Below are 144,179 nucleotides of genomic sequence, written 5' to 3'. Positions count from 1 at the left end.
TTTTTTTGGCATCCCTCTTAGCGAGAGAAGCATGCTAAGCGTAATTCCAACCCATGAGGAATTACGCTTAGCGCGAAATGATGCACTTCGTGCAAATCCCAACCCGAGAGGAATTGCTTTCAACATGAAAAGTTGCTTTGAGCTAGTCTCACTAAACGACATCTACAGATTATAAATACGTTCAACAGCATAAAATTACGTGTTTTGAGCTCTCTTCCTTCTCAACCTCAGCCCAGAAACCCTAACTCCTCCTCCACCACCACTCACGACCATTGGTGGCCACCAGGAGTCGTCGTTGCTTGTCGCCGAACCACCGAACGGAGAGTAATGCTTTAATCGAAGTGTAATTCTCAGAACTCACCTCAAGGATTCAGTATAGAACAAGCTCTCAATCCTTTCTTTCGTGATTTCTCTAAGGTAATATTGACTTCTCTGTCTTTCTCCTAGTTAGTTTGAGCTTTTCTTAGTGTATCTTGTGTTTTGGGTACCATAATAAAATGTTTTTACACTCCCTTTCAAAAACCCTTAAAAATGAGATGTTTAAAAGTTCTTTTATAAAATTGATGTTATTTTCATAACCTTCCCTGAACCCCGATCACATTAGTGTGATCAAAATTTCAAAATGGCATCTCTTTGTAGTAGAACCTGAAACACCCCTTAGCCCTTTTTGTTTTGATAAGGGTAATTGACCCCCCTGAATGTTATTATTAACTTTCTTTTTGAAATCTATACTAAATTTTCTTCGATTTGGTATATAGAACTCTGCGTTTGAACCGACGAACGTGAACGAGAAAGGTCTCTAAGTGACGCAAAGAGGAGTTGACAAAGAACTCACAATAGGTGAGGGGAGTTTATTATAATTTATGGATTTGATACCATAATTATGGAAAATACTTGTACTTGGGGGCATGTGACTCAGTTTGGAACTCCCTTGAAACTCAGGCTAATCACCATGGGGGGAGTTTCCTGTGCATGCCAGGGTTATCTCGACACTTGCTGCTTAGTTTTCCTAAGTGAGAGTGTCGTGTGGACGCACGTAGGCTATTTTTTGACAAATGGTACCACATTGCATTTGAGAAAATTTGACACAAATAATCTTGGTAATAAATAGATATAATTCAACGGTTAAATCAATTGAAATCATATTTTATATCAAGTTATAAAAATAATTTAGTAGTTGTCAAAGTTACACTCGTATAATTTGATCTCTCCATATATATATATATATATATATATATATATATATATATATATATATATATATATATATATATATATATATATATATATATATATATATATATATATATAACTTACTCCCACTAGTTTTTAAAAAGGAGTAAGGTAACATTCAACACCTTTTCTTCTAGACAAAAAAAAAAAACCTTTCTTTTGAAAAGTAATTTACAATAAAGAATATTTTGTGATTTTATCTATACTCTCTCCCATCAATCAAATTATCCCATAAAATCTTCTAAAATCACACTTGCTATCACATGTTTCTTCATTCCCTAATTCCTAATTTCTTTATTTCTGGCATAAAAAATGTGGTATAAAGAAGTCAATGATACGTGGTTAAAAAATGTTGGCTATAAAAATACATATATGTGGTTATATAAATACATATATGTAAATATTAAATTTACATAAATTTTTACATGCATAATCCTCAAGATGAATATATGTGTGTTTGGTTGATAGATTATTAATGTTCATTACTTTTTTTTTTAGAAGGAGTATGTTGCAAGTTACAACTTTGATTATCTTAAATACACCTAAAATGTAATATATTAAAATATCTTATACAAAAAACAAATGAATATACATTACTACAACATTTTTTACTTTAGGCCGCAACAAGAAATCATGTCTAGTGTGTAAAAACCATGGCTTCAAATTTAAGCCACAATTTTTAAGGTGCACTCCAAGTGGTTATGGTATATGCTAGTAGACCTTTTTTTTTTTTTTACTTTCAGACACATAGTACAAGTTTTTTAAGCAAAAAAATTGCTAGGTAATCACAATAGAAACCCATAATCCCAACTATGTTGGTACCATGAGATTTACCACCATTCATTTGCCAACAAATCTTAAATATTTAAAATAAATAAAATAAAAGACAAACATGGGACATAAAGCCTAAACCCATGAACAAATAAACAAAAATGATAATTGAGTAAACCCATTTTATCCCTAAAAGACCAAGAACTAATGAAATTAGGGACAAGATTCCACCAAATGTAATTTTCTACTTGTAATCCATAGTTAGCAAGCCTACTAGCACAATAGTTTTCTTGATGATATATGTGAGAAACCTGAAACATCATTCTACGAGTATAGGTAAGACAAATAAGCCAACAATTTTAAATTTTCCAAGGATATGAATTATTGAAATTGAAAACCTGCACAATAGACTTGGAATCACACTCTGTTAGACAAGTGGCCTCAGATATCTTAAGCGGGGTTTAATTAAGATATCACAAACTATTTCCTCAATTAAAAATTTTACTCTTCTTTAATGAAAGTTTCAATGCACCCTTATTATGAATTATTATAAGACAATTCAAACTAAACTTCCTTAAGGAAGAGAAAGTGCAAACTCAGTTTATACTGGTTCGATCACACCTTGTGCCTACGTTCAGTCCCCAAGCAACCCACTTGAGATTTCCACTATCTTGTAAAAACCTTTTACAATCTCTGAACCACACAAGGACAACCCTTCCTTTGTGTTCAGATCACTTTACAACAAGAGACTCTCGGTCCCTTAATCACTTTTCTTGAGTAAGAAGAAAGAGAAGAAGATATCTTTCTTGTAAGAAACAGATTGTACAATGAAGCACTCAAATAATTCCTTATTGAATTGCAAGTGTTTTGGCCAAAGAATTTTTAGAAGATAAGACAATTTAACCTTTTGAGAGGATAAGACTTTTTGGTCAATGAAAACTCTAAGGAAATTTGTGTCCCAAGTCACCTATTTATAGGCCTTTGATGGCCATTCAAAAGTTAAATTATAAGATGTGACTGTTGGGAATTATTTTCAAAAATCCTTACTGGTAATCGATTATCATAATGGTGTAATCGATTACATAGTTATTTCTGAAGAGTTATAGCTCTTCTTATTTGAAATTTGAATTTTTAAACACTGGTAATCGATTACCAACTCATTGTAATCGATTACATAATTTGAAATTTAAACTCAAATTTCTTAAGGTTGTTTTAAAACATTCAAAACCACTGGTAATCGATTACAAGCCTTGTGTAATCGATTACATGCTTTCAAAAATATTTGAAACCATTTAAAACCTTTTTAGAAAGCATATTGGCCACTAGTAATCGATTACCAGAGGCTGTAATCGATTACTAGAGTAAATCCCAATTTAAAATGATTTAGATAAAATTCTTTGGTCAAACCTTTTGCTTTTTCAATTTGGAAACTTCTTCCGAAGACTCTAGTGATCAACTTGGCTATTTATCTTGAATTTCTTGAAGTATTGTCTTGAATTAAACTTGAGAAGCACCTTTCTTTGGCATCATCAAAACATCATGATATCTTGCTTCTACACACTCAAGCCATAACATATTCCAACCCTTGTTGTTAGTTGTCTTAACAACAACAATCATAGTTGCTTCCAATTTTCCAAGAAAGCATTTGAGATTGACATCGACTTAGAAAAGCAACCTAGGATATCCCCTACACGATTTCTAAAAATCCCTCCACAAGTAACTCGACTTGGACATACAAGAGTTGCTCCATCCTGTTTATGGTGGAAATTCGCTTAAGTAATTGAAATGGAACTAGTTATGTTTTCCCACTTAATTCTAATCAATCACAAGCAACTTATTTTATTTAGTGTGACAAAATCGCAATTATAAGTTCTTTTTTATTTAAACCAACATTTGTTATAATTTTCAATTAAAAGAATTATGAGATCAATTGAATAGAGATGATCTTATAATATAATTATATGTTATTGTATCATATTCAAAAATAACCATTTTGATGATTAATCTTTGTATAAAATGATATTTTCATAAATCAATGTATAATTAGGCTTTTAATCAAAATACATTTTTCTCAAGTATGATTATGAAAGTAATTTTAAGTAAGATTATAGTTTTTATATTAAAGATGTTTTTAATAAGTAAAAATATGTAAATTGGCTGAAAAATAAAGTTAGAATGCAAGAAAGACAAAAATTAAATGTATAGTGCTTTAAAAGGAAATCAAATTGAAATGTAAAAACATGATAAAGATTGCAGAATGTAAAGTACATCAATTAAATAAGTTCGAGTTTAGAGAAGAAATGGTGATGAGAATGAGTTAAGAGTTTGGAGAAGAAATGTTCCATGTCAAGGACCTCTTTGATTGTGTTGGCTAGATGCCATTTTTTGGAGAAGTTCAGTTCCTGACATTATGACCCTTATGCCCTCTTTTGGGGAACTACAAGGCAAGATGAGTAAGCATTAGAGGGAACATCAAGGGTAGGAGGTGATGATTTCTCCTATGACCATTAATATTGTAAGTGATTGTTTGATGGAAGGTTTGTTGTTTGACGAGGACTGGGAGAAAGATATAAACCAAGAGATGGTGGATGATCGAGGTCGTACCTGAATCAAATAAACATTAAAAATGCAGTATCTAGGAAGTGATCCTAGGTCGTCTCCCAATGAGCAATGGTCAACCAAACGTTCATAACAGATAGTAATAAAACAGTAACGAATTGGCGGGGGGGATTGTTTGTTTTTGTAAATTAAACAACAAGCCAATTTGAATTAGAAAATAACATAATTAAAACATGTTGTTTCCCCTTGATTCACAAGCAAGTATCTTATCCTAGGTTACGAGAATTTATCCTTAATCAGTTCAACCACTTAATCCAACCCTAAATTAAATTACTAAGCAAAAATTAACACAAGGCTGTCATTATGTGATTAAGCAACACATACGCCAATTAATCATGAATGAAACTGATCATTAAGCATGAACGTAAATTAAGCGCAGAGACAATTAATCAAGCACTAAGCATGCATGGATTAATAGCAACAAATACAGAGTAATTGGTGAAGAGGAAAAACTAATTAGAATTCAATAGTAATAACAAAACCTCAAAGAGAGTTGTGTTTGATCCTCAAGAGAAAACAACGCTGGAGACTTAGCCTTCCATTAATCAGTAGAAAACGAAATTATAGATTGAAGCAAAAACGAAATTGTAGAAAACGAATTTTATTCTACGTGAACAGTGCACATGAACAGTAAAAACTGGAATTTTAAAATCCTAGAATTATTCTCCTCTCCGAAAAAACTCTCTAAACTAAAACCCTGGTGTTGTTATATAGGTCCTCAGCCCCAAAGCTTACAAATCTATTTTAAGTCCAAGCCCATAAATAAAATAAAATCTGGACAAGATAAGATAAGATTGGATGAAATAAAATCTAGATAAGATAAGATAAGATTGGATGAAATAAAATCTAGATAAAATAAAATATGGATAAGATAAGATTTGATAAAAGAAAATTGTTTGCTCTCTTCAAGTCCAAGCCCAATTCCGGATTCAAGCCCAATTGCTTATAATTCTCCTGAAATTAAATTAAAAACACAAAATTAGTCAAGTAAGCCCAAATGATAAAATTGCATAATTAATTTGACAATTAAGGCTAATCAGTAATTAAAATGGTGACAAAAAGGGTTAAGAAATAGGAGAAAATAATGACACATCAGTGGATATCATGTTTTATGGTAAAACCCATATAGATACAACAAATAAGAAGAAAAATGTCAATTTCTTGAGGACTACAAACCTCACTTGTATGTGCAGACTCATATATAGTTTTCTCTTCAACATAGTGATGTCCAAAATTGGGTTAAGAGATTATGTCAGTGACAAAGATAGGTTTTGCATGTCAAAGTGATGGCGGGTGGAAGAAGGATTTTGACATTGTGCCTGACCACAACATCTATTTTGTTGTGGTCTAACTCACTCCAGATTTATCTTTACTCATCATGTGTAACCTATCATTGAAGAGGTGGATTTTGATGTTGAGGATGCAATTGATTAGGAAGCTCTTGCTGTAGAAGTCTATGATCCCCCTCAAAGAGTATGCCAGACTCATCGAGACTAAGCTTCTAAGAATGAGAAAAGCACTTGCTCAAGCTTTGGAAGACAAAACTTATGCTAAGAAGGAAGCTAACAAGTGGTTTCTCATTAGAGATTACTTCTACAAAAAGCTTACTAGATGAAAGCCTCCTAAAACTCTTATTCCTCTAGGCAGTCCTATTCCTCTATCATCAGATTCTGATGATTCTAGTGATATGTTCTTGAGGAAGCTTGATGAAGAAGCTGCTAAACAAAAGGGGAAGAAGAAGTAAAAGACGAAGATCATATAGGGAGGAGAAGTAATCATCTGAGGGGGAGCTATAATCATTTGAGGGGGTGCTATAGTCTGAAAAAGTAATCATCTCAAGGGGATATCTTTCACTTGTCCTTATTTTTCCCTTTATTCATATGTTTTCCTTTATAATGAAAACACATCCTCTTGATGTGAAAAACTTTGATGACTAAAATGAGATGTTTTCTAATGAAAGAACAAACTTTTTTTTCACATATCAAATTATTTTTTGCATCTAATAAGATTATGATTATTGCTAACTGATATACATTTTTAGTCTGCCATCAACTTTTAAATTCGTATTTGTTTGCCATCATCAAAAAGGGTAGATTATTAAGTAAAAGACATTTGTGTCTTAAGACAAATCAAAACTCCTAATTATTTTGTGGAGCTTGTAGGCCTTGGATCTTCTTCATCAATGAAGTCCTTTGCTTCTTGAAGATTAATGGTAGCGGAATTGAGAAGGAGAAAGATGATTAGAGACGCCACTTCAAGGAGAAGATGAGTCAAGAAGAAGCTCACCACCATAGGAAGCCATGGATAAGAGCTTGAAGGTAGGAAAAGAAGAATGGAAGGAGAAGGAGAGAGGGAGCACGAAATTTTGTGCCTCAAAAGAGGTCTGAACTTTGAAGTGTAATTCTCAAATGATCAAAGTTGAAAAAATGCACACACATGGCCTCTATTTATAGCCTAAGTGTCACACAAAATTGGAAGGAAATTTGAATTTTTATTCAAATTTTACTTGAATTTGAAATTGAATTTGTGGAGCCAAATTTTCACTAATTATGATTAGTGAATTTTAGCTATGATTCAGCCCACTAATCCAAGATCAAGTCCAAGATTCTCCACAAAGTGTACTTAGATGTCATGAGGCATGTAAAGCATGAAGGACATACACAAAGTCTGACTATATGATGTGGCAATAGGGTGTAGCAAGCAAATGCTCACCTCCCCCTCTAAAATTTAATTGGATTGGGCTTCTCCCATTTCAATTAAATTTATTTACCAACACACACATCAAATATTCACTTAATGCATGTGAAATTACAAAACTACCCCTAATACAAAAACTAGTTAGGTTCCCTAAAATACAAGGGTTGAAAAATCCTACATTTCAAGGGTATCCTACCTACATTATGAAGTCCTAAATACAAGGCCCAAAAATAATGAAACCTTAATCTAATATGTACAAAGATAAGTGGATTCATACTTAGCCCATAGGCCCGAAATCTACCCTAAGGCTCATGAGAATCCTAGGGCCTTCTCTTGCATCTCTGGCCCAATCTACTTGGAATCTTCTATCCAATGCCCTTGCAGGGTAAGATTGCATTAAGTGGTTTTTCTGCTGAAAAGTTTTACACAAAAATCAATCAGAGTGGTTTCATTGCATGAGAAAGGATGTGCATTTAATGCAATCATTAAATGCTCCAACAACAAACATAATTAGACAAAGCTTAAGTGAAGAAATTCATCTACTGTGAGACAATGGACACTTAAAGATGAAGACCTATAAATACTAGAAACTTTGAAGAAATAGGACATGAACCTTATATGCATTCATTCAAATTCTTTCTATAAAAATCTATTTGAAAATTCTTGTAAAGTTTAGAAAATCTCTCAAAACACTTTGATTATCTTGAAAGAATGAACTAAGTGTTAAGATTGTATATTCGTCTATAAAATGCTCAAAGAGTTAGTCATTGTGCAAACATAAACAACAAATTTTTATGATTTTAAAGATCCAACAATGACTTGGTAAAACAAAGAATATTAGGTTGATTAGAGCTTGGGGTAGAGCTTGATTTGTAAAAGTCAGAAGTGATCATGACAAAATACTTATAACTTGCAATAAATTAGTGAAACTTGGTGATTTGCTAAGAATTGGATGTAGTCTCAGTGGTAGAGACGAACCAATATAACTTCTTATGTTTGATCTTCGTTTATCTCTTAGCTATTTTAAGTGACCTAGGGTTTGAATTTGATTTTGGTATTGAAATCTCTTTTGTTGTATAAAATCTGTTTTCATCGTCTGAATGTGTTTTTCTGAAGAACATTTACTTGTCTTACAAAGTTCTCTTCCAAATGATAATTTTTTTTCCTTACAAAAATGCCTTACAAATTTCTAAATCACAATTCAATCCCCCTTCTTGTGATATTTTCCTTTACACAAGTGTACAAATTATTTGAATAACCTATCTAAGATGTTGACACATCTGTTTTCATGCTTCTTGTTGGAAAACCATTGATAATTACCTTCGTGCACATGATCGAAAACCATGCATCTTCACTAAATATTTACCCACATATTCGAGGAGTGTGCAATTTCAATAACTTGTCTTCATAACTTGATTTTATCCGAAACTTAGTGATTTTAACACCTTCTTACCAAACATGACTTAGTCTTCAAAGTTTTAATATTTTGATTGCTCCATTGAACTCAACATCATATTTGAACCCCTTTTCAACCAACAATTGAACATGACACCTTTATAATTTTCTTCAAATTAAATTAACTCCAACACAGATTCTAAGTTTCCATGCTTAGGAAATTTTACATGCACCCCTTACACATCCGTGTTGCATTTTGTTTATCCAAAAGGAGGTTGGTGCCTAGACACTTGAATTATTTTAGAACACATCCCACATGGTTTTTCCATTTCAAAGTTATGCAACTTCACAGCAAAATTGACGCAAAAATGAGAAATTAGGGGAAATTAGTGAAATCAAGGAGAAAATTACATTGTCGCCAGTGAGATCCAAGCAATTTGAGGGCGTGTAGGGTTATACGGTGTTGAAATTTCAAGCCTTTGGTGTGGTGACTAAGAAGTTTGATAGTGATAGTGAGAATGAAGTTGTTACAAATGTTGGTAATGAAAACAATGATGATAAAGCAGGTAAGGCAGAAAATGTTGATGCTTTTCAATTTGAGTTAACAAATTTTATCAATGTTGGAGTTGATGATTTTTCGCATGATGATGTTTGCGAGCGAACATGATGCCTATGAATGGTATTTTGCCTATCCAAATGTCATGGGTTTGGCATTAGGAAAGATGAGGTTGCTTATGATAAGAAGCATAATAGGGTAATGCATAAGTTTTTATGTAACAAAGAGGGGTTTAGGGACAAGAAGCATTTCATAAGGAATAATAGGAAAAAGGATCACAGACCCCTTACATGCACCAATTGTGAAGCAAGGTTGCATGCCCGTTTGGATAAGGATACCGGTTTGTGGGTAGTAAAAACCTTTTTGGATGGTCATAACCATAGATTATGTCCTTATGATTATGTTCCCCTAATCCTAACCTACTGTGGATTATCTTATGGAGACAAAGCGGAGGTTGATGCTTTGCATAGGCAGGGTGTGAGAACATATCATATTATGGGGTTTATGCTAGATCAAAAAGGGGGACACATAGGGATTGGGTTCAACAAGAGAGATTTGATCAATCATATTAAGTGATTGAAGTGTGTCAAAGTCGAAAGAGGAGATGTATTGGCTGCAATTAATCATTCGCAAGTTGACAATGATGCTATGTTTTTTGCAAGATACATGCTTACAGAGGATGGTAATTGTAACGACTCACCTCGTCGATACGATATCACTACTTTAAACCACGTAAATTTCAATTTTTAAATGAAAACTCCGTTAATTTGCTTATGAAAAATGAGAGTAAATTTTTCGCAATATACATTCACCAAACAACGCACAATTACTTGGAGGAGTATGTATATATATGTGTGTGTGTGTGTGTGTGTGTGTATTAACTCATTACACATCATTCACATAACGGAAAGTAAATTAGTTCATACATATAATTAAATCTAAGTTACATCCTCGATTCAAAAAGAATTATAGAACCAACTACGGAGGAGTTGATTAACAAAACACATCTCTCTCCCAAAATAATCTCAATGTCATCACGTTGGCTTGGCGGCTCCACAAAAGAATCTCACTTCACGTACCTACTGATGTCCATCTGCACCCATGAACGAAGGTTCGTGATCATCACAGGTACCAACCACAAGGTACAAAAATTGCAAGGGTGAGTTTATTATAAAAGAAATCAACACAAAAATCAAATGACCATGATTAGTAAGGAAACATTAACAAAGACCATAATCATACAAAACATCCATTAGTCCAACATACACTCAACAAGTAGTCATCAACCTTCCATAATTCCAATTAATCATGCTCAGTATGATGCATGCATCAGACCTCAACTCTCAAATGCAATGTGATATCATTCATCAGGAAATAGCCTAAGTGTGTCCACACGACACTCTCACTTAGGAAAATTAGGCAGCAAGTGTCGAGGTCACCCTATCATGCAAGTAATTCCCCCCTCCCCATGGTGATCAGCCTAAGTCTCAAGGGAGTTCCAAACCGAGTGACATGCGCCCAACTACAAGTATTTCCCCTCATGAGAAACTACAAGTACTTACTGACAAAGTTTATACTATTTTCAGGCAATATGAAGTATGAAACATGAACTCCATCAATGCACTGACCGTGAATAATCAAAGATTCTAAGTCATCCCCCTCTAAAGATGCTTAAAACTCTTTAATCACTTTATTTCCTCCACCAGGGATATCTATCATGGTCACTGCACCCCTCATGTACATACAAAACATACATCATCATAATGACATTTTCAACATCAACAACATTTTGTCTTAATGTCATTATCAACATCAACATCACCTCATCTCAATGTCATTCTCAACATCAACATCATCTCATCTCAATGACATTATCAACTTCAACATCATCTCATCTCAATGACATTATCAACATCAACATCATTTCATCTCAATGATATTATCTACAACAACAACATTATCATTTTATATCAATATAATCATCAATAACAACATCATACTCTATCAACATTATCATAAACATCAATGTCACCTCATATCAATTAATTCATTAATAAAAATATCATCAATAAATCACATTTCACACATACATACATACATACATACATACATACATACATACATACATACATACATACATACATATATAGTTCATGCCTGAGATTCACACTCCCAAGGTCTTCAAACAACACAAGTCTAATAAAACAATAATGTCATTTATCAATAATAGATGTATCACATCCCATTAGTCAAAAATATTATTTTTCTTGAAAACCAGCATACACAGGGACAGACATACATCACCATAATTGGGTTCCCTGACCCCAATTATGACATCAGAGCCATAAAATTATAATAAACTTCCCTCAACTATCGTGAGCTCTTTGTCAATTCCTCTCTGTGTTGCTCAAAGACCTCTCTTGTTCACTTTCGTCAGTCCAAACAAAAAGTTCTATATACCAAATCAAAGGAAATTTAGTATAGATTTAAAAAATAAGGTTAATAATAACATTCGAGGTCAATTACCCTTGTCAAAACATAAAGGGCTAAAGGGTGTTTTGGGTTCTACTACAAGGAAACATCATTTTGAAATTCGGATCACGCCAATGTGACCAAGGTTCAGCGAAGGTCACAAAAATAACATCAATTTTATTAAAAGATAACTTTTACAACGTCTCATTTTCAAGGGTTTTTCAAAAGGATTGTTAAAACATCCTTTTACAATACCCAAAACACAAGAAACACTAAGAGAAAGTCAAACTAACTAGGAGAAAGACTTAGAAGTCAAGATTATCTCAGAGAAGCTATGAAAGAAAGGATTATAGCTTATTCTCCACCGAATCCTTGAGGTGGATTCTGATGATTCTGCTCCAATTAAAACGTTCCTCTCGATGTGGTGGTTCGACGGCAAGCAACGACGGCTCGTGGTGACCACCGGTGGTCGTGGGTGGTGGAGGAGGTGTTAGGGCTTTGATGGGCGTTTGGAGAGAAAAAGAGTGAAAAATCGTATTTTTTATGCTGAAGAACATATTTATAATCTACAGATCTCGCTTAGTGAACTCATCTCGCTAAGCGAGAATGCACTTTTCGCGCTATGAGCAAACCCCTCTTGGGTTGGGATTTACGCTGAGCATGACAATTTGCACTCAGTGCAATTCCCTCTCAGTTGGAATCACGCTTAGCGTGCTTCTCGCACTAAGCGAGATATAAAAGATTGTTATTTTGTAAATCTCAACGGTCAAAACCTAAAGACTTGATTTGTGAACCTATAGTCCAAATTTGAAGGTGATCGAATGGTTAATGAATTCAGGATGCAGTTTTACCAGAACAAGTTTAGGTAAAAATCTGAAATCTCATAATTTGAACTTAGGTCAATAAAACTGCACATAACTCAACATCCAAATCAAGAAAATCACACATGGACAATTCATACCATACCTCAACTCATCCAAGTCAATCATATAATCAAATAACACGATAAATACATTTAAACATCGATCTATAGTTAGCGAAATTTTAAGGTGTTACAGTAGGTTGACAATTTTATTTTGGGCAGATGGGACTAGTAGAGCTGACTTCCAATGCTTTGGAGATGTACTTGCTTTTGATGCAGCCTATGGTAATCTTTTCAAGTAGAAATCATTATAACAAAACAATGATATTTGGTGTTGCTATTGTATTCGATGAAACAATTGAAACTTAGAAATGGGTGCTGAATGTTTTTTTAGATTGTATGTGTAAGAAGCAACCAAAAGTTGTAATAATTGATGGAAATAGAGCAATGAGGGAGGCAATAAAAGAGGTTTTTTTTAACACTAATCATAGGCTTTGTGCTTGACACATGCAAAAAATGCATCTGACTATGTGAAGAATAAAAAACTTCATGAAGATTTCCAAATAGCCATTTATGGTAATTTTCAGCTGGAGAAGTTTGAAGTTTTTTAGAAGCACAAAATTTAAGGAAATAGTTAGGTTGCCCAAACATATAAGAAGAAGCAAAATGTGGGCAACTGCTTATCTTAGGGACACATGTTTTGCACGTTTAAGGACTACTTCATCGTGTGACACTACTAAAAATATCCTATTTTACGACGCACATTCTACGTCGGTCATTCAGTAGCCGACGTAGTAGTCAACGCGGTGGCATTTACGTAATTATATACGATTTTTAAACGGTACATTTCGTAAACGACGACGTTTGAATTTAACCCCGGCTTTGTACGTTTGGTTCAACTTATCGAAGACGGTGCTTTTGAAGACACCGTCGTAGAAATAAAAGGATACAAAGACGGTGTTGCTTATACACCGTCGTAAATTTCGTACTATATATACTCGTGTTTCCATATTGATTCAACACTTCATCTCTTGTCTTCGAAAATTCTACGACGAAAACCTAAAACCTAGCGCACATTCTACTCATCCCACTCGATCTCTTTTGTGCCCACCCATGTTGACAGGAAACAAAAAAAATACGGGTGTTATGCATACCCGACGTTGATATGGACAACAACAACGACGAGTCTTGCTAACCCGACGTTGAAATGGACCAAAACAACGACGGGTTCTCTAATATACGCGTCGTTGAATCCTTTTTTATAACGTCTATTCTTTTATAGCCACTGACGTTGTATTCTTGCATTACAAAGACGGGTCCTAGGATGACCGATGTTGTTGTTGTCGACATACAACGACATCTGGAACAAAGACGGTGTGGGGCCCGTCGTAGATACCGGTTTTCAACCGATGTAGAAGCTTCTTTTTGTAGTTGTGTGAGGGGGTGAACTCTTGTATGAAAATATATGTAAAAAGGAAGAATTCAATTGTTTTCGGTACAATGAGTTGTTTTTAGATTTTAACATTTTTTATACTAAACCTTATATAAATACTTCATTGCCTACGATTAAGCGGGAGGCTGCAAATCTATACACACAGAATGTTTATGATTTAGTTAAGAAGAAGATTCTCAATGTCGGAGGGGTGAATGTTATAAATAGATGTCAAGTAGGAGACAAGGTTACTTTCAAGGTAGACAAATTTAGTATAGTAAGGGACTTAGTCAATATTTTGTTAAGTATGACAAAGTTGAATCCAAATTTCAGTGTGACTGTATGATGTTTGAGTCCTCCGGTATTCCATGTTCGCACATTATGTGTGCCATGCATCTTGACCACATCCATGCATTCCCCTCAAGCTTGATTTGTAAGCAATGGTTGAAGGATGCAAAAATTTCTTTATTGACTTCTCCTGTTCCATCTAAAACCAATCCTTACATGATGAAAATGGGTCATTTTGGGGCTTTATCAAGTTGTTGTAATAAATTATGTGAACTAGGTTCAAAAGATGCTAATAACTTCAAGTTTGTAAGGGATGGATTACTTAAGTTGACTGAAAGGTTGCAGAAACGCCTAGATTTGGGTGGTGATCCTGTTAGGCATCCTAGTGGTATGACAGATGATGTGAAGAATACTAATGTGGGACAAAAGGTGCACCCCGAAAGAAGAAACAGAAAAAAAAAACTCAACAATGCTCCAATTGTGAGGAGATTAGACACTGTGCAACAACATGTCTTTTGTTAAAATGTATGGAAGACGACCTAAGTTGCGGTGAAGATTTTAACTTCAATGATCCTTCTGTTAATAACACTGAAGGGGCTAACGTAAGTTTCAGTCAAGATGCAGCACCGGTTGGTTGTACTGAGACGCCTGTTGCAATGTCGAAAAATGTAAGCATATTGACCTTAGTTGTTTTGGATTATGGTGTGTTTAATTGAATGCATGTCATACTAACATGACTAATAATTTGACTTGTGTTTCCAAGCAGACAATGATACACAAAAAAAGTGGAGTAAACCAAAATTAAAAAAAAGGAAGTATGTACGTGTATAGTATATGTCAGTGTGGACATATTTAGTCAATATTTTTAAGTACTTATGTTGCTTATTGTTTGTAGGCAAATGCCAACAAAGTCATGGATGAAGTGGGTGTATTAAGCGAGCGGTTAAACATGAACAATCCATTGACTTTGGAACATAAATCGGATGTTGTAAGTATATTATTGAACATGAATTTGTTAGACTTTTGTTTTATAAGTTTATATTTACTATGATTCATTTTTCAGAACATGGGTGGTGAAATATGTGGATCAAGTAACCCCATTCAGACCACACAAACTTCTGATAATAAAGGTGCATCCATATATGGCTCAACTAACCTAGTTCAACAACGTTCAGGTTTCTGGCTATAGATGTAGTATATATCCTGGATATTTTGGTGGTCCCCGAGTACATCCTATGTACACTCAACAACAATTGCAGTAATACATGTTAAAACTAAGTTAGCTTGATCAAGAGGTACATTTTTCACAACAACTATTTTGACATAACTGCATTTGCAATTTATTTACCAAAAATATTTATCATGTGATACTTATTTCAACACAAAAATAAAAAGGATTTATCATTTATTAATCCAAGCTAATTGTATGTTTACTTAGGTGATCAACTTAGTAGCTTGTGTTAGATTTGGACGATCACTTGTCTCATCTATCTTGAATTTTGATGAATAACAAAAAGTATAAATTAATAATATTCTAATGAATTTTTGACAAGTGAACATATTTTATTCTTAAGAATTAAACAATACATTGTATGTTCAAGAAGGATTGTTATGTTAACCATTTATCAGCATCTAACACACTAAAGTCAAAAGGGGTCCACTCTTTATGAAAATTAGTGTTATATGATTATTCCATGTGTGCTCAGTAAATGATTCATACATCCTTTAGAATGAGGGCTTTACAACCCCCTAAAATAAGGTTGTGCCAAATAATTAGCCAATCCATAAAAGAGTGTTAGGAACACATTCTTTCAAATAAACTCTACCTATTTTTTTTTATTACAAAATAAAAAAAATCATTGAATACAATGTCGGATCCATCAAATTTTGTTAATTATAATAAATTTCAACCAACCAAAAAAGTGTATCAAAAAATATGTTCCATAAAACAAAAAATTATTATTTTTACTAATTCAATAACAATTATAAAAAGAATTGTAATCAAGCACGCTCAAAACATTCATTCAAATATGAAATTTTTGAGAAAGAAAAATGTTTAAGGAGATTTTATATATATATATATATATATTTATTTATGTTATTTTGTTTGATTTTGGTCTCTTATGTGGCAATTTAAACAAGTAATGAGGGAATTAAATAAAATAGTTTTAGGACATAAATATTATATCTGGCCACTTTAAATAACTGATCGCGTGGCCTAATGGATAAGGCGCTCGCCTCCGGAGCGGGAGATTGTGGGTTCGAGTCCCATCGCGATCGTTCCATGCCTTTACAACCTTTTGTCAAACATACTTTTCCATGCCAGCAAAAACTTCAAAAGAATTAAAGTTGTAACCATCTATGATTTTAACATTTATGTTTTTATATTCATATATATGATAATAATTTTTATTAATAAGTATTTTTTAAATAGATTATTCCCATTATGTTAGGCTTATAGATGTGCCACTTCATCTGTTAAATACAAATATTTTTTTTGCCGTTGTATAATACATTGGGTATCCATACTAAAACCTGCTCACAAATTATTTTTGAGTAAATTATTTTTTTAATCCAGAATTTTTTATTTTTTTTTATTTTAGTCCAGTAGAATTTTTTCATCCTTATTTTTATTTTTAGGATTAACTTAGTATTTTGGTCCTTTAATTTATTATTTAGGTTCAATTTAGTCTTTTAATTTTTTTTGGTTCAATCTGATCTTCTAATTTTTTAAACTAATTCAATTTGATCCTCTATTTTTTTTTATTAAATTTGATCATCTGATTTTTTTTAAATTGATTCATTTTTTTGTGTGAAAAACATGTATTTTCTGGCAGTTTAAAATCACATTTAGACCGAAAGACTAAACTGAAATAATTTAAAAAAATTGAGGATCAAATTGAATCTTAAAAAAATTAAAAAATCAAATTAAACCTAAATAATAAATTAGAGAACCAAAATACTAATTTAACCTATTTTTAGTCCCTAAATTTGTTTCCATGATTACTTTTAATTCATTTAAGGGACTAAGTGAGGACAGAAAAAAATTAAGGGACTAAAAGTAAAAATAAAAAAAAGTTGAAATACTAAAATTATATAAAAAAATTCAGGTACAAAAATTATAATAAATTTAAGGTTTAAAAAGATAATAAATCCTTTTTTATTTCATTATTATATTCAAAATCATATTTTTAAATATAATTATAACAAATATTACTCATTTATTTATAGAACCTAATTATAGTTTAATACATAAAACTTTTTTATTTTCTTTCTCATTTTTTATGTATACTTTTATAAAACTTTTACATGTATGTTTGGGTTGACTCCATTGGAAAATGTAGTCTCTAGCAAGGTTGAAGGGCACGACTAGTGTCGGTTAATAGTCAGATAGGCCGACTCTATTTGCGTCCGCCCCACGGCCTACACTAATATTTGGTAGCTAATTGCCTGCCCTCTTGTAGTGAGGAGAGCTAATGGATAAAAAATTCGATATTAAAAAGGTACAGAGGCACCAGTTCTCGCCTTGTTGGATGTTTTAAGATAATTATTTAGCGTGGAAGAACATTATTGAGTACAAGTAGTAATTGTAAATGTTTAGTTATATTTCTTTTTTTTTATTATTGTCTTAAGTTTTTATTTACTTTCCTAAAAGAATTATTTACTTTTCTTGAAGACTAAAGTCTTACGGCAAAGTACATGGTTGCATGTCTGACATGCAGTCAGTTACAATCTTTGCCCCTGATTTCTTAATATGGGTAAATTGAGAATATAGAAGGGGACTAAATAGATTTTTTAAAAAAAATTATTAATTTATTCTTTAATTTAATTAAAATGACTCATTGTGATTAATCAAATTTTTCTTAAAAGATTGTTTCAAAATAAGATCATGTGAAAAATAGAATTTTTATGATCCTTTAAAATCAATTAAAATACCAAAATAAATCACAAGATTAAGGGTTTGATAGAAAGAGAATTACACAAAAGTTTATATTAGTTCATGCAAGACCTATATCCCATCGTTCTTAGACCTCTTAAAATGTTCACTTTAGAGAATAAGTACAAAATACTATGCACACATAATTTCCTAAAAGAAACTCTAATCTTTCTCTTGAAACCTAAAAGAGAGAGACCCAGATTTAAAACTCTATCAATTCTCCAAATTTCTTGGTAACTCTAACCAAGAATCACAAACTAATTTTTTTTTAGAAAAGGATTAAATGCACTTGAATGTATAAATCTTTAATATCTTCAAGCTCTTCTCATAAGATGATCGAATCATGATAGGTGAATGAATGCTTAATTCTTTGATCAACTTCAATCTTCAAACAAAATGCAATGAAATTCCTTTAGAAGAGTCTCTTGAAATATTTATCTCAAAGATATAATGTATCAAGAGTCTCTAATGAAAAGAACACAAAGGATACTTATAAATTTCAATATATAGGTAAAACATATCTAATCAACTATGAAAGTAGACAATCAATTAATATGTCAAAATCTCTTTTGTTTTGTATTTTCAGAAACTGGGTAATCAATTATGAAATTGGGCAATCAATTATTTTGTTTCAATTTGAATGCTTCTCATGCTTATATGTTTTTTGGGATAATCGATTATCACTTCGGGTAATCAATTATAGAATTACACAAAGAGCTCCGCATGTTTCTACAAGTAGGATAATTGATCATCTAGGAAGACAATCAATTATCCTAAGTTGCAGATTCTTCCTTCTTCTAAAACGTTTTGACACTCAATTATCAAGTTGGACAATTGATTAATTTGATGGTTTAAGCCAAATTTCAAGTAGAAGTAAGTCATGTTACTTTTATTTAGGAAGCTTAGAGAAAAAAAGACAATTCTTTCACTTCATATTTGATTCTAACTAAGTATGAAAAAGACTCTAGACTATATCAAACACATGTCTAGTCTAAAACATTCAATACATATGCTACATCTATTAAACATGTTTGACATTACAAAATTATCAAATCAAAACCAAAACTAAAGACTTCAAGCTTTGATTTAACACTTTATGAACATGCTACACTATTTATGTAACTGATTTTTTTTTTTTGGCTGCATATTTATATAACTGATTTGATGCTTCTAAACTTTATTCATATGGTTTATTTATTTTCTCTTTGTTAATTTGTCTCTAATGCGAATTTATTTTCACTAAGTTACAATTTTCTCTTTGTTAATTTATTTCCATTTCCTTCTCTCTAGCTGGAGCTTCTGCCCTCCTCCCCCAACCTCAAAGGCTTTAATAGATATATATACTACTTATAGTAATATATATATATATATATATATATATATATATATATATATATATATATATTTGGGTTAGATTATAATTAGTGACAACAAATATTATTTAAAATATTAGTATATAGTCATTTATAACATATATTATTAGATTTATTAATTAATATATATATATATATATATGATAAGAAATTAATAGTGATATATTTCTATGACTTTTTATCAATTGTTTTTTTTGTAAGAAAACATTTTATCAATTATTATTACCTAGACTAATTATGCTTTGTGTATTATTGTAAGTTTCGTTTATCTATCTATATATCTATTTATTAAAATTAATTATTATTAAGATTAAGATGATATTGTAAACATATTTATATATAATTTTTATAAAATTTGATACATTTAGTTATTAGGATCAAATATTTATTTATTTTCTATATTTACAAATCTTGTATTTAGTCCCGGACATTATCTTAATTTAGTCCCTGAAGCTTTTTATTGAGTTGAATTTAACATTTTAGTTAATTGGTTATTTAAATAATTATTTTTTATTGAGTTGAATTTAACATTTTAGTTAATTGGTTATTTAAATAATTATTTTTTATTGAGTTAAATTTAATATTTAGTTGAAAAGATGCCAAATATTAGTTATTTTGAAGCCATCAAATTAATTTGATCAAAATTAATATACTTATGAAGTTAATATGTGTATAAAGTACTAGATATTCACAGGAAAATTTAAACTTAATTTACGGAAATGAAATTTTTACTATTTTTATCAATTAAAATCAATATTTATTTTATCTAATTAATATATATTAAATCAGATAAACCAAATTAAATCCATATAATAATAATTGGTTTGTTTAAGCAAAATTAATTTTTAGACAAATTAGTATTCATTTTTTATTAATTATCTTCGCACTTAATAAATTATTCAATATTATTTTACCTTGATAAAGTTTAATTTTCTTTTATAAACTAATCTATATATAAAATAAAACACATTCGGATGCAGTTCTTTTTAAAGAAAAATACACTTAATTCAAGGAGATAGTTTTATTACTAAACAAAATTACTTTTTTTTAATCTAATTAACATATATGTAATTACATAACAAAAATCAAATTTAATACATGTAACAGTTATTTGTTTTTCTTTTCAAAATTAAAGTCTAAAATAAAAATAAAAAACATTAACCCATGTAAATATGCAATAGTTATTTGTTTTATGGGTAAATTATTAATCATTTCCTATTTATTGTCTTCTCAATTAATAAATTACTCAACATCTTTTTACTGCGATAACTTTTTTTTTTTATAGATTAACATGTATAAGTAAAATTATTAAAATAAGAATGATATACTAAATATAACACACATGGATGAAACTTTTTTTATGAAACGAAGTATGAAAATTTACATTTAACCAACATTAATGATTTTTTTCAATTTTTTTAAAACAAAATTAATTCCATGTAATTGTTATTATCTTAATCTTGCAAAATTAATGTGTAAATCAATTTTTAAGCACATAATGATTCAATCTTATTTATTATATCCTCACTTAATAAATGATTCAAGATTTGTTTTTAATTGGACAAACTTTTTTTTTTTTTTACATTGATATATGTATATAACAAAGAGTTTAATTTCTATACACTACCATTTTAAAGAATTTTTACATTGTAATAAGAAATTGCATTAAGCATGACTTACAAGGTAGTTAGTGTAAAAGCCAAAAAATTATCATAATGGTAATTTGTGATTAATTAGTTGACAATGTAAAACACTTTACAATTACTTGGGGGGTGGTTAGGCAAATCATTATTTATTATTACCTTTTTAGTTAAATAAATTATTCAAGATTTTCTTTTACCTATTGTTAGCTCTATTATGTAAAATTGTTTAAGTTATGGAATTTATATGATTTCCATAGAATTTGTTTTGAGGATGACAAAAGACTATGTTAAAAGATGACCAATAAGTGCATTAAAATTCAAGAATTTGAGTTTCGTTATCAAAGAAGTTCATTTTGATAGGAGTTAATGTTTTCAACCAGTCTATGAAAGCACATGGGGTTTGAAAGCACTTAGAAGTAAGATCGTTTCGAAATTCGAAATAATCATTGAAGTTGTTGATGGAAGAAGTTACACGAAACCATTAGATAACATTAGATCTATATATTTAGAAAATTGTTATATATGTATCGAAATCATAGAATTCAACCGTTAGTATTAGAAGTTTATAAATAAAACCTTTGACAATCATTTTTGGTGAATTGAATCATTATCACTTAAATCCTTAAACATCGACAACTTTGCACGTCGAAATTGATTACTGGTTCAGAGGTCATCATGCATATATTCATTCTCACTTTTAATGAATTTGTGTTTCTTTTATTTTAATGCATCTTTCTAAATCATCCTTTACTTTTTTTTTTCAATCTCCATTTCTTTTTGAAACTTTTACTATTTCAATCTATATTTCTTATCATTATTAGAATTACTATCGAAGTCTAATGATTATCGAAATTAATTTTTAAATTGAAAGTACTATTATAAAATTTACTTATAAACTATCTTACAAACCATTATATGAAATAACTATAATTATCTATAAAGATATTTATCAAAATCATCATCACTATATTATTAAATATTAAACAATTCTCTAATAAGTTGAAAAGTATGAATTATTTGTTTGATTAAAAAAAAACTATAATTGAAATGTCTCATTCTTAAAAATTTATCGCAAAAATTACACTCACAATAATAAACTATCTTAGAAGAATAAATACAGTTTTCATGGTTAACACCTATATATTTTAATTTTCTTTTACACATTAATATATGTATGTAAATTTATTAAAATAAAAGTTTGATATAAAAATATAACACATTGGAATGAATGTTACTATTTTTTAAGAAATCAACTAAGGAAGTTTTCACTTAATTCACGGAGATAAAAGAATTACTTCAAATCTTATTAACATCTAAATTATTGTGGTAAAATTATACTTTTTAATATAATTATTTAAATTTAAATATATTTTTATTTATTTCTCTTTTCTTATTTAAATAATTTATTAAATTTATAAAATGGTTTATTTGATTTAAAATGGAAGGTATGAATGAAATATAAAAAAAGTTATTTTACTTTAACGAATTGTCTCAAGTATTAACCTTGAGTATTTAAAAGATAAGCTTTGCTACTTATAATGATTTCACCTTACTCAAATAAGATTATTTCCTTTGAAATTAGATACATTTAGTTCTTAAAAAAAACAGGGATGAAGCTAATATAATGAAATTCTCGTTAATCTAATAAAAAAATTATTTTTCTCTTGCATAATTAGTTTACATTTAATTAAATGAAAATTTAAATTTAAATTTAAATTTATTTTTTTATAAAAAATTCAGATCTTATTTGAAATTTAAAATCTAAAAAAATATAGATAAATAATTATTTTTTATTTATTATATTCACGTCAAAATCTCCATGTAAATTGATTATTATAAAAAATATATGCATAAAACATAACCCAAAGGATTTATGCAGTAAGATCATGCTGCATTCATATAAATAAGAATGATTTATTTAATTAGCGTACAAAATTTTCTAAGAACATGACAAAAGAAAAACATATATCACAAGAGTCTAACAAAAAAAATAGCTTACCAAAAAACATAGCACAAAAAGATAAATATTTTGCACAAAGTACTTTAGCTTATGAATTATTATAAAATTTATAATTTATTTATATTTAGAAATGTTTATGTCTCCAATTTGCTTTTAAGAGTAAATTTAATTTATTCTCATTAATATTATGCAGAATTCACTTGAAAATCACGTATCATACGTATGTATTCGCTTAAATGTATTTAAATAATTTGATGTTCTGATTTTTTTTAATGTAAGTTTAAGTTTATGTAGTTTTAATATTATCTTACTAACAAAATATTTTTTATCTTTGTATGAGTGAAGGAGTCAAATTGAATGTGTTACCCGATGATTACGTGGACATTATAATTGATTATTTAATTAATGGTGATGCCATCCCTATCATAACTATTCAATATGCAAAAATAAGTTTGTATGGTTCTCTATTGTATGGTTAGTTATAATTTGATATACTATTTTTTATGTTATATCTTAAGAACTAATGTATTTTACAATCTATATTATATTTAATTTCTTATATCATTTTTCGCATGTTTTCTTTGTTAATCACATTTATTTTTTAGGTGAGGTTGCTATTCAAAATGTCTCAAAATTAACCAATGTTATATTTAATCTAGATTTGAGTAAATTACGTTTATTACAAACTAGGTATATGCTTCAATTTAATTAAAATTTATTTTTTTGTTAATACTATCAATTATTAGCAATTCACATAATATTATGTTATCTTGGTTTCACTTTTACCTTTCAGATTAACTCAATATGATCTTCAAATGGAGGGAAAAGTTCGATATGTTTCACTGCCAAAAAAATGATAATATCTTAAAAGATAAAATTAAATATTTACATTACTTTATACAGTATAAAAAATGTTTCGACTTTTCTATTAATTCGCATTTAAATTGAATTTTTAGGACAAAATAACTCTATTTGAATAGCCGTTTGAACCAAGTTCAATGGACATTTCACGCGTTTTAAGGCAAAAATGCAGACGCTACGTCACAAAGAATTGACATTGAATTTGTGTGACCTCAAATACAAACAAGCATAATATTTTCATTTGCAACACCATCAAAGAACATATTTCGATCAAGAAAAATAAAGTCTGTTGTTAACATCAAATCTATTGATATTTGATGATGATTAAATCAGATCATGTACTCTAAATTTTATACCCTCTAACTTTTTATTTTAGCCTTGCAATACATTAAATATGAACTTTATTTATGCCTAGTACTACATTATGTAATGTTAATTACACAAGTTATTATGAAAAAAGTACAAATTAAAACAACTTGTGCGTGTGCACGGTAACTTATTATATAGTTTACTTTTAATAAAGGTTAAGTAAGAATAGAAATTAATTTATCCAAAGGGTCCATGTTGTTTCTCTTCTTTCTTTACCCTGCCTAAATGATGTGGTACAAAAAGGAATACATGCAAGAAATACGTTGACATTTAAGTAAGAGTTTGACCTAAAACAATACATATGATATTAAATGTGTATTCCATGTTGGGCCTTGGACTCTTAGGCCTATATAAGTGTGCTGACAACCATCTAGGTAATAAGGTATCTAATTAGGATTGGGTGGCTTAATCCCATAATTATTTAATAAGTATGATTATTTGCTTCTTAAGGAGCCAAACAGGTATTTTATGTCCTATCCGACTACCTATCCGGTACATTACTTTTTTATCTTTTTGCAAGGTTCAAATAGGTACTCAATGTCTTATCCAAATATCTATTCGTTATCACTATTATAAAAAATACTTTTAACATCGATTATTTTAGACATTCAACATTGATTTTGAACTGATGTTGAAATTACCAACATTAAATTGATGTTAAAATACACAATTCAACATCGATTTTTACAAAAATCGACGTTGTGTAAAAATCGATGTTGTATAGTAGAAATATACAAAAAAAATATAAAAACAACATTGATTTTGACAAAAATCAATGTTGTAATGCACCATACAACATCAGTTTTGTCAAAATCGATGTTGTATTGAACCTTACAACATCAATTTTAGGCAAAACCAATGTTGTATGATATATTACAACATTGATTCCGGAAGAACCGATGTTATTTTTGCATTTTTTTTAATATTTTGTATGTTTTGTTAATACTATTCAATCCTGCAAATTGAAAATATAATCAATCTAAACAGTATTCAAGTAGTACAAAATATTATATTCAAATTATTATTAAATAATAATTATCAAATAAAAGAAATATGTAAAGTAATGAAACAATAATCTCAATAAATAAAATCATCTATAATCTAAGCTAATTAAAGATAACTCTACAATTACAAAATCTCTTAAACACCTAATGTTTTATTTTTGACTTTCAGAAAACATTTTGCCCATTAAAATCACTTAAATAATTATTTATTTAGAGTCAAATCTCCTAAATAAAATAATTAACTCTATAATATATATTATATAATATTCAACTTTGTCTTAAAAAAAAAGTGTCACCACAACATCAAAATTCTACCACTGTATAGTTACAGCAACCCAAAAACAGCCCACCACATGTTTAACACACAAACAAATAGACGCACACAATAATAGATTTTAAAAGTGAATTTGAAGATAACAATAGTCATCAAATTTCTATATTTCCAGTGTCACAATTATTGAACCAAAGTTGGACCATCAAATTTTTATCAATACCTTTATTAGTTCAATTACCAGTATGGAGTCCTAAGAACTTACAATACCTTACTATTATTCCTAATAATTTTAGATATTTTAGAGAGTATTCTTTAATGTAAGTTCCTAAGAATACCTTACAGTTATTCCTATGCATGTTTTAATAAATTTTAGATAATTTATCTTTTAATAAGATTATTTTTATCTTTTCAAGTACTAGTAATTTCTAAACATGCACTAAGCACACGCCATGTGCTCCTATGCACTATTTTATTTTTCATGGTACTTCTACTACCTAACTAAAATTTTCTCATTGGCTGACCAAAAGGTACAAGCCTAAAACCAAAGACATCCTATATTTTCTTTTGAAACTTACACCCTACATATTTAATTATCAACTTTAATTTCAAAGAATAAAAATTGCAGTATGACAGTGCCTACTTTTCTGTTAGTATATACTCTTTTTTAGTCTTAAATATAAAAAATTAAATAAGAAGAAAGATATTCTTATCTAATGTTAATGTTAATAACAGATCAAGAGTAAGTCAGATTATTCAAATAAAAATTACCGTTTAAAGAAAAGGTAAAAATGAATAATGTTATTTACAAAATAATTTCAAAATGCAAAAGGTCTCAAGTCCCATGAATGAGTTGTTAAAGTTGCACCAAAAGGGAAGTTAGAACCTGTAGTCCTAGGACTCCATCAGTCAATAGGAGGGTGAGCGCGCCAGTATCTGAATGAGCAGAGCATATCTCTTGGTGAGGTCCCATTTCACCTAACATAACAAGTTGGAATTATATATTACCAATAAGATCTCATTGGATTTGGATTATAATTGGTTTAAAATTATGCCTAGGAACAGAATAATAGTAAAGAAATACAAATGAAGAAGCACATTTACAAGCATATATAATGCTATGCTATTCAGAGTGTTTGGTAAAGTCAATGCTTGAAAACCTGGTGGATAGCGCAAAAGGCGAAGAAAAGCTGATGGTTTGTCCACGGCACCTATCTTATCAAAGAAATCTTCATCCATATTCAAGGAAAGAGCAATTAGAGAATACAACTTTTTTCCAGCTTCACTGTGGCAGACAAAAACAACAATAACTTCTAAATTAATAAGAAAGAACAACACAAAAGTTGTATATTAATGCTCGATCACTCTTCCCCTGGCACATATAATCACCACACACATGCAGATTTGATAGTTAAAAAACTAAACATTTTAATTATGATGGTTAAAAAATTACTTTAAACCAAATCATTAATACCCCAACGTAATGCACATTTGAGGGGCTGGGGAAAGGAAAACCAACAACTTACAAGAGTTTAGAACATAATGTGACAATAATTATGATTAAACATGACTCTAAGACAACATGGAATAAATGATTTACACTTAGATTTTTGTGTTTTTTTTCTAATCAATATTTTGGAAGAAAAATTAGATTTAAAGGTTCAACACAAGAATATTATGACTGAAAAATGATAGAACCTAAAATCAACACAAAAACATGATTCAAGAGTAGACCTATAAAATTTGAATCATAGAAATGCAAGAACAAGTGTAGATCTAAGATTTAATCGGTTTACGTTTTTGAATCTACTCTAAACAGCACCAAACCACAAGACAATGGAGGATATACATGGAGATTCTATAAGGGAAAAACACTTCAAATATGTAATGTGACCCTCTCTTTATTCTCTTCAACCTTTCATCCTCTAATAGCTTACTCTCTTCTCTTCAGTCAAAATAAAGAAAGCTTTTTTAGTCTCTTCTTGCTCCATAGCCATCTAGTGCTTTATTTGTGTCATCATCAATGAAACCATGACTTCTGCAAAATAAGTAACAAAAGGTTTCATCGGAATATCTAACCATACTTGACATCATGACTTCTGCAGCCTTTTCACAAAAAATCAACAAATCCCACCCACACAAAAAGAGAGAATAGGAAAACAACAATGAGAAAAAGTAGCCATTTTGTGTTTACGGTTACATGTTTCACATGCTCAAAAGAAACAGTAATGCAGATATCTATCACACTTTCATCTTCAATGACAATTTCATCTTCAATGGCCTCACCAATAAATCAAATCACTCAAGTGCAAACAAATTCATTCTACGGAGCATGAAAATTTCACATAAAAACACGAGTCCTCAATAGAAAACCCAAAAAAAGATAAGAACAAATTACCACGTTGACTGTCCATTATAAGAGAGGAGTCCTCTGACAAACCCTAGCTTTCTAGCATCAATAATAGACTCCATCAACTTGACCGCATTATCAAGCTTCCCTTTCGCATTGACCACAACATAATCAAAATTCTTGACATGCTTCATCTCCTCCCTGGCAGTACCAATCCTCACCAGCAACGACTCCATAATCTCCGCCTTCCGGTCCACGAGCCTCTCAACCAACACCATCTCGCTCTCCGTCGCCACAAACACCACTGACTTCCCGAACACCTTCAATGTGGCACCCCACTAAATATCAACCCTCAAAACGAAGTTGCAGCCTTTTGCAAGACACTCCCGAATCTGCTGCTTCGACATACCCTTGTAGTCACTGTAGACCAACATGTACTCCAGCAGCTCCTCTCGCTCCACCATACCGAGAAACTCCTCCTTGGAGATGAAGGAATAGCCTTGTCCTCATTGAGGCCAAACGTGAGCGATTCGATGTTGCATCCTCTCCTCGCGAACACGCCGACAATTCGGTTTATCATTCCACTCTCATCGATTTGAGGTAGATATCAATGGAGTGACGCCGTGAACACGGAGAAGAAGAAGAATCATTGAAGAAGGGAGGCTTTGGGGGGCGACGGTGAGATTTAGGGTTGAGAGAGAGAGGGTACCGGGACGAAGTAGAAGTGAGCTTGAGGGTTTTCTTAAAAATCTCAACATCCATTGTTTTAAAAATTGATATTGTCTAGACATTCGCATCAATTTTTAAAAAACCCATGTTGAAAATGATAATTTTAACATTGATTTTTAAAGAATTGATGTTGCAACTACTTAGACAATGTTTATTTTTTTTAAATATGTTAAAATCACTCTGTTAACGTCAATTTTTTTTAACTAATATTAATGACAAAATTTTATTTATAAAAATATTACTAGATTTTTGTTAACATCAATTTTATAAAATTGATGTTAAATTCACCATCTTAAAAGTTTTTGTTAGTAGTGTATATATCTCAATCGATATATGCCATCGGATACTGCCTCTTAAAGTAAGGTATATTCACCTAATCCAATGTTTTTGTAGAAAATGTATCTCTGTCATTTGTCGCACACACTTTTGTGGACCTCTGCTCTTGTTTAAACACTTGTCGTCTTTTTTTTTTTTTCCTGGTAACAAGGTAAACATGGATTTCATTCTAATATTCATCAAATTTAAAAGTTATAAGAACTTGTTTACTTTAGTTACAGACTTACAGTTTCCCCTCAATCAGCGAGTCAACATTTGCAATGCTTGCGGTTGCATCAATGCATACTATTATAATTTTTTTTGGTGTGTTGATCAGTGTGCATGTGTATATATATATAGTTTCCTAATTTATATTAATTTAATAACGAAAAATAATATCATAACCATTCCCCCAACGAATATTAATATTTTTTTCTTTTGGTGACGCAAGACAGAACCCCCATTAGAAACCTCTAAGATTTATATAAAACAGGAAGCCCTATCGGCTAACAAATACACGCAGTACTGAATGAAAGTCTGGATTCGACCAATATGTATTTGATCTTTCTTATGCTGCATGTGTTTGCCATCACTGATTTTGGAAGAAACAATTTATAAAGGAAGGAAAACATGCTTAAATTAGTCTATTATTCTTTCGTTTGGAACTTCTCCAAAAAAAAGAAAGAAAGAAAAATATGAGTGGGGACTACACTAAAATGTTTTTCGGTCAAGGATGGATGAAAGAAGGAGGGGAGAGATGATCTTTTATATAAAATGACAAAAGTGCTCACAAGTTGGCATAAATTCATGGCTTGTTTTAGTTAAATAATCCCTTACTGAATTTCATGATGTATGCTTAATTTTAAGAAAGAAAACATATGCATCAATCAGATATTTTGATCTAACTTAATGGGAAGATGTTTATTTTTCATGTTAATTATTTGTGCATGCTTATTTAACAACAATGATTATTAAATAAACATGAACAAATAGCTTGTTAATATTTGTCCAGCGTCAACAAAGTCTTGGTTACTTATTATTACAAATATGTCATCTTTTTTTTAATCCATGTTTATTTTTGTTTGTAATTTTTTGACGCTATACTAATATGACACATAATAACATCATCATGATGTCATCTTTTATCGACTAAAACATAATAAAGTCAACATAATGTCAATAAATTAACGTTTTTGTAATGTAAATTGAGAACAAAGGCTAAAAATAAACGATTTGAAACTTATAGGAAAGATTTCAAGAAAAAAAAAGATAAAAATGAAAAAAATTCTAAATTATTGAAATAAAAAAACACATTTAATTATATTAGTAATAGATTTGTTTTTCTACTTACTAATAGAAATTATACCTAATCGATTTTCTGTATGTGAAACAATCTCTTAATTTAAGAGTAATATTATTTTAGCATTTTTTTTATAACAAATTTTAACTTATAACTCATTTTGCACAAAAAAAAAATTATAACTCATTTCTTATCAGCTCTCAATTACATTATTCATCTTATTTTATGCCTTTTAATTTAGTATATCTTCTTTAATTTTAAAAATATTTGTAAGGATGATTCCATAACTATTCTATGATAGCAATAGAATCATCCTTAATTTAATTATTTGTTCTAGAAGTTAATGAACGATTTTGTCTGTCTGAAGAAAATTTTACGACATGTATGGACTCCTAATAAACTAACTAAAGTTGTCTCCCCATATCTAATGGGAAAATCTCAACTTTTAGGTGGCTAAATCGACGATAGGGATTTTTTTTTTTGGGTGTGGAAACGATATATATGGAAGTATTGTTCTTCGTTCCTTCGTAGATAAGTCAACTAGTAAATATAAGAAATATATAAAAAATCATATCATCAAATAGTATAATATTCCCTTGGGACTTAAATATAACTAAAGAAACCTTTCGGCTTCTCTCTCTGCTGACTTCGAACCAAAGACAAGGAGTTAGAAAATAGTATACGAACACCATAAGTCATCCAGAATATAAAATAACTAGTATTTTAGACTTTACTATATATAAATTATTATAATATAATTTTTTGGACAGATAAATTATTATAATTAAAATTCATAACAAATACATATTCTGAACATTACTGCCAAAGTCACTTTTAGTGGCCATTAATATATCCTTTACTGGTCATAAATATAGCCACTAAATCCTTTACCAACTTTAGTCTAAACCACTAACACTGATACCCTTTTTAATGGCGGAAACTAAAACTTTTTGCAGGCAATTAAAAAGTGGCCACTAAAGGTAATTTCCGGCCTTTAAGTATAGCCGGTAAAAGATACCACGTTACACAGTCAAAACATGTCTATTCAAACTTTCCCCGGAAGATCCTTCTAATGTAGACATGAAACTCAAAAGAAGACATGATATATATTGAAACAAGGTAAAATCTTGAACTTCTTCTGGCTCTATAGTTTCATTTCTTTTGAACCGTAGCCATTTCCTTGTCATCGGAATAATTAGATGGGGAAAAATTAGAAAAACTGGTATTTGATTCAGAGATAATTTTTAGTAAGACAAGATTTTACATACAGGCTAAGCTGTATTCTACAACATCATCAAAATATGTTGGTTGGTCTAAAGCTTTCAAATGGGAATAACATCGACTCAAGTTTTTTTCTATGTAATTATCTTGGGATGTTTTTGGAAGATTATCCTTGTCATATCGCATAGGAGCGTTTTCCTTTGGAGCTTTTCTACCATCAGAGCTTTTCCTTGTCATGTTGGGATGTTTTTGGAAGATTATCCTTTTCTAATTTTTTCACGAATGGTTTCAATGTGATGGAGCTTTTCTACCATCAGAGCTATCATTGACAATGTCACGGTCACCGGCACCGTGACTATTTGATTGACGGTGGCCATTGGATTCATTACCCGTTTTTGTAACTAGAACTACTACCATTCAACCGCCACTCGCCCGACTTTTGGGAAGAAATCTATACATATAATTGGGATTTCTTCTTCAAAAATTGGGAAATAAACAAAAGCATTGGAAAAAATAAAAGCAAAAAAATTAGAAAACTTACCAGTAGAAGAGGAGAAGTGTTCAGAGTAATCAAGGATGAAGGAAGACAATACTTAGAGTCAGAATCACCAAAAGAAGTCCAATCCCCGATAATGCGAAAGATGGATTATGATCCTCATCGTGTAGAGAGTAGCGAGAAATCAGTGAAAAGAAAATGAATGTGAAAAGACAAGTAGTATTTTAAAATTAAATGATCTAAACGGAAGAATCGAGTAATCATCGACACGTTCTAACACACGTGCCAATAGAATTTCAATTGCCAAAAATTTGAAATTTGTAATGATTATTGTGCTCCAAAAAAGTGCAAGTAGTGGGAACATTACATGGGGGAAAGTAATTGACACCTAGTAGTTGAAATAATTATGGGTATGAAGAATATGAAATGACAAGTGGTTTTGGAGCTTAAATCAACATCACTTGTACCTAAGTCACATTGACTTGGGGTAACACACTCTATATGATATATCTCAACTTCATAACTTACTCAGCATCACCTGTACCCAAGTGATACTAACTTAGGAGTAACTGTACGATATATCTCAAGTTCATAACTTAAATCAGCATCACTTGTACTCAAGTGACACGGCTTTTGCGACAACTGGTGTACACTTAGGCTATGGGTTGGCCCCCTACTAAGGAGGCCCAAAAAGCACCTAGCACATTACTTCTACATCCAACATAATTTTAAAATTTTCAACTTTATCCATTTTTATTTCTTCTTCTTTCCTTCCTTCTTTGTTTTCTTCTTATACCATTCAGTTGCAGTTTTTTTTGGTTGAGCTCCTCCTTCCGTGTTGTGATTGGTTTGATCGAGGTGCATTGTCGCGGTGGTTCATTCGCAGTTCGCTTTGAGTTTGTGATTGTCGTCGTGGTGGGTGTTGTGGTGCAACGACAAAAAAGGTTAATTTTTTTTTCATCTGCAACTCTGATCTATGTCATACAGATTGACAATCCACATGGACCATACAGATTGCTAATCTCTATAGGTTCAATACACATAAGAAAAAAAAGCACAAAGGGTGATAGCGGAACTCACAGAAACAATAGCGGGACGATGACAGACACCAACGAGGAGCACAAACGAATTGATGAAGATCAAGCACGGATTGAAGAGAAGAGGATGAGAGAATTTGAGAGGAGAAATGGTGTAAGTGTGAATGAATGTGTGAGAGGACAAATATATTCTCAATTCGTATTTCACATTTTAAGTATGAATGAATGAGAGACAAAATTAGTTTTCCACATTGTATGTTAGGTGTACAAGAAATTGTGTTGGATGTAAGAAGAAAATCCTGCAAGCCGAAGCATATATAGACAAGGTTCAAAAGGCTGAATTAAGGATAAAGGAAGCTATAAAAAAAAGACCACTATCCTACGAATCATTTAGTTTTTTGTAGTGGGAACTCATTCCCAATTCATTTTAACATGAGATTAACAAAATTGAATTAGGTTACCTAATATTGTTAATTAGTGTGAATTAGTTTTTATGCTTTGCTTATATCGGTGTCCAAGTAGTAAGAAAGAGTATTGTTATATCTTCTTAGAAATATTCTTATTAATTTATAGAAAATACATATTAAATGGAAAAATAAATGTATTTAGTTTATTTAGAATATAAAATGCATTCAATATTTATCATACAAAAGAAGTGCGAAATTAGTAGGGTGTACTGTAAAAAGATTTAGAACTATTTAATAACACTAGTAAAAAACACTAGATTCTACAACAGATTTATTAAATCAATTGTTTAACAACCAATATAAAAAAACACGGGGAGATTTCTGTAAATAAATACAAGTTTTTATATTGGTTATAAATTTACTCAATTTAAAAATCAGATGCATCTGCAAATTCATGACTCTCCTCTTACTTCCTCGGATCCCCACCACAATGAATTTTCTCTCTCTTCCGACTTGTGTCTTCTTGCCTACCTCTTAGATGCAAATTAACAAATACACGTGTCAACCCATATTTATTCTATTCAAATAATTCAATTAATTAATAGAAATTTTATATTTATTTTATTTTATTATATTTCTAATTGAATCTTAAATCAATTAAAACAATTATAATACATATTATTCTATTATAAAACACAAGTTTGAAATTACTATATATTATTATATTTATTTTATTTTATTTTTAAGTTATTCAGATTATTGAGTGTAACTAAATCAATTGAATTTTAAATCAGTTATAAGTATATAAGATTCGTTTAAATTGGAATATTCATTTTTTATTCTATTTTTTCGAATTAAGATTATTTGGTGTAACTAAATTAATTGAATTTTTGTAATAAAAAATATTTGAATTTTAAATCAATTAAATTAATTATATTAGATAACAATCGTGTAAATCATGCAATATAAATAATATTAAAACACCTAAATAGTTTAATTATGATAATAATTCAATTTCTGAAATTAGGAAGCGTAACAATTATCTATTTCTATATCTGATTATGTCTTCAGCTTTTTTAATTTATTATTTATTATCGAAAGTTTAATTCTAGACATATATAATTCAACTTTAATAATTTAAAATTAATAATGCAACTATTTTCGTATGTAATGCAATTATTTTTCTCAAAAATTATTTCTTAATATATATTAAAAAAGATGGAAAATTTGTTAAAAAAAAAGAAGAAAATTTATTATAATTAAATAATTTTACTCAATTTTTGTTATTCAAAATTAAGCATGCAAACCACAAAAACAGCTAAATATACTATTTTTTTAAAAGAAAGCCCAAAGAGAACATATAATACATCGCCATAATGAAAGGGGTATACCTAAGATAATATTTCAATAATAATATTTTTTTTCTGAAGCATATGTATATATAAAAATATATTTAAAGATTTATGAATGTATTCACTAACATATAATTATTAAAATCTAAACTAAATAATTAATAATATATTAAAAATTCAAAATAATATATAAAAAAGTTTACTCCTATGATATAATATCCGTGCAAGGCATGAGAAATGAAACTAGTATATACTATTTCGGTTTGTCCCTAATTATAAGATCAATTTTAAAAATTTATTTGTTTCTTTTTCTAAGATTTTCTTTTAATTTGTAGATGTATTAGTTATTTTTTTTTACATACCATTACTTAATTATTATCTCTCCAAACATTAATGAAAAATAATAAACTAGATATATAGATTTTTTTTTAACCAAATGATTGAGCACAAATAATCAATATATTGAAGTTAAGATTGAAAAAATCTTATAAGTAAGGACATACACGTATATATTAGATTGCATCACTTGTCATATTTTTTTTTTCTCTTTCACTCTTTTTATACACCTAGTGAATATATAATGATATTTATTTTGATATTTTGTTAAAAGAAATAATATTGACAAGTCACTACTAGAAAAAGTATCTTCAACGACGATTTTCTAAGACATTTGATGATGGTTTTGAACTGTCTTTGAAGCTAGCATTGTGAAAAATTACTATTTTTCACGACGGTTCATTAACCAACTTAGAATGAAAGATTCGACATCGATTTCATAAGAAACTGCCTTTAAAAAAATATTATTCTAAGATGGTTTTCAAGTAAAAACCGTCTTAAAAAAACCTCCATTTGTTACAAAATGAAGGATTTAAGATGATTTTTCCCATAACCATCTTAGAAAATAAACTTTCTAAGAAGATTTTTTAAAAAACCATCTTAGAATGTCATTTTTAAAAAAATGAAGATTTTAAGATGATTTTTCTCATAACCATCTTAGAAAATAAACTTTCTAAGACGATTTTTCAGAAAATCGTCTTAGAATATTTTTTTTTAAAAATTGAGAATTTTAAGATAGTTTTTACTTGAACCGTCTTAGAATTTTCAAAGAACCGTCTTATAATGTTTATTTTTTTAAAAAAATAAATTAAAAAAATTATTTTTATCTTTTTTTAAATATAATTAAAAAGTTATAAATATATACAAATTAAATAATCATTTGATACCATACGATTTTTTAAGAAAAACTTTTGTTGCTAACATTAAATAAAATTTCACAAAAAAAAAGAAAGAATAAATTACACCTAATTATTCAACTTACCTATCAGCTTCCTCGCTATAGTCCAAGCCATCCTAGAACCTTTGTGATGGCATTGTACGACCATTCTTATCTTTGCCATATGTTTCAACATACCAAGCCCCTATGTCATGGAAGCCGCAACGAGGCTCAAATAGCCAAAATCTGTATAAATATAATTAAGGCAATGAAATTATTAAAGAGTATTATGGACAACAATGAGAGACTAGCAAACAATTTTCATTTTCATAAATTAACAAGTTGTGGTACCATGAAAAATTCACATAAACTTGAGAGTACATCAATAAGTTCATTTTGGCAGTTAGAAGAAATACAAAGAATGAGAAAGAGGTCAAGAGTTCTGCGTAATAAATCCACAAACCATGATATTACTTCATCAATCTTGGTTCCTTCACTCGAGAAGGTGTGGCAACACCATTTTCCAGATAATTGAAAGTTAACATAAGTAAATGAACCCAATGACCACATTGCTTTAACCTTTAGTAGAAGCATTGATTAGCCTAACATCAACACTAGGAAAAGAATGAAAAAAAATGAAACCATGGAAAGAGAATATTGGTATGCATAAAAAGATCACATGTTCCAACACACAAAAAATCCTTTAAGAAATTACATAATAATAAGAGAGTAGACCACATCAGGGTATATGCATTAATGAACCCCAAGGAGATTGTTATGCTAACTCAAACATCAATACAATTATAAAGAGATGTCAAAGCTTTACTTGCTTGGGGTTAAACGTGCTTTAGTGCATCTACATTCACAAACTGCAACTTTCTCACTCACTTTATCTTATGTAAATACACACACAAAAATGTATCAACAAGTAACCAAACTGGTATGAAGTAATGATGTGTGCAAGAAATATCCAATTACAAAATGATCTTTTAGAAGTTTCTTATGATAAATATTGGAGTCTATCACCATTCATTTTATAAACAAAATAAAACTAAGCTAGTCACATCATACTATCATAATTGCTTTCAATTATAGAAACCTGTAATTTCTCCTCTATTATGCACATACATTCTCTCACACATAACCAATTGAGATAAGTGGGATTGTAGTGAGGGTAAGGATGGGAAAAAGATTATTACTGCAAGAAAATTTTATTTTTAAGAAAAGAGAAAACTATGCATCAGGTGCAAATATAAAATAGAGAATTTGTCCATATTTGAATGCTTGTCTTTTTATTCCATGCCTCGTGTAAGGCATCAAAGAGAATGTCTCAACATCTAATTAATCCATACCAAATTGTAGATATTCTAAACAGTAGATCTCTACTCAAGAATTTCAAACAATTCGTCAGAAAAAGGTTCTCATGCAGATACTTGTAGCCATGCACGATGTTCAAATACACTAACCTTTACTTGTGAGGGGTCAAGATCAGATCTCACATAAGGCCATCCTACTTCATCATTATCTCCTCCTGAAGCTAATGGATTGGACAGGAAATTGGCAAGGACCTTCATATATGGAACAAAAGGATAAATTTTAGAAATGGACAATATTAATGGCAGGTTTTACAATCAATAGGTTTTACAATATATTGATTGATCTACCTGGTCCATTTGTCCAAATCCAAGGATAACAACAGGTTCACTAACGTTGAAAATAACAACGGGTTCACTAATAAACACATACAAAGAAGGGTCCAAACCTTAGTGTAAGTTTGGACATGATCTCTCCAACGGGGACTTGTTTTAAGAACATCTCTTAGGGTTGATAAAGACATGGCCTTTATAATATTATTGTCTTTGTTATAAGTTTTATCCTGCAACACCAAGTAAAACCCGATAAGAGAATGAATAATTCAATACAAATCTTTCAGTTTAATGAAAATATAAAATGAGGAAGCAGTAGATAAAGACATACCTTGAGATTATCGACTTTTGCAGTAAGAGGATCCTTACTAACCTGCAGAAAAGACAAATTTTCAGTGCTAAATAAACATTAAAAGTGCTTTAGCTACATACACGAATGATAATCAAAACTACCATGAATAATAAAACTTAAGCACAAATATGGAGATATTGGAACAATAATAAAATTAAACACTAATCTTTCTTAATTTTAACACATTCAACTAACCATCTCTGTTATACGTAGACACCGGTGACCAATCAGGATCGGTTGATCCCCATGGATACTTGAAATCTGGTATTAGAAAAGGAATAGTTGCAAAATGTGAGGCACTTGTTAAAGTTATACTAGCAATCCATCAAAGACATAAAAAAACTAATAAGTTGCATATTTATTGCATACCTGAGCAAAAGTCCCAACTTCGTGAAAACGGTTAAACAACTTTTTTCCTTTTAAATCATATACATTTTTATTTGTGTCAAAGCTAGATACTACATTAGGATCAACATATGGGGCTTTTCGTTCTCGACTTTGTTGTAAAGTTGTTAATAATTTGGGATCCTAGATGCATAGAAAAATACTCATACAAAATTCAATATCATACTTTCGAGTTTCAAGTTACATTCCCTGGTCCTTGTCACATACATGCATTGATCATAGATTACAATTTGCATAAGTTTAAGCCAAAAGCATGTAATGAGCAAAGAAGGATATTTAACTCATTTATCCTAACAACTAACCATACCTTAACAAAGACTGGCCTGGGAAAAGTGGTCTATGTATCAATGGTAGTGCCAAAACATGTTACAAAGGTATGGAGAAAAAAGTAAACATCCAAAATATGATATATGAGTTAACAAGAAAACTAAAAATAAAGCAATGTAGAAAAGAGACTTCATTCACAAGCTTCAATTCTTTTGTTTTACAAAAAACATCTAAATAAAAAAAATACTGGAAAAACAATACAAAACAATCCTAGTTTTATTTCCATGATGGAGTGTGGGAATCACATGCACCCCCAATCCCAATTGGGACTACTAGAAAATAAGTTTTTTACATTGATTATTAAGGATTTTTAACATCGGTTATTAACCAATGTTGAAACTATTGATGTTAAAGTATCAATATTAACATCGATTATTTAAAAATTGATGTTGTTTTCTTCTCATCACCATTGAAACTACCGATGTTTTTAGTAAACCAACATTGATGTTGTTGTCAGATCGATGTTGTTAGTAAACCAACATCGATGTTGTTTACTAACATCATCGATTTTTCTTAAAACTGATGTTGTTTTTGGATTTTTTTTTCAATATCCTATTTGTTTTTTTAATTACCAACCTGTAATTCAAAGTATATTCAAAGTTGTAAAAAAACACATAAAATAAGCCATGCACCAAAAGTTATAAACAAAGTATATTATGCACCAAGAGTAGTTATAAACATTTATAAACAAAATATACCACAAATGTGTTCAGGATGTTCCAATGTTTCTCAAAAAATATATCACCTAGACTTATAAACAAAAAATTACAAATTAATAATAGTAAAGTATTAATGTACTTTAATTACAAACAAATCCAAAATAAAACAAAGTATATTATGCACCATGAGTAGTTATAAACATTTATAAACAAAATATATCACAAATGTGTTCAGGATGTTCCAATGTTTCTCAAAAAAATATATCACCAAGACTTATAAACAAAAAATTACAAATTAATAGTAGTAAAGTATTAATGTACTTTAATTACAAACAAATTCAAAATAAAACAAAGTTAGAAGTTGCATTTGGGAACTTAAATATAATTTGAGTTTCAATAAGAAAATTTTGTGATTATGAAATTCCTCCATCCATTTCCAATTTTTGCAATCTTCCTACAATGATTATAAATTATCCTATACTTCGTAGTCTCTTTCAAGTTCATATGGGTGAATCTTACAGCTTTCATAAATGAGTACAGGTACTCGGCACATCCTGTAATTAACATGAAATTCATATTAGATATGTATATGATTTTAAAATTTGACATACAAGTGAGTGCTTAATAACTCACCAAACGGTTGCAAGTCACTTTGTACTCAGTCAGCAGGACTTTAAAAGTGACTAAGTTATGAACTTGGTTGTACAATGAGTGTCATTTAGGGTAAGCTTTTGGTTCAGAGCTTCTTTTGAAGATGGTGAGGAGGAAAACACTTTGTCCAAAGTGGGTCAAGGTCACCTAATGATTTCCAGTAAGCCCATAGAACTCTCTAAGTGTTGTCCATCTAGCTAGTAGAGTTGGGCTCACCAAATCTTGGTTATATGTAATAGAGTGCATGTTGTCACTAGAGTGTAGAAAAATTCCAAGTAGGCTCTAGTTCATCCTTCCATCTTACAACAAATGACCTACTAACTTCACCATAAGGCTATATTTAACAAGCAAATGTGTTATATCATGTCATGTTTATTTGAGAATAGTGTTGAAATTTCTAACCTGATCCATAATATGAACAGTATTGAACATTTCCTCTATTTTTATGTTAATCTTTATCAGTGCTAGCCATTTCCTTCCAATTTTGTTGATCTTCATCCATCGTTTCTAAACTCCATTTACAATATAAACATGACATTAAGTAGATTTCGTCAAACCATCTAAATCCACCAACTGATCCATGCACAAACTGACTATGCGTCATGTTTATCTAGGAGCTTATTCCATGCAATTAATATAATAAGGAGGAACCAGAACCATGCAAAACAAAACCTCAGTAAATCTGCAACAACAAAAAACCTAAGTAAAATTTCACTGATTTCACTATCAAAAAAGGCATGCATTGTTTGTTTTGCAATATCACTTAGATTCTTTGGAAGGCCTACGCTATCGAAGACAACCAAAACACCAATAAATGGCCTACACTATCGAAAACACCAATACAACCAAAACAACTAGAACCATGAACAACAAAAACAATGTCGAAAACATTGTCGAATCCAACCAAAACACTATCGAAAACAACCAAAATAACCAGAACCATGAACAACCAAAACAATGTCCAAAACACTGTCGAATCCAACCAAAACACTGTCGAAAACAACCAAAATAATCAGATCCATGATTTCACTATCGAAAAAAGCTTCGAGAGAAAAACATACTGTGAGAGCGAGAGTGACAGTGACACCTACACCGTGAGCGAGAGTGAGACTGACAATGATGACATAGTGAGCGACACGATAGTGGGTTGACTATGAGCAAGAGTGGTTTCACCATGAGCGAAGGGTGGTTTCAGTGCCGTGAGAGTGAGAGTGAAACCATGAGCGAGACACCAACAATGACAGTGGTTTCAGCGCCGTGAGAGTGAGAGTGAGATTGACAAAGGGTTCGTGAGGGAGACAAGTCGTGAGGGAGACGAGTGAACTGCCATAAGCGTGAAAAAAATTATAAATAGGACAATACAACGTTGGTTTTTTCAAAAACCGATGTTAACCAACTTAACGAAGTCACATTAACATCAGTTTTTTGAAAAATCGATGTTAACCAACTCATGTTAACATAGGTTTTCTAACAAACCGATGTTAACTAACTCATGTTAACATCAGTTTTTCGGAGTATCGATGTTCACGAAGTCACGTTATTTATGATTATGCCATCGCATTTTGGTTTATATCGGTTTTCTATAAAACCGATGTTATTCTAACGATGTTAAAAGTAAATTTTGTAGTAGTGTGGGAATAATAGCCTAGAGATGATGTAGTATAACAAGGACATCAAAACCTTCCATCAATTTACACACAAACATTAAATTTGAAAAAAAATAAAGAACTAAGGTACAAATACACTTTTGACATTGCAATGTGATGCAATCTGTAACAATGCAAGATTTAAGAATTCATGGAACCTGCAATGCAAGATTTAACATAATCAAAGGCACCAATTGACATAACATTTCAATTCATTATTTGGCAGTATCATGTTCATGTATTTCAATTCATTATTTGGGAGTAGCATAGTCAAGTTACAGGAACTAGTGAGGGGTCACCTTGTAAGGAAACAAACAACTGCTACACTGCGTGGAATGCATGCGTTCATGGTCATACAAGTTCTACAACCTTTTGAGAATCCCTTGCATATCTTCGTAGAACAAAACTTCCATCATCTGCATAATGAAATTGTGAAGAGAACCCTTTCTTGACAGTGCAATACGCGGATTCCCCTGCCTCTTTGAACCCTTCCTTCCATTGTAGCTTCTTCTTGATTATCCTTAGCAAAAACATAAGCTCTACGTTGTTCGTTTTCCATTGGATGTTTGCCGGAATAATCTCCTCCAGCAGCTCGAACTCCTCTGTGAAATTCACCAACGACAAAGAAATCTCCTGAAAATCCTCTGAATCCAAATCGTTCGTATTGGTATTTTCTTCATATAGCTGAAACTTGAGTGCGAGATCTTCAATCTTCTTCGTGAACTCTTCAACGGAGAAAGGCTCCAAGCTAGCATTGCAAGCCCTTCTCAAACCCCCCCTGCGCGTGAAAAGCACATGGTGCTCAAACTATTTGGTTCTTCAAAGGCGTGAGGTGGTCAAAAAGAGGCTCGAGCGATTCACGAAACAACACACTAGGGCTTGCGTTTTGGACAATGAAGGGGAAGAAATTGCAGAAGCAAGGGTTTGAGAAGAAGAAGAAGAAGGGGAATGAGGAAGAACGTGTTGCGGACCATTGCGAACCTCTCTCAGTTTTAGTTGATAAATCTTTCCTACAACTAGTTGTCTGGCGAGATTCTGACGAGCCTTGGGTTTAAGCAACGCGACCTAGGTATGTGAACACGAGAGGAGAGGAACAGGTGAGACCTAGGTATGTGAAGAGGAACGGGTGTGAGTGTAAACGAAAAATGAAGGCCTACGACAATTCCTTTATAAAACCGACTTTGGATATCTAATTTTAAATACGATTTTGACAAAAATAGTCTTTGAAAAGATATTTTAAAGATGATTTTACAATAATTGTCTTTGAAAAATTGTGATTATTTACAAAAAATTACCACCTCATTTTTTAAGACAACGGTTTTCTAGAACCATCCTTGATGCAGTGTAGTAGAATTGCTTTGTTGTAGTAGTGAGTAAAAATCTATTTAAAAACTGAATTTTTTAAAATTCAGTGTTTTATACGTGGAATTAAAGCAGTCAAAGTCTTGAAGTTGTATATATTCGTTGGATACAAAAATGTGGATATTCATGCGTTCAGATTGAATTGAAAAACAACACATGTCTTCGCTCGTTATCAAAGCAAGTGTTAAAAAATCAAAATGAGAAGTGGCAGCCACTGGTTCACATCATCACATGGATGTTTTCTTGCATAAACTAAAGAGTGAGCCATGAATAAATTACTCTGACGAAGAAGTGCGCGCGGTCTCCTTTTGACTTGATAATCAATCACTTATTATATTTATACACTTATATTCTACTTTTTATTTTTTATTTCTTCGCATCACATCTTATTACTTACAGTATTATAATTTATATCTTTATTTTTTTCTTAAATAACCTATTCATCCTATAAAATAGGGGTATTTTTGTTTTAGCACTTCATGTTTTTTCTTGTCTGTGTTATTTTATTTTGTTTCGTTTTGATTCCTATTGTTGAATTTCTTACCAAATCTAAGGAAGAAATTCATAAAGAACAAAATGAAACAACCAAAATTAAGAAGTTTAAATGAAATCAACTTGATATTATAAAAACTACTATTTAAGAAAATTTATAAAATTATGGGCCTATTTACTCTATTTTGATTTTATGTTTCTATTTTTAATTACAAATTTGTCACCTTATTTTTAATCAATTTTTTTTGTGTTTTTAAATATTTTTATAGGAAATAGTGAAACAAAAGTTATTTTCACTGTTTTTCGTACAAAATATTTGAAAACAGGAAATATATTAAAAACAAGGTGATAATTTGTAACTAAAATTAAAAAAAATGAAAACAAAATTTTTTTTGAATATAAATGAGCCCTAAACTTTTAAACACTGCAAATGTATTGATAGGGGATACAAAAAAATTAAATCTATAGCGATTGCATTGGTATCCAGCAAAAATCAAACCTTAATTTAATGACTTCTATGAAGTACTATATTTAAGGTTTTTATTTTTTTTTTTAATTTTTGTTGGTTACTGGTGCATTTCATTATAAGTTTAATTTTTGTACTCCTCATTAATGCATTTTATGTGTTTGAAGGTTTAATTTTTATAAATTTGGCTTAAATAATTGTTTAGATTCTTTTATGTAATTTTTTTGGTTTTAGTTCTCTTAAATTTTTGTCTCCATAAGTTTTTATGTTTTGTTTTGATCCTAGTCGTTAGATTTGACTTACAAATCTATATGCAAGGACCAAAATCAAACAATTTTTTATAGGGAAAAAAAACTAAAATCATGAGTTATTTAAGTCCTTTTTTTTAATAATTCACAGATTCTAAGTTATTTGATTCTTAATCTTTTTTTTTTCGTTTGATTCCTTGAACTTGTATATTTTCAACTACTTCTTCAATTAATAATTTTATTTCTCTGGATCTCTAAACTTTTTTTTAATTGGATCCTTCAAATTTTTATTTTTTTCAAACACCTAATTAGAGATGGACATAGTGAATTATTGCTTGTGAAATATGTTGTAAGTACAACTCAATCAATTGTGAGAACTTTTTTAAGCCAAATAATATTTACATTGATTTGACCTATAGAGCCTTGAAGTCGAAAATCAAACCTCAAAACTTGCTTAAAAAATCTAAATACCGAACAAGTTGTGCTCTCAATAGATTATTCTCCTAAAAAGATTGGGGTATATGTTTAACTATTTCAATTCGAATAATGATTTTTTCCACAAATGATAGCTTGTCATCCAATAAAGCACCATATATTTTACTAAACCAAAAGCTTATTGCAGTTGTTCAGCCTTTTCCGTAAATGAAAGTTTGAAACATTCTGTCACTAGCTCACTCAAATCATGACTTGCAGCGAACAAGAGAAACCTCACCATGTCTTGCTTTTTCTCATCTATATGTGGTTGTGGTGGAGTACTACTTGTATCCACGTTGAAGCCAATGATAGTTTGAAGCCAGGTGATACTCTGAATGCCACGGTACCAGGGGCAGAGCTATGTTCAAAAAAGGGTAAATATTGCATGAGTTTCGACCCAATAACTCATGATAATCAGGAAGCAGTTTACTTGACTATATGTGCCCAAAAGAAAGATGATTGGGAAGTGTGGGTTGCAAATAGAAACCAACCTGTTGACTCAAATTCTGCTGTTCTATCATTGGATCACAAAGGGGTACTCAAAATAGAATCCCAAGATGGTAAGAAAAAAGTGAAGAAATCACCAATAATCCTTTATTCACCACCTCAACCTATCAATAACACACTGGCCACTTTGTTGGACACAGGCAACTTTGTGCTTCAACAACTTCATCCCAATGGGTCCAAAATAAGAGTCTTGTGGGAAAGCTTTGATTTTCCCACAGACACATTGCTCCCTGGGATGAAGTTAGGTTTGAATCACAAAACTGGTGGTACTAATTGGTCACTTGTTTCATGGCTAAGCGGCCAAGTCCCTACTGCTGGTCCATTCAAGCTCGAATGGGAACCGAAAACAAGAGAGTTGTTGATCATCAAGCGCGGCGGCAGCAGCAGCAGCGGCGGCAAGCGGGTTTTGTGGGCTAGCGGGAACAAATTGGAGCACATTCCGAGCGAGATTCGGCGCGAGATTGTGCCAAGCGAAACCGGAGACTACTTCACGTTGAAAAGTTCTGATTCGGAGGAAGAGCCCACGAAGTGGACACTGTTGTCAACTGGGCAACTGATAAACCGCAAAGGCGTGGATGTGGCGAGGGCTGATATGTGTCACGGATACAACACAGATGGAGGGTGCCAGAAATGGGATGCGATATTACCCTCTTGCAGGTACAGATACTAAGAAAAAAAAAAACTAGTTTTAAAATAATAGGAAGAATCAAGTTATACGGATACTATTGTAAGAAAGTTATTTTTTATTATCACTATTCATTTTCTTGAAACCTAGTTTGGAAAGATGAAAAACAACTTTTTTTTAGAGTTATTATTGGTGTAATTTCTCTTAAAAAATAATTATAATTAATTTTATAAAATAATTTAATATCTAAAATAGTTTTATATTATCATTCAATTATTATTTAAATTATTTAAAAATAATTATTCTAAAAGTCAATAAATTTATCATATATTATAAGTTGTAATTAGATGATTATGTAAAACATTTTACACTATTAATATATAACTCTTTTTCTCTTTGTTGTATAATTATAATTATGTAAATACCTAAATCATCATCAGCACTCTACTTGCAGACGTCCTGGTGATGCATTTGAACTCAAATATGGGTACCCTAAATGGGACACGGAAGTGAAGAGAGACGAAGAAAATTCGAGTTATGGCATAAGTGATTGCCAGGAAATTTGCTGGAGAAACTGCAGCTGCGTTGGATTTGCTCTTAATCATCGTAATGAAACTGGCTGCGTCTTCTTTCTGTGGGATTTGGTGAAGGGTACCAATATTGCAAACGAGGGTTACAAATTTTATGTGCTTGTAAGGAGCAACCATCAAAACCGTAAGTCGGTCTACAACTATTATTGTTTTTTCTTTATTGGTAAGAATTTATAACACTGAGATACTCTTTGTTCAATCAATTAAATTAAATTATCTTGATAGATGTATAAGAATTAAACACAGTATTAAATAATTTACATAATTTCACAATTTTACTGTCTTGGACTTAATTCTTTTTTGGTTAATCAATGTGTTTTTCTTCGTGAAAAGACTATTCATTTTCGTGTTAGTCATAAAAAAAAAACTATTCATTTTCACTCCTTGCATTTTACAATTTATTGTTGATATACAAAATATTTTACATTTTAACCATAAAATTTACTTTAAAGATAGAGCTTTAGATCATAAGAACTTAATAATAAGAGTTTAATGCTGTTAAAAAAATAGAGTTTAATATACATCTATTAATAACATAGAAGTTGTTATCCTATCAATCGATTAAAAATCACATTCTTCAGTATAAAAACTAATAAATCCACCATATTTAATAGTATATGATTAGAAAACAATGTAAAAAATATTTACTCTATCTTTGTATATATATTGCTTATTCAAAATAAAATAGAAATTGCTTGATAGTTTTAACATAAAAAATCTTTTGGAAGTAAAAGTTTTGTTTCTATATCTCACATTGAGTAGTTCTAGATGAGAGGGAGAGGTTAAAATGTGTATGTTAGTTTTTAGAGTTTTATAGTTTTACAAGTGTGTGGAGATATAAGGTTATCTTGGTGGTAAAAGATGAAAAAAGCAAGAATAGAACCTAGATTTGGATTCTCTTGTTAACAAAAATTAATAAATTAACAATTAATATTTACCAATAAAATAATAATTTTACAAATGTAACTTTTTTACATATATTTTCAATAAATCAGAAATCATATTTAATATGACTTTAAGATCTATATTTTTTTTTATAAAATTTAACAAATTTATGATACTTGACTTTTTAATTGAAAGACAGTATGGCAAATTGACAATGTAGTATATATAAACTTTTATACAAAGAGTTATCTATTATTTATTCTACTTTTAAAAGCTACTTTAGTTAGCAATTTTTAAGTTTTCTTTTTTTGAAAAGCTGGCATTTTTTAAGTTTCCTTTTCCTTCTTTTCTCTTTATAAAAAAAATTAAATTTCTTAATTTCTAAAACCTTTTTACTAGCTGTGTTTGACCCACTTTCTCTTTTAAGGAAAATAAATAAAAAATCTAGTTAAACATGTTTAACGAATGACTAAAACCGTATTGTATTATTAAGTAGAATAAAAATGAATAAAAAGTTATACAAACCAAAATCAAAAGTCTTATAGACTAAAGAACATATTTAAACTGTATTATCTTTTACTACTTACGTAGTACACAGAAGGATTCGTCTGTTAAAAAAAAAGTTTCGTAATTTTACTTTAATTTTTTTTTTAACAATTGGGAATGGTTTTTGAAAACTAGCAGGCGTTTTGTCAACACAATTGATGTCTCTTGATTTTTATTATAGGACTTTATAATACTGTTGTAAGATGATTCAAATTATATTATAAAGATATTCTTGAAAATAACTCAAATTAGTTCCGTATATATATTAATATTCTATGCAGGTATAAAACAGTGGATATGGGCAATGGTTGCAACAGTAGCAACCATACTCATAATCTGCCTTTGCATTCTGCGCAGAGTCTTAAAGAAACGAAAACATGTGCTTAAAGGTATATATATCTACATTTCTTTTATAAGTTTTACTTTATAATTTTTATCACAAGTATTATAATTTTTCTGTCCCATTTTCATTTAAACAGAAAATAAAAGAAATGGAATGGAGATTGAGAATCAGGATCTTGCAGCTTCCGGTAGATCCTCTAGTACCGACATACTAGAAGTTTATTTAAAGGAGGAACATGACTTGAAATTATTTAGTTATGCATCGATAATAGAGGCTACAAATGACTTTTCGTCTGAAAACAAGTTAGGACAGGGAGGCTTTGGAGTAGTTTATAAGGTGATTCTTTTTCTTCTTTATTCCTGCTGCGGTGTAAAGTTTGACATGAAATGTTACATATATTAATTTTTGGTGAATGAACATTTTGGTCTCTTTAAAAGTATAAACAGGTAATAATTTAATTTCCAAAAGAATGACAATTCTTAATGTGTAAAAAGTAAGATAATTATATCCTATTTGACATTAAGATATTAAGTTATACTGTAAGAGGTAAATTATCGTATTTTTTACATATTCGAAGAATGATTTGAAATTTTCATTCATTCAGAAATTTCATTGTCAGATTGATGATATTTTTTATTTTTTGTTGTCACTTTGATTAGGGAATTCTATCTACAAGGCAAGAAGTTGCTGTGAAAAAACTTTCAAGATCTTCTGGGCAAGGACTTATTGAGTTTAAAAATGAATTAACACTCATATCTAAACTCCAACATACAAATTTGGTTCAGCTACTCGGTTACTGCATTCATGAAGAAGAGCGGATTTTGATCTACGAGTATATGTCCAACAAAAGCTTGGACTTCATTTTATTTGGTAAGAAAGGTTAAAATCTCTCGTAAAATTATTGGGTGTTGGATAAGCATATGAAAAAACAATTATAGTCTAGGTACCCTTTTGCAAACAATTTCTAAAGTTGACTGTTTTAGGCGTCTATTCTGAACCACTTCATGGGAAATTTTATTTGGATGAATCCTTTATTTTCAGGTTCAAAAATTGATTACTAGTCAAACAATTGAGTTTCTTATTATGTTAAGAAGCAAAAGTTGATCAAGTTAATATCATCCCTGCTAATTAAATGTCAACTAATGAAAGTTGATATCATTCACCTTTTGAACTAAATTATGTCTTACACAAAACAAACTATGATGATTAAATAATAACAAGAATTTCTTACATGACAATGATATTTATCTTTCTCTTTGGAAGATTCTACTCAAAGTCACTTGCTGGATTGGAATAAGCGTTTTAACATAATAGAAGGAATTGCTCAAGGATTACTATACCTTCACAAATACTCAAGACTTAGAATCATTCACAGAGACTTGAAGGCTAGCAACATACTCCTTGATGAGAATATGAACCCCAAAATATCCGATTTCGGAATAGCAAAAATGTTCACACAACAGGATTCTGAAGCAAATACCACCAGAATTTTTGGAACATAGTGAGTCAATCGCGTTCATTAATTATTATGATCGTTGTATAAAGATATTTTGTATCGTCATGTTTTTTTATTTATTTATTTTTGCAGTGGCTACATGTCTCCAGAGTATGCTATGGAAGGAATTTTCTCTACAAAATCTGATGTATACAGCTTTGGAGTGTTACTCTTTGAAATTGTTAGTGGTAAAAGAAACAATAGCTTCTACACTGAAGAACGACAACTCAATCTAGTAGGACATGTATGATAAATAATTCTCTTTACGAGCATACGTTATTGTAATATTGTTGTTATTATTATTTTGGACTCGAAAAATTAATGATCACTCTCGTAGGCATGGGAGCTATGGAAAAAAGGTGAGGCTCTTAAGTTGGTGGATCCAGCACTGAATAATGATTCATTTTCAGAGGATGAAGTGCTAAGATGTGTTCATGCTGGTCTATTATGTGTGGAAGAAAATGCAGATGATCGTCCCTCCATGTCCAACATTGTATCTATGTTATCAAACAAAAGTAAAGTTACCAATTTGCCTAAAAAACCAGCATATTATGTTAGAACAAAACTCCTTGGGGAAGAACTAGAAACGTCTACTAAAGAATATGGTTTAGATTTCTTATTCGAAAATTCCCTTTATGTATGTTCAGTTTGACCGCAAAAAAATACTACAACATGTTAGGGTATGATCAGTTAGTTGTGAAGTTGTTATTCTTCCATTATGGGTTATGACGATTATGGTTGGTTGTAACAGATTGAATGCACTTTCCTCTATCTATATATATACACCTGTATCTATATCCTGTTGTATATAAAACTTTGGGTTAGCTTGAGATGGAGTTGTCTTTCGGTATGCAAGCTAAACAAACTGTTATGAAGCTCATATTTGAACATTATAGTGCATGGTAGATTTTAAATGTATACCTGATATCTTTAGCTTATTTTTTATTTTAGACTTCTGCAAATATTTCAGTAATCTAATTTGATTTTATGTTGTTGATTACTGTTTTGGCTATGAAATGCTCAATGCATGGTAAATCGATTGGAAAAATATTGCCGCAATTATCGAAAACATACCATAATGTATAAATAATGTCTATTATTTGTATATTCAATTAATCGGTGTTATAGGACAACTACAGTAAGCAATAATACTTAAAAAAAATTTACCATTTTGATCCATTATAGAATAATAAAATATTTAAATTTAACAATTGACTCGTGTCAATTGTTGGAATCCTGTACGGAATTGAAAATGGCAAATAGAATGGTGTTAGATATGTCAAACAATTACAGTTAATTACTTTATGGGTTACGATACTGATAGTTCTGTTATATATTTCAAAATTATAATTTTAAAAAGTAATAAGTTATAAAATTATACCATTAAAGTAATGAATGAGTATATATACTAGATATACAGTGATAGTTACCCAGGTAACACCGGGTAGAATGAATAGTTAAGAAAACGAACAGACATAATTAATTGAGACACAATTAATTTGGTTGGAGATTTGAACAGAAAACTTAAAAATTAAATGTATAATATTTTATATAATAAAAAAATACTCTTTTGGGGATAGAAGACACGTTCTCATTAGGGGTGGGTAAACGCCCCAGGTCCATGGAATGGCCCGTAGGGTATACGGTCCGCGCGGGTTATGGATCAATTTTTTTAAACGGTCCATGGTTATATCATATTTTTGGGTCTACCCCGCTTAATCCGCGGATTATGTGGGTTTGGCCCGCGGATTCGCGGATTGCCCGCAGCCCGCATTAGATTTGATTTATGTGATCCTGATCCAATTATATTATGTTTGATTTTCTCTTTTTCACTCCAAACTTTTGTTTTGAAATAACAGATAAAGAAATATATTAGATAAGATAAAGATTTAAAGATAAAAATAAAAGATTTAAATTAAAAAATGATAAAGATAAAAAAGATAAGATAAGAAAAATAAAAGATAATTGAAATAAAAGATTAAGATAAAAAAAGATAAGTGATAACATGCTAAAAATATTCCTTTTTGATATTTTCTCAATCTTTTTTTTTTTAATCTATCATTTCCATATCTGCAAGCCAGATAATAAAAATATAAATTCTTATCATTTAAGCTAAAAATAATTGTTAAATAAATATTTTTAAAGATATTTGAATATATTTATTATAAAAAATAGCTCACATCATATTTAGCCGTTATGATTGTAGCATACTAAAAACACTTTTTCTCTTACGAATTTTCTCCACCACGCAGTCACGCACGCGCGCAAGTCATACGACTCTTTTCCTTACCAGAAAAATAATACGCGACTCACACTCACGCAGACACACCACAGCGGCACAACCCACTACTGCGCCACCACGCAAATTTCATCTCTTCTTTCTCTAGAATTTATTTTTATCTTATTTTTGTTGGGAGAATTTATTGTTGTTGTACTCTTAATTGTGGAGATGGAGAAAGCTCAAGCTACTTCAAATATGAAATCATTTGTTGTGAAAGATGTGTAAATTTCATATTTTAGATTTATTGCTTGAATTTTCTTTTGTTAAAACATTATTTATTTTATTGATGTAATTGACTAATTATTGAGATTTTATCTACATCTGTATTGAACTTAATTTGATTATATTTTATTTTTATTAAAATTAAAATTCTTTTAAAACGAGGCTCGCGGACCGGCCCGTTTGATCCGCGGGGTCCGCAGGGCGGGGGCGGATCAATTTATTTGGTTCGTGTAAGAAACGGGGTGGACTGGTCCGATCCGCTGCCAATGCGAATTTATGCGAGCGAGCCGTACGCAGGGCAGACCAACCCACTTACCCACCCCTAATTCTGATGACTCGAGCCTATCCTATCAAACTACTTTTACAAAATTTCTCCACATGTTCATTCAATTGGAAAACCTGGTTCCCGCCAGTTTTGAAAGCGGGTGTGTTTGGTTTAAAAACCAAAGAAAACCGATTTTGTTGTCTAAAAAAATCAATTTCTATGAAGAAAAAAAATAATTGATTTTGCAGTATCTGAAAAGAGAGAAATTTGTAGCTTGACTCTCTCTAAAATTACACAAAGCAAACTGATTTCTTACTTTGGAACCAAACCCAGCCGCGCAGTTGGCGTCACCTGCTTACAATGGAAGACGCAAACGTGACGGTGACGACTCTAGCAGACCTCCTCAACTCCCCTCGCCCTCTCACCGCCACCGCCTCTTCCCCCTTCTCCTCCACGCCGCCGCCGAACCGCTCCACCATCCGCCGCGTCCTCACCGCACTGCCCCGCCCCACCGTCCTCGTCGGAACCCTAACCCTCCCCTCCCACTCCCCTCCCTGCTACTGTCTCCGCTTCTCCGACGCCTCCGCCGCCGTCTGCTGTGACCTCCTCCACTTCCGCCTCGCCGCCCTCAACAGACAAATCCGCGTCACCGCCTGGAACTTCCTCCCTTTCAAGTGCCACGGCCGCGACGTCGCCCACCACGGCCTCCTGGAGATCATCAGCTGGCGCTTCTCCGACCCTAACAATGGGTCCAAGTCCAACCCCGTGGACTCGCTTCCGCTGGCGCCAGATTGTCAACAATCTGGCGCCAGCGCAAGGAGTGTCCACGGCCTTTTGGAGTCGGTGGGCCCTGTCTCCGTGGTGCCGTGCACCATGGCGGCTAGCAGCTCTGACTTGAATTCAGGCTCCAAGGTGAACCTGCAAGGGTTTCTGGTGCAATTGCTGTGTTGTGAGTGCAGGTTGTGTGGTTCAAGGGAGATTTTAATCGAAAAATTGAAAAACAGTAGGGAGGAACACTCTTTTACCAAATTGGAGATTGTGTATTTTTGTGGCAGTGCTTCCTCTTGGCACCCTGCAATCACTAAGCTGATCGGTACCCGCGTTGTAGTGTCAGGTTTGAAGAAGAAGCTGGTTTACGTGACTAAGAAGGAGTCTCGCGTGATGTATGTGACTATGGATGAATCGGTTCTGCATGTTGGTTCTTGTTCGGAGAAATGCGCTCCGAGCTTGAAGAATGGGATCAAGGGGAAGGGTGAATGTGGTGCTTATACTGGTGTAGTTAAAGGTGTTTACTTGCAAGGGATGGTTTTGGAGTTGGACCATGACGTGTGGCTTCTTTTAACTGATCAACTGCATACTTCGATGCACGGTTTGAGAGTTGGCTCCATTGTAAGTGAAGCAAATTTGCTGTTTTTTTTTACCTGAGTATCTTTTGGATTGTAAATGTAACACCATGTTGGAGAACAGATTTCTTTTTTCACTGTCAGCGTATGTTGTGACCTGTGATATCTTGTGGATTGTAAATGTAGCACCATGTCGAAGAACAGAGTCTTTTTGCACTGTCAGCATAAATTTCTTGACCTGGGATATCTTTTGGATTGTAAATGTAGCACCATGTTGAAGAACAGATTTCTTTTCACACAGGCATCAAATAGGATGTGACCATTTTACCACGTCATCCTGTTCATTAATATGACATGGCAATGGGGTCAATTCATGTTAGATGTCTGTATAAAAATGTTTTACACCTTAGTGCTTATAAATTAAATTCATGTAATATACCCTGCTAGCCATTTAGAGTTTTTTTTGAGTTTGACACCAAAAATGATGGCCGTTGTGCAGTTATCTGTGAGAAATGTGCATTTTGTGGATCCAAAGTTTTCGTGGACAAAAATTATTATTCTTGGGGCCTGCATCAAGACTAGCATTATCGTTCAATCCTTCTCCCCGTTGGAAACTGCGTATGTATTGCTACCGTAAATGTGGTTGCTTCTGTTCAAATTTGCATCACATAAATGCTCAAAGTATGACAGTCTGTAGACCTTATGTGTGGCTAATTAGAAGTCTTTTATTTTGTTCTGTTATCTTTCTTTCCTTTTTCATTGGTGAGATTGGGCAAATGCAAGCAACTGCCGCTAACTGAAGTCAATCTTGGTTATATTCTGAATTGTTGTACGTTTTGCATGATATATTATTAATTGTTCCTTGAATACTAATAGCATGTTTGGAGATGCTTTTCGAAAGTAGAATAACTGCATAGTTTCTGAAAGCTCTCTTAAGAAGGCAGCCAAGAAAAACAATTGTTTCCTCAAAATAAGCTGAACCAATCATGCACTAATTGTTCCTGGAATGTTTGAGTTCTGACTTATTTGATTTGATATGTCTAGTTTCCTAGACATATCCTTTGCAGAAAAGTTATAATTCAGTTCAGTATTGCAGGTGTAATGTAGTTTCTCCATCTACTGGTATGCTAGGAAAGTTCACTCAGTCGCTGCCATTATCTGCAAGACTCTGGTATTAAATAATGTTATTGCAATTAATTTGGAACTTAAGAGTTTCAAAGACTGCTGGAGTATATCTTATTCCTTTTTATTCCTTTGGCTTGGCAGGGTATTACTTCTTATCTCAAGCTTTCGTAAAAAGTTTGCTGGTATCTTATCTGACAAGGAGATTTTGGGATCAAAACATGTAATCTACTTCCTTTGGGTTGAAGTACTTTTTAGTTTGGCTGAAGCTTTTTGCTCTGTTCCATTTCTAACGAAATATTTTTGCAAGGTTTTACCAGAAAGAAGGGCTAGTTCAGATTTATGCTGGTTCACTTTTCCCTCCATCAGTATTTCAAACTCAGGTTTGTTAACAAATTGACATTTGGGAAAATTTCATGGGAACCAATTTTTTGCTGCCTTAGTTTGGTAATAATGTTTTCCTTTGGTAGCATGGTGCCTTCGTGGGACTGTGTACACATGACTTGAATGGCTGCGGTAGAGAACTGCATTGTGGTTTTCTAAAATTGGTATGTTATTTGTGTTTATATTAGATTTTATTCTGGTACTTTATAAAGTTTGGATCAAATATGGTCTATATAGAATACAGTAATTATTTCCTCAAAAAAAAAGAAAAAAGAATTCAGTTGTTATGTTTTTATGGAAGGAATTTCTTATTAACCACTGAAGGATATAAATTTCTTTATCTTTGTTTCATTACAGGTAGTACCATTGTCTATCTTCATCTGTCACTGTATACACACCTTGCTAAGAATTCTTAAGGCAGAAAATCACTGTAAATTATTGCCTGTTGGCAACCATTTCAGTATTTTATCACGTGAAGCCACATGTAATGATAGTTCATTTAGGAGGATTGTTCGAAGTGAAGATCTAGGTGTTGTTTTGCTTGGATATTTGAAGGTTAGTATTTCAATTCTTTCATTTCAATACTTGCGAATAAACTGCAGCTTGCAATGGCTGTATCACTTCTATTTTATTCTTTTGAGCAAATTACAGCGACACCCCTTGAGGTTTGCCCGAATTACACATGCATCCCCTCATTTTTCAGACATTTCATTGGCACCCCCTCATTCTAACGGTGTTAACTTCTGTTTAACTATTTAAAATAAATTACAAATATATCCTCATACTTTTTTAAAAAAATAAAAAAGAAAAAGAAAAAAACCAACAGGCTTGTTCCCCACTTCCACAATTCCGTCCTAGTGACCCTACATCTACACTTTGTCTTCTCTCACACTTCCCGAGCTTCTTTGTTCCTCACTTCTCTTATCTACTAAAAAAATAGTCATTCCCAGATTCAGACCCACCACCCCCTGTCACTGACCCCTTTCTCAAACCCACTGCCATCGACTACAGTGTCCGTGTCTTCCACGATGTGTCTGCCCTTGGCGTCTGTGTCCAAGATCGTGTAATAATTTTTTGTTTTGCTTCTTTATTCTTGTATAAAATCTTTTGAATTTTTTGCTGATATTTCTTCTAATCTCGAGGATGTGTATTTTGTTCTGAGATTTTAGCAATGTAGTTCAATTAAAGCTTTAGGAATTAGGAATGGAAACATAGTACACGAGGAAGAAAGGGGTATTTTTGGTTTTTTTTTATTTTAAAAACACCTGCTAATCAAGTGCCTTTTTTTTAAAAACGGAGATACCAAAATTTAACGGATGAAGTGGTTCACGAGGGAAGACACCTATTACAAAGTGTTCTCATTGCGAATGAGGTGGTTCATGAGGCCAAATCAAACAACAAATCGTGTCTTGTCTTCAAAGTTGATTACGAGAAGGCTTATGATTCGGTTTCTTGGAACTTTGTGTTATACATGCTGGGAAAAATAGGTTTTAATTCTAAATGGGTCAAATGGATTGAGGGGTGCTTGAAATCAGCGTCTATCTCAGTTTTGGTGAACGGTAGCCCCTCGACTGAGTTCCTCCTTAAAAGGGGCCTTAGGCAAGGGGATCCTTTAGCACCTTTTCTGTTCAATGTGGTGGCTGAAAGTCTAAACGGGTTGATCAGGAGAGCCAAGGATGAAAACCTGTATAAGGGCTTCCAAATAGGTGCAGATCTTGTGGATATCAGCATTCTCCAATATGCTGATGACACGATCTTTTTGGGGGAAGCAACCATGGAGAACGTTACGGCCATTAAAGCTATTCTTAGAACGTTTGAACTTGCCTCAGGCCTAAAAATCAACTATGCAAAGTGCTGTTTTGGAGCTTTTGGTCAATCACATCAATGAAAGCAACAAGCAGCCAAGTATTTGAATTGCGGAATGCTGGCTCTCCCGTTTTTGTACCTGGGAATACCAATAGGGGCAAACCCGAGGCGAGGTCTCATGTGGGATCCTATTATCCACAAATGCGAGAGAAAGCTAGCCAAGTGGAAACAGAGACACATATCCATGGGGGAGAGAGTGACCTTAATACAATCAGTACTAACATCGATTCCTATTTACTTCTCTTTTTTCAGGGTACCTAAAGTTGTGGTGGATAGGTTGGTGAGACTGCAGCGTAGGTTCTTATGGGAGGCGGATCGGATCAACATAAGATTGCATGGGTCGGGTGGGACACAGTGTGCCTATCAAAAGACAAGGGCGGGTTGGGCATTAAGGATATCAATAATTTTAACATTGCATTGCTTGGAAAATGGAGGTGGCATCTCATGCAACAGAAAGGAAAACAATGGGCTAGAGTGGTGGATTCCAAGTATGGAGGATGGCGGGGTTTGAATGAAGTAGATAGAGTGGGCTCTGAATCAGTATGGTGGAGAGACTTAAAAAGGACCCTAATTCACTCACAACAGGGGCAACTTATTCAGAATGGTCTGAAGTGGAAGGTGGGCAGCGGAGACAAAATTAAATTTTGGGAGGATAGATGGATATGTGGGGAGGAGTCATTACAGCAGCAGCAACTCATTCAACAGATGGGAAGTCATAAGGATAATGGATGGGAGTGGAATTTTACCTGGAGAAGGACGCTGTTTGAAAATGAAATAGACCTGGCTGTAAGTTTCCTAAATGAGGTTCAACACAAGGCCATTCAGCAACAAGAAATTGATGTATGGAAGTGGATTAGAGAACCAACAGGACAGTACTCGGCACACAATGCTTATAATACACTAATGGAGGGAGTAGCAGTTGGAAGCCAGGAGGATTGTTTTGATAAATTATGGAGTTTATAGGTTCCTAGCAGAGTAACAGTCTTTACATGGAGGCTAGTTCGGGATAGACTTCCCACAAGACAGAATCTACAGCGGAGACAAGTGTCGATCCTAGAAATGTCTTGTCCTTTGTGTAGAAACGCAGACGAGGATGCTGCTCATCTATTCCTTCACTGTAGCAGAATCCAACCCATTTGGTGGGAGTCTATGTCATGGCTGAATTTAAAAGGTGCTGCCCCACTCACCCCAAAACAGCACTTCCTCCAACATATGGATGTTCAAGCCCATGGTGTTAGGATCAACAGGTGGCAATGCTGGTGGCTGGCCTTAACATGGTCCATTTGGAGGCATAGGAACAACATAGTGTTCTCAAATGAAACTTTCAATGCCAACAAATTGTTCGACGATGCAATATTCAATCTTTGGACTTGGCTGAGGAATTTTGAGAAAGGCTTCACAATCCATTTTAATCAGTGGTCTAGCAATATTAGACAAGGTTTTTGTACCAGTAGTGGACAGCATATGTATATTTCATCTATACCCATACCATGGTTCCCGCTCAGAATATGTATGTCTGAATGTGGAACCATCGTTATGGTTCTCTTGGCTGTAATATAGTACCACTGGTACTCTATTTCATATATATAATATTATTTTTGCTGATAAAAAAAGAAAAATTTAACGGAGAGGGTGTGTAACTGTAACTTGAAACCTTGGGGGTTTCTGTAGGGTGAAAAATAAGAGGGGCTGCATGTGTAATTTGAGTAAACCTCAGGGGGTGTCACTGTAATCTGCTCTATTCTTTTTAATGTGACATATAATGGTTTTCTTTAATCTTTTAAAGATGGAGACAGAATAAATTTTTTACATGATTCTTAGAGATTGTCGGCATAACTACTAATATTTGGGTTCTCAGTTTTTTCTTTGACTATTCAGATTGATCCATCAACTAGAAGACTGCAGCTGGTTGATGCAACTGGTGGCATTGATATTCTTATACCAGACCTTCCCTTAACTTGGAATCCTAATGAAATATATGAGGTATGTTGTGTTATATGTGGTCCTTGTTTTCATAAACAAGAGACTAGAATGAGACTATTTATTTTTTAGGGACTAATAATTAACATTGCCCTTTGCCGGGACTAATATAATTTTTAACCTTTATAAATTATAATAGAGAAGAGGTTCTGCATTACTGTAAAGTGGCTTGGTTTCGTGGACTCAGATGAGGGTTCAACAGGTTTCATGATTTTGTGAAAACTTGTAGGGAAGTATTGGAATTCTTTTTGGATTAAGTTTATAAAATTTTAGAAGTTTAACGTTGCATGGCAATTGGCAATGAAAACCTGTCATGGGGAGATAAAAAATTTGTATCTGTGCTGACAACCTGAATTACAAATCCATGAATGTTTCTCTGGTCTCATGATAAAATATCACCTTATTTCTTATTTCTATGTCTAGTGTTGTTAAGCTGCCTTAATTGTACTCACCTCTAGCCTACCTTGATTACTTTCAGCTTCAGTTTCAAGTATAGTCCCTATAATACAAGTACCGAAGTCCAATCACCTAGTCTCCAAATCATAATACTTATAAATTTTCTAACTAAATCACATAGTATTAGGTTGTGTTCAGCATTACGTGTTTCAACTTCACAATCATTTTGGATTTACAGGTGACGGACTTTGATGTTGTTGTGGACAGCATAGGCGAACTTGTGGATCAGATTGAATTGCTTGGGAGCGAGTCATTATCATGCAGAACAATCTTTAATTGTACCAAAGCAGAAGGAGAGTTAAGCACATCAATTTTTGTTTACTGCCATTGGAAGAATGCTAAATGCAAAAACATTCCCCTTTACTCATGTATAAATAGTAAGAATGAAACTGAGACTCTAGAACCTGGATCCTACCATTTGCTTAGAGTATCTCACAAATTCCCTCTTCAAGAAAAGGTTTGATTTAACTGTATATTTAATCAGAAATTATAGTCATTAATTGCATTATGAACAGCAATTAAATGTTCATTAGAGAAGTTGCATGGTAAAGATAGAAGTGGAGTTACAGATTAGAAGATTGTAAGACCAGCTTGTAGGATTAGTAACAGCTAAGACTAATGTGCTTAACCCTTTCAGATTGATATTTTTGGAGTTTTTTAGTTTCTCTGAAATTTTAATATTATTGTTTGGCAGACTGGCACTATTATTTTTTAAATATTTTTGGTTATTTGTATATAATGAATAGATTAATTAACCTCTCTTGGTTATGATAATTCCATAATCCATATTACGTGATAAAATGCTTGCTACTGGTCAGTTGAAATTCTTTAAAGTCTTAAGAATACAATCTGTTTAAGAAACCTGAAGATTTATGGGAGTTATGTAACTTGTGTTTGAATTTTCAGAAGATGAATGAATAATATTCTTATGTTATAGTTTCCTTGAGCTAGTAAATGTCAAAGATACTTAGGAGCTCAGACCTTAGTTTTTCTTAATTCTGATGTGCCTAGGGTAGGGAGATCAGAGATGGAATCCTAAATTCATCAAGGACCAAAGATTACCTAACCCAAGCAATTAGCTGGGTTCTGAATCTGAAGATGATTTTTTTTGTCTCTAGCTTGAACCCATGAGTGAAAATCTTTGGGCTTGTCTTGAAGCATCAAGCATAGACATTAACAAATGCTAACTAAAACCCTAACTGATATTATAATTTAACCATCACATAGGAATTAGGAATTCCAAGATTTGACCTCCTGACCACTATAGGTTGAAGAAGTTCTGATTCCATGTCAATTACCAAGGACTAAATGATCAATTCTCCTAAGAGGTTAAGCTGTTAGGTATGCCTAGAAATGGTTTTATATATTTAACAATGTTCAAAATACTTTAATCCCTGTATCCACATCTTAATCCTATAATGTATTCTAAAACATCAATGTTAGATACAAACAATATTCAAAGATTCAAAAAAGCGTAGCCACTTCTAGTTGCTTAGCTGTTGAGTTGCTTGCAGATCCATGCAAAAACTTGCTGATGTATTGTGATATGATTTTTTGTTATTAATTAATCTTTACATGTATAGCATCATTCATTACTCATCCTAAAATATTCCATGATTGTATAGTATCCTCATTCTTTTTCAACAATTTTTCCTTGCTAATGCCCCAGGCCCCTATTTCAATTCTTGCAGTATTCTAATAAAGCAGTATCTTGCAAGTCAAGTACTTTTGTTGAAGCCATACTTTTTCCATTCATTTTATTGCTTTCTGGGAAGAGTAGAATTGCACATCCATGCAATGCTTCTTGGGACAAGACAAAGGAACTTTCGAAATATTGTATCAGTGTTAATAATGAAGATAAAGTTTCCAATAAGAGACAGAAACTTATTAAGGAATCAGTAAGTTCATCAAAAGATGAATTTCACACTTCCATCTGTGAGCTGAATGCTTGTTCTAATTCTTCCAGGAAACCTGAAGAGAACAAAAAATGTGTCAACTTGAGATCTTCTCATGATGTATCTTGTCTGGTTACTTTTAGACGCCATGAAAATGAGAATGTGGTTTGCACGGCCATCTTGCGCTCCATATCACCTATGAAAGAGACAAGTTTTAATTCAAAACCTTCTTCAAGGAAAATTTTGCTGGAGTTCTCATCAGATAGATTTTTAAAGTACCAGGTATCCTTTTGTCTTGGGCTTGCTTGCCAAGGGCAGTAGGTATTAACTGATTTTATATAGTGCTTGTGCTTCCATTTGTAGTGTGAACCTAAGTATTAATTTACTATCTACTGCATTTCAGTTATTGCAGATTGGTGATTATTACATCATAGATCATAATAGAAAGGACTGCTTCAGCAGTACAAAAGATGCCAACTTTGGTAGCAGTGGCAGTGCTAAATTACTTGTTGATTCTGGAAAACATATCTGGAGCCTTTCGTTTATTTACGATGAGAATCTTTCTGATTATCTATCAGAATATACATCTGAAAAAGATTCTTTATCTTCTACCATTGATGAAGTTTTGCCTAAAGATAAAAAAATTCTGCCAAGGTCCAATGGTGAACCTTCAGGTGTCTGTTCAGATGTTTGCCTTTATCTCCCCATCAGTCTTGCAGATGTCTTGGAGGATAATATTATGGAATCGAAAGATAGTCAAAGGTTGCATTTTGCAATATCAAAAGATAGTGCTAACCTTTCTTTAGGTACTGCGGCTGTAGTGGCTAGGCCTAAATCTTGTTTTGGAACTCAGAGATCAAGCAGCTTGTTCCCTGAGGGCAATTTGATGTCTCTAGAGGGAAATGTTGTTGACATTCATGAAATTTGCTCTGGTTTCAATAATTCATGCTCAAATGGTGCAAACCTTGATGCTCTTCAGTTGAAAGGCCTCATTGGGACTAGAAGCAGTTTCTGCATTCACGTTTCAGTGCATCACCATATTGTAACTGCAATCCCGTCTCACTTTATCTTTATATTTTCTGAGCTTATTTTTGCAACCTAATCTTGTTAATTTATTTCTTATTAGGTGAATATTTTTGGTTCAGTAAATAAACATGCTTTCCCTACTGGATTTGGACCTGGTGTAACTGCTGCATTTCATCGAATTCTCAATGCAGGGTATGGACTGGTAACTGACAAGAAATAATTGGGATCCGGTTTTTGTTTCACTGCACTGTTACAGAAAACAATAGTATATTGGCAGTTGTGAACTGTTTTGTAAAAGTGAAATTTCATTGATGAGTATGTGGTGTGTATTCTTGTATGCCAGTCTGTTCTGTCTATTCAATTTTACTCTTCCATTTTCTCATATGTACTTTTATGAAGGACTTATCCTTCCATTGATCATATGAATCTGTTTAATATTTGCAACAAAATTGATTCCGTATCTTTGGTTCTGCAGGGCACAAAATAAATATATGTTGCTGCCTGTGTCATTTATTGTAATAAAATCAATAAAAGTATGCGATAAGCAATGCAGTGACAGGTCCTCTTTTTTAAACCCTACAAAAGATTCTGACAATGCATCTCAAGGTTCTATCTCTTGTTTGATTTCCCAATTGCCTCAGAGCTTGAGCCACAAGCAAATAGTTCTTCGATGCAGGGTAATTTGTTTTTACATTTAGGCTAAAATATGTTTTCAATCCCTAATAAATACCCAGATTTTGTGTTCTCTTGATAAAAAATTTCTTTCCATTGAGTCCTAATAAAATAACAATTTTTTTTGGTCCTTGATATTTTGATTAACTCCCTAATAAATTAGCAAATTTTGTTTCGAGTTCCTAATAAATTTTGTTCATTTTTTATTAGTCCCTTTGAAAAGGGACTAATAACAAATGAATTTTTTTATATGGGAGCAAACACAAAATTCACTAATTTATCATGGACTAAAACAAAATATCAAGGACCAAAAACAAAATTGTTGTTTTATTAGAGACTCACTGCAAAGAAAAATGCTTTGTAGAATCTCGGGCTACTCCTTTTAGATTGAGCCATATATTTAGGGAGGGTAATAGTTGTGCTGATAAGTTTGCCAATTTCGGGGTGGGCGAAATTGGGTTCAAATGGTGGGATACTTTGCCTAAATTTGTTGCCTATGATTTTTCTCACAATAGGTTAGGCTTTCCTTTTTATAGGTTTTCTTGATGGATTTCATGGGTTTGGTTTGCCCCCCCTCACCCTTGTTTTGTTTCATGTTTTATCTTATTTTTGTTCTTAATAAAATGGGATGTGTGAAGTAAAGCAGAGGCTCTATATTAAAGGGGTCACAACCTAGTTGGGATGCTTAATATAGTCTTGATACTTTTACATATCTTGCCATTTATAAAAAAATGCAAAGAAAAAATTTATCAGGAACAAACACAAAATTTGCTAATTTATTAGGGACCTAAAACATATTTTATCCTTACATTTATCCATTAAACATTTGTGCTCTCAGAACATTATTTTTGCTGCTGTCTTTTGTGAACAGGTTGTTGCAGTACTTGTTTTAGTTATAGAGAGAAAGACAACTCATTTTATTGCAGAAACAAAAGTTAATGCTAAGGGGACTCTTTTGGACATTCCACTCGCTTGTTTTTTGTTGGGTAAGTTATTTGTGTCAAAATTAAGTTCATTTGAAGTGTTACTGAAGAAGAGTCCGCTAAGAACAAGTCAATTACTTTCTATGTCTTGCATGTAATGTTTTTTGTTGGTCAAATGTGGTTTAACCTTTGAGTTATTTTACCTAGTGTTCTATAGATTATAGACGTCTTTTTTCATGTATTTTATAAGTTACTACTCAAAACTTGTGTCTATTTTTTGGTTTGGTTGAGTTTCTATTTCCCATCCATTTAGTTTGTGTTGCTCTTTCATTTCTGGCATGTATCATAGTGTTTGTTTGTAATTTTGTGTATGGTCACACAACCTTTATTTATAATGGGTAAATAGGATCAATATTGATCATGTAGGATCAATCTAATAATGAGTAATAATGACTAAATCACTAATTACTATCTAATCATAAATAATAGTATATTATGTAATCTTAACACTCCCCCTCAAGTTCGAGCATATGTCATATGAATCAAGTTTGTTACAAACGTGGTCAACCCGATAGAAACTAAAGACGGTTCGGGATAAGACCAGTGTGATGCTCGCTGAAGAGATGTGTCACGCATCTGTGTATGAACTTCACGCGCTAGAGCCTTGCATGGGGCCACGTGCGGCAGTGTTTTGAGTTGGCTGCACATGTGGACAGCGTGGTGGTCTTTGTATGAAGATGGGCACCGTTCACCTGTGAAAAAAAAAAAGAAGAGATGTCCATTGGGGACGCCTAGAGGCGGAGAGAGAGAAGACTAGTGTGATGCTTGCCGAAGATGCATCACACGTCATGTGCATAAACTTCACATGCCAAGGCCCTGCGTGGGATTGCGTGCATTGGTGTTGAGTTGGCTGTGCACGTGGATGACGTGACAGTCTTTGGAAAGGTTGCTGGAAAAGCTTTAAAAGGTCTCTGGAAAGAGACGAAGCATGATGGTGTGGTCGCTAGACTGTGGGTTAGACTGTGGGTCAGCCCAACAGCAGCAAAACAGGCCAAATGGTATGAAAAGCAGCCAGACAGTAACAGGGTCATCGGAAGTGGAGAAGGACGGCGGGAGGGTCATTGAAAGAGGGCACCCCAGAAAAGACGCGTCACGCGCTGGAATGGTGTAGGCGCGTGTGGCAGCAGACGGGGTCGTGAATGGCGGCGTTGGGTTTGCTGAAGAGAGGCGCTCCTAATCGGAGGGTCACACCGGCGTGATGACAGTGTGGTGGCAGTTTAAGTGCGATCGCAGCATGCGCTTAACTGTGTAACTGTTCACGTGAAGAAACACTGCAGCGGAAAGGGAAAAAAAGAAAAACCCTAAAAATCTGAGAATGGCTTTTTGTAATTGTGTAGATAGGTCACCGGAACTAGGATGACTAGCAAAGATGTCCCCCGGGGACAGTAGGTTCTCGGTGGAGAATGGCTTTTGTTATAACCTAAGTTCTGATACCATATGACCATGTTTGTCTATAATGTTGTGTATGACCACACAACCTTTATTTATAATGAGTAAATAGGATCAATATTGATTACATAGGATCAATCTAATTATGAGTAATAATGACTAAATCACTAATCACTTGGATGCATTCTTATTTGTAATCAATTGTGCATTTTGTCAAATTCTTCCTGGTGTCAATAAGCTGCCTTGTATTTTATAGGAATGAGACTTCATGTAGACTATTGAATTGCACAATATTTTAACCAAGGCCGGTTGTGAGGATTCTAATATATTAACGATGGTTAGCATGTGCTTTCTTCAATCATAAATAGGCAATACTTGACCTAGGACAATCTGTTTTGCCATAAAAAAACTAGCTCTTTTTATGTGTTCCTTGATGTGCAGAACCTACCAAGCAGGCTCACTATCTCCACGTTTTCTCATGCTTTGGATCTCCACTATATGCTTGCTTCTCTGTGACCATTTTTATTTAATACTATTTTCCCCGACATTTCATGGTTCATGCAGAAGATGGGTCATCATCATGTTGTTGTTGGGCTAGTGCTGAAAGGGCAGCAACTTTGTTGAGATTACATGAAGATTTCGCCACATGTTCTCATCTAGGGAGAATTTTGAAAAATCACCATAGAATTACTGTGAAAAACAATGGATTATATATTGATTCTCCTTACCAAGATCTTCTTGTTTCTGTTACTTCTGGTAATGCTCTTTGCAGTTCCGATGAAAACCTCCTCAAGTTGATAATATTCAATGCCTGCGTGGGTGGAATATGGGTGAGTTAACATAAATGGATCTGAAGTAGTCAGAAATAATTAGTTTATCATGAAGATTTTGGAGTATAGAAATACAAAATTGAGACTGGTATTGTTATTAAAACTACATTCTTCACAAGCAAAATAGAAGAAAAATCTCCATTTGTTAATAAGAAAGTAATATTAAGTTCGGTGATGTGATTTATTTAGTATGACTTTTTGTGATTTGTTGCTCACTGCTTGATCCCCTTGTTTATGGGTTAATCATACAATTTCCATCTCGCTTCATCTTATTTCATTTTCTTTGACTCTTAAATATTTGTCTAAATAAGGCTTTTAACCTGATCTGAGCAGAATGTAGTTGCTAGTGGGATGGATGCTGAGGAAATAAGAGAGTTGGAAAAGGAATACCTTACAGAAATGGTGAATGTGCAAAACATGCAGAATATATGGACCAAAGAAGTCTCTTACCCACGCACCCTGGCTGAGGCAAGGAATATGATTCAGGAACTTTTGATAAGTTAATGCTTATGGTTAAACTGTTGAGAACTGAATAGGATTACAATATTACATGCATTTTGTGAATAATTATACACTAATGTCTATGTAAAATTTAGCAGAAGTAGCATACTACAATAGGCACCGACTGTTAGTGTTTGGTCCAACTTTTAGGCTTCTCTGTAATAGTACCAAACACATCTTTGAAAAGCTTATAAAATATTTAGGCTATTACCATATATAAAATCAATGTCTTAATTGGGGCATGTGTCAACCTCTTAGCTTTTTTTTCCGCTCAATATTATTACTCTGTGCCTCACTCTCTGTTAGTGTTGAACTCCGTATACTTTCTTACTTACATACAATAGCCTAATAAGTAAATAGTAGATACAAATGAAAATACAAAGGAGTCTTTGAAAAGACTTCAGGGTCTGTCTAGTAAGCTTATCTAGAAGGACTTTTAGGAGAGAAAAATGAGAAGAAAAAAAAATGAAATGAATTTTTCCGTAAGCTCAAATTAACTAATGCATAAATTAATTTGTAGAAATTTTCTCATCCTTTGGAGAAATTATACAAGAGTTTCTACAAATTAACATTTTCATAAGCTAATAAAAAGTTTATCTCATTTTTTATATATTTTTTAGATGTCTTTTTGAATGAGTTTACCCAAATAGATCCTTAGACAAATGGGGTTCGAACATGTAATCTCTTTCATACTTAGCAACATATGCATTTTTCATATAAGCAAGACAAATGTAATACAAATATAATATTATGATAGCAGCTAAAGCTAAAGAAAAATAAAATATAAAAAATATATAAAGGATATAAATACTTTGAAAACAATTATAAAACAGTCCCTCCCTCCCTGAGCTACGTGACATTGATGTCGAGATGGAAGACGAAGATCTGACAGTGACTTTGCTAGCCTCTCTCCCTCCCTCCAATGAGAATCTTTTGAGTTCTCTTATTGTAGGCAAGGACTCTATTACGCTTGAAGAAGTCATGTCCAGTCACTATTCTAGAGAGCTTTGACTAAAGCCATTTGTGAATGGTGATGAAGCCTCAGTGTTCAAATTATCGATGATTGATTCTACTAAAGGATAGAAGAAAAAGAAGATAAGGAAAAGTGGCTAGAATAGAAAAGTTGGTCCCAAGGACTTCTGAAATTACTGCAAAGAACCGGATCATTGGAAGCGAGACTTTCGAGAAAAAAAAGCAAAGAAAGATTTAGTTACTACTCTTGTTCAGAATGACTCATCGAAAAGCGATTTGGTTTTGGTTGTTGGTGAACAACTACAACAACACTTTGAACAATGGGTAATTGACACAGGTTGTTCTTTTCATATGTGTCCACATAAACATTGGTTTGTGACATATGAGAAGAAGTCTAATGGTAATGTCTTCATGGGTAAGATACTCCTTGTAAGTTTTTTATTATATGTTACGTACAAATCAGAATGCATGGTGTTTTTAGAACCTTAACTAGAGTTCATCACATTCTAGAGCTTAAGAAAAATCTTATATCTTTGAGTGTCATGGATTTTAAAAGTTTTTCTTGTTGGGTTGAAGGTGGAGTTATGCAAATAAGAGAGAAAGGGAAGTTTGTGGTAATGCAGGGAATCAGGAAAGGAAATTTGAACATCCTTTAAGGGTCCATAATGATAGGCTTTGTTTATGTTGTTTCACAATCTGACTTGTCTGATAATTTTCTGTGGCATCTGTGTTTGGACCATATGAGTGAAAAATGTTTGGATATTTTGACCAAGCAAGACTTACATGGACATCACAAGGTGGAACATCTTCAGTTTTGTGAGCACTGTGTTTATGGGAAGCAACATTGGACGAAGTTCCCAAAGGCTGCACAAACTATAAAGGTTGCATTCTAAATCTGGGAAAATTTGGGCAACACTAAGGATGTCACTAAGTAGGTAGAGTTTGAGAGTTTCACAATTAGAAACATTAATGATTAGATGCAGTTTGAAGCACCTGATGAGACTGATCAGAATCTTCAAATGCACCCTCAACATTAGAATAAAACACCAATTGAGGGGATTGACTAGACAGGTTGAAACCATCCAAAGCAACCCAAAACCACAACACCTAGAAAGTCAAAAAGGAAAATCAAAACTCATAAAAGATATGGCTTTGATATAGTGTATTATGCACTACAAGTAGCAAAAGACATCGATTCACTCGAATAGTCCACTTATCAAGAAGAAATTTCATGTTTTGGAGCCGAGGAGTCAACAATGGCTATGAATGAAGAGATGAAATCCCTTCAAAAGAACTTGACTTTAGTTGAGCCACCTGAAGGAAAATGAGTAGTGCGGTACAAGTTAATCTTCAAGAAGAAATCTGGATCGTCCACTAAAAAAGTCGCTCATTATAAAGCACATGTGGTAGCTAAAGGCTATAGTAAGAAGTAATCAATGGATTACAACTAGATATTCTCTCCAGTAGTTCGACACACCTCCACACATGTTCTGCTGGCCCTCGTGGTAAATCTGGACATGAAGATGGAGCAACTCGATGTCAAAACTGTCTCTGTCCATGGAAGAGTGGAGGAAGACATTCTGATGCAACAACTTAAACATTTTCAAGTGGAAGGAAAGCAAAATTTTGTTTGTAGATTGAAAAGGCCTTTTATGGACTGAAGCAATCACGAATGCAGTGGTATAAGAGATTTGATGAGTTCATTGTCTCTCATGGGTACATCAGAAGTCCTTATGACTCATGCGTTTATCATAGCAAGTGGGAGGATGGTTCCCACATCTATCTGTTGCTTTCTATGGACAACATGCTCATAGCATCTCAAAATTTGTTAGCAATTTAGAAGTTGAAGTCATTACTTAGTAATGAATTTGAGATGAAGAACATGGTAGTTGTTTAAAAGATTATAGGCATGGAGCTCAAGAGGGATCGAGTCCGAAAGAAGCTTTTTCTATGTTAAAAGGAAAACATTCATAAATGCTAAATCATTTTGGGATGGAATTTGCAAAACTAGTATGTACTCCTCCAACAACGTCCATACGCCTATTTGAACTCTACTACTTTATCAGAATCAGAGAAGGAGTACATGTCTCATATTCCTTATGCTAGTGTCGTAGGTAGTCTCATGTATGCTATGGTATGTACTAGACCTGACCTAGCACAAGCAGTCAGTGTTGTAAGTAGGTATATGGGTAATCCTGGGATGGAACATCGACAAGTTGAGAAACGTATATTTAGGTACCTTAAGGGTGTAGTTGATATTGGGCGTCTATCATGGAGACATGTCATGTGGGCTCGCAGGTTACTCAATTTTGACTATGCTATAAATTTGGATGCAAGGAGATCTGAGAATAGGTATGCATTCATGATTAACAACTCTTTTGCCAGTTGGAAGGCAACACTTCAGCCCATAATGGCTTTATCTAGTATAGAGGCAGAGTACATGGCTCTGGCAGAAGCTATAAAGGAAAGGATCTAGATGAAGGGTTTGATTAGCAATCTTGGATTTCCACATAAAAAGGCTATCATTTTTTGGGATAGTCTAAGTGCAATCTGCTTAGCCAAGGATCAAGTCCATCATGAGAGGATTAAGCACATTGACATCAAATACCGCTTCATCACAATTTGCTTCCCCTTAACCTCCACACACAAAATCCAAATTCACCATCAATATGAGTAGTAGTGTAAAAAACCCTTACCAAATCAGAGTAGTATGTGCCTTTCATCTCCACCAGCTTCTTCATCCCATGATACTCAATAAGTTTTGGAAAAGCAAATCCTTGACCTTTTAACCAAGCCAAATCCACATACTTGGGTTGAATTATCTTCTTCTTCACGTAGTTGTACCCTCTTAACTAATACTTTATTTTCTCAAAGATTAAAGTCATGCTTTTGAGCTACAAAAATACCATTGGATTTGATTCCAAGATTTTTATTAAAAAAAAATAAGAGCAAAATGCACTTTTTTGAATAGTCCCTTCTTAGTTATAATTTAATAAAAATAAAAAAAATCATGAAACTTAATAAATAATTGTTTGCCGATAAGAAAATGTAAGACCCACAAAATTGAGATTTTCAATCAATTCCAAACAATAAAAAAAATATATTACTTCTTATGTCTAAACCACAAATATCTTCCACCAGAGACAATCTTATTTGAGTCGAGTAAGATCACTATGGACAACAAAGCTCTACTTCTAAATATTTAACTCAGTTGCATACCTAGGACTTAAATCCAAGATCATTAGTTAAGCCGGAACAATCTCAAGAAAAAAAAAAAGCACTTGACCCTACATTTGGATGGGGAAATTTAAGGAGAGTACGGGGTATCAAGGAATCTAACTCAGTTGATTGAGCAGGGTGTATGAATATTGTAAATCCCTTGGTTTCGTGTTTAATTCATTCAGATCCAAAAAAGGATGAGAAATTAAAGTACTCACCTCTGAAAAGCTATTTGGATGCAAAAATTAAGGAGAAATTAAAATTCTGGTATCTATATAAGGAATTTTAATTAGTTCAAATAGTAAAATTTCAAATTCTCTCGTATAAACTAAGAATTTGAATTTCCTCTCTCCCACTAACTCTTTCTCAAGCTCTTGCAACTTATGCCTCCCTAATCTCGCAACTCTAACTCAACACTCCACTCAACCCTAGGGAACTTCACTCTGTTTTCTCTCTAATTGTCTTTATGTTCGACAAAAACCTTTATCGACGGACACCAATGTTGTTATCATAATCATCGAAGTTCATGAGCACAAAGTCAATCTCTTGTTTCTACTCTTATGACTCATATTTATTATGCTTCTTGTTGTTTTCGCTTTCAATGTTTGGCCATGGAATCTTGTGTGTAGCATTTTCATTTTGAGAGGCATTCTCGCAAAAACAAAATTGAAAGAACAATATTATTTTTAATTGTTTAATATCAAATTAAAATTATTTTTAAGGCTTAAATATGTTTTTGATCCTTGATATATATTTGAATTGTGTGTTTGTTCCCTAATAAAAATTGAATTTTCTCCCTAATACTTGAAAAGTGTTATTTTAGATCCTTGTTGTTAGTTGAGGTGACGATCTATATGTTAAATATTTGATGGACATGATTTGTAATGACTAAGAAATTGTCAATATTTGTTTCAAACCAAATATTAACCACTTAATTGACGGTAGGAACCTAAAACATCTCTTCAATGTTTTTTGTCCCCCATTTTCATTGAAAATGGAAAACAGTGTGTTAAAAGTATGTTTGGTTGAAATTTTGAAAATGTTTTTAAGAAATATTTTTAAATTCAACAACGCAAAATCCTCATTTTCCCATCTTCACGGAAACAGAAACTGCCTTTAGAAAACACGGTGGCACTAAGTGTAAATATTTTGATATTCTTCTCTTTCTCATTGTTCCAGTGTAGGGAGTCTCCTACCTTCACGTTGTTTTCTTCTTGAAGATTCAAGTGCCTCGAAACTGAACAATCTCAATCTTCCCGTTTCAACATGTGTTCTTTGATAATCTCAACTAAACAATTTCATATAATCTTCCGAGAATCTTGGTTTATATTTTTTGTATTCAGTCTTTTATTAGCAAATTTCAGCACAGAAAAATCGGTTTACGTCTGTTTCAAACTGAGGTTACGAGAATCTTAACTGAAAATATCTTCTGAGTGTGTATTAATATTCTTTCTATTTTTTTATACTTATGTTTATCATTTTCTACACCCGCATCTTCATATAACATAAGTAAAATAAGTGTTTTTTAATGCGTGATACAGATCCCAAATTGCAATTTGCTTTATTCTAACGTATTTTAATATATTGTATTAAACGTGTGCTTCTAAAGTTTAAAATTAATATGTATTCTAATATTATTTCTTCATTTCACGTCTTTAAGAATGACAATTAAGGGAAGTGAGTTTTTTTTTAAGTTTCCTTAAAATTCTTTTTTGGACTTGGTTTTGCTTATAACAAAATATTTTAATTCCTTTGTAGGTTTTTTAAAATGATATTATTTTTATTAAATATTGTTTATTTAACCTTTATGAGTTATTAAATAAATGCATTGTTTATTTTACAGATCAATTTTATCTTGTTGACTCTATATTTTCAAATATTACTGGTTATCTTGTGTCATTTCATAAACAAATGTATCATTTGTATAATTTTTGTGATGGGACAGAACGACCTTTAAGGTTGAAAGATGTTTTGGAATACTAAAAGCAAGGTTTCCAATTTTAAAGTTTATGCCAAATTATCCTCTTAGAAGACAGACTAATGCGTATTGCTTCTTGCACTATACATAATTTTATTGGACTACAACAAAACATAGATACACTTTTTAACCAATATGATAAAGAAGAGTCAATTGTAGACGAACAAGGCTTAAGTGTAGGCCAAGGTGTTAATATGAATATGCTAATTGATACGGAGCAACTACTTGAGAAAAGCTGTTAAGATTGGTTGTTAGTAACAACTTTATGTAGCCAATTCAGTTCCTGAGGCAATTCATTCCATTACTTGTAAAACATGCTTCTTTGTACCCTTGATCTTCATTAAAAGCTTCTCGAAACCTTTTCTTTTTCAAGGTTTCTTGGTTCTTGTAGTTCTTTGGTTAATCTTCTTCCCCTAGAACTAACTTTTCTCTTGTATCAGCCTGTACCTTCCACCTGATCAGCAATGGCGGAGAATACACGTTCTGCGACAACAATAAAGGAGGTTGAAGATCGAGTTGTGGCTAGGCTGGAAACACGTCTCATCAAGTTAGCGGGTAATATTCAGAAGGTGCTTGAAGACTCTTTGAAGGATTCACTGCAAGAATTGGTCAAGGACACCCAAGAACATAACACTCCTTCTCTAAGCTCGGGCCTAATTCCTCGCGGTGACCATTCTCTTAATCTTCAATACAATTGTGGCACGAGGTTAGCTCGCATCGATTTTCCCATATTTAATGGCAAGAAGGTTCATCAGTGGATTTATCAAGCTGAGAATTACTTTTCCATTGGTCATACACCGAATGATTAGAAGGTCAAGATTATTATCATTCATCTTGAAGGGAAAGCCCTTCAATGGCATACTGCATTCATGAAATTTGTTCATTCCTTCCCTGTTAGTGTAACACCCTGAAATATTATTAGTAATTATATTTGATGTTTGATTATTTTGCTGTGTTATTTTATCCGTGTTTTATTTTCAAGGAGGTGAGTTTAGTTAATAGAAGGGTGTGGGTAGATAAAATCTAGCTTCTCAAAGAAGCCTCTCGAGAAAAGCTTCTCAAAGAAGCCACGAGGAAGCCTCTTAATGAAGCTTCTCAAGGAAGCTACATGAAGTTGTCTCGGTAAAAACGCTTCATAGCCTTCGTTAACCGTTGGATCTTCTCGAAATTTGGTCTACAGCTTCACAGGACACTTGTCCACGATCTGATCGCTCGATCTTTGATACAACGTCTGGCGTGTGAGGAACGCTTCCTTTCCCGCGAGCAGAAACACTTGAGTATTTCAGCCTTTGCTTTTCGTGTAGCCTTAGAAAAATGTCATTTCCTTCTCCTTCTTTCTTCCAAAACCATTTTCAACGTGCCAAGCTTCTTCTCCATCACCCACAGCCACCAGTAGCCACCACAAATCGCCGTTGTTCTCCGTTGAAACCCCACACCGAGAGGAACCCTTCAACCGAAGCAGAATCTTCCAACTTGCCTCGCAATTTCGGTAGAGAACGAAGCCCTAATCTGACCTTTCGTTTTCCTTCGAGGTAACCATGGTTCTATGCTTGTTCCTTGTTAGTTCCAGCTTGTCTTTGCATCTTTTCTGACTTTGGAACCACCATTGCATGTTTTATGCTTCCTTTGAAAAACCATAGAGCATAGAGACTTTGTAAATGTTATCTTTTCATGAAATGGGTGTTATTTTCGTGACCTTCACTGAACCCCGGTCATATTGGCATGATCGGGATTTCAAAATGATATCCCTTTGTAAAACCCGAAATGCTCTCAGCTCTTTCATGTAGTGACATGGGTGTTTGACCCAGAGCATTGTTATTAGCTTTGTTTCTGAAATCTATATTAAGTCTCCTTCATTTTGGTATGGTAGAGGCTTGCATGGAACTGACGAGCGGGGACGAAAAAGAAATCTCCAAGTGGCGTGACGAGGGACCCGCGGGTAGCTCACAATAGTTTAGGGGAGTTTATTATAAAATTTACCATTTTAACACCATAGTTAAGGTTAGGGATCTTAACTATGAGGATAATTGTCTGTCCCTGTTGCATGCTGATTTTTCCTTTATAGAAAATAATGTTTTTAACTAATGGGATGCGATATAATTGTCATTGATATGCATGCTGATTTTTAGGAAAAACTATGTTTTGACGAATGGAATGCGATATATATATATATATATATATATATATATATATATATATATATATGTTTACGGTGATGAATGAATTTGATGTCTTTATTTGATTTGTGTTGTTGGAAGACCTGAGAGTGTAAATCTCAGGCATGAAAGAAATATATATGTGCGGAATGCGATTTATTGTTGATGTCGCTATTGAGGATTTTAATTGACATGTGGTGATATTGATAATTATGATGATATTGATTTGAGATGACGTTGTTAATAAAGACCATGTCAACATGAATTGATGTTATTGTTGATGATTATGTGAATATGAAATGAGGTTGTTGTTGTTGTTGGTAACGTCATTGAGATGAGATGATGTCCATGTTGAGAATGATATGAAAATGGAATGTTAATTGATGTTGGAAATGCATTGGCATGTGCATGTTGTGTATGTTCATGGTGGGGTGCATTGACCTTGTCGGATGGCCCATTCGTGGGGGACTAGAGCAGTTAAAGAATCTAAGCATTCGCTGTGGGGATGCTTAGGCGCTTTAATTTGTCCATGGTCATTGCACTTGATGGTGTCCATGTTCGATACATTGGATGTTGTGTGTGTTCATGGGGGGTGGAGTGCACTAACCTTGTCGGATGGCCCATTCGTGGGGGACAAGCATGGTTAAAGAATCTAAGCATTTCTGAGGGAATGCTTAGGCACTTTAATTGGTCCATGGTCTTTGGCACTTGCTTTTGGCCACATTCATACCTCATACGACACAGGAAATAGAATAACTGTGGCAGAGTGTACTTTGTACTAATGGGGCGTGTCACCTGGTAGGGAACTCCTTTGGGCCCCAGGCTGATCACCTATGGGGGATAGTAACATGAACAACCGGGTGGTCTCGACAAACTCTGCATGGTTTCCTAAGTGAGAGTGTCGTGTGGACACACTTAGGCTATTTCCTGGGATTTGGTAGTTGGTACGTATCGCATTGCATCTGAGAGTTGAGTCAGGTGCATGCATCATTATGTGCAGTCTTGATCAGATCCATAGATGGATGATGAGTAATTGTTGAATGTGGATGATGAGTAATTGTTGAATGTGGATGATGAACAATTGTTGGATGTGAGTGTCAAATAATGAATGTTGTGTAAGCTCATAATGTTTGCCTATGTTTCTTGCTAATTGTGGTTATTTGGAATTGGTATTGTTTCTTTTTATAATGAACTCACCATTGCAATTTTGTATCGTGTGGTTGATACATGTAATGATCGCGAACATTGTTCGTGGGAGCAGAATGACAGCAGCAGGGTGCAGGGAGTAAGATTCCGGTGAGGAGCCGCCGAGCCGACGTGATGACGTTGGCATCATTTTGGGAGAGAGTTGTGTTTTGTAATCAACTCCTCCGTAGTTGGTTTTCAAGTTTTATTTTGTTGAGTTAAAGATCTAAAACTTGGATTTTAATTATACTTATGAACAAATTTAACTTCCGTTATGTGTATGACGTGTACCGAGTTATTGTTTCTATATAATTATATATTCACTTAAGTAATGGTGTGTTGTTGAGTGAATGTATGTCGAGACAAAAAAAATTACTCTTATTTTCATAAGCAAATTAAGGGAGTTCTTTTTTATAAAAATTGAAATTATCGCATATTAGAGTGTTGATATCGTAGCGACAAGGCGGGTCGTTACAGTTAGTGATTGGTATGGATGTACTTAATTGTTAATAGAAAGATTTGGTGAAGTTTTTGATGACCCTATGGCGGAGTTGATGAAAATACAACAAATTGGGTCTATGGAGGAGTATCACGAGGCTTTTGATTGCATCATTTCACGGTTGCAATTATCGGATGACCATATCCTGAGTTGTTTTTTAGGTGGCTTAAAGAAAGAGATCCAGATGCTTGTCCGAATGTTTCAACCAAATTCGGTGAAAAGGGCCTTTACCTTAGCTAAAATGTATGAAGCTTCCAACTTCCATTCTGTTACTTCTGCTACTTTTGTCAAACAAAAACTGTCCACTACAAACAACAAGTCCTTGTTAGGTGAAAAACTTATGGATTCAAGTTCCAAAAATAAAGGGGCAGAAAACACTACCATTAGACCTGGTAGAAGCTTAAGCGCTGCTTACATGGCGGAAAAGAGAGCAAAAGGTTTATGCTACTTCTGTGATGAAGTTTTTTCTCTTGCCCATAGTCAGACACATAAGAACCTTCAGCTACAAGTTCTGGAGATTGATGATGCTGACCCTACTCCTATAGAACTTGAAGATGCAGTAATTCCTAGTGAGTCACCTATTTCTAAACCTCAAATCTCAATGAATGCTCTTACTGGTGTTGCAAATTTCAAAACTATGCGTGTGACTGGTTATCATAAGAAGAGGGCTTTGCATATACTCATTGATAGCGGAAGTACACATAACTTCCTCGATATCAACATGGCAAAGAAGTTAGGTTGTCCAATAACTTCCATGGATGCTACGAATGTGGTGGTGGCAGATGGCACAAAGTTGCAGGTTACTTCAGTCACCAACAACTTCTCTTGGACCCTTCAGCAAGCAACTTTCAACTCAGATATGTTACTTATTTCCCTGGGCTGTTGTGACCTTGTTTTAGGAATTGAGTGGCTAGTTAAGTTGGGAAACATTACTTGGAACTTTGACAAGTTAACCATGGAATTTCATGTTCTGGGTAGAAGGCATGTTTTAAGAGGAGCAACTAATGCTGGTTTACAAACAACCATGAAATAACACTTACAAAAAACACTTTCTGATGGGGTTCATTTAGCGATGATGCAGCTAGGCACCGAGAAGGAGTCTTTACTTCAGGCCCTAACCACTCATGCATATCAGCCTTCAGTTCCTCCTTCTATCCAACAGCTTTTGGATCACTTTAGTGATATTTTCAAGGAGCCTACCGAATTACCACCATCTAGAGAACTACATGAACATAAGATACCATTGTTGAAGGCACAAATCTAGTTAACAAAAGACCATACAGGTATGCCAAGCATCAAAAAGACATTATTGATGGCTTGATTCAAGAATACCTTAAGTCTGGCGTAATTCAGCATAGTAGTAGTCCTTTTGCTAGTCCTGTTGTGTTGGTTGGGAAAAAGGATGGGTCATGGAGACTATGTGTTGATTATAGAGTTAAACAAAGCCACCATCAAGAACAAGTTCCCTATTCCTTTAATAGATGATTTATTGGATAAGCTGCATGGTTCCCACATTTTTTCAAAAATTGACTTACGAGCTGGGTACAATCAAGTAAGGATGGCCACTTGTGACATTCCTAAGACTGCATTCAGAACACATGGTGGTCATTTTGAATACCTGGTCATGCCATTTGGCCTCAAAAATGCTCCTGCAACCTTTCAAGGCCTTATGAATGCTATTTTCAAACAATTCCTGAGAAAATTGTTGCTAGTTTTCTTTGATGATATTCTCATCTACAACAAGTGTTTAGAGGATCATATCATACATCTACGACAGGTACTTTCTACTATGAGGGCTAATTCCTTATTTGCTAAGCATTCTAAATGCTACTTCGTTGTCCCTAAGGTGGAGTATTTGGGGTATTTTATAAGTGGAGAAGGGGTTGCCACGGACCCAGCTAAAATTGAGGCAATGATCTCCTGGCCTCTGCCTCAAACATTAAGGCAACTGAGAGGATTTTTGGGTCTTGCTGGGTATTATCGAAGATTTTTTCCTAAGTTTGACATTGTGGCTAAACCATTGAATGAGATGCTACAAAAGGATAGTTTTGCTTGGTCTACTGCAACAAAATTAGCCTTCTAGCATTTAAAACAATTGCTTTCTTCTACTCCAGTCTTAGCTCTTCCTAATTTTTCCAAGGAATTTATGGTTGAAGTAGATGCCTCAGGCTTTGGTATAGGGGCAGTTTTAATGCAGGAGTCTCATCCCATTGCCTACATCAGTAGGACACTAAACAAGCAGCAGCAATCTCTGTCTACCTATGAAAAAGAACTTTTGGCAGTGGTCTTTACAGTTAAAAAATGGAGACATTATTTACTGCCTAATCATTTTGTTATCAAGACTGACCATAGTAGCTTGAAGTATATCCTGGAGCAGAAGTTTTCAACAGTGTTCCAACAAAAATGGTTGGTCAAGCTCATGGAGTTTGATTTCTCTATTGAGTATAGGCAAGGCAAGGAAATGCGTAGAATTCTGAAGTTCCATTTACAGTGAGCCCAAAATCGTATGAAGCAAGTTGTTGATAAGCATAGATATGAAAGACACTTTGCCATCGGTGACCTTGTTTTTGTCAAGCTTCATTCTTACAGGCAAGTTTCTGTTGCCCAGAGGGCCAGTGCAAAGCTCAGTCCTCGATACTTTGGTCCCTTTCAAGTGGTTGATCATGTGGGTGTTGTTGCTTATAAGATTGCTTTGCCTACTTCTTCTCGCATACACAATGTGTTTCATGTTTCCCAGTTGAAGAGACGCGTTACTGCTGATGAAGCTAGTCCTACACTCCCTGATTTTTATGCTGCCAGTTCTAGTCTTAAGGAACAAGAGGCCATTTTGGATCGGATGATGGTTAGGAGAAGAGGTCAAGTTGTGACCAAGGTTTTAGTCAAGTGGAAACATCACTTGCCTGAGGATTCCACATGGGAGTTCTACTATGATCTCAAGAAGCGGTTTCCTTCTTTTCATCCTTGAGGACAAGGATAGTTTTGAGGGGCTGGGGTTGATACGGAGCAAATGCAGTGGCTGAAGGAAACGCGTCTGAGAGAGACTTGAATTAATTAGTTAGTTAGTACAATTTTTTGTTTTCTGTTTAGAAAAGCTGTTAGGATTGGTTGTTAGTAAAAACTTTATATAGCCAATTTAGTTCCTAAGGAAATTTATTCCATTACTTGTAAAACATACTTCTCTATACCCTTGATCTTCAATAAAAGCTTCTCAAAACCTTTTCTCTTTCAAGGTTTCCTGGTTCTTGTAGTTCTTCGGTTAATCTTCTTCCCCTAGAACTAACTTTTCTCTTATCACTAATCAAGTTGCTGAAATGACAAAGTTCGAGAAACAACTACAAATCAGAGGTGTGAAAGTTATGGTAGGTCATAAAAAAATTGATTCGATTGCTATTTTATTGGTCATGATTTGTGTATTTGTTTTGTCTGGGAGACTTAAGATTTGATATTAATTTTTGTTTATTTTTTAAAAAATAAATAATACAATGATTTTAATAATTTATTATTCAGGAAACATATTATATTTTTAAAATCATTTCATGAGATTTTATTGAAAATAGTTAAACCGAACACATTGTTTAAACTTAAAATTTTAAAAATAAAATTGTTTTCAAAAAATAAAAAAAATTCTCAAACCAAACAACTCCTAAATGGCTTTAACAATTCATATAATTGACGAAATCAATAAGAAAACACATCTACGTATTAGAAAAAATTAGGAAATGATGAGATAAAAATACGCATTAACTTAATTTATTCCACATTAGTCCCTATGTATTTCAGTACCACCAACTTGTCAACATGTTTCCTAGTAAAGTTTATGGCCGCACCACCCACCAAATGCCACTTTCATTAGAATAGTGACCTATCAGAAGTAAATTTGAATACAACTAATCCCACGCCTTGTATATATAATAGAAAGAAAACATGGGAATCAAATATGTGCCTAAAACTGTACAGGCTAACCACTAAGTTTATACCAGCCAGCCACACAAAAATAAAATAAGCTCCCCTGTCATGAGTAAAAGAAAAGACACGAGGAAACAGATCAAGCTGTCATGATGCATGGAGAGCGTGACTACAAATATATCACAATGCTACCACATTGTTATGACATTATGATAGAAATACAAAAGGGGCAGTAACCTCTGGCCATAGAAGCAACTTGCACTTCCACTTCAGATTGCTCCCAATATACTCAAGTACAAATGCAAAGTTGTACAGTTGATGAGACCTTCAACACAACCATTATAATTAGGAGGACTTCTCTCTAATCATCTATCAACTTAGCACAGTCTCTGAGTTCACAAGACCACTACTGCTCCCAGTATAACTATTAAATCCAACCACGGGCACAGACCGCTGAGCAAAATCTAGTAGTAATTTCCTCTGGTGGTCATTGGTGTGAGGAAGACTTGCTCGTAAGAGTTTAACAGGCATTTCCCTACTGATTGCTTTAGAAGCATCTGATCCAATTGCAGACACATTTGGCGTCCCTTGTACACGCAGTGATTGCATGATACTCTGGTATTTATTCATGCAATACATTGTGAGAAGGCCGAAAAATTCATCAAATGAAGCCTGCCAAAACGAAGATTACCTTCATAGCTGCCAGCACCATGTGGATCAGTAAAAAGTTCAGTTGTCCTCTCAAGGACGGATACTATAATACGGGAGGCGTCGTCCCCAGGAGTGCTTCCAAGGGGATGTAGAGGAGGCTGCTCAGAGGAACAAACCACTGCTGCAAGACAAGCACCTAAGGCACCAAGATCCATTCCTTGAACACACTGACAAACAACCTTAGCAAGGTCACTTGTAGTCTCTGCAGCTGCCAGATCAGAGGGAAGACCACCAAATAAGAGTCTCAAATGATGGAAAATGGCCATGCAGACTATCCGCATAAGCTCACTACCAGGAACAAGTAACTGAAGATACTTTGCTAGGAGTTTACGCCCTTTGGGTATAGATACTAATCATAAGAAAACAACATCATCTTTAGCACCAAGCCCAACTTTGTGTCCATTCTTTCCCAGTGGGTCAACAAGTTGGAGTGATGTTGCTAGTCCTTCTAAAAGGACCTTCCGTCTTCGTCTTAATTGAGTTCTACCATCTTGTAGTTGATTACACTGCATAAAATTATCAATATCCTCTACATCAAGAAGAAGACATAGACCATCCTCAACTGTGACTCTGGCTACAAACAGAGGCTCCTGCTCAAGGGCCTTCTCAGAAATATTTCACTCAGAGCTAACACTGTTTGATGGACCAACTTCAAGAAGAGCACGAGGCTGACGAATGGCCAGGAATGAAACCCTCCCTAAAGAATCAACCTGAAGAAAACCATGGGAATCTGTGTTGGAATGGACTCGTGGAGGATGTTCCTTTATTTGTGTTGGGCAAAACGAATTTTTCAACTTAGCCCCCATTTTTTTAGCAAGACAAGCTGAGTGATAATAGTCGTCAACATAGGGATCATTACAATGAGTCACAGCTAGCTGCATTCTAAGAATAGTCTCAATTTCATCACTAGTCATATACTTGGACCTAAATTGTAATGAACCACTTTCATTCTTTTGGCTACTTGCATCAGAACCCTATTGAGAGAAACGATGACTCTGTTTACCCTTATGATTTGATTTTGGTCTATGTTCTCTAACATCAGCAAGACCAAGTATATGTTCATATTTTCTAACCATGAATGATCCAAAAAAAGCTGAGGGCTAAATAAATGGGATTGAAAACCTGATATGTAGCCTCCTGATTGCTAAACAGGATGATGCGGTCTATGTTGTTGTGGCTGCAATTGGGTCAATAAATGAGGTGATAATAATCCACTATGATGGTGTAATTGTTGTTGCAACATATTACCGAGGAGGTTTGGATGATCTCTAGAATACAACCCTGATTGGTTGACCCAAGGATTCTACATTCGATAATTTAGAGGAGAGCCAGTAGTAAATTGGTGCACGTTTCCACTAAAATGTGACTCATGTATTGATCCACTCAACTGTAGAGCAGAATTGAACAAATGAGAACCATTTTGTGACGGCAAAGCCACATGAGCTCCACTAGCATGAAAAGGAATTTTCAAATGACATGTACTGTGATTTGGAGAAGACTGTTGGGACATACCACCAGGAGGGATAGGAAGTAAATGAAGATTTTGGTACCAAAATAGGTTCACTAGAAAAATGAGTTAGCTCCTGTCGCTTGTTAGGATAAGATGATGTTCTATACAAGGGCTTTGATTCTTGTAAGTGGGCAATGGAGGAATGTGGGTGTGATGACCATCTTTTTCCATCCTCAATAGTTTCACTATCATAAAAATGCTGATCATACAAGTTAGAAACAGGTTCACTGGAGCAATGTTGGAGTTGGTGTTGCAACTGTCGTTGCTGCTCAGGATATGAAGATGTTCTGTACAAGGGCCTTGAGTCATGCAACTGAGTTAGAGAAGAATGGAGATGTGATGACCATCTTTTTTCATCCTGAGAGCCTTGCCCTTCATTGTTGTAAGCATGCTGATCAAACCAGTAGGGAATGTCATCCCTTAGTGGCCATTCAGAAGCAGAGGAATCTGTAAAATATAGGATTAGAAATAATTCAGCCAATGGAAACAATGCATGGAGAGAAAAGAGGAATAGTACAGCCATAGAGCCAAAATACATATTTCACTCAGAACACTAGATATGCATCATCTCATACAGGTCAACACAACATAATGATATCTATCAAATAAATTTCCAAGAACCTGGCTAGTGTATTGCTTTGTGTTTCCTACAGCATTTTTTTTTTTGCTCAGCAAAAATATATATGTTATTAATAAGGAATAGTACCAGTGGTACTAGAAATACATATGTAGATGTAAGTATGTGGTTGGTTCGAGTGTATACACAGAACCAAGCTAATGCACATTCTATTATAGCATTACAGAAAACCCATCCCCTCCTAATTACTGAATGCTTCCTGTAGGTTAGAGGACCATTGGTTAAAATGTATGAGAACTTCATGGATTTGATCCACGTCCAGAGTAAGAGAACTGCATCATCCATCATTTTCCTTCCATCAAAGGTCTGATTTTGGAATACTATTTTATTTTTGTGATTCCAAATTGCCCATGTAAGAGCGATCCACCAACATTTCCATCTTGTAAGCTTCTTTCCACTAGGTATCTCGGTTTCATGTTGCATGTAATTATCCCTAGCGTTTTGTGGCAAAGTTGTTGCTAGATTAACCCAAGATAAAGACTCCCACCATAGAGGTAAGGTATTGCTGCAACTGAAAAATAGGTGAGAAGCCTTCTCTTCATTAAGTCCGCATAATGGGCACATCGAGTCATTTACCATCACTTGTCGCCTTCTAAGGTTCATCTTGGTTGGTAGTCTATCCCTGATTAACCTCCATGCGAACATAGCTGCTTTAGCTAGGATTTTTAGCTTCTATAGGTCCACAAAATTAGAATTCATATTTTCCCCCATTAACTCTCTCCATATTAGGTCGTACCCGCTTTTTGTTGAGTAATCCCCGCTTTGATCATGCTTCCATACCCAGTTATCTTCCCTGCGAGGTTGTATTTGCTGCTGTGATATTTCCCCAATAAAAGTATCCGTCATTTCTACTTCGGAGTCCAAGAGATTCCTCCTCCAGGTGAGCTTCCATTCCCATCCATTGTTATTGCTGCTCCCCATTTTCTTAATGATTGTCTTTTGTTGGCATGAGATGTGATACAACCTTAGGTATTTCTCCATTAGTGGCATGCCATTGTGTGTCCAAGGATCCTCCCAGAATCTAAACTTTTCACTGCCACCCACCTTCCAAGCGGTTTCCCTTTTGATTACTAAGTTTTGTTGTTGTTGCTAAGTTGAGATCGAGTCCTTCCACCATGTGGAATCATGATTTCCTCTTGTGCCTTCTTCTAGTGCCCTCCATCCACCATACTTTGAGATGATTACTTTTGCCCATGGCTCCTCCTGCTTGCGAAAGAGATCCCAGTGCCATTTCCCCATCAGAGCTGAATTAAATGTCCGGATGTCTTTGATTCCAAGGCCACCTTTGTCTTTTGGTTGACATACCGTCTTCCAGTTGACCCATGCAATCTTCCTATGCTCTGGTCCTTCTCCCCATAAAAATCTTCTCTTAATGGCTTCCAATTTAGCTATTACTTTTGAAGGTACCCTGAAAAAAGAGAAAAAATAGATAGGAATGGCTGTTAGGATTGCATTTATGAAAGTCATTCTCCCCCCGAAGGATATGTGTATGTGTTTCCATGTGGCTAGTTTTCTCTCACACTTTCAGATTAGAGGATCCCAAAGTTCACTACGTCTTGGGTTATCCCCAATGGGGATACCCAGGTATGTGAAAGGCAAGGACAAGATTCTACAATTAAGGTATTCTGCCGCCTCAATCCCTCATTGCTCTGGCTTCCCGATTGCCCCAAAACTGCTTTTTCCAAAGTTTATCCTTAGCCCGGATACAAGTTCAAAGCTTCTCAAAATGGACTTAATTGTCTTCACATTCTGCATTGTTGCCTCCCCAAAAAATATGGTGTCATCTGCATTCTGTAGTATGTTGACTATTGTTTTGCCCCACAAGGAAGCTACTAAAAAGGCTTTTATCCAGTGCTTCTCTCATCAAGCCAGTTAAACCTTCAGCGACTATATTGAATAGAAGAGGCGCTAGGGGGTCACCTTGCCTGAGCCCTCTTTGTGGTATGAATTCTTTTGTGGGGCTGCCATTAACCAAGACAGAGACCGAAGCTGATTTGAGACATCCCTCTATCCAGCATATCCACCTAGGGCAGAATCCTAGTCTCTTCATCATATATGATAGGAAAGACCATGAGACAAAGTCGTAAGCTCTTTCATAGTCCACTTTGAACACCATACATGGCTTATGGCGTCTCTTTGCTTCCTCCACTGCCTCATTAGCTATCACCACATTGTGCAACAAGTGTCTTCCACTTATGAATGTAGACTGTCTCTCATCAATTATGTCTGACTTGCCCTCGCAGAAGGTATTTCTTCGCACTCTATGTCAGCTATCCATTCATTGAAATCATTGATGTTATTGACTTGCCCTCCCCTGTAAGATACGCCCTCTCTTTCAAAATGATGTCTGACATTGTTAAAGTCATCCAGGAAGCACCACAATCCTTCATGGTGTTGTTGTCTCAACTGCTTGAGTGATTCCCATAGTTCCCTTTTATTTTGACTATCACATGGTGAGTAGATGTTAACTACATATGTTTTCTGGTTTTCCAAAGTCCATACCCCTTCCAATAGGATGAATCCTTTTCCCTTTTCACTTCATTCTAGTTTGAAGGCCTGCTCATTCCAAACACACAATAGTCCTCCAGCTGTATTTATTGCTGGCATGAATTCCCAACCGACATCCAGATCGTCCCACAAGGCCTGACACATAGCCTTATCAATTTGCTCCCTCTTTGTTTCTTGGATACATAACATATCTGCTTTGTGTCTCCTGACCAATCTCCTAATTGCAGCCCTTTTAACCCCTCCCCTCAATCCTCTGACATTGTAGGATATTATGTTCATGATGAAATGTGTTTATTTCCTAATTCCTCAGCCTCTTGCCTGTCTCTTTTCTCCATTTCACTTATCTTGTTGATGATATTTGCCTGGTCTAAGTTACTGTGCACCCCCATGCATTTTGCTAACTCCCATTGATATTCCGCCTCTTCTATGATATTTTCAGGGGGTCCCTCAGAGTTTAAGTCCATCTCTATGATGTTTTGTGAAGGATACTCTCTGTTAGTTGTGGCCTCGGGTCAAGTTTTTGCTAATTCACCAATGAACTCCGATGGTAATGTCGCGTCCAGGATTGGAAATTTGGCCTGTGGGAGCTGGTGACATCTCTGTTGGGCCTGATTCTGATGACATCCCTTTCTCCTAACAAAAACTTTCCATTCCTTACCACACCTGAGATTATGAATTGAAGGGCTATTATTTTTGTATTGGGTGTTGTTAGTGCTGATCTGATTAAGAAGGCCCATATCATTTGATGGCCCAAGTGATGGTTGTTGTATGTCACGTACAACTGCTAAAGGCAATGGGGGTCTGTTGCTACGTGTTTCTTGTGTTGGGTTGGTTGTTTGTTGTTTAACATGGCCCACTTCATTATTTAAATTGTTGTCATCTTTGTGGTGGTAATGTGGCAAAATTAAATCATTTTGTGGCCCATTATGGCTTTCTTGGTCAACTCTCCTTTGGCACTCAACGACTCTTTCCTCATCTGCGCAATATTCTCCCTCTTCATCTTCTGACGATCCACCTCTGCTCCCACCAACCTTTCTCTTTTCGGCCTTATTCTTCAGTATTTTCCATAGCTGGGTGCCTGTGTCTGTAGTGGGGTATGGCAAAGCTGGCTGCTTCCATGCATTTTTTGAATCAGGCCGTGCACGATTTTTGGAGCTGGGGAACTGTGACCAGGGTTGTCGGGCCTCACCTAGCAGACAATCATTTGGCCTCGGACTATCGGGTAACGGCACGCATCGGGTTGTATCGGTGTCGTCCGTTCCTTCGTCGTCGAGGCTTTGCTTTCCATCGTCGTCGATGATGTTTGGCATGTGCAACACTGGGTGAACTGTTGGCGTCTATGTGAGCTCGGCATCGGTATCAAAGTCATCGGATTCTATGTCTTCCGACGACTCGACTACTGTACGGGATCGATTAGTGCGCATTCCAACTTCGACCGACACTTCTTCAACGATGGATACCAGATGCATCTCCCCTCCGATCGTCACTTGGACTGTATGGTGGAAAAGAAGACTCCATGGAGTTTTGATGAGTACTCTTGCCTTGTCCAGTCTTCTAAAATCTTCCACATCATCATCAACCTCTACAAGTTCTCCGATTGCAGCCACTATCTTTCGAATACTCCCTATGTCCCATACTTCTAGAGGAATTCCCCAGCATTGAGCCCATACTAGTCGATACCGCAGCCTCATCCTCGGATTCCACCTTTCTATTGTGTGAAACGGAGATGTGCCATTTTGGGTTTCATCTTTGATGATTTCCTCCGCCTTGGAGTCCGAGAGTCCAAGGAGAAGTATCATGTCATCGCCGATATATTTCGGCACCACATTCGCTCCTAGCTCCCATGGTAGATCTTCCTCTATATTTTCGAAAGCAGTAAGTTTCTTTAGCTGTCCTACCCATGCTTCTGTAAGCCATTTCTTTCCCCCCATTGTACATCAAGTTGGACCGTCGATTGTGACTGCATGTGTCTGGTGTTTCTAGGTGGAGGTTGCTTCCTCTGCCCGACATCCATTGGTATGGTGGCTGCCACGTTCGTATATATCCTGAGAAGGGTCCTGTGTTGCGTTAACCTGTGACCCACACTTCTCCCTTCTTTTTGGGTTCTTAGGTTGATAATGTGCTCAGCGAATCTCTCATTTTGTCTCCCATACTTTGGAAGGTTGACATACAACTTGAGGCCTTCTACTCTGAGATTGTCAAGTTGTCTTTCTAGTTTGCGTTCATCGGTTACCCCCTTGAATCTTGCAAAGCCGAATCTTCTCCCCCCTTTGTTACTGTGGTTTGGGATTAAAATCTCCCTCACATCACCCCATTTCTTAAAATGGACCCAAAGATCTTTCTCTGTTGTATGTTCATGGAATCGCGTGAAGTAAAACACGGTGATGTCGTGATTCTACCTCCAGTTTTGGTGGCGGTACCTCTATAGTTGTCTTGTCCTCGTGTTGGCATAGTTTGATTTGGAATCCTCTCGTATTCTCTCGCTCACTCTCTATTTTCCTTTCCGTCTGCTCACCATGATCCACTCACTCTCCCCCCTGTCTTTCTCTCTTTCTCTCTCATTCTCTCTCTAAGTCGGGATATTTAGTGATTACTCAGAACCATGCATTAAGTGAGGCAGCAAAAATTTGTTTCCTACAACATTCTTAAGAAGCCAAAGAATTTTTTACACAGACAACTAGAGACCTTGTGAATGATGATAACCAAACCAGAGCCAATTCATCTGATACATATTGTACCACTTTGTAACCTTCCCTTATCATTAGTGTGGTTACTACATGAGCCAAGCAAATGTCAAACGAATCTCAACCTAGTCAAGACGTAAAGTTTCACAAGCCCCTTCTTTAGCGGGTTGAACTTTCTCTAGTTAAAAGATCATTACGTTAACTAGGGGGAGATTTACATTTTTTCCCCCTTTATTAATACTATAGATAATAAGCTTATAGCAGACAACAACACATTTGCACAGTAATAATTAACAAATCAATGCATGTACACAACTTAATATTTCTTGAAAGTATAGAGCACAAGATCCTAGGAAAAAAAACTCTTGATAAGTGACAGCAGAGAAAGAAAAAAAAGATGATTGAGAGCAAGTTCGAAACTCAACCTCTTAAGCAACATATTTTTGGATTATTTAGAGCATCATGTTCTCAAGCATCGGATAATTGGTATGATCACTATAACCCATATTTCTTTTTCTTATGAATTACCAGTAATTTGAAAAGACTTATAATAATTTTCGAATTTGTATACCAGGATGTGTCCCGTAAAGATCACAGAAAATTGCCAAGGCAAAAACTGTTTGACCAGTGTTTGAGTTTCCCTACTAGAGTATGTACAAAAGAGTTGCAGTATTCAACTGTACTCTTAGTTAAAGGGAGTTAGTTAGGAAGTTTGTTAGTCTTCCTAGTTAGTTAGAAGTTAGTTACAATATTCAGTGGCCAAATATATTTTTCCTTTCTTGATTCTCGAGTTTCTCTCTCTCATCCTCTTTTATGATATTGTTTAGTTTCTAAAATGGTATCCAAAGCTTGGTAAGATCGATAATGGCCACACAACAAAATGCGTATCTTTCTTCTTCTTTTCCTAACTCTACAGCACACAAACTTGATGATTCTACCTTTCTTTTCTAGCGCCAACAAGTTGAGCCAGTGATTAAATCAGTGTCTTCAACGATTTGTAGCAAATCCCCAAATTCCGCTGCGAATTTTGTTAGAAGTTGATCATGATGCTGGAATAAAAAATCCAGCATATGAGATTTGGGAGCAACAAGATCAAGTTCTTATGACTTGGCTCTAATCGACTCTCCACACCAATTTTATCAGGAATGCTTGGTTGTGTTCATTCCTATGAAGTTTGGAAGCGAATTCATGAGTATTTTCACAAATAGACGAAGACCACAACACATCAACTTCGAACTCAGCTTCGTTCGACGACTCTTAGAATGAAATTGATACACGAGTTCCTATCTCAGCTTTGCGCGATTGCTGATTCCCCAGCCTCCGTTGGAAGTCTCATCATGCTTCAAGAACACATCGACCCGATCCTTGAAGGTCTATCCTCGGATTATCAGCGATTATTGAGAGCAAGTTCGAATCTCAACCTTTTAAGAAAATTGTGTAACACCCTTTTTTTTGGTAAAATAAATAAAAAAAGTTTTATTTAAAAATTAATAAAAAATTTAGAAATTAAATAAATGAGAGAAAATGATTTATTAATTAAAATAAAGGTTTCATACTACTAGAAAATAAATAGAATAAAATGATGTTTAAGAAAATAAAAGGATGTCTTAATTAAATATTTATTTAATGAAAGACTTAAGATTTTTTTTATAAAATAAAGAAAAATAAAGTCAACAACAGGCTCAGAGTATTATAACTATAAATAGAGACATATTACGTCAATTTATATAATTATGATACATTTCTACACTGTCTTTTCCTCTCAAATTCGTTCCCCCTTCTTCCTCTTTCAAAACCCTATTTTTTCTCGCATACACCCAAACCTGTAAAATTACGATCCTGAACTCGTTAATCATTGGATTGTCCTAAAATTTGGACACCACTTTCGGAACTCATTTTCACACATTCTCACCGTTGAGATTTGCAAAATAATGTCTGCGGACAAAGAGATATGCCCCTCGCACAGAAGAAGAGAAATTAAGACTTCAATCCCTTCTCCTTTTCTCTTACACTTGAGAACCCTAGCAGCGCACAGAAAAAAAGTTTGACGAATCTTAGAAAACCGCCAGAGATGCAGCTATCAGTGTCGAACTACACACGTGAGCCCAATTAGAGGTAAGAGATGAGTTTATCGCAATTCGGGTTACAATGAACATGTGTAAGGATCCTTAGATGATCAAATTGAAATTTATTTTGAGATGTTTACTGTATTGTAATTCTGCCTTTATCATTAAAATCACGAGATTGTTATGTTTGTTGGGATAATTGATGCCCTAATGCAAATTGGTTGATAAAATTGAGTGTTCTTAGTGTTTTCGTGTTTTGGAACCTGTGATTTTGATTTCTTTAGTTTTGATATGATTATGTGAAATTGTTTGAGGGGTTTTACTTCCCATGTTCTAAGAAGCATTTCTGTATAATTCGTTTGTATTTTAGACAAGATTTACTAGATTAACGTGAGAATTAGATTGTTGGAAATGTTCTTTGTCATGTTTTGATCTCATAAGCTTATTAAGTGTTGATGATTATAAAAGCACACACATATATATGTATGAATATGAATTGTTAAAATAAATTAAGAATTAATAGTTCAAATAATAAAATTAAATTGAAGGAAATTTATATATTGAGATTCAATGATTACAGATGGCGACGAGCAATTTCGAGGGGTGTCAGAGGTATGACGAACCGAAGGACAACACTATTTGCATGAACCACGGGGCAATAAGGCTGACACGAGTACCAAAGCTAGTCACATCTGAGATAAGTACCGGACAAAAAGAAGCTAGCTGAAGCAACCATAAGGCTAATAGAAGTGAACAAACGGGGGCTGAAGGGATAGTAATTGAAGCCAATCACAACTTTATCCACTGAAAAGAACTTAGGGGTAAAAGCAAGAATGAGATGATAGAGAAAGGACTAATAAAGGAGACAGGAAAGTGTATAGCAGAAATTAGGGAAGAGGAAGATGCACTGGAAGGGATAAAGTGCAGAAATGACAGTGGGCATAAGGTGGGCCCACTGCTTTCAGAAAAACAAAGAGTTGTAATCTTAGGCGAGGATGAGTAAATTGATGATACCGGGAAAATAGAAAAAATTGAACAAGTGAAAGCAGTTGAGGAAGAAGGTAATGAAGAGCAAGAAGTGGTGTGTTAGTGGATGGATTTATGCCTATGTTCTGTTGGGGGGTTGACTCAACCGCACACCATGAAACTCCAGTGCATGGTTCAAGGTTAAAAGGTGCTAATCCTTATTGATAGTGGAACCAGCCACAATTTCATTTCTGGAAAATTGGTCCATATTTGGGATTGAAGGTGGAATCAACCAAACCATACCAGGTAAGACTTGGAGATGGCAACAAGAAACCAACCCAAGGATGTTGCAAAGGGGTATAGGTAAGCATAGGATATTGAGTTATCTGAAGAAATTTCTTTGTTTGACCTAGGAGGAGTGGATGTGATATTGTGGATAGCTTGGCGAGCCACGTTAGGAGAGGTAAAGGTAAATTAGAGAAAGCTAAATATGACGTTTGAGCATCAAGGCTAGGATATAAGAATATAAGGGGATCCCAACTTGGAAAAATCCATAATATTTGTCAAGACATTGATGAAACTAATGGAAGATGAAGTTGAAGTCGTAGCTATGTTGTGGGTGTTAGAGAAGGAAATCAAGGAGAATAGGGAGTTGCCAGTAGAAAAAGAAGAACTGCAGAATCTGCTAGTTGAATTTATGCAGGTGTTTGCTAAACCCACTAGACTACTGCCTCATAGGGAAGTAATTCACAAAATCCAGATTAAGGCGAGGGAGGATCCTATAAATGTAAGGCCTTATCAATACCCCTACATTCATAAAAATGAGACTAAGAAGCAGGTGGATGAAATGCTCTCTATAGGGGTTATTCAGCCTAGTAATAGTGAGGATTATTTTGCAGAATTTAGACACTTGTTGCGGCGTGGTAAAACATATGTTCTTGAAAACTTTTCAGCTGTAAGAAGCATTGGAGAGTGGAGAGTGAGTAAGAGTGATTATATGTTGTATTTTGTCAAACAAACTTGTGTTACTGAAGAAGAATGCCTTGAAATCCCCCTGAGAATGTCTATGATTTCACATCTTTTGAAGACATCATTGTGGGTGAGGCAAAACCGGACACTTTAGTTGGTATGTTCTTTTAATAATTTTGCTACACATTCTATGGATAGTTATTGTTTATGTCATTTTTTAATGCTTATGTAATCGTTTAAGTTTTATAAAATTTGTAGATATTATCGGTGTGGTGGTGGATATCATAGTGCGGTGCAGGTGTGGGTGAGGCAGTATTTTGTGTTCCAACTTGAAAGAATTTAGTAGGTGACCTCTGCTCTGCTGAACAATGCTTTAATCATTCATTACTTTGATGTAACCTTCTAAAGTACTTGACTATCTATGGACCAAGACAAGTTGTATGTGATATGATATGCCTTTTGTTAACTACTTCTAAATTTTGTTTGTGAAGGGTTATGATTACAAATCACACGTTTTTTTTGAAAATGGAAAGTAGAAAATTTGATACAAAAATGATATAAACAAGCAAGTTATAGTGCTACTGATAAAATTCCTATAGTTTTGATCCATTTCATAATGAATTTCAACACTATTGATAAAAAAATGAGTGAATGTTTATACTTCATAAGTGAGTATGATATTGTTAGGCATTTCTTTAAAAACATTTAATTATTTAATGTGAACAAAGTATTCATTTGAAGATTTTGAATGTCACTACACCTCATACTATAATTTGTACAAATGAAGAGAAACTTTTTAATTTAGTATTATACTTATTTGCAAAGAGACGTTGTGATTTAGCCATGAATAAATATTTCATGAATTTAAATGATGAAATTTTTGCTGCAATGGTTCATGCCAGTTGTGACAATATAAAATTATTATGATTACAATTACTAATAAAAATATAAAGATAAAAGATTAGTTTTGATCATTGTTTTTTATTTTTGATATTCAATTTTGATAATTGTTTAATTGTCTTAAATTGTATGTATGGGTTTTAGTATTACATTTAGGAAAAATTTTGTAATATGTGAATATTCCAAAGAGATATCAAGTTGAGTTGCTTACACTAAAATTTATTATCTTTATAATTTATAATAACATAAATTCTATGTGATTTATCTATTTGATTTATAAATTGAATGCAGATTATTAAGAAGATGTATCATGTATCATATATAAGACTAACATGGTGACCCTATAACTCTTCATAGACGTGTGAATAGAAGTGACTTGAAGAGATAGTTACAATTACAATAGGGAAGGGAAGAACACTGCACTCATTATCTGTTTTGATTCTGTGGGAGAGAGAAGCCACTCCCCTTCTGTCATAGATAAGTTTTTCATTTGTCAAATCTGCACTTTGATTCTGTGGGAGAGAGAAGCCACTCCCTTCCCTAACGCACTGTTGTTGTTGTATCTCTTTCTTCCATCCATCCATCCATTACACTAAGAAAAGGTAGGCAAGTTTTCTGAAGTTACTCTTTGAAGGATTAAATCTTGATGAAATCAATATATGTTTTCTATTACATTTTTAATGAGTCAAGTTATTAAATTTATTTTCTTGCCCTGTTTATTCATTATTTTTTTTGCCTTAACATATCAAAATTGAAGCAGAGAGGGCAAGAATTGGACAAAACGGATTGAGAACAAGAGTGTTTATGGCTGTATTGCACGTGGACAGAGTTAGTGTGTAATTCCTTTACCAATTGTCTTTTTGCTATTGTGCTGATGGGAAGTCAAGTGACCAAAGTCAGATTTAGAGGAACTAAGTCCAATACCAATATTTCAACGGGAAATAGCCAAAACACACCAAAGATTACTGTGTTATCACCTTCAACCCCAAACCCAGCAAAAACCACAGAAAATCTGTTTTGATATCACCTCCAGATTTGTTATGTGGTGCACCTTCATTCTATTATGCATGTTTTTGTTTGTCACAAACATTGTTTGAGGTAAAGCTTCACATTATAAGTTTGAAATTAACTATAATTAGTACAAATGTTTCTTAATAATATATATCATCTACTCATGTGCTGTGTAATTGTTATATTATCTTGAATATAATGAATAATCAATAAAAAAAAGGAAGTGCATTCAGCATGCATAGATTTGTCAAGAATGCCAAAAAATTTCTTATATTTGATTTTCTTAATAACTAACTGTTCATTGTCCCTATTTTCTGATTAGCAAGTCTTCAATTTACGAGACATATGCTACCATGGAATTGTGAAACCAACATGGGATTGCAGCTTTTTGGATATCCATTAGAAACAATGATAATTTTTTTATATGCATATGGAATACCATATGTATGATGCCTTCAATATATATATATATATATATATATATATATATATATATATATATATATATATATATATATATATATATATATGGCATACCATATTTGATTAGTATAATATATGTGTTGTAGGGTGATTGTTAAAAAAACTTCGTACCCCATTGCCCGGAGGCTCTTCGCTATGCGAAGGTATGGGGGAGGGATATTGTACGCAGCCTTACCCTTGCATATGCAAAGAGGCTGTTTCCGGATTCGAACCCATGACCAACAAGTCACCAAGACACAATTTTACCGCTGCACCAGGGTTCGCCCTCAGTGTGTATAGCTAAATCTTTTCATAAAATTATATGATACATAGACATCAATCTTTTCATACAGCAACTACTGAAAATAGAATCGATAGTAAAACATAGACGTTAGTCCATCCGTACAGACAGGTATATAACTAGTTCACATTAAAAGCATCACTCCTATAACTGAAAAGTGACTTCCTTTTAGATGGCAAGGTTAACAATAGCCTTGAACTTTGATACATTGAAGGTTCTACCAAGGATAACATCAAGCTTCATACCCATTTGCACGTACCTTAATTAGTTCTTAACGATAAAAACAAAACAACACACCCTTGTGTCAATATTAGCAATGTAAGGTACAAACCTAGGGAACAAAGAAGCAGGCACAAGCTTGTAATAAGCTTGACATTTCTTTGAAATTGGTGAAGGGTCTCATATGAAGTTTTGTCATCACCTTCGTTCTCAGTGTCCCCTTGTGTTGGGCTCTACTTCTCTTACTCAAGCATTACAAATTAAAAAATATTTGAAGTAAAATTGTAAAAGTAAAATAGTAAATTTTGTTCCTAACCATTAATTTTAATCCAACGGTTATAATTTTTTAAATTGAGATTCTACATTTTTTTTTATAAATTAAAGAGATCCATTCCCGGTATGTAATTGGTAAGATAGTGTACCTAATTTTTTTTAATTTGTTCAAAGCTTTGTTGGGGAAGGAAATCAGACCAAAATAAATGATTTTTTTATTTAAATTTATATAAATAAAATAAAATAAATTACTCGAGTTTCTCAAGTTTTTACTTATTACACTCAAATATCCCTACATTTTGTAGCCCTAAGACCAAAATCTCCTAGATTTTTTCATATATGACATTGGACAACCTTTTTCACCACTCTCACCCCTTGTGTTTTATGTGAATTGTAATTAATACTCCTTAGATTTTAACTTTTTATTTTAGTTTTTCTTATTAAGTAACAATGTTAATTGATGATGTAGTAATAACATTGACACCTCATTATTTTTTAACAACATCAAAGACTATGGCGAGATAATCAAGTGTAATTGTTTTTTCGTTAGTTGTGTATTTTTTTTTAATCATTTATCAACTTGTTTGAAGTCATGAACTGGTCTAAAGCGATGAGAAATTAAAAAAGCATAGTTTACCTAAAAAATTACATGAGGTTGTCTTGTTAAACTACTTGATGATGTGGTAAGTTATTGTGTTGTCTGTATCGTCATTACATTATTAGTTAATGTTGTTACTTGATAGCAGGTACTTAAACAAAAAAAAGGCATGTTACTTCAACACCCTATAAGGTTTTTACAAATTCCAGACAATACTCTTCCTTTTTAATTTAATATTTACGACAATTTCCATTATAGGGGTATCAATGTAATATATAACGAGATGTCAATGCAATGCTTTTAAATATTAAAGGCGTTAGTGAAATAAATAAGGGGTGTCAATGTAATATTATCAAATATTAAGCAAGTTAGTGTGGGAAGAAAAAAAAAGTTAAATTGTAATTTTGGTCCTCCTAGTTTTTTAAATTCATGATTTTGGTTTTCCTGATTTTTAATTATAACATTTGGTTCCCTAGTCTTATAAATTGGTGATTTTGGCCCCTTGATAGATTATTAACTAATAATTGTGATTATAAAGATATTAAATTAATTATAAATTAAATCAAATTTATTAATCATTAAAAAAATTAATAAAGGACTATTAACCCTAATGTTGTGTTGTTATCGATGGAGTTGCATGAGACAGTGGAGATCAAATAGGTGTTTGCGGAAAAGAAAAGGAACACAATGTTGTGGAGAATTAAGATTATTCATATTTATAATTAATATTTTTAATAATTAATTATTTTAATTAACTTATAATTAACTTAATAAGTCAATTAATTGGAATTATTTGTTAATAATCTATCAAGAGGACAAAAATCACCAATTTATAAAATTAGAGGGACCAAATGTCACAATTAAAATCCAAAAGGACCAAAATTATGGATTGGAGAAACAAGGCGGACCAAAATTGCAATTTAGCCTTAGAAAAGAGTGATGTTGTGTGTAATTTAGAAAAAAAAAACTCAAGGGTGAGAATGTAATTTGCTAAAAAAATGACAAAGAAGTATCAGATACAATTTGTAACACCCCACAAAAATTACAACTTCAATGTTTATATGCTTGTATGATTTAATTATGATTTATTTGTTTTAAAAGGTGTTATCAAAATTGGTGCGGACCAACCAGTCCGACTAGGAACCAAACTCTTGCTCGGGGGAAGTGAGCTTTTGGATTGGTTTTGCACGTGAACCGACTTGGCCTGATAAAAATGGGCCGATTTTAGCAAGAATCAGCAACCTAGTCGAGTTTGGAGACTCAGTCCAAGTTGTGCAGGTTGATTTTAAAAAAATGTTGTTTTGACTCAATTTTCATTTTGCACTCTCCACTCCACGCTCCCACCTAGTTTCTAGTTCCCAAGCTTATAACACATCTCGATGACAACCTTTTCTCACGACGGTCTCCACCCAATCTCAATGCATGAAACCTCACTAGCGTCTTCTAAATTACTGAAGTGGTACATGGATCTCGCCGCCCCAACCATTTTGAGGTTCGAGTTTGTTATTTTTTATGTTATCTGAACTTGCCATTGTTGCAGTTCCTAGGGGATGACCAAAGAGGCATGAACCATTGCGTGAGCAAAATCTCATTCTTCCTTCTTCTTTGTTGAAGCATACAATGCTCTGTATGCCATTATAATTATTGGTTTAATTTATCCTCTCATACATCAAGTTGGGATTACAAAATCCTAGTTTAATTATTGGTTTATTACTATTTTAATCAAGGGTAAATAACCATTTTTGTCCCTGAATGTGTAGAGCGTTGAAAAAATCATCCCTTGCTTGATTTGAAGCCCCATAAAAAACTTGAGTTCTCCCATCATGTTCATTTCAAACTTACTCTCAGATAAGAGAAATCCTTGTATAGAGATTCATTAGTAGCTTCAAAGATAATATCATCTACCTATATTTGAATTATAATGAAATCCTTGCCAACTTCTATTCTAAAAAGAGTTGTCTACTTTGCCTTGCATAAAACCATTTTTCTAAAAGAAAAGAGCACAATCTATCATACTAAGCACGGAGTGCATGTTTTAGACTATATAAAGCCTTTTTAAGTTTGAAAACATGGTCTAGAAGAGTATGATCCTTAAAATCAGGAGGTTGTTTGACATATGCCTCTTCTTCAATAAACCCATTTAGAAAATCATTTTTAACATCCATTGGAAAAAACTTTGTTTTTACAAGCAGCAAAAGTAAGCATGATTCTTATAGTTTCAAGTCTAGCAACAAGATCAAAGGTTTCAGTGAAGTTTGTACCTTCTTGTTGATTATAGCCTTCAACTACTAACCTAGCTTTCTTTAACCATTTTACCTTGTTCATCCGGCTTGTTTCTAAATACTCTTCTTGTTCTAATGATACTCTTGTTTTCAGGCTTGGGAACAAGTGTCCATACATCATTTCTTGTGAAGTTATTCTTCCATTCCAATGATCCAATCATCACCTATTAGTGCTTTGTCTATTGTTTTAGGTTTTATTTCTTATACAATATCACATGACACAAGATCTTTGAATGATGATCTGGTTTTAACTCTTTTAGTTTGATCTCCAACGATTTGATCTTGTGGATGATAGTGAAGAAACTTCTAATCCTTCGTTTGAGGTTGTTGATCAGATGATCCTTCAGTCAGAGGAAGAATTTCGTCAGACTATTTAACTTCATCTCTTTTAGGTACATTAGATAGAACAATCGCCATATTAGAAAAATCATTCTCGAGATCTGATAGCTTCCTATTAGACGTTAGTCCGTCATTTAACATAGATGTTTTTTTCTTACAACCAAAAGTCATTGTATTCAAAACTCTAAGGCATATGCACTCACATCTGAAAGATTCCTTTATCGATGAATTTAATGTATCATAAAACCTAAGGAAGATTCCTTTATTGACCTTTGATTCAAACTTAGCAAGTTAATCTTTGGTGTTAAGGAATAAGCACTCATATCTGAATGAATGAAAGTATACAATATTAGGTCTTCTTCCTCTCCATTATCTAGAAGGAGTCTTTTTTTTTATCAAAGGTCTAATCAATATTTTGTGTTGAACATAGCAAGTTGTGTTCATTGTTTCTACCCTAAAGTGTTTAAGGAGTGAGTTCTCACAGAGCATGGTTCTAGCCATTTCCTGTAGAGTTATGTTTTTCCTTTCAACTATCTCATTTTGCCGATGAGTTCCCGATGAAGAAAAGTTATGGAAAATTCCATTCTTTTTTACAAAATGATCTAAACTATTTTACAAAATATTTCAAAGACCTTAAAAGACTCATGTTTTTGTGCAAGGAAGTATACCCATGTATATATAGAATAGTCATTAACTATGACAAAGCCATATTTCTTTCCTATCAGGCTCAACATTCTAGTTGGTCCAAACAAATTCAAGTGCAACAGTTGTAATGGTCTGAAAGTGGAAACAAAGTCTTTAGATTTAAAAGAGGTTTTGATTTGTTTCCCTTACTGACATGATTCGCAGAGAAGATGGGTTTCCCAACATATCTTAGGTAGTCCTTTTACCAAATCCATTTTGGGTAATTTTGAAATATGTTTTAAATTAACATGCCCAAGATTTTTGTGTCAAATCCATCTTTTATCTTTTTTGGATAGTAGACATGTTACATCATGTTTGTTAAGATTTGTCAAATCAACCTCATACAGATTGTTGTGTCGTTGGGCAATGAAGAAGAACTTGGTATCTTCTGTCTTTACTAAGCATTTGTCTACGTTGAAGGACACAATATAACTACTATCACAAAAAATACGTGTTTTTCTCCCGTCTTCTCCCCCAAACCCTCATCCAACACCTTAAACCTCTTCCTCCACCACCCACGATCATTAGTGGCCGCCATGAGCCGCCGTTGCTTGCCGCTGGACCACTGCAAGGAGAGGAACACTTTGATTGGAGCAGAATCTTCATAATCCACCTTAAGAAGTCAGTAGAGAATGGAGCTCTCAACCCTTCCTTCATGGTTTCTTCGAGGTAACCATGATTCCCTTGTCTTCTCCTAGTTAGTTTGAGCTTCCCTTAATATCTCTTGTGATTTGGGCACTATAATAGGATATTTTTACACTTCCTTTGAAAATGAGACATTGTAAAAGTTACCTTTTTGTAAAATTGATGTTGTTTTTGTGACCTTCGCTGAACCCCGGTCACATTGACGTGATCAGAATTCCCAAATGATGTCTCTTTGATGTAGACCCCGAAACACCCCTTAGTCCTTTTGATATTAACCTTGTCCTTGAAATCAATGCAAAATTGTCTTCAATTTGGTATATAGAGCTTTGTGATTGGACCGATGGACGTGAACATGAGAGACCTTTGAGCGACACAGAGAGGAGCTGGTAGAGAGATATCGATAGGTGATGGGAGTCTAATTTTGCTTTACAACTTTTGATACCATAGTTCGGGTCAGGGGACCTAACTATAGTGATGCATGACTATCCTTGTGCATGCTGGTTTTCAAGAAAACTGCATTTTTGACTAATCAGATGCAATATATTTGTTATTGATGAATGAAATTATGAATGGTATTGTTGTTTTACGAGACTTGTGTTGTTTGAAGACCTGAGGAATGTGAATCCCAAGCATGAAATTATTTGTATATATATGGAATGCGATTACTGATGATGTTAATGTTGATGACAATATTGACATAAGATGATGTTGATGATGATACTGAGATGAGATGATATTAATGTTGATGATAAATGTTAAGATGAGATGATATTAATGTTGATGATAATGCCAATATGAGATGATATTGATGTTGATGAGGATATTGAGATTATATGATGTTGATGATGTCATTGTGATGAAGTATGTTGTGTATGTACATGAGGGGTGCAGTGACCATGTTGGATATCCTTGGAAGGGAAAATAGAGTGGTTAAAGAGTTTTAAGCATCCTTGGAGAGGGAAGGGGATGACTTAAAACCTTTAACTATTCACAGTTTGTGCATTGACGATACCCTTATTTCATACTTCATATTGCACGGAAATAGTATAAACTTTGTCATTAAGTACTCTTAGTTTTTCATAAGGAACAATACTTGTACTTGAGGGCATGTCACTTGATTTGGAACTTCCTTGAGACTCAGGCCGATCACCATGAGGGGAGTTGCTTATGCACAACAGGGTGACCTTGACACTTGTTATCTATTTTTCCTAAGGGAGAGTGTCGCGTGAACACGCTTAGGCTATTTCTTGACGAACGATACCACATTGCATTTGAGAGTTGAGTCAGGTGCATACATCATTATGAGCATGATTGATTTGAATTGTGTAAAAGTTGATGACTAGTTTTACTAAGTGTATGTTGAACTAATGGATTATTGATAATGATTATGGTTATCGCTATTGTTTTCTTGCTAATAATTGTCATCTGATGCATTATTGATTTTTTATAACAAACTCACCCTTGCAATTTTGTACCATGTGGTTGGTACCTGTGATGATCGTGAACCTTTGTTCATGGGAGAAAATGAGCAACAGTAGGTGATGTGGAGGGAGATTCTTTTGTTTGGAGTCGCCAAGTTGACGTGATAATGTTGAGATTATTTTGGGAGAGAGTCGGGTTTTGTTATCAACTCTTCTGTAGTTGGTTCCTTGATTCTTTTTTATTTAGACATGTAAATACCAGGCTTAGATACATGTATAAACTAAATTACTTCCTATCATGTGAATGATGTATAATGGTTTAGTATATATATATATATGTATGTATATATATGTATTTACTTAAGTATTTGTGTGTTGTTTGGTGAATGTAAATCGCGAAAGAAAAATTTACCCTTGTTTTCGTAATCAAATTAATGGAATTTTCACTTAACTAAAATGTTGCATTTTAGAGTTAGTGACGTCGTAGCGATGAGGCGAGTTGTTACAGGTTATACTTCTAACCTTTAACATATAAGACAATTTCTATGTAGGCTAGATAAGGAATACCAATTTTACCTATACCAATAATTTTTCCTTTGTGCATGCCTCCAAAGGTAACTACTCCTCCGTCAGGTGGCTTTAGGTCGAGGAACATAGACCTTTCCACCATCAAGTGTTGTGAGCATCCATTGTCTAGATACCAACTTAAACCATGGCCTTTTCTTGCCAAGGATATTTGTGATAGGAACTATCTGAGATTTTGGTACCCAAAAACATTAGTACCCTTAGACATTTGATTCTTCTTATGGATGCATCTGAACTTGGAGTGTCCTGACATACAACATAAGTCACATTTGGTTGACTCGAACTGTGTCTTAGAGTATGATATCCCTTTTTCTAGACCTAAACCAAACTTACCATGTGGGTATTTAAGGGATTTTAAAACCACGATCAAATTGTTTGAACTTTCCAAAAACTTCCTAAAGTCTTTTGTAAGACTTGCTACTTCCTCTCTTAGTTTTTCAACTACAGGGGGTTCATTTGTCTTATTGACCTGACTTAGACCTTTTCCAGAGTCTTGATTTTCTTTTTTAGCTCTTCATTTGATTTCCTCAGTTTAATGTTTTCAGAAACAAATGATTTAAAAATTTCTTTATATTTTTGCATTGAAGAGAAATCATATGACATTTTTGAAGAAGAACATCATAGGTTATATCCTCTTCGTTGTATGATGAATCATTGGAAGAGGAATTAGAGTTAGAGCAAGTTTTTACTCAACCTTTTTGTCTGTATTAGCCATAAGATAAACATTGGCTTGCTCATTGTTTGAACTGCTACTCTTCTCATTGTCTGGATTGTCCCAAGTGACCATCAAACTCTTCTTTTTCTTGTCTCGAAAGTATCTCTTTTTCTTTGGTTGGGGATGTTCATCCTTCATGTGTCCAGGCTTACTGCATTCAAAGCAAATGATTTCATTGCTTTGTTCCTTATATTTCTTTTTGAATATTGTATCATTTCTTTTGTAGGAATGTTGAAACTTTCCTTTCTTCTTCATCATTTGTTAGAACTTCCCACAACCTAGGATAATTGTAGTCTTATGTTCCCACAACTTAGGAAAAATGTCCAACACCTTCAAGTTTATCTTGGCTTTGGAATATGTCTAGCCGAGATCATCCATATTGTTCACAAGAACTTGTAGTCTTCCAAACATATTGTCCACAAACTCTCCTTCCTTCATGTGAGATTGTATATGACTTTTGTGTTTAGCTCCATAATGGGAAGAAAAATAAACATATAGTATGACTCTTAGAAATCAAGCTATATCCAAGTTTGATTCAACTTAGTATTTTTTATTCTACCAAACCAGTGTTGGTTCTATACAAATAAGAAAAGATGCAAATTTGAACTTTCCCAATAAATATTTTTCTATACGCACAAGCTAGAGATTGAACCCATGACTATATGTTTAAGGGACAAAATTATTTGCCAATTATATCATACTTTTTTGGTGATTGAAATATCATTTAAATATAAAATTTTAATGTTTGCATTCAAAATATTTAAAAATTAGTATTAATTATCAATACACAAAATTCAAGTACATATACAAATCATTTTCATAATAACATAAATTAATACTTAAATTTAAATATTTATAAATTTATATTTATTATATTTATTTAATTTAAATATTTTATATAGGTATTACATCAATATTATTAATTGAAAAAAATAAAAATGAATTTCTTTATGCTTAATACTTTTTAATATAACAACTCTTCGATTAAAAATATAATTAATTATTTTATCAATTTTAATATATTATTTTTATTTATTAATTACATATATATTTTTATATAAATACTAAATAAAAATAAAAAAATATATAATATCACACCGGTTTAAAATTTAGTGTATAATGAAACTAATATTAAAGATGATATTTGGGTAAATTTGATATTATTTTATTTGTTGTATCCATTGTTCACCCAATAATACATAATATAGCAATAAATTGCCCTGTAATGTAATTATTAAATCATAACTTAGATTTGTTGGAGGACTAAATTATTGTCCGTTTATATATTCATGATCAAAATCATCGTTTATCCTTTAATTTAAAAATAACTTTTAGTAGGAAAAAACTAAAAACTATACACTAAAAAGGCTTTAGCAATTGTTTGCATAAAAACCTAATCAGAAACGGGGGGCATAGAAGCACCCACCATACACACCCATTGGAAACCGTTCAAAAGAGATACCTTACAATCGTTTTACAATGCAGCATAAGAACAACTAACAGTAGCACGCTACTCTCTTTTTCTCTCGTGTGTGTAATCCTGCAAGTAAATGGCAAGAGCAGCTTGCAATCACCTTCACTTGGTTCCCAGTTTAGTTCATCCTCTAAAGTCAACCCTCTTCACAAATCACACTCTTTCCACCACACGCACTCGCTTCTATGGCATTCACCGAAGGTTCTCTTCTTCTTCATCCAAAATAAGCATGAGCCTCAAGGCTGGTATTGTTGGCCTTCCCAACGTTGGCAAGTCCACTCTCTTCAATGCCGTTGTAAGCCTCTATCTCTCTCTCTCTCTGGAGTATTCCTTAAAATGAAGTTTTTTTTTTCGGGGCAATTCTATTCGAGATACTATCGGAGAGGTACCCTTTTTGCAAATATTTGAACTTTTTTTAGTTTTCCATGTTGTGATGGATTAGCTCCTTCCACTAGACCCAATTCTTGTTGGTAAATGAAGGGTCTTTTTTTTTTCATCCATGCAGTTTATGGGTATATTTGGGGGGTTTAAGTATTTATTGTCATATGTATTTGGGTATGCTTATAAGTTATAAATTGTGTTGCTTCCGTGAACTCCTTTGGGAATTCGAATGACTCTTTTAAAAGTTGCAAGATTTTGATCTGGTTTCATGTGATTTATGGAGGGAATGCTTGTTGTTGATTTATGGTTTTTGAAACTCTTTAAAATGTGGTTCAAATTTTACTACAGATTTTGCATTTATTTGTTCCTTGGGGTTGGATGAAGGCCTGTTTGAGGAGGGACAGCGGTACTTGTTGTGTATTCCAAATGCAGTTCTGGTATCTGATGTGTGCCTAAATTTGTGCTCATATTTTGTATTTCCTATGTAATAACATTCTTCTTTTAGTTGTTTAAACCCTAAAATAAATTGAAGGTAGTTTCTTACTGGTGGGTGTGGGTTTGTACATCTATGCCTGATATGTTCTCCATTAAAAGGTGGTTACCCATTGTCTGGAAAAAAAAACCCAAAAGAGGAATAATTCAAAAGAGCACATTATTCAAATAAAATGTTGATGTATTGAAAATTGGGATTTTGCTACAATTGTGAAGACATGTTTGCAAGGATTAAATTTGCTTATAAGTTATAATTCAATGGTCAAGTTTTAATTATTATGATTTATTAAAACATAGTTCTCAACTTCAAAGTTTTTCTAAGAAGCATATCTAAAATTGAATTCAGTAAGTTTTCAATTGTGGGTTTTTGGTAAGAAGGCATAGCATGCTGATCAATTTGAGTCTTGTGTTTGACTTGTAAGTATTTAAAATATAATGGGGAGGGAGGACACTAAAATTATTGTTATTAGTTTTTGTGGCTCTATAAATATTTGGGAACTGGAGTCCATAGACAGGTATCTATTAATGAACAATGTAAGCATCTGATATTGCATTATTACTGTTTTAACCATGAAAGAAGAACTATTTTTGTGAAAGCAAGCAAGAATGTTTGATTAAAGTGGATGAGGAGTGGTCAATGTCTAAAATTTCCAAGCTTTCCTCGATATTTGGAGATTCATACTTTACAACAGCAAAAACAAAAGTCTTGTCCATCCCACTAGGTGAGGTTGACTACATGGATCACATGATGCCATTTGGATCCATTAAAGACTGGAGAGTGGAGATTCATACTTTCTTTGTAAAAGTAGGCTGCATTTACTTTTGACATTAAGTCTCTGCTCATGGATATCTGATAGCGAAGATGTGCTTAACTGTAGCTATTACAAAGAGAAATAGATGTTTACAACTTGTTTAAATTCCTTTATAATTGTCCAAAGATTTGTAGAGTACCAAAGTAATATATATCTATGTCAAGAAATCCTTTTGGCAATCCAAACAGAATAATATATTTTTACTGTTCTCAGTGTGCAACAACTTGTAAGTTTCTAATGTTTACTTATATGCTTCCAAATAAGATTTCTTACTTGTGATGGGGTGACTTGTATTTCAAAACTTAAACATACTGAACACCAGAGTACATGTTATGAGATTTTAAATTTACAGTTTTTGGAATGATGGGATTTATTATTCTAGGTAAATTGATAGTCTACCATAGAATCAATTCTTAAATTTCCTCTATTGAATACAAATGGACAATTATGAACTTTGAATGGCTGCTTTTCAAAGATACAAATGTCATTGTTGATTGTTATATATTTGAATTATATTTGGAGTAACTGCATATGCCTTTTGATCTGGATTGTTTGATTTCTGTTCAATGTTTTGGCTGATTGTTCAATTGATATTTTGTATGTAGCCCCTGTTCCCAATGCTATAATAAGGTATTGAATATTAATATAATATTCTTGTATGTCTAGGTGGAAAATGGAAAGGCTCAAGCTGCTAATTTTCCATTTTGTACAATAGAGCCAAATGTAGGGATTGTTGCTGTTCCAGATTCTCGTCTTCACGTGCTTTCTGATCTCAGCAAATCTCAACGAGCAGTTCCAGCATCAATAGAGTTTGTAGATATTGCTGGGCTTGTCAAGGGTGCAAGTCAAGGAGAGGTTTTTTTTTAATTTCTCTTCTTTGTTTTTGGTCTCAACAAACACTTGTTTGATCTTATTTTTAATAGCTTCTAATATGTTTGGTGGTAGTAATTAGTGAGTTAGCATAGCATTTCATTGATCTCTATTCTCTTACTTTAACTGTTGCAGGGTTTGGGCAATAAGTTTTTGTCTCATATTCGTGAGGTGGACTCTATACTTCAGGTGTTTATCTATTGTCATTTCCTTGTCATATCTTATTACATCTAGTCTTTTTGTTCTTTGTCTTCCTTTTTTTATGAACCAATTTAGTAGCTATGTACATATTGCCAATTAGAACTTTAGAGGTTGGAAATAAAATATCTTTATGTGCTAAAAAATACATGGTAGTTTTTATTTTTTATTTGCTTTTCTGATTTAAGATAAAATTGCTGTGGATCTATTGATCATCAAATTAGGTTGTACGATGTTTTGAAGACAACGACATTGTTCATGTGAATGGGAAAGTTGATCCCAAGTCTGATATTGATGTTATCAATTTGGAGCTTGTTTTCTCAGATTTGGACCAGGTCTGCTTACTAACTATAATTCTACACCATTTTACTGCTTATGTTTTCCTTTAAATGTTATTATCATTCCAAATTGTGTGGGTCGCACTGTGGTCATATTCATCATCATCATCTATTAATTTGTTTGGATGAAATTATATAATTTTCCTTTCTCTTTGTATGCACAAACACTTGCTATGAATTTATGACAAATTGACTGATAAGCTAAGATATTCCATTTTTTAAGCAATGCAGATTGAAAAAAGAATTGATAAGCTAAAGAAAGGCAAGGCAAAGGATTCACAAAAACTCAAGGTCTTTAAATGCTACCACATGTCATCAACTCTTGTTTTTATTAATTGAAATACATGATTCAACTTGATTTTGAAATTCTTGATTTTAGGAAGAGGCAGAAAAGTCTGCACTGGAAAAGATTCGTGAGGCGCTTATGGATGGAAAACCTGCGCGATCTGTTACCTTAACTGATTTTGAAAGGGATGCTGTAAAGCATCTCTGCTTGCTCACCATGAAACCTGTTATATATGTGGCAAATGTTGCAGAATCTGATCTAGCTGATCCTGCAAACAATAATTATGTCAAGGACGTAACAAATGTTGTGTCTGAGTTGCAGTCCAGAATTGTAACAATTTCAGCACAGGTATATATATGTTTAGAAGGTTTTCTGAGATCATTATACTGTTAGGTAAATAGTAAGAAAATTGGACCGAACCGACTGGTCGGACCGGAAAACTGGTCAGGTAATTGGTTCAAATAAAACAGAGAACTGGCTTGAAGAAAAACAGGTAATTGGTTCAACAATCCACCTAACTCGTCTTTTAAATAAAGGATTGCTATGACATCGATTAAATGAGCAAAAATAAAGGATTAAATAAAGGTCCCTAAAAAAATAGTAAATTTCAGTTCTGGTCCTTGATACTTTTTTCTTTTCTTTTGATCCTTACTTTATATGTAATGTTCACCATTGGTCTTTGTCATTAATGAAGCTTTATTAAGTGATAAATGTTCACAAGTGGTAGTTATAACTAGGTTCATCTGCATTCTGAGCTCTTTTTATGAAGAAAGTTATCTAATCAAAACTACTTGATTAGTCACAAGGACAGAAGATAGAAGTGTTGATAATCACGGGTTTTGCATTAATGGAAGATAAATATTGAAGAATGGGATCATATTATGGTGATACAATAATTTTCATTTACTCCAATAAGGCAACATTGGCTAAGGGCATCAATAGGTTTGAGTTTGGAATTGGGTGGAAAACAGAGAAACCACACGCAAGTCATGTGACTTGCTTTGTTGTATAAATTTTCAAAGGATGACCTTCAATGGTGACATGTGTGTGACAAGTAGGGTATTAATGATGATCTTTGTTAGACAACTCATTACTTAACAAATTCTCATCTATGATGAGAATCAATTATGGTTTTTTATTTTTATTTTTTTAAAAAAGGGATCAAAATGAAAGAAATTTTTTTATAGGAACCAAAATTGAAATTTACTTATTTTATGGGTACATTTTTTTTAAATTTTTTCCACGTTTGACTGATGGCATGATACTCCAATAGCTGTGTTAGTGTTGTTTTTTCAAAATGGCTGTACAACTGTTAAGCTTGCTGAGAAAGCTCTCTTTCTCTGATAAAAATATCAATAAGGTTGTGAGCCCGTGACAGAAGTCACACTTTTCATCATCATTAGGCATTATCTACTTCAACTTTTTCTAGAACTGTTGCTTGTCTGTTTAATAACCTCTGAAAGATTAAAACCAATTATTGATATTTTTGTTAGTCTCCACAGCAAATCAAGATGGGGTTATTTGTCCTTGCAGGTTGAGGCAGAGCTTACTGAACTACCAGTTGAAGAACGACAAGAATATTTGCAATCTCTTGGTGTTAGTGAAAGTGGTCTTGGCAACCTAATAAGGGCAACATATGACCTTCTGGGTCTCAGAACTTACTTTACTTCTGGTGAGAAGGTAAGAGGAAAACTGGAATTTTTTTTGGAGATAATACAGTTAGAATATCCCATTAAACATGTATAGTGTGTTAACAATATTCAAAGATTTGAAACTCTTTATTATTCTAGTTATTAATAATAAACAATTTACCCTGTTTGGTACAACAGTGAGTTTTATGCACTCAGCACTCCTCCTTAACCTTGGCTTTTAGACTAGTTATGAAACACATAGGCGGAGTTAATTAATTTACCCTAAACATTAAAAAATGTTCACCAAGACATCCTGAATTATAACTCCCAAACTTTTGATTGCATATCATATTTCATGTTCAAAACTGATTTTGTTTTCTAACGTGTACACAGGAGACAAAGGCATGGACAATACTTGCAGGTTAGCTTTTGTCCCCTGGATGAAACTTTTACACTGCACAATACTAAAAACATTTTTTGACTGGATTTTATCCTTTTTCTAAACTCCCTGTTCAAGTAATTGGCCATAAAGTAATTTAAAGAGGCTATTAAAATGGAGTTTGTTTTATCTCTGAATGGCAATTAAGAGATACTGTTTTTCCTTTGTTGACAAATGCCTGTGATAAATGATTATATGCACCATTCTTTTGTAAGATTGATTGCACATTTTTGTTATGTAATACCTGATTGATTTGCCAAATAGAATTAATAGTAATATAAGAATTCTACTTAGATTGGATTACTCCTCTAAATTTTAAACCTCTTGTTGTACTAGGAATGACTGCACCTCAAGCAGCTGGAGTTATTCACTCTGACTTTGAGAAGGGTTTCATTCGAGCAGAGACAGTAAGCACCAAGGATATAATTTTGAACTACTATATGCATATAAAATAGCATATGACTTGATATAGCAAATATTTTAAAAATTAAATACAAAAAGAAAAAGGTGATGATTGATATTCAATATTCTGGATAATGTGGGGGCTACTTGACAAACATCAATGGTAAGAGTTGCTAGTTTTTGGCCAAAGTTTATGTTTGAATATGTGAAAAATATCTCATAATATTAAATATTATATCCGAAAATATTTTAGTGTTTTTTTTTTGCTCAGCAAAAATAAATATATTATATAGATATTAGGAGTACCAGTGGTACTAAAAATACAGTATGGGGATTATGTAACCAGCTGGTTCCTTTGGTTATTACAAGGACCCAAGCCAGCTCCACATTACCCTGTTACAAAAATCCAGCCCCTACCCTCCCATCCTAGGTACAGAAGCCTACTCTTAGATTAGAGGACCATTGGTTAAAGTGTAATACAAAATCTTTCTCCATTGATTTGAGCCATGTCCAAGTAAGTAGTATTGCATCATCCAACACTTTGCTTCCATTGAACACTTCATTTTGCAAAACTATCTTATTTCTTTGCTGCCAAATGGTCCACGTTAAGGCAACCCACCAGCATTTCCACCTTGTAGACTTTATTCCACCAACAATCCCATTTCCATGGTGCAGAAAGTGATCCCTAGGATTTTGCGGGAGTGCGGTCACTATGTTAATCCAAGACAGTGACTCCCACCATAAAGGTAGGATTTTACTGCAATTGAAGAACAGGTGGGCAGCGTCCTCCTCATGATTACTAAAAAATGGGCATAGCAGTTCACTCACCTCCACTTGTCTCCTTCTGAGATTCAGCTTTGTTGGTAATCTATCCCTTATTAACCTCCATGCAAACACTGATGATTTAGCTGAAATTTTGAGTTTCCATAGCTCCTCAAAAACAGCATCTTGAGTTGCCCCCATCATACGTGCTTTTTGATGAGTATTGTCCACCTGGCTCGGGTTTCCAAACCCAAGAATCTGCTCTATGAGGGTGGATTTCTTTCTGTGCTATCTCCCCAAGAAAGTCATCAGCCATTGCAATCTCACTGTCGAATAAAGGTCTCCTCCAATTGAGCTGCCATTCCCATGCTGCACCTATGTTGCTCCCCATCTGTTTAATGGTCTGCTGTTGCTGGCATGATATCTGATATAACCTTGGATACTTTAACATTAGTGGTACATCATTGTCTACCCAGCAATCCTCCAAAAATCGACACTTGTCGCCGCGTCCCATCCTCCATTCAGTTTCCTTTTTAAGCGCACTGTTCACCTGCTGATTGTGAGTGATAATCAGGTCCTTCCACCATGAGGAATCATGGCCACCTCTTCTTCCTTCTTACAAGGTCCTCCAGCCGCCGTATTTAGAGTCTAATATCTTGGCCCACGGTTCTCCGTGCTGCTGGAACAGATCCCACCGCCATTTCCCTAGCAAAGTTGTGTTAAAGGTTTTCCCCCCTTGTCTTTTGGTAGTAGACACACTGTTTTCCATTTGACCCATGCAATCTTCCTTTGCTCTGATCCGCCGCCCCATAAGAACCTTCTTTGAATGGTGACCAGTTTATCAACTATTCTTGAGGGTGCCTTGAAAAAAGAAAGAAAGTATATGGGAATAGATGTTAGGACTGCATTAATGAGTGTCACTCTCCCCCCAAAGGATATGTGTCTCTGTTTCCATCTGGCTAATTTTCTCTCGCATTTCCTAATTATAGGATCCCAAACCTCGCTACGTCTTGGGTTTGCCCCAATGAGAATATTTTAGAGTATATCAGATTATCTCTTAGGATTAGTTTCCCTATTTCTTTGGTTTCTTAGTTTTCCAATTATCTCAGTGATTTGTTTCCTTATTTAGTTAGGCTTATCATCTAGCATTAGTATAAATAAGATTTATTGCTTTGTGATTTAGTATCACACTGTAATACATCACATCACGTCATATTAATATCAATTTCAGAGTATTTAGTTTCTATTCTCTCCTTTACTCTTTTGCTCCATCTATGCCCAAAATCCTATAATTTCTACATGGTATCAGAGTGATACCTTCCTTTGTGACCTCTCTTCATTATCTGTTGCTAAGCTTCCTAAGATCAAGAGCTCTTCTTTATTTCCAGTCACTCTGTGCCGTTTCATCTTTCCAGCATTGTTTCTCCATTTTCTGGCCAGATTCGGGCCTGTGCTGCCACTCTCTGGTAACCCTACCATTGGAAGCTCATAATCCTGATCTGCCATCTCCTGAAAGTTCCCTACCAAACAGCCCATGCACACTTTCGTGTAATTTCTGTCCAGCTGTTTCTGCCCAAGTGCCACCAAGCACGGTAATGTGTCAGGCATCTTTTTTGGCAGCTATTGATGGTACCGTTCTTTCCCAATCTCCCTCGTTCTGGATCTGTCCTCATACCTCCTGTACAACTTTTGGTTTAGTGTATTCCTCCACATGGTGCTTTTGCATGCTTCTCATGTCTTGTTTTGCTGTTTTTGGCTATACCCACTTTCTGTCGCTCCTTGTTGTCTCCTCCTTGTTCTGTTTTGACCTTGTTTTATCTTCAAGTCTTTCTTTTATGATTTCTCTTGGTTTTGTTTTGTCTATGTTTGACTCTAGTTTGTTGACAGTTACTGTTTTGCCCCAATTGTTGTTTGGTATGCCCCTCATTTTGGTCTGATGTGGTTCATAGCTTTGGATTGCTGTGCCCCTATTTGGCTATACCCTTAGCTTTGGTTTGATTCTGTTTGGTTCTCAAATTTTGCCCGTTGTCAAACTCAGCATTCTATGTAGGATTAGAAGGGGGGGGGGACATGTTAATCATGGGATTATAAGATGGATCATAAGATCCTACTCCTACTAAATCTAGACATATATATTTGCATATAAAATAAAATAGATAGTACCAACAAAGCTTGACATAGTTGATAGATTGTTGATTCCCTTAAGCATATGACCAGGGTTTGTTTCATTGCTTGTATATTGAAAACTCTTTGTTGGGAGAGATAAAACACACTTCATTAATCTTCAATTCATGCCTCGAAAGAGATTAGTCTTCAACTATTAGTGCACACGCCAAAAGAAAAACATAGATAAGTGTAATGTAATAGATAAGAAAATTGACCTTTGAATCACAATCAGCGCTAAGATAATTAATTAGTTATGAATTATTAGATACAAGTGTAATGTTTAATAATAACCTATGTTGCATGGATATGGTACCAGTATTGGGTACGGATATCGGATACGAGATTTTCCAAAAATCTAGGGTACGGGTACGTTAATACAAATTCTTTAAAAATAACAAAATATGTATATATTAACAATAGAATTTAATATAAGTGTGACTACATTTTATAAATAATGAAGAAAAACATAAATAAGCATAATTTGTAATATAAAACGAGATTAAATTCTTCAACATGATAAAAAGTATCGAATAAAAAAAACTGTAATGAGTACATGCTCAACTAAAACTTATGACACCTAAATAGTTTCAATCTCATCATTTTTTTGTCCATAGTCAGTGAAAAGAATTGCCTCCAAATCTAGTTCATCAAGAGAAAGAGTAGCAACTTCAATAATTTCAGCCCCTTCAAGGGGATCCCATTCATCTCCACCAATATCCCACATTTGGCTGTCACCCTCTTTATAACTCTTACTCTTTCTTTGTAAAAGGATAATATTTTTAGCTATTGGACTTGGGTATGAGCCCGATACGTACCCAAAAAGTACCCAATTTTGTTTTTGAAATATTTTTTTGGTATGTATCCAATACGTACTTACAAGTACCCAATGAGTACCGGGTATAGGTAAGTACCCGGTACGTGTACGGCATGATTTTAGGAGTACCCATGCTTCAGAGATAATAACTTTCTTGTTGGTAGTTACCGGCCGAAATTAGGAGTACAAATGTATTATTACAATACGACAACAACAAAGCCTTGTCCCAATAGTTGAGGTCGGCTACATAAATCATACAACATCATTCGACTTGGTTAAAGATCAAAGTTTCAAAGATATTATTACCATGAGATCTCTCTTGACAACTTCTTCCAGTGTCTTTCTTGGCCTCTCTCCCCAAGACTAAAAACCATACAATCTACTCCTCATTGGTGCTTTCTTGTGCCTTCTTTGTATTTGGCCAACCCACCTTAACGGATATTCTGTTATCTTTTCCTCATTCATTGTTGCACCAATTTCTCCATGTATACAACCATTTCATATCATGGGGAATTTGACCAATATAGGTATTTTTTTAAATTAAATACCACTTTGGAGTAGTCTTCAAACAATTTACTAGACTAAGTGATTCCTGCCACATCGAAAATTGGTGGCGCCAATCAACTCAGCTCCACCTGGTAGTGCCACTCTGAAGAGTGTCACCCAATCAAACACGTTTTTTAATCAAATGCAGTCTTCCATGCACGTTTGACCAAGTGACTTGGAAAAACGTGTTTGACTGGGTGAAGCCACCCAGTGTGGCGCCACCAAGTCATTCACACACTTGAACTGGTGACACTCTTTAGAGTGACACCATCAAGTGGAGCTAAGTTGACTGATGCCACCAATTTCCTACGTGACAGATCCAGTTTGGTAAATTGTTTGAAGACCACCCCAAAGTGGTATTTAGTTAAAAAAAAAAAAAACCTATATTGGTCAAATTCCTTCATATCATGTATTAGAATGCGTGATAGAAAACAACTTATCTTGCATAAGCTGTTTTGTATTAGTTCTGTATTAGAATTAGGAACTTCCTTTATGACAGTTATTCATAGAAAATGACTTATGGCAGTTATGTATTCGGGTATATTTGATAGTAGGGTGTGTAATTAAGTGTTATTTGCAATTTGTGGACAGAGAATACTCTTTGTAAGAGACTTTTTGTATCTCTCCAGGCAGCACGTGTCTTGCTGTATTGTATGTGATTTGTGTTCACTGTTATTATCTTTTGTTGTTTTTCTATTGGTGTTCTATAACGCAGAAAATAACAAGTTTTGATTAGTAAGAATTTGTTCTAAATATCCTAGAATTGGCTTTCTGTATTTATTACTATTTATACTACTCTAGTATTGACAAAAATGAAAGCTAGTTCTGACTGTATTTGGGCAACTGAAAGTGAGACCCTAAAATTTATTTGCTTTTATTACTCATACTGCTGTGTTTATTTTAAGCATATGTCAAAGTTCGGATCATACTGTATTCATTAATCTTCATTAAAATGTTATTTTATATTAGGTGTCTTATGAGGATTTTGTTGCTGCTGGTTCACTTTCTGCAGCACGAGAGAAAGGACTGGTAAGTAGCTTATATAATTTTCCTCCCAGTAAACTAGGTTTTCTTTTATATTCATGGTTATCATTTTAGCATTAGTAAAATGTTTACCTACCGTGCAATTGACTTTTGTTATAAAATTTGATTTAATAATTGATCATTGGATTTGGATTTTTGTTCAATATGACTTAAATTAATTGCTTTAATCAAGGAATTATACTCTGCATACCATCCTCGTACCTGATGTTGGAACAATTGTTCCAAGATTTATTTATTTATTTTTTTTTTCATTTAGATATTAAAACCTAAGTGATCACATAACTTGAATGTAACTAGAGATGATTGAATGGAAATCCTCTAGTGTGTTCTCCACACTTAAGCTCTATTATATTAATAAACTTAGCTTACTCAGTAAGTTGAAGAGAGGTAAGTACAAAATACATAGCTCTGAATAGAGCAGGTACAACAGGTATATAAAAGACAAAAATAAAATGTAAGCTACTACTCTAGGTACATCATGACCTATTTTCCAACATTCCCCCTCAAGTTAGAGCATATAAATCATATGCACCAAGCTTGGAACACAAAAATTGAATCCTAGACCCCCTTAATGACTTAGTTAAAATATCTACGAGTTGATCATTAAAGCCAATTTTTTCTGTACTAATTTCCTTAGCCATTAACTTCTCTTGAACAAAGTGGCAATCAACTTCTATGTGCTTGGTTCTTTCATGGAATACTGGATTAGAGGCAATATGAAGTGTTGTTTGATTATCACAATAGAGCTGCATTTGTTGAACTTCACAAAACTTACGTTCTTGAAGAAGTTGCTTGATCCACATAAGTTCACAAGTAGCTGAGGTCATTGCTCTATACTTAGCTTTTGCACTAGATCGAGCAACAATATCTTGTTTCTTGCTCTTCCAAGAAATCAGATTTCCTCCTATGAACACACAATATCCCGTAGTAAAGCGCTTGTCTATAGGAGAACCTGTCTAATCAGCATCAAATACCCAGTAACATAGGTGTTTCCCTTATCTTCATACAACAACCCTTGTTCTAAGCCTTTGTAATGTACCTAAGAATTTGAGTGACAACATTCTAATGATCAAGGTAAGGATTTTGCATAAATTGACTCACTACTCCAAATGCAAAAGAGATGTCAGGTCTGGTGATTGTGAGATAAATGAGTTTCCCAAATAGTCTCCTGTACCTCTTAGGATCTGATAGGGGTTCACCCTGTTCTGTCCACAGTTGTCAATACCGGCGTAGCGGAGCGGAACGGCCGACCCCAAAAGTGGGATAGCGGGTAGCGGGATGACCGTTATTCTAATGTTTTTTTATATATGTTAAATAATTAATAATATATATATATATATATATATATATATATATATATATATATATAAAGTTTAAAAACAGAAAAATAACTCAAAACATAATTACTTAAAAAAAAGTTACAAAACATAAAGTAGAAAAATTTATTGAAAATGATAAAATACCCTCCAAAACAAATTAAATAATTATGCTTAGAGGAACCGAGTTTGTAGCACTTGCACCAACGGTTACATATAAGTTTTTAGTTTTCCTACTAAATAATATATAAGAAAAACATAACGTACTTAAATATAAATTATTTTATTTTATTTTATGTTATTTAAAATATTTTTTATTTATTTTTATTTTTAATAATTTTTTATTTATGATATCAAATTTTAATAATTTTTTTAAAAATAATTATATTTTTTTATTTGAGATTAATAAAATTAAATAACATTAATTAATTTTCTTAATCAATATAAAATTAATTATTTGTAGGAGTAAAGAGAAATTACTAGTACCGCTACTAAAATAGATTAAATGAGAACAAAAAGAGGAGATAAATGAAAGAGATAAGAAAATCAGAAAAAGATCAAAAGGAAAGAAAGTCCAGACAAGCATTGAACTCATCACTCAGCCAGTGTCACTCAATGCCAACAACCACACTCATATCTTTAGCTTTTATTTTTAATTAAATTTTAAACCAAGTGTTCCTTCATAAACTACGTTATCCATTCGTATTCTTCATAAACTACGTTAACCTGTGACGATGGAGAAGAGGAGGCGGTGGAGGGGGTGTTTGGAGATGGTGATGATGAGAGCGAAGTGGTCGGAGGGGAGCAATCTGAGCATGGTGGAAATGGTCTGCTTCATGGAGTCTTTGGCGGCGAGGGACACGTCTTTTGAGATGGCCGAGTTGTCGAGGGGCTCGATGTGGCGGAGGATGGCGGCGATCACGGTGAAGCCACAGTCGAAGTTGCGCGTGGAGACAGCGTGTCGGAGAGGCAGGAAGGGATGAAGCCGCTGCGGTGACGCGTGAGGGGGAGGAGGACAGAGGGTGGCAGAGGAGGAGGAAAAGGGGGAGGCTTGGGTGGGAGGAACGGGAAGAGTGACCTTCAAAAAACCTAAAATGCCTTCACTTACCCTCATTAAGTGAGGGTATTTTTGGAAATTCCAATGCTTCGAAGTAGCGGCGCGAAAAACCGCTCCAGAACCCACGCCGCTCCGCCCCGCGCCGCCACGATAGTGGCTGCTCCAGCTGCGACATGAAATCGCTCCGCTACAGAGGTGCCCGTCGCGGATGGGAGCAGCTCCGCCGCTATAGTGACTGCTACGGCCCCTATTGACTACATAGGTTCTGCCTTCAACTTTTGATTTGGATCCATGGGACTGTTAATGGGCCTACATCCACTCATGCCAGTCTTATTTAGAATATCCAAAGCGTACTTCCTTTGAGAAATAGTAATGCCTTCGTTTGATTGAGCTACCTCTATACCAAGGAAGTATTTTAGACATCCAAGATCTTTGGTCTGAAAATGGCTGAATAGATGTTTTTTCAGCTGAGAAATTACAACAGCATCATTTCCTGTGATAACTATTTCATCAACATTGACGATCAAATAAATACATTTTTCTTGTGAGGTGTGACCATAGAAGATTGAATGATCTGCTTTGCTATGTTTTAATCCAAATGCCTGTACATTTTGATTAAATTTCCCGATGACAATTGTTTGAGGCCATAAAGAGATCCGCGCAGCTTACAAACTAACCCATATTCCCCTTGAGCAACAAATCTAGGAGGTTGCTCCATGTATATCTCCTCTTCTAGGTAACCATGTAGAAAAGCATTTTTTATCTCCAATTGATGGAGAGGCCAATGACGAATGACAACCATACCAAGAAACAAACGGACAGTGGTGAGTTTGGCGACAGGAGAAAAGGCATCTTTCAAGACCATATATCTGAGTGTATCCTTTTGCCACCAATGGAGCCTTAAGGCGATCAACTTCACCATTAGGCCCAACCTTAATAGCATACACCCATCTACAACTGACTGTCTGCTTCCCAGGAGGTAGGGGAACTAACTCCCATGTGTCACTGCTTTCAAGAGCTTGCATCTCAACAACCATGGCTTGTCGCCACCCAGGGTGATCAAGTGCTTCATGAATATTTTTAGGAATGGTGAGAGGTGATGTGGATGAAATAAAGAAAAAATAAGGAGATAACCGGTGATAACTTAAAAAAATTATAAATAGGATGAGAATTTCTGGTAGATCTAATACCTTTCCTAAGGGCAATTGGCCACCTAGAGTCATCATTAACTAGAACCGTGGTATGAGTCGTTGAAGGTGACGAATTTGAAGCAGAGGACTCTCCTTGTGACATAGTACTAGACAACTCTCTTTGTGACTCATGCTGGTCAATGCTGCAAGGAGATCGAGTAGGGCTGATTGGGTAGGTGGCTTGACTTGTGTCCATGTTAGGGATTTCATGGACTGGTGACACTAATGGAGTAAGAGATGGAACAAGCAAGACTTGTTGGACAGAATTGAAATCCTACATTGAAGAAGAGAAAAGGGGAGTTTCTTCGAAGAAGGTGACATTAGCCGACATATAGTATCATCTAGTGTGTGGTGAATAGCAACGATATCTTTTTTGTAGACGAGAGTAACCAAGAAAGACACATTTAATGGCTTTTGCTGATAACTTGTCCAGCCTTGGTGAAACATAATGAACAAAACAAGTACAACTAAAAATACCAGGAAAGACATGAAATAAGGGTTCTTTTGGAAAAAGGATTGAATGAGGAAGTCTATTCTCAAGAGATGAAGATGACATTCTATTAATTAAAAAACATGCAGTAAGGATGGCATCACCCCAATGATGAACTGGAGCATTTGCACCAAACAATAAGGTACCTGCAGTTTCAACTAAATGTCTTTTTTCTTTTTGCTATACCATTTTGCTGTGGTGTGTGTGGGCATGTGAACTGATGTAAGATGCCTTGAGTGGTTAAAAATGAAGAAAGATTAGAGGAGAAATACTCTTTGGCATTATCACTCATGAGAATGTTAATCACTTTTCCAAATTGGGTCTTGATTTCATTAAAGAAAGACATAAATATAGGCAAAAGTTCAGATGTTTCATTAAATAAACCCAAGTACATTTGGAGTATTCATCACAAAGGTAGCAAAATATCAAAAGATGTGACATGGCTTGGACCCCAAATATTAGAGTGAATGGTGGAGAAAACAGAGTTACATCTTGTTTCAGTTCTTTTCGAAAAAGAAGACCTAACATGTTTTCCTAACTGACATGACTCACACTCTGAGACTTGAAGTTTGTTGAGACTAGGAACCATTTTCTTCAGCTTCGACAAGTGCGGATGACCTAAGCGATCATGCAAAAGCTTAGGAGACGGATACTCAAAACAAGACACTGATGAACTCGTTTCCAAATAGTAGAGACCTCTAGATTCATGTCCTACACCAATCAACCGATCTGTACCACGTTCCTGTATAACAAAGGAATCAACATCGAATGTTACAGAACAATTTAATGTTTTTGTTAGCTGACTAAGAGAAACTAAATTGAAAGGACAGTTAGGGACAAAAAGGAGAGAGAGAGAGCCAGAGAGAGCAAGAGAGAGAGAGAAAGGAGAGGCAGAGTGGGATACATAGAGAGTTTGAGAGAACATAATAAAGTGTGGGTGGGAAAGGGACCAAGGCACAAATATGACGGGAAACGGTACAGCCAGCGAGTAGGGTTGAACGGAGCATTAAGGCAAAGGGAAGAGGAAATCACTAATTGGAGGGATGCAACAAACATTCAATCCTTCTACTTCACATGATTCCTAGAGGAAATGGGGGAGAAGGATATGTGGCTGAAGTTTAAGAAATGGGGAGATGTGCGAGAGGTGTTCATTGCATGACACCAAAACAGGAATGGCTGGCGGTATAGTTTCGTTTGTTTCAAAGGAGTTGAGGATGTGAAGCTCCTTGAACAACAACTAGACAGCATGGTCATCAATGGCCTTAAACTTCACGCTAACCTCCCGAAGCATGGAAGGGAGAGGACAACAGATAGGAAAACTAATTCAGAGGTGCAAAGTAAGGTGGGTATGAACAGGAGCAGAGCATATGTGGATGGCCAGGAACATAACAGAAATGACGCGGTACTCAACGTAGGGGATGTAAGAATGTTCAGTCAATACACACATCAGTGGACAAAGCCAAGGTCATATGCAAACATAGTGGCAGCAGACATTAGAAATGTGGGGAGGAGAGAAATTCAGGGGTAGAAATATCAGACATTAACAACATCCCACTCCTCATTGCAGCTGAACATACCCATGGAACAGGTGAAACGATTCAGTAACACCTAGGTAGGGAGGTTATGGAAACTGTTTGATTTTGACAAATTAGAAGATGAGTTCATGTGGGAGGCAAGACAGGAGGTTAAGCCAAAGTACCTTGGGGACGACATGGTCCTCTTGGTTGGCCTCAACAATACCAGAGCGGAGGAATTGTGTAACACTGAAGAAGATAACAAAATGTCTCTATTCCATTCACTAGAGAAGTGGAACCCGGGTTTGCAAATCGGGTATAGGCTGGTATGGATTCTATGTTGGGGTGTACCATGTGTGGGGAGAAAATATACCTGGTACAGGCCTAATGGAACAGCTAAAAGCATACTAGACAGGTTCCTAGTCTCTGTAGATTGGTTTAATAAATGGAAGGACAACTCTCAATTCATTTTACAAAGGAACTTCTCTTATCACTGCCCAATCTTGTTGAGATCATCCAATGTGGATTGGGGCTCGAAGCCATTTCGAGTTCTGGATTGTTGGTTTCAGGACGAACAATTTAGAAAGGTCGTTTGTGATTGGTGGACATCACACTCAATACAGGGTTGGGGTGGCTATGTGCTGAAAGAAAAAATGAAGGGTCTCAAGCAAAGATTGAAGGTCTGGAACAAGGAACAATTTGGGGACATTCAGAAGAAAATTAGTAGGATTGAGTTGGAGCTGAACATGCTAGAAGTTGACGGCGTTGGAAGACAACTGAGTGATAGAGAAATAGAGTTGAGAAAGAAGCTACAGGAAGAATTGTGGGTGGCAACCACCTCCTATGAGTCTTTGCTAAGGCAGAAAGCAAGGACAAAATGGATCAAGGAAAGGGACTGCATCTCTAAGTTCTTCCATATCACAGTCAATGGGAATCGCAAACATAATTCACTCAGAGGACTCTGGGTTGATGGATGTTGGACAGAAGAACCTATCAGGATCAAAGAAGAGGTCTCTGGGTTGATGGACTCTGGGGGTTTCTTGTAGGGCATTTGTGTTATGTATTTTTGGACTCATGATCCTGGAGATGTTATCTCCTTCTTCTCTTGTAGTACCTCTGGTACTATTCTTTGATTAATATATATATTATATCTTTGCAGTCCAAAAAAAAAAAGAAGAGGTCCATCAATTTTTTAGGAAGAAATTTGAGGAGGGTGAGGAGGAGAGGCCGAGGCTTGATGGGGTAACTTTTCAGACAATTTCACAAAATCAAAACGACTTTCTGGTACATCGTTTTGATGAGAAGGAAGTAAAAGATACAGTATGGGATTGTGGAAGTCATAAAAGCCCTGGACCAAATGGTTTGAACTTCAAATTTATCAAGGAGTTCTGGGAAGTAATTAAACGTGAGGTGCTCAGATTCTTGGATGAGTTCTATGTAAATGACAGATTTCCATACTTCATTCATAAAGAAGATTCCTTAAATAATCTGTATATGTTGAAATGAAAGGGAGTGCCTATTTGCCACTCATGCAGGGACAGATCCACCTTAAGTTTTATGGGGGAAATTGCTCCCACTAAGATATTTTTTTTTTATTTAAATATATTTGATAAAAAAATTTACCCCCATAAAAAAATAAATATCATCCCCATAACATAAAACTGTTTTATAAAAAAATATAAATAATTATAAGAGATAAAAGACAATAAATTGATACTAAATTTATCATTTCATCTTTTAAACAAACAAGTGACACAAACACACATTGACCCAATTATAATTTGTAAAAGCTTAAATAATTTGAATTTTTTTTTCCATGAGATTATGTATTTTGTAAAGCTTAAAATTAATATTTTTTTTTCTTTGAAAATATTATAAACTAGTACGTAGGATTTTTTTTTTGCCTCCACTATAAAATATTTCTGGAAACGTCCTTGCTCTCATGTAATTCAGTATCCATCATTTCTTTATCCCCTGTACAAATCTATAAACAGGAAATTAGTTCCCTTTATTATGTTGTTGCAGTTGAGATCTGAAGGTAAAGACTACGTTGTACAAGAAGCAGATGTCATGTTGTTTCGATTCAATGTTTAGCAGAATTTACTTCTCCTAGCTGGTTGTCAATGGAGAAGTTGAGATATGATATATTTATGACTAAGGTCAGAATTTTTTTTAAGCCAATGGTTGATTATAGTGTTTGGATAAGCATTGTTTTGTTTAGTGACATGCTCCCTGCTAGAAGTGGAAAAGTTGAGATATAATTTATGACTACAGGTCAGAAAATTTTGGCATAATTGATTAGTAGAGGTCAATTTTTTTCAGCCAACTTCTGGTTATAATTTTGGAGCGATATTTTTTCTATTTAGGGAAAAATATTTAAAATTGTTCATAGTGCAATACTATAAATGTGCTCGACTATTTATAATAATAAGGATGAAAATCTCTCCCTTGTATTTGATTAACAATTTAAAATATAATAAAAATATGTATACAAGTATACATGCTATGTTGTGCATTAGACTCCTAATGTACACACACAAGCAGCGCTCATTACATGCAACTCTTTTTATTAATGTTTTTATTTTTTATATGTTCTGTATTTGGCCTCATCATGCAATGAATAAATTATACTAGAGTTGACATTAGTGAACTGTGCAGATCTCATAGATTTAAGAAAGTTGCTAATGTTTGTAACGGGAAAAAAAATGCTGAAATTTTGATAAAGGATAATTAGTGTTCGGCGTAAGATCTTTGGTAGAGAAACACATGAAAGATTGTTTGGCAAATTGATGAGGTCAAGCATGATGCTTTTAACAGATTAGAGAATACCCAATTTTGTCTCTACGTTGTTTTTTAAATCATACAGGTGTTTGAATTAGTTAAAGCAATGGTTTAAGGTTAAATTTGCAGGCATTAATAACATATCACACTTCTTTTTTAGTTGGAATATGTTAGCATTCTAAACTTATTGCGCTCTCCTCTCGTTTCTCACGTTTCATTGGTCACCCTGAGTGCCTTGTGATGCTAATCCGATTGTTTTTAATGGAAGCCATCATTGCTACCCTTGCCCAATTTGGTTGACCCATTACTAACGCTGAAGACCATCGAGTTCTTGAACAATTGCAATACTATTGCCGATCACACCGTATCTCCATCGAAACCTAGCATGCCTCCACGACAAGCAAGTTATTGATGAGATGGTTCAACGTTGTCCATGCGTCGGTGCCAGAGTCCAGAGTCTGTCAGAAATGTGGAAGGGAGAGGCTGAGAAAGACAGCTCCGATAATCGAAGACACAGTGCATAATAGAAATAGAAGTGTTCATCGTGAAGCAACTAAGGTTTCTGCGGAAAGAGTCTTCCTCCATTGTTCATAATTGTGGCAGATTTTGTCACCGAAAAACAAAATTAAAATGTAAATAAGCTATTCGAAGTAAAAGCAAAATGCATGATCTCTGAGAGTTTACCATTTGCACGGTTATATTGTCAATGTTTTGTTTGTTTTGGCATCTTTAACTTAATGGTAAAACAAGTATATTAGTAACGTACTTCAATAAATTCGGCTTGCCATTTTGTTTATAAGCGGAAGAGGAGAGAGGAAAAATTGGTTTTTTTTTATTCTTTCTAAAAAGTAAACATAAAATTACTGAAATGTCCTTAAGTTAAATTTAGTAAAACAAAATAATTAACTTGTTTTTTGTCCAAAAAATTTGGTGTAAACCGCTAACATCAACTATAAAAAGGAGATACAAGTATGTTAACAATTCTCATATTGTAAAATAATGTTAAAGAAACATAATAAATACTTTATTATACTAGAGTAAAAATAAAACATTATATTATAAGTTCTTAACATTTAAAATATATACAAGTGTAAATCAAATATTGCAGTACTTAAATATAGAAGAAAAAAAATATTCATTAACAATAAAAAATTCACATATATAATAAAGAAGAAAATGATAAATTTCCTAAGTTGATTTTTCTTTTTCTTTTAAAAAAACTGAAACGGCATGATTTTAAATATTTTTTATTGGCCCATTGTGAATAACATTTTTACCGGTTATTGTTATTAAATACATTTTTTGTCCTTCTAATTTAACGTTTTTTAATTTTTATTTTTGTATTTGTTTTTGTTTTAGTTCTAATAAAATGTGATTATTTTATTTTTCATCCTTAAAGTGTTTTAGATAATATTTTATTTAATGTTCAAAGTATTTTTTTTTATTATTCAAAATACTATCTAAAATACTTAAAGAAAAAAAAAACATTTTACAAGAACTAAATCAAATTTTTTTGCAAGAATGAAAATAAAGAAAGCTAAATTGCATGGACACAAAATTTATTTAACCCTTATTATTATATTGTTATCAGTTTTTGAACTTCGTGTAGTGTTTTTCAAAGTCTGTTTTATGGTTTATTTGGATCCAACAGTAAATTGTTTCACTAGTTTTTTCATATTGACTTGTCCAGTTTTTAATACTATAATATCAGAGAAAAAATCAACAAATAATTCCTCTAAAATTATAAATGAGACACTTTAGTCTTATATATATATATATATATATATATATATGCTGGTGGGGTGCCTCACAGCATAGAGCTGGAAAGCTCCAAGACACCAAACTTCATTAATAAAACGAAATGATTACAAAAGGATGAACAAAGAGAACCCCAACTAAGCAGCTAGGGAAACCCGCAGCTAGGTAGGGAGATCCTATCCCTAAGGTATCCAGTCCAGACAAAACTAGGAGCAGAGTCCCATGAAAAAAATAAAGTAGAAGAAGAAGCTGTATAGTTAACTAACCTATATGCACATAAGTTGTCTTTCCTATAGTTGTGAGACACAAATTTATATCTTTATACAAAAAGAGACAGTTCGTCCACCAAATAAGCAGCCACCAAGGAATCAAAGAATGCTTGTAGAAGGTTTTAAGCACTAGAACCAAATATATTATTAAGTAGGGAAAAACACACTAAAGGACTAAAGTGTCTCACATAATTTCAAGAGATTATTTAGTAACTTTTATATTTTGATACGAAATTGAGACTTTTTTTAAGAACTAAATTAGGAGGCAAAACTCATTTGCCCATGATTCATTCAATTAATTCATGTAAAATCTAATATAATGGAATCCATTTTTTTAAATTGCAACATATTGAATGGATCATAATAATTAAAAATTTAATGTATTTTAGGTGTTTCTAAACTTTCTTTGAAATTTATGCTTTTAGTGCCCAATCTTATATTTGACCAAGTTCTTAAACTTTTATTTTTCTTGTTACCTGTGACCTCCCAAATTTATGGCATGATAAAAATATATCTGTTAAGGAATAGCTTTTATAATAAACTAGTATGCAACCCATGCACATGCACTAGTTATTTGTTAAGTTACTTTGCGAGTTTTTTTTAATTGTAATATAGGCTTAAAATTAAATTTAGAAGTGAATTATGAAGAAAGTTAATATTTATAATTAACTAATTGTTCAAAGTATATCATTCAAAAACATTTCTCAAAAATTATAAACTACAAAAGGTAGCTTAATCAGTGTCACTATCATCTCAATCCTTTTGTCTTCTAATTACCAATTTATTTTCTTGTCTAATCCTTTTTATTTATTCTCTGATTAGAAAATAAACCAAGAAACTATAGAAGAACAGAGCCTACATAATAATAATAATAATAATAATAATAATAATAATAATAATAATAATAATAATAATAATAATAATAATAATATTTTCTTGGCTCTTTCTCTCTCTAGGAATTGCCGCTACCTCTTTCAAAACCAAAGAATTGAACAAATAATAAAAATAATTTTAACATTTATAATATAAATGTTTACAACAAACAGAAATCAGACAATTGCAGATCAATACGCAACGAGTGTAATAGAGCATGAAGTTTTTTTTTTATAAAAAATTCAAGTGAAAAAATGAAAGGAACACTAACGTCTTTAAATCCCATGGTTGTCCTGACCTACTCATGGTGGAGAGAAGAAATCACAAAAGCGAATAACGAACGAAGAAATATGAGAATAACATGACTGCAATTTTAAAGAAGAAAAAGAAACACAAATTAATAAGAATGAAGAAAAAAAAGATAAATCTATAACAGAATAGCATGAAATTTGAAGTTGAAGTACCTCTCAAATAGATTGAACATTCCATCAAAATAATAATAATCATAATAATAATAAACATGCATAAAACAAAGCACAAAGAAAGAAACTTGTCGGCTAGATGCTTTTTCGTGGATCACCTTGCAAGCGGGGAAATCAGAAAGGGGAAAAAATGGGAAAAATCAATAAGAAAGGAAAAACATGAAACAAACAATTATAACTAAATATTATTATTATTATTATTATTATTATCTTTTGTTGATATTGCACCTCAAGTTGAACATCCACTCAACAAAGCAACAATTTATTTTCTTCCCTAATCCTTTTTATTTATTCTCTGATTAGAAAATAAACTAAGAAACTATAGAAAAACAGAACCTACATAATAATAATAATAATAATAATAATAATAATAATAATAATAATAATAATAATAATAATAATAATAATAACAATAACAATAATAATAATAATAATAATAATAATAATAATAATATAAATGTTTTTTAGCATAGCTAGCTATCTTCTTGACTCTTTCTCTTTCTAGGAATTGCCGCTACCTATTTCAAAACCAAAGAATTGAACAAATAATAAAAATAATTTAACATTTATAATATAAATATTTACAACAAACAGAAATCAAACAATTGCAGATCAATATGCAGCGAGTGTAACAGAGCATGAAATATTTTTTTTTACAAAAATTCAAGTTAAAAATGAGAGGAACACTAACATCTTCAAATCCTGTGGTTGCCCTGACCTACTGATGGTGGAGAGAAGAGATCATAGAAGCGAATAACGAACAAAGAAATATGAGAATAGCATGACTGCAATTGTAAAGAAGAAAATGAAACCTGAATTAATAAGAATGAAGAGAGAAGAGATAAATCCATAGCAGAATAACATGAAATTTGAAGTTGAAGTACCTCTCAAATAGACCTTCCATCAAAATAATAATAATCATAATAATAATAAACATGCATAAAACAAAGCACAAAGAAAGAAACTTATCGTTTGATGGGAAAGATCAGTAAGGAAGAAAAAACATGAAACAAACTAAATAATAATAATAATAATAATAATAATAATAATAATAATAATATTTCCTTTTGTTGATACTGCGCCTCCAATTGTACATTCACTCAACAAAGCATCGATTTATTTTCTTCCCTAATCCTTTTTATTTATTTTCTGATTAAAAAACAAACTAAGAAACTATAGGAGAACAGAGCTTACATAATAATAATAATAATAATAATAATAATAATAATAATAATAATAATAATAATAATAATAATAAACATGCATAAAACAAAACACGCAAAAAGAAACTTGTTGGTTGAATATAATCAAATGTAATAATGACAAAAATTACGATACAATGATTCAACAATTAATTACGTGTATATTAATATTTAATAAATTGTTATATATAATAATCAATTATTATATGCTAACAAATATAACGAAAATCATAATTTTTTTATGTTGAATCATCGTATGTTACAATGATTTGATTTATTAACAATTAAAGTAATTAAAAAAATCGTGCATACGCACGGGTCTTTTCTAAAAGCATAAGGATATCCATATATATTTGAAGTACTATTTAATTAGTTTCGAAATTCTCAAGTTCAAGTAAATTTTTATGAAATTATATTCTATAAAATAAACTTATGCAAAATTAAGGATTGATGAGCAGAACTTAGTTGCTTTTAATTTTCACGCTAAAAGCCATTATGCTGCTTTTAATTTTTTTGACAACTTAGTTGCCAAAGTCGTTGTTATTGTGGCCTATTAAAAAAACAAAAAAAAAAATTAGACCAATTTTACAAAAGAACCCAAGCCAAAATTTTAAAAAATAGGATGAAGATGGAAGTCCTTAGCAGAAAAGAAATCGATTCTGCAGTACGGTGAGATAAAACATGACTATCTAACCCATCCTTAAAGCCAAACCAAACTCATAAAAATAAAAAATAGAATAAAGATAAGAAGAGAAGCAAAAACAGAAAATGTTACAACGCTTCTGAAACTCTCTGGCAGGAAATAAAGGCAACTCAGCCACTGATAGAAAACAAAGCAACACAGTAAGCTGGAATGGGCAAAGCTATATATATATATATATATATCGGTGTTGTTTTTCTTTTGAGTAAAAAAAAAGAACTGATATAATGAGATGACAATATTTTTTCTTTTATTGAAGCTGATATGATGTTTCTTATAATTCAGCTAGATCGGAAGTGAACAATGAATTGTATATTGTTTAATTATTTGGTTCTTTGTGTATTAGTATGTTGCTTCTACATAGTAAAAGATGTCAAAGTACCAGTAAAGATCTAAGGAGGGTATAAAATGACAAAAAAGGCAGGAAATTTGCCACATGTGAAACTCCTAGCTATGAGCACACCAGCAATTTTGCTATCCTTTAGTTTTATAGAAGTCATAATAATAATAATATTATATTATAATCATATCGCACGTCCAGTTGTAGACGCAATTGTTTTTGTATGTTTGTGTTTTAAATTATTTAAAATATATATCTCGTTATATTTTGAATAAATTGAGGTTGATTAAGTAAAATAATAATTTTTATACATATATGTAATTTATCGTTGAGTGAGCTGATTAGTTTTAAATGGATTTAATTTATCAAATATATCATAATTTAATTTTTAATTTGCAAGTAATTAATTTACAAAATAGTGAATCAAATATATGGTGTCTAATATATCAACAACAACTAATGTAATAAAATTTTAAAAAAATATTTGTTTTTAAAAGAACTGGGAAGAAACAGAGTTGTAACCTTAAGTCAGCGCCTTAGTTCTTGTAGAAAAAGTAATATAAAATAATTTTTAAGGTAAAAAACAAACCCAAAAAACAAAGGAAAAACAAAAAAGTTAAACATAAAAGAGGAGAAGACTGAGGGAGAAAAAGATGGAAAAAGAAAAAATTGAGGGACAAAATATTATGTGTATTGGAAGTTTAAATTACAGTGGAAGGAAAAATACGAAAGAAATAACTATAAATAAATTATGATAATAATAATAAAATGTAATCTTTTGAAAATATAGATGTTGGGTACATAAATGGAAGTAGCAATTGTTTAATATTGTTTAATACGAAAAAAAATAATACAATTTTTGATTAAAAAAAGTATTAGACAAATTGAAAATAATTAAAGTTAAAAAGGATAAAATTGACAAAATTAATATCAATTTATTTTTTCTTTTACCTTTTATAATTTTTCATATTTTTTTATTAAAAAAATATTTTTTTAGCACAACATCTATTTTTAATGGGATAAAAAATATTTATTTCATATATTCAAGTAAAAAAATTTACTCTGTAAGGACAATTGTTGAGCTATTATATGTAATTATTGTCTATTTTTTTTCCTAAAGGTATTGTTATTTAATTTAATGTTTCACCTTTTTGTTTCTTACCGGAGTGATAACAGCTAGAAGTGATATAGATTGATAAATTGAGGTATCAAGATGTCTTATCAAAGGGGGTCTGATCAACCACCGCAAAGGCGAATACTACGGACTCAGATTGAGAATTTAGGAGCTGACCCGATTTTGGACAGTGAAATGATATATATTATAAATATTTAATTAAAATCATTAATGAATGAAATCTATTTTATTTAGTTAGGTAGTTAAAATTTAAATCCTTAAGAATAAATTTACATAAAAATGTATAACATATTATAAATTATAATCTTATAAGTAATTACATATAAAATAATTATATATTCATAATACTCGAAGATAATCAAGCAGTTTAATGAGCTAAAAGCATGTATTCAATTAATTAGATTATTGATAATGGAGTCACTCAACCTAAACTGCTACACAAAAACTTCGGTATGCAGGTAAATTGTGGTAAAGGTCAAAGTCAGATTGCTAGGACAAACAAAACTTCTAATAGATATAAGATAAAATTAATACAATAAACATGTACATATATAGCAGGGTGAAAAATGCTGCTGACTTCTTTCTAAGCCAAATGGTTATTTGAACAATGCCCTTACTCAGGGACATGACCGTTTGCTCTTTCCTCCCTTTTTTTCTTTAGAGACAGTCTTAGCAATAGTAAAGTTGAGCTGATTTGTTGAGGACAGAAGCCTAGCCCACATTTTATCAGTAATTACCACTTTGTTCTGGAGTGTTGCTAGGTGCACCCAGTATTTTTGCTGATGCACCCAACAAAATTTATAAATGACAAAAATGCCTCTAGCTTCTTTTTTCATTATAAAAGTTTTTTTTTCCCGGAAATACACACAACTCCATTTTTGTTTGCTGTTTTTCTCTGTTTTTGTGGTTTTCGTACGACATTATATCTGGTTTATGGGTTTGTTGTGAACGGTTAGGTGTGGTGAAGGTGAAGGTACTGGTGTTGAGCGTTGTGGTGGTCATCAGCGGCAAACGAGGTACACAAAGGTGGTGGCTCTGTCGGGAACGTACGGATCACTTACGGATCAACTTCATCCGTAAGAGTAATTATTTTTAATATTTAATGTTTTTTTTAATTAAGTTTCCTTTTTTTAAAATTATTAATTTGTTTGTATGGTCATTTTTTGTTTGAGTTGGTTAGATGGACGAAGATGAGTGGATGTATGAAATAATGTCTGAACAAGCGGATATGGATTATGAAAATGAAGAAGCATGTGGTGCGAATGAACCACATGTTGATTGTTCCGATGCGTTCAATACTTCTCAGGTTATAATGTTAATGTTTGTCATAGATTTAATAAAATGAATATTGGTAGAAAACTTAAATTATGTGGATTGCTTTGTAGGTGTTTGAGTGCCGAGAGGATGTTTTGCGGTGGGTTCGATCCGTTGCTCATGAAAACGGGTTTGTGGCGGTGATTTTAAGGTCGGACACAAACACAGGTAGTAGAGGAATGACTTCGTTTTTGTTAATTGGCTATGAAAGGAGTGACGAGTATAGGTGTAGGAAAAAAGAATTTATCAGAAGAGACACTAGGACTAGGAAATATGGGTGTCCCTTCAAGCTTTGTTGCAAGCTAGTGGTTGGAGGAGAAGGTTGGATGGTTAAGTTGATTTGTGGAGTGCATAATCATGAATTGATCAAGTCATTAGTTGGACATCCATATGCGGGACGATTGACTAGAGCTGAAAAACACTTATTGCTGATATGACGAAGTCCATGGTGAAGCCAAGAAACATTCTGCAAACTCTGAAGGAACACAATGCATATAGTTGTACGACCATTAAACAGATATACAATGCAAGAAGTGCATTCTGTTCTTCCATAAGAGGAAGCGATCTTGAAATGCAACATCCGATGAAGCTTCTTGAACATGATCAGTATATTCATTGGCACATAATAAAGGATGAAGACGTGGTTCGTGATATCTTTTGGTGTCACCTTGATGCAGTGAAGTTAGTCAATGCATGTAATTTGGTATTTTTGATAGACAGCACCTATAAAACAAACCGATACCGACTCCCATTGCTTGATTTTGTTGGGGTGACACCGACTGGGATGACATTCTCTGCCGGTTTGCATATGTGGAGTGTGAACGCGTTAATAATTTGGTCTGGGATTTACAACAGTTCTGAGGCCTTTTTAAAAAGCGTGATGCCCTCCCTGGAGTTATTGTCACTAACAGAGATCAAGCATTGATGAAAGCAATGAAGGCTATATTCCCTGACTGTACAAATTTGTTGTGCAGCTTTCACATAAACAAGAATGTGAAGGCCAAATGTAAATCAATAATTGAGCAAAAAAATGCTTGGGATTATGTCATGGATTGCTGGGGATGTCTGACTGATTGTCCTTCAGAGCAGTAGTTTGATGAATGTCTGAATAAGTTCGAAATGGCTTGCTCACCTTGGCCAATGTTTGTTGACTATGTCAATGACACATGGATAATACCACACAAGGAAAAATTTGTTTCCGCCTGGACTAATAAGGTGATGCACTTAGGAAACACAACAACAAATAGGTATGAAATTGTTCAACTATTTCTATTAACGTTGATGAATTGATGGAATTGTATTATTGTATATGTTTATTGTTATTTGTGTATTTGAAATGTAGGGTTGAATCTACTCACTCGTCTTTAAAAAGATTGTTACAAAATAGTCTTGGAGACTTATGCAGTGTGTGAGATGCCATGAACAACATAATTACATTGCAGCACACAGAGATTAAAGCATCATTTGAAACAATTACACATGTCGTTGGACATGTGTTCAAAAAAACCTTATACAGGAGGCTTCTTGGAATGGTTTCAAGGTATGCTTTAAATCAGATTGTTGCTGAATTAGAGCGTGTTGACTATGCTGGCAAGAATCCCTTAGGCTGTGGTTGCGTGGTGAGAACCACGCTTGGTCTTCCTTGTGTTTGTGAGCTATCCAAATATGTCGGTGGTTGCATCCAACTGGATTCAATCCATATGTTTTGGAGGAGACTAAGTTTTTCAGACCTAGGGTTATCTAAGCCCGAAGTGAGCATCAAGGCAGAAATAGAAACAATATCCAAAAGATTCGAAGAACTTGATGTTTGTGGCAAGTTTACTCTGAAGACTAAACTTTGGGAAATTGCATACCTTGATCAGAATTCGATGTGTCCTCCTCCAGCAAAGGTTAACACAAAGGGGGCACCGAAGAAACCTATGAGCAGGAACCCAAGGTCAACAAAGCGCGATCCATCTTATTGGGAGTATGTAGATGCCTTTGAATCTATGCAAAATAGAAATTCGTCGGTGAGGCGTAGTGCATCATCCTCTGGGCAACTGAATCGAAGAACGATGATGCCCATGTTGGACCAATTTCAGCCATTTATGCACGACTTCATTGATAAGATTGTTGATGTCAAAGCTGATGGTAGCTATGGATATCGGTCGGTTGTCGGTTTATTAGGTATGGGTGAAGACTCTTGGTCGGTGGTCCGTAACCGTCTGCTTAAAGGACTTTGCAAATTCTCAGAAAACTATATGAAGCTCTTTGGTGGCATGGAGAGATTTGAGAAATTAAGGATGTCACTACTTGTTGATGAGTTAACCAAGGTATGTAATTTATGTATTTGATTTTTAAGACTTAACTTTGAAATTAAGTTTGACATGTATATTTGTTTCATTCAGGTGACTACGGATAAGTGGATAGATATAATCAACATGGGATATGTCATTGCATTAAGATATAATGTAATCGTTGTATCCTTGTCTAAACAACAAAGCATGACATTCTTTCCTCTTAGAAGTCAACTGCTGGCAAATTCTTCATTGCATCGTATAATTTGTATTGGTCATGTGTATGACAATCATTTTGTTGAGGTACATTGTAGAATGAAGTGTTTTTTTTTTATATTTATGCAATGAGTTTTGTAGGATTGAGTTAACACTTTTTTCGCATGTACACCAAGTTTATTTAAAAGAGCGTTGTCCCTTACCGCCTAAAGCATTGTTATGATCTAGCAATTGTCATCCGCAGGCGAAGCCGTGACCAAATCCATATATTAGCAGAATGCAGCATTACAAGAGCTTCGTGATATTCAAGAGAGACTATGTTGACATAAATGATGAATGAACATGTAATTTATAACGACTGGTCGTTTTGAATTGGATTTTCACATTTATGTCTCTTTGTATATTTGTTACGTTCACAAAAAAATTATTACTTAATTCTAAAAAAACATGTATGATATATCGCTGTCTGAGTTGACAACACATTGTGAAAAAACGTGTATGATAAATTGATGTCTGCATTAACATAAAGCGCGTGACAGGACCTTGCATAGCATGACTACACATGTATATCTGATGCAAGATAAAGCGTGTCACGTCATTGGTGTAGTTGACAACACATACAAAAAGCATGTGCATGCGTATTTTTAATCTTTAAAAAATGCAGCACTGATATTAAAACTCATCTATATATTTGACATCGCCTAAGACTGTAAAAAATCACAAGTTTCAGTCATAACCCAACTCTTACAAAAAACTATGACATTCTTGGGAGAGACAAGCAGTCAGACAATTATGAACTCCACATTAGGTTTTATTTTTTCAAATGGATCCATTGTTCACAACAACAGTGGCGTTTCCTTTCAAGCTTCCACTCTAGTTCCCATTCGAGTACCTAACGGCTGTGATTTTCAAACGTTAAAAACCAGAATACACAATACCCTTAAGCTAACCGACAAGCAATTTTTGGATGAAATTTACTACCGGCCGCCTTTCACATATGCAGGTAATCAATTTTGGTTTCAATGTATGCAGCTGAAAAATGATGTTGATGTTAACACAATGTTAATGTGTAATCATCAATTTTCATTTGTTGGTCCGATTGAGTTATTATGTAGCATTGCTAGAACACTATATGGTATTTTAAACTTACTTCAAGCCACTATGACCCATACTCATGATGCCCTGTTATATTACAATGGGAGGTGGAACATGTCATGCCAAAATGAGTTTGTTTGTTACTCGTTCATAGGAAAAAATCCCAAAAAGTTTGACATTCCTTTCGGATGTACCATGGATGAACTGAAGGATTTAATCAAGCAAGTTGCGCCTGCTGGGATTCCCCTTTATGGTATTCATGAAACACAAATGGTAAGGCGATTGTTTTTTCAGAAACCAAGTCACCATGAGTATTCAGAAAAAAGTTATAAAATTTGAAATAATTGAACTCAAAACCAACGATGACGTGATTAAGGTGTTACTTGAGTCTAACTACTGGAAAAAGATTGGGCCAATAGAAATTTTAGCTATTTTCAGTAAGCCTGTAATGGAAATGGAAGATGAATTATCCTTGTCGCAAAATTAGCATGAGTTAGTCCTAGTATTTGATACAAATTTAATTTCGTTCGACTATGTTGAAGTTAATATACTGTTTGAATTAATGTATCGCATAATCGTTCTTTTTTTGTTTTTCTGGAAATGGAAGACAACTTGTCGTTCTTTGTTAATTTTTATTTGTACTACTTTTACTTTTTTTGTCGGTGTTGCAAATTTATTTTAAATATAAAAAAACTACAACAAACGAAAAATAACAATTAATTATAAAAAAGTGTTTGTATTTTACCCTCTCTAGTTTATAATTCAAAGAGAGTTGGATGATAGAAGGCGATCAAGGAAACAAAAAATGACAAAAGAATGTATCTTCGAAGATAATTTAATTTGGGGTAATTATATATATCAATAATTAAATAAGTTGATATGTAAATTGAGTAAAAAAAAGTTGATATCAATAGAAAAGAATTTAAATTTTTTAAAAAAATAGAAATATCTTTTATTTGCATAATAAATTAACAAAAAAATTTATTTTGATTTATATGTTAAAATTGATAATAATAGCTACTAATTATGTTAAATTAACAAAAAAAACATTTTATGGTTTTTTCAATAATAATAGCTACTAACTACTTTTGCTGCTCCCAATGAGTTAAGATCTTTAATTATTACTAATTATGTTTGATTTCCTTAAGCAAAATCTTGGATCTAAATATTTTGAATGAAAAAATATGATTGAATGAAGAAATCCTACTTAAGATGATTAGTAAAGCTCCAGTAAAGATTAATCTTTAATGAACAAATTGACACAAATATTAATTAAGATGAAAAACTAATTATAAACATGAAATTATTACTGCTAGTTGAGCTTAATTTTGATTGTTTCAGTTAATGAGCCTATCATTAGTTTGATTTGTTATTAATTTATTTTGTCGAGCCCTTGGATTCAGTTTATGATTCATGATTGGATCAATCATCTAGACGACATCAACCAGGTGCTTATAATTATACCTAGTATAGCGATAATTAAATTTTAAAACATATTTAAAAAAACACTTTTCAAAAAAATATTTAATAGACAATCCTAATATCATCCATTAAGCTAGATTAGGCAATCCTAACATATACATCGAATTTCAATATAAAATGTGTAAATAAACTACGACTGATCCGTGTGCCGCTTGCGTCGAGACCTAACATAAACTAGCTGGTCTTGTGTGACTCTCTTGGAAATCCTGAGGCATTCTTCAATCAACTCATGTGTCGATGTGCCTGACGTGACCACCCCTAGGTTGAGATGGCTCTCCAACCTCTCTGCAATTGCATGGCAAGCTTCCTGTTAAATACAAAACAAACAAATTAGACAAATTATTATGAAAAAATTGACGTAAATTATTAGTAACACTTACCACTGCATGTCTCGGCTCGGCCACATCGGACCTTGCAGATGTCGATGGTGCTGCTGGCTCCGTGACCGGATGGATATCTATGTCAGGATCCTGAGTGGCAACTCTGTGCTGCGTAGCATGACCATCTGCCCGAGGATCTGATGGCTGGCTCGGTATCATGAATGAATGCAAAATGCGGAAGAACTAGTCGATGTAGTTGTTGGCACACTGACCTGGCACGGCGCACACCTCACCTGCTGCAACCATATGGTCCGAATAGTGCATCCACCTGTTGTGTATATCATCATACGACACCTATGAATCAACAGGCGAAACAAGAATGTTCTGGGTGTGTCTAAACTGTTGCATGACCATCTCTGGTTGGTAATACACAGCAACGGGCCCCCAGCGTAGGAGACCGGAATAGCATGAAATCATATGGAAGTCCCAGACCGGTCGGTGCTCCCTATATGGGATCCAATAGACATCCGAAATCCGGAGTCGGTCCAGGCACTCCCTGTATGCCGGTGTACGTCTGCTCTTCACGGTCTTCTTCGTAGCAATCCACCTACAGGCACGCGATGAATCCTCGTCGTAGTCCAGATCAGCAGTGGACTCCGCGACTGAGGAAAAGTGCTTGTATATCCAGCACTACAGAGGTAACATGAAAATCATAAACATTAATAATGAAAGTCTAAAAAAATTTAAAGTTAAACATTGTTGAACCTCAACGAATCAAAAACATGTTTGTTGTTGGATCGAGTGGTCTCAGAATAATTAAGAAGAGGAGGTTGAATTAATTATGAACGTGTTGACTAATTAAAAATTTATCCTTCTTAATGTTACTAGATTCAATTAAGCTTTAGTCCTAAGTTATGAGAAAGTAAAAAACAAAAACAATAACTTAGACAAAAGTAAAGCGGGAATAAAAAGTGCACAGTGGAAAAGTAAAGAGTGTAGGGAAGAAGAAGACAAACACAAGATTTATACTGGTTCGGCCACAACCCGTGCCTACATCCAGTCCCCAAGTAACCACCGGTTCTTGAGATTTCCAATAACCTTGTAAAATCCTTTACAAGCAAAGATCCACAAGGGATGTACCCTCCCTTGTTCTCTTTGAACAACCAAGTGGATGTACGCTCCACTTGAACTGATGCACAAGAGATGTACCCTCTCTTGTTCTCAGTATCACAACCCAAGTAGATGTACGCTCTACTTGTACCACAAAGGATGTACGCTCCAATGTGTTAAGACAAAGAATTCTTAGGCGGTTAGTCCCTTGAATCTTTGTAAGGGGAAACAAAAGATGTCTCAGGCGGTTAGTCCGTTGAAATATTTTGTTTAAGGTAAAGGGAAGAATCAAAAGAATTCTCAGGTGGTTAGTCCTTTGAATCTTTTGGCAAGAGAGAAGGAATGAAGAAAAAGAATAACACAAGTTTTTGGTCAATGAACTTTTCTTGAAAGAGAAAGTATTGAACAAAAACTTTTAGAAAGATGAAGAGAAATGAATGAAAGAAATCTTGTTATGCATGAAAGGAATCAGTTGTATAAAATTCGTGCCATGGTCACATATTTATAATCATTTGATGACTCAAGTTAAAGTTTGTGACTCTTGGCAATTTCTTTAAAAACTAGTCACTTTAAAAGTTGTGACTCTTTGGAAAAAACTAGTCACTTTAAAAATTGTGACTCTTTTTGAAAACTAGTCACTTAAAGATTGTGACTTTTGAAAAATTCTTCAGAAACAAGTCACTTTAAGAATTGTGACTTTTGGTAATTTATTTTTCGAAATCAATCACTGATAATCGATTATCATCATAGTGTAATCGATTACACATCAACAGATGTGACTCTTCATGTTTAAATTTGAAAATCAAAACGTTTAGAAACACTGGTAATCGATTACAAGTATTGTGTAATCGATTACACAAGTTTGAAATGATTTGAAAAAGTTATATCACAAGTTGTGACTCTTGAAATTTGAAATCTAACGTTTTAAAACATTGGTAATCGATTACATGATTATGGTAATCGATTACAGCTTTGTAAATCAGTTTTGAAAACAATGTTGGCTACTGGTAATTGATTACTGTCTTCTGGTAATCGATTACCATAAAGTAAAACTCTTTAGTAAAAGATTTTTCTTTTTGAAAAAATCTTGTGCTATTCAATGTTTTGAAAAACTCTTTTAATACTTATCTTGATTGAGTTTTCTCTTAATTCTTGAATCTTGAGTCTTGATTCTTTACTTGAATCTTGAATCTTGATCTTGATTATTCTTGAATCTTGAACCTTGATCTTGATTCTTGAAACTTGTTTGACTCTTGATTCTTTGGCATCATCAAAATAATTTTGAAAGACATTGCTTCCACATTTGTTACCTGCAGCAGCGTGATGTAACCACCAAGTTGTCGGCTGGTGCTGATAGAAGCATCGTTGAGGTGGTCGTACATATGGACCAGTGCAACTACTCCCTAGGCGTACCTTCCAGTCTGACTGAGGTCACAAAGGGCCTCTAAAAACACAACATGAACATTGGTTGCACTCTTGTTAGCAAAAAGAGTGCAACCCAGAAGATGAAGATGATACGCGCGAGCTGCAACTGTCCAACGACCTGCCTGGCATCGATGCTCATAGATATCACATACCCATTGCAGGCGTAAGTACGATCCACGACACTGCCCTGTCTCAGCCCTGGTAGCCTCTGCAGAGACCATCAATAAGTCCACTAGCATCTGTACCGCATCATCCATGTGTAAGGGCTGAAAGGCATGCAAGTTGCCAACCACGAGCAGATGCAGAAGAGACGAGACGTCGTCCAGCGTGATCATCACCTCTCTCACAGGGAGATGAAAACTAGACGTCTCTCGGTGCCATCGCTCGATAAATGATGACAAAAGTCCTCGATCGCCAGTGTCTACCGAACACGTGATCAGAAGACTTAGTCCTGTCCCAACAACTAGGCCCTCAATAGTAGGCACATGCCTACCTAAACTATGGACCATCATTGGTAGGATTGTTGCTTCTGCCACTATTTATAACAAATGTCGTAGGATCCAATTTACATAACTTTTTAGCTTCAAAACTACTATGCATATATTTGTTATTGAAAGTATGTGTACCATGATCACTGTGGGTGTTACCAGCAGGAAACAACTTTTCTTTTACCTTTGGTCATTACTTCACTAATTTTTTGGGTTTCTGATTACAATAAAAAACAATTATGAAATATAATAATTCCAAGATAAGGAATATGAAAAAGAGTGTCTTAAAATAAGGAACATTATAATACTAATATTAAATAATATGAAAGGTTGAAAACCTCTTTGATTCCCTCAATATTTCTATATCAGTAGTCATTTTGGGCATGGTAATTTTTTATATATAAATTGCATTAAAGACCTTGTTATTAAGCTTTGTGATTAATTATCTTAGTTTTTAATTTATGAAGATTCTGATTAATTATCTTTGAAAATAGGTTTCATTTATAAAATTCGAGAGCCAATTGGGCATACTGCAATAATTATACTTAATCTTAAAAACGGTGGGAAATGCCTCAATAAATGTTGTGGATATTTAAAGAAATAAAGTGACATGAGTAATTAATGCCAACGGATTTTCAGTAAAAAGAAAATAATGTCAACATGAAATTCGTATGGAAAAAAATTACTTAAAATTAATTACGGATTGTTAATTCGGCGGGAATGAATGTGCGGGATTATTATAATCAAGGTGAAAAATCTATTAACTAACGTGACTAATTGGGTGTTCTTCTTAATTAATGTGACAAATATAGTAAAAACTAAAATTAATTAAGATTTTTATAAATAAAAAATTAATAACATTTTTTATTTTGAAAAAAGCAAAACACTTCATATTGTTAAGAGTAATCAAGAGATAACCACAAGTACTGATCACTCTCAGCAATAGATACAGAGTTCACTTAAAAATTTGGTGAGGTAAATGATATAAAATGGACTCAACAAAGTTGGAAGGAATCACCTACAATGAAATAAATAAAAAAGGATTTAATGGTAAATATGATATAAAATGTAATTAAAAAGTATTGGAAGTCATAATTTTCTTACATTGTTACTCACCACAGTGGATCGTCCTTTAACTATAGGATTAGAAATATTAACTGTCCAAGACCAACCATCATCAACATCTATCATAACCATATCATCTTTATTGTCTTCATTCATGATATCATCAAGATTTGGATAAAAAAATCTCATTCTTATCTAAACCAAATATTCACTCTTTAAATTTATTGGCTCCCACATAGTGCATCCATCCATCATGTTTTAAGCCATAAAAATCATGAAATTCGTCTACACCATTTATAAAGCGCAATAAACCATCCAGACCCACCTCGAGTAAAAGACAGTTAAGATTACCCATAGGATCTTTCAGATAGGCTGAACATGACAGCATTAGCCTTACGAATATGACAATAGTAAAAAGCTCTACTAATTTTAATAAAATCCAGCATAATTTTGTCAAATAATATTAATCAATAAATTAGACGACAATTATAAGTTATTATTAAATATTTTTTAAAAAAATAAGAATTAAAATAATTACTTGAAATGGCTAAATCTTCACATTTGTAGTCCTGCTAAGATTATAATAAAAAAACAGATAAAAGAAAAGACATTTGAATTCGTATAAAAAAAATCTTAATCTATACCTTTGATGGATCGACAGTAGCAAAAAATGATAAAAACCACTTATTGAAAATGACATTGTTAATAGGAAAAAAATCATCCTACATAAAAAAGAAGATATTTTCATGAATCTTGCTTCAAATAATAAAATAAGAGTACACGAAACAAAATAAGACTAATCGAAAATTGATACCCAAATTTTAAAAAATCACGCTTAACAAAAAATCTGGAATTGCTCTAGTAGGTGACAACTTTCAATGAATTAGACTATTTATAAACGAATATGGGATAACAATAAAGTTGTTTGTGGTTGTTCATATGAAACGTTTCTCGTATTAATGAGACTGTGTATTTTCAAAAACATATTTGGTCATACTAAATATTGCATAATTCAGGATGCAACTATTGGTTCATGATGCTAAATTTTAATGTATTACTTTTAAAAAGACAACATATTGTGCATTAATTGCACTCGTAAATTAAGAAATTAGTAATGATTGAATATAAAATATATTACAATAATTTATTTTAATAAAGAAGAATAAAATAAATGATGAAATTGTCATTGAATTGGGCAGAAAAAAATCATACTTCAGCTCACCTTTTATTTATTTTTATATATATATATATGAATAGGAAAATTATGGACTTAATTTCACAACTATAAAAGGAGTCACAAGATTCCAGGTAACCAATTTAATACTAACCCACTATTAATGTATGTTTCTTACCTCTATGCTTTTAATTTGAGCATTTTGTAGGCACGTCTACCTCCGTAGTGATCAGAGTAGCACAAGGAAAAACATCTCCATTACAAAATTCTACAAAAATCGATAGGAACAATTCTCAAGAGGAAGGAAAGCGTTTTATTGAACTCAACACATCATTTTTTTTCATGTTCAAATTAAAGTGAGGATTAAGTGAAAGACAAATGCAATCCAACTCCGTATCAAGTTTAAATAAACATAAAAATTTGGTTAGTGTAAAACATGTGTAAATTATAATCGATTCTCAATATAATAGATACGACAGCTGATCGATATCCCATCAATCAGGTTTGGTGAGTTTTTTTTTTTTTTTTTCTTTTTGTGGTGAATTCGGGTTTGGTTAGTATGAAAAGAGAAAGGTATGCGTACGTAAAATGAAAGGCATTCTTCTCAGTCGTCTTGTTTAAACATGAGATTACGTTTCCATATTTAATGTCAACATTAATAAAGATAATCATGTCTCCTTACATGCATGGTGAGGTAAACAAATTATTATTAGTAGCAAGCTAGTAGCAACTTTGCACGAATAATTATGGCTCTCTCCAAAGATTAAGAACGACATTTTTTAGTGGTAACATAATTTAGGTGTCTCGTTTTGATGGTGACTAGAAGGATTTTTTTATAGTTATCGAGAGTATTGGCCGGTTTTCAAATCCAGCAATACACACTTTAAGGCTTTAAATAAGAGGGGATGAAATAAAAAAAAAATATAAATCAATGTCTTTAGAGAGTATTGGTTA

The 144,179-nt window shown here is 33.6% G+C and overlaps 6 protein-coding genes, 1 long non-coding RNA gene, 1 other non-coding gene and 1 pseudogene across 15 annotated transcripts; 6 read left to right on the top strand and 3 right to left on the bottom strand.

Annotated features, from left to right (window-relative positions):
• Positions 1 to 16,532: 16,532 nt before the first annotated feature.
• Positions 16,533 to 16,605, top strand: TRNAR-CCG (transfer RNA arginine (anticodon CCG)). The gene has a single exon. It is a non-coding gene; the product is annotated as a tRNA-Arg (tRNA).
• Positions 16,606 to 24,584: 7,979 nt separating this feature from the next.
• On the bottom strand, positions 24,585 to 28,855 carry LOC100817408 (uncharacterized). 2 transcript variants are annotated; one of them, XR_003267913.2, is made up of 4 exons: positions 28,142 to 28,855; positions 27,681 to 27,781; positions 26,904 to 27,028; positions 24,585 to 26,721 (listed from the first exon to the last, which is right to left on the bottom strand). XR_003267913.2 is itself a non-coding variant. In XM_026129703.2 (3 exons), the coding sequence occupies exons 1-3, from the start codon at positions 28,369 to 28,371 to the stop codon at positions 26,600 to 26,602; spliced, it is 477 nt and encodes a 158-aa protein (XP_025985488.1). In that variant the 5' UTR covers positions 28,372 to 28,853; the 3' UTR covers positions 24,585 to 26,599. The 2 variants fall into 2 exon arrangements, 1 of the variants encoding a protein (XP_025985488.1); XM_026129703.2 differs by lacking the exon at positions 27,681 to 27,781 and having other exon boundaries at positions 28,142 to 28,853.
• Positions 28,856 to 37,530: 8,675 nt separating this feature from the next.
• On the bottom strand, positions 37,531 to 42,823 carry LOC113002315 (uncharacterized). Its single transcript, XM_026129412.1, has 8 exons — positions 42,810 to 42,823; positions 42,207 to 42,627; positions 41,422 to 41,526; positions 41,265 to 41,354; positions 38,141 to 38,182; positions 37,926 to 38,039; positions 37,630 to 37,731; positions 37,531 to 37,545 (listed from the first exon to the last, which is right to left on the bottom strand). Exons 1-8 carry the CDS (start codon positions 42,821 to 42,823, stop codon positions 37,531 to 37,533), a joined length of 903 nt encoding a protein of 300 aa, XP_025985197.1.
• Positions 42,824 to 45,013: 2,190 nt separating this feature from the next.
• LOC100816869 (G-type lectin S-receptor-like serine/threonine-protein kinase) lies at positions 45,014 to 50,712 on the top strand. Its single transcript, NM_001370883.1, has 8 exons — positions 45,014 to 46,055; positions 46,478 to 46,737; positions 48,326 to 48,433; positions 48,524 to 48,723; positions 49,047 to 49,257; positions 49,651 to 49,888; positions 49,976 to 50,126; positions 50,220 to 50,712. Exons 1-8 carry the CDS (start codon positions 45,100 to 45,102, stop codon positions 50,532 to 50,534), a joined length of 2,439 nt encoding a protein of 812 aa, NP_001357812.1. The 5' UTR covers positions 45,014 to 45,099; the 3' UTR covers positions 50,535 to 50,712.
• A 2,139-nt stretch (positions 50,713 to 52,851) lies between these two features.
• Positions 52,852 to 67,312, top strand: LOC100816348 (CST complex subunit CTC1). 4 transcript variants are annotated; one of them, XM_006585675.4, is made up of 16 exons: positions 52,852 to 54,039; positions 54,493 to 54,611; positions 55,090 to 55,164; positions 55,260 to 55,338; positions 55,436 to 55,498; positions 55,586 to 55,663; positions 55,857 to 56,054; positions 59,244 to 59,348; positions 59,980 to 60,258; positions 61,493 to 61,978; positions 62,100 to 62,738; positions 62,823 to 62,914; positions 63,198 to 63,399; positions 64,266 to 64,380; positions 66,331 to 66,596; positions 66,930 to 67,312. In XM_006585675.4, the coding sequence occupies exons 1-16, from the start codon at positions 53,011 to 53,013 to the stop codon at positions 67,098 to 67,100; spliced, it is 3,996 nt and encodes a 1,331-aa protein (XP_006585738.1). In that variant the 5' UTR covers positions 52,852 to 53,010; the 3' UTR covers positions 67,101 to 67,312. The 4 variants fall into 4 exon arrangements, with proteins under 4 accessions (XP_006585738.1, XP_040874311.1, XP_006585740.1 ...); XM_041018377.1 differs by having other exon boundaries at positions 52,878 to 54,039; positions 66,539 to 66,596; positions 66,930 to 67,073; XM_006585677.4 differs by lacking the exon at positions 66,331 to 66,596 and having other exon boundaries at positions 52,878 to 54,039; positions 66,930 to 67,091.
• Positions 67,313 to 70,152: 2,840 nt separating this feature from the next.
• Positions 70,153 to 70,545, top strand: LOC121175227 (secreted RxLR effector protein 161-like). Its single transcript, XM_041017751.1, has one exon. It carries the CDS (start codon positions 70,153 to 70,155, stop codon positions 70,543 to 70,545), a length of 393 nt encoding a protein of 130 aa, XP_040873685.1.
• A 10,839-nt stretch (positions 70,546 to 81,384) lies between these two features.
• On the bottom strand, positions 81,385 to 82,799 carry LOC100814753 (protein PAT1 homolog 1-like; annotated as a pseudogene).
• Positions 82,800 to 91,843: 9,044 nt separating this feature from the next.
• On the top strand, positions 91,844 to 95,108 carry LOC102661740 (uncharacterized). 2 transcript variants are annotated; one of them, XR_003267912.2, is made up of 4 exons: positions 91,844 to 93,220; positions 93,322 to 93,405; positions 94,255 to 94,565; positions 94,724 to 95,108. It is a non-coding gene; the product is annotated as an uncharacterized lncRNA (long non-coding RNA). The 2 variants fall into 2 exon arrangements; XR_005892638.1 differs by having other exon boundaries at positions 94,255 to 95,108.
• A 9,791-nt stretch (positions 95,109 to 104,899) lies between these two features.
• On the top strand, positions 104,900 to 124,046 carry LOC100500688 (ribosome-binding ATPase YchF). 3 transcript variants are annotated; one of them, XM_003531771.5, is made up of 11 exons: positions 104,900 to 105,267; positions 107,324 to 107,512; positions 107,663 to 107,716; positions 107,950 to 108,060; positions 108,295 to 108,354; positions 108,443 to 108,697; positions 109,883 to 110,029; positions 110,374 to 110,401; positions 110,756 to 110,826; positions 116,079 to 116,138; positions 123,746 to 124,046. In XM_003531771.5, the coding sequence occupies exons 1-11, from the start codon at positions 105,049 to 105,051 to the stop codon at positions 123,812 to 123,814; spliced, it is 1,263 nt and encodes a 420-aa protein (XP_003531819.1). In that variant the 5' UTR covers positions 104,900 to 105,048; the 3' UTR covers positions 123,815 to 124,046. The 3 variants fall into 3 exon arrangements, with proteins under 3 accessions (XP_003531819.1, XP_014634698.1, XP_040874310.1); XM_014779212.3 differs by having other exon boundaries at positions 123,723 to 124,046; XM_041018376.1 differs by lacking the exon at positions 104,900 to 105,267 and adding an exon at positions 105,702 to 106,650.
• Positions 124,047 to 144,179: the final 20,133 nt, after the last annotated feature.

The sequence above is a fragment of the Glycine max genome, chromosome 8, assembly GCF_000004515.6.
Source record: "Glycine max cultivar Williams 82 chromosome 8, Glycine_max_v4.0, whole genome shotgun sequence".
In the NCBI taxonomy this organism is placed as follows: Eukaryota; Viridiplantae; Streptophyta; class Magnoliopsida; order Fabales; family Fabaceae; genus Glycine; species Glycine max.
Note: the sequence above shows the minus strand (reverse complement) of the source record. Positions and strands in the feature narration are given on the sequence as shown.

Excerpts from the sequence above, each read along its gene's own strand:
- LOC100817408 (XM_026129703.2), bottom strand. The coding sequence starts at position 28,371 with ATGGTGTTGGTTGAGAGGCTCGTGGACCGGAAGGCGGAGATTATGGAG. Across the intron at positions 27,029-28,141 it reads TATAATGGACAGTCAACGTG|TGAAGCTGGAAAAAAGTTGT; the intron begins GTAATTTGTTCT and ends TGTCTGCCACAG. Across the intron at positions 26,722-26,903 it reads CCTTTTGCGCTATCCACCAG|GTGAAATGGGACCTCACCAA; the intron begins GTTTTCAAGCAT and ends TTGTTATGTTAG.
- LOC113002315 (XM_026129412.1), bottom strand. Across the intron at positions 41,355-41,421 it reads TTGTTGGTGTCTCGCTCATG|TCAACCCACTATCGTGTCGC; the intron begins GTTTCACTCTCA and ends TCTTGCTCATAG. Across the intron at positions 38,040-38,140 it reads CAAAAGTCGATAATCTCAAG|GATAAAACTTATAACAAAGA; the intron begins GTATGTCTTTAT and ends TTGGTGTTGCAG.
- LOC100816869 (NM_001370883.1), top strand. The coding sequence starts at position 45,100 with ATGACTTGCAGCGAACAAGAGAAACCTCACCATGTCTTGCTTTTTCTC. Across the intron at positions 46,056-46,477 it reads GCGATATTACCCTCTTGCAG|ACGTCCTGGTGATGCATTTG; the intron begins GTACAGATACTA and ends CTCTACTTGCAG. Across the intron at positions 50,127-50,219 it reads AACTCAATCTAGTAGGACAT|GCATGGGAGCTATGGAAAAA; the intron begins GTATGATAAATA and ends TCACTCTCGTAG.
- LOC100816348 (XM_006585675.4), top strand. The coding sequence starts at position 53,011 with ATGGAAGACGCAAACGTGACGGTGACGACTCTAGCAGACCTCCTCAAC. Across the intron at positions 54,612-55,089 it reads TTCTCCCCGTTGGAAACTGC|GTGTAATGTAGTTTCTCCAT; the intron begins GTATGTATTGCT and ends TCAGTATTGCAG. Across the intron at positions 59,349-59,979 it reads ATCCTAATGAAATATATGAG|GTGACGGACTTTGATGTTGT; the intron begins GTATGTTGTGTT and ends TTGGATTTACAG.
- LOC121175227 (XM_041017751.1), top strand. The coding sequence starts at position 70,153 with ATGTCTCATATTCCTTATGCTAGTGTCGTAGGTAGTCTCATGTATGCT.
- LOC100500688 (XM_003531771.5), top strand. The coding sequence starts at position 105,049 with ATGGCAAGAGCAGCTTGCAATCACCTTCACTTGGTTCCCAGTTTAGTT. Across the intron at positions 108,355-108,442 it reads AGGATTCACAAAAACTCAAG|GAAGAGGCAGAAAAGTCTGC; the intron begins GTCTTTAAATGC and ends TCTTGATTTTAG. Across the intron at positions 110,030-110,373 it reads ACTTTACTTCTGGTGAGAAG|GAGACAAAGGCATGGACAAT; the intron begins GTAAGAGGAAAA and ends ACGTGTACACAG.